The sequence below is a fragment of the Callionymus lyra genome, chromosome 4 (assembly GCF_982586985.1).
Source record: "Callionymus lyra chromosome 4, fCalLyr1.hap1.1, whole genome shotgun sequence".
Taxonomy (NCBI): domain Eukaryota; kingdom Metazoa; phylum Chordata; class Actinopteri; order Syngnathiformes; family Callionymidae; genus Callionymus; species Callionymus lyra.
Genome location: NC_141821.1, coordinates 38,425,046 through 38,530,749, shown reverse-complemented (window position 1 = coordinate 38,530,749; position 105,704 = coordinate 38,425,046). Strand labels below are relative to the sequence as shown.

At 41.1% G+C, this 105,704-nt stretch overlaps 2 protein-coding genes across 6 annotated transcripts; both read right to left on the bottom strand.

Moving 5' to 3' along the window:
- Positions 1-2,576: 2,576 nt before the first annotated feature.
- On the bottom strand, positions 2,577-6,112 carry tmem88b (transmembrane protein 88 b). Its single transcript, XM_087788321.1, has 3 exons — positions 5,944-6,112; positions 3,952-4,347; positions 2,577-2,852 (listed from the first exon to the last, which is right to left on the bottom strand). Exons 1-3 carry the CDS (start codon positions 6,109-6,111, stop codon positions 2,577-2,579), a joined length of 840 nt encoding a protein of 279 aa, XP_087644447.1. The 5' UTR covers position 6,112.
- A 10,459-nt stretch (positions 6,113-16,571) lies between these two features.
- Positions 16,572-90,916, bottom strand: kdm6ba (lysine (K)-specific demethylase 6B, a). 5 transcript variants are annotated; one of them, XM_087790164.1, is made up of 25 exons: positions 90,572-90,916; positions 63,291-63,337; positions 41,275-41,322; positions 32,009-32,085; positions 30,240-30,343; positions 29,805-29,928; positions 29,592-29,687; positions 29,237-29,501; positions 29,088-29,156; positions 28,838-29,008; positions 28,372-28,554; positions 27,745-28,248; positions 24,138-27,361; positions 23,812-23,938; positions 23,607-23,712; positions 22,860-23,065; positions 22,694-22,791; positions 20,517-20,585; positions 20,204-20,352; positions 20,007-20,121; positions 19,758-19,945; positions 19,545-19,686; positions 18,053-18,179; positions 17,816-17,986; positions 16,572-17,731 (listed from the first exon to the last, which is right to left on the bottom strand). In XM_087790164.1, exons 6-25 carry the CDS (start codon positions 29,921-29,923, stop codon positions 17,705-17,707), a joined length of 6,156 nt encoding a protein of 2,051 aa, XP_087646290.1. In that variant the 5' UTR covers positions 29,924-29,928; positions 30,240-30,343; positions 32,009-32,085; positions 41,275-41,322; positions 63,291-63,337; positions 90,572-90,916; the 3' UTR covers positions 16,572-17,704. The 5 variants fall into 5 exon arrangements, with proteins under 5 accessions (XP_087646290.1, XP_087646289.1, XP_087646291.1 ...); XM_087790163.1 differs by lacking the exons at positions 63,291-63,337; positions 90,572-90,916 and adding an exon at positions 53,434-53,966; XM_087790165.1 differs by lacking the exons at positions 63,291-63,337; positions 90,572-90,916 and adding an exon at positions 53,434-53,966 and having other exon boundaries at positions 30,240-30,340.
- Between the last annotated feature and the right edge of the window lie 14,788 nt (positions 90,917-105,704).

Sequence of the window (105,704 nt, the reverse complement as noted above, 5' to 3'; positions counted from 1 at the left end):
CTGAACACTGTCATCAGTGAGCAGAGAAGCAGAATGAGTGCACGAATGCTCCTACCCAGGTGCAACACTAATAGACTCAGGCAGTCATTCATCCCTCGGGCTATTAAATTGTACAATTCTGAGTTCGGGGGCAGGAGTGGAGTGAGAGTATCTGGATGTTCTGTTCTATGTTAGTCTTTGTATCCTTTGTCTTTGTTGTTTTTCTTTGACCTATGTTCTTTGTCTTTATCTTTATACTTAGATTGTGTCATCTTGTTCTTTTTCTCTTTATGTTCTTCTTCTTATTTTATTTTTATTTATTATTTTGTATTGTTTATGGAAAATTGCTGGCTGTTGGAAAAAACAATTTCCTGAAGGAGACCTCCTGAGGGATCAATAAAGTTTTACCTTACCTTAACTTACCTTACCTTATAAAACAATAAATAATAAGCAGAAGATTAATCCCTTAACTTATGGACAGCTAAATGCAATTTTATGTGGAGACAGCCCATTTTTTTTCTTTTATATTTCCTCTGAGTCCCGTATTGAGTTTTAAATATTTCTAAATACTGGACAATTCCGTTTTTCAAGAGGATTCTTTTGTCAATGGAATAAGCCAGAATTCCATGTTAGCATCCAGTTTGCTGAAAACTTTTCCTCCGCTTTCAGTGAGAAGGGCACAGCTTTTTCTTTCAACTTTATATGATAAGCTCTTTCGATATTGCCCAACTTGCTACGCAGCATAGGGTAAGTTGCATTGAGCATGTACCTTTTCCATGGTCTGCTTGGTGTTATATTTAAGCTGCAGTATTCTGTTCTTTTTTTCAGCTGCACAGCACTTGTGACACCATGTCATATCTTTTAATACATGTATAAATAGACTGGTGAGTCTGACTGTGAGCTGATGTAGTACACTGGAAATAGTTTAAATAATTAATCAATGAGTGTATTCTCTCTGTTTTTGTTTTATTATTCTCTGTACTATTTTTATTTCCTTTGTGAAACGGAAGAACAATTTCATTTCTATGCTGTTGGCGCATGTGCAGTAAGTCGGAAGAAAGAACGGAAGGGCTTGATGCGCACACCTGACTGCAGATAACTGTTTTTTGCTTACTTGCCGGACAATGAAAGTTGCAAACCAAAGAAGGACTTGGTTTTTCCCTGAGACAGTTCAATAGGGCAACACTGACATGTTCACAACTTTATTGAGCTGACAAAACTTCCTGCCTTCGCATCACGTGCCCAAAACACGCACACGTCATCAGTCCACATTCACTCACATCACAAACATTAGACAAAAAAATGTGATTTAATACTTTTCCCAGGTGCTCATTTGAACAAGAAATGTATACAAGGTTGAGTACAAAATAAAGGGGGAAACAGTTAAATCAGTAATTCACTGTTTAAAGTACATTAAGTAAGGTATATCTGAGGTGCTAGGGCCAGAGAAACAATGGTTGTATTCAGAGATATAGTGTCTAGAAGACTTTTCAAGGTAAAACATGTGTCTTAAATGTTCCAGGTTCTACATTCCAGAGGTGTCACTTTAACTCTCTGTTGATCAGTGTAAAGATGAGATATTTATGTTATTATGATATTTATGGAGTAAACACTAGTTATGACCCTCCTCTCACACCCAGACCTTCCCGATCCCTTTATCGTCATTGTGACCACAGCAGCAGCCTCCTCCAAGACCGTGGTGCTGACTGGCAGGCAGGTTCTTGTAGACGGCTCGGCTGTAGGGGATGAAGCAGAGGCCCAGCTGCAGATGTCTGGCAAGGCGGCAGTAGGCTGCCAACGCCAGGACCAGGAGGGGAGTCACCAGAAGGAACCCCACCACCAGCAGAGCCACGCAGCCTCCGTCATTGAGAAGGTCAGAGCAGTACAGGCAACTGGACTGGTCTCGCAACACAGACCATGTATATAAGAAGGTTCAGAGTAGACTGTACTTTCTGAGGAGGCCTCGATCATTTAACATCTGCAAGAAGCAAGAAGCTCCTCTGCATGTTCTACCAGTCTGTGGTGGCCAGTGTCATGTTCTATGCTGTGGTGTGTTGGGGTGGAAATGTGTCCAAGAGGAGTGTCAACAGGTTGGACAGGTTGATCAGGAGGGCTGGCTCTGTTGTTGGCATGGAGCTGGACTCACTGGTGACAGTTGCTGAGAGGAGATCACTGAACAAACTACTGTCCATCATGGATGATGACAGTCATCCTCTGAACACTGTCATCAGTGAGCAGAGAAGCAGAATGAGTGCACGAATGCTCCTACCCAGGTGCAACACTAATAGACTCAGGCTTTTCCCAGGTGCTCATTTGAATAAGAAATGTATACAAGGTTGAGTACAAAATAAAGGGGGAAACAGTTAAATCAGTAATTCACTGTTTAAAGTACATTAAGTAAGGTATATCTGAGGTGCTAGGGCCAGAGAAACAATGGTTGTATTCAGAGAAATAGTGTCTAGAAGACTTTTCAAGGTCAAACATGTGTCTTAAATGTTCCAGGTTCTACATTCCAGAGGTGTCACTTTAACTCTCTGTTGATCAGTGTAAAGATGAGATATTTAAGAATGGAGTAAACACTAGTTATGACCCTCCTCTCACACCCAGACCTTCCCGATCCCTTTATCGTCATTGTGACCACAGCAGCAGCCTCCTCCAAGACCGTGGTGCTGACTGGCAGGCAGGTTCTTGTAGACGGCTCGGCTGTAGGGGATGAAGCAGAGGCCCAGCTGCAGATGTCTGGCAAGGCGGCAGTAGGCTGCCAACGCCAGGACCAGGAGGGGAGTCACCAGAAGGAACCCCACCACCAGCAGAGCCACGCAGCCTCCGTCATTGAGAAGGTCAGAGCAGTACAGGCTCCCATTTGGTCTGACCTGTGAGGAGAACGTGAGGATCAGACAAAGTGGTATGTAAAGATGTAGGAGTTTATATATGTGTATGTATCTGAAATAAGTTTAATAATAAGTAAGATTACCCTGAATGAAAGAGTGAGAGTTGGTTCTTGACATTAGAACATGTTTATATACGTCTCACGATACAGGGGCAATGATATGATAAATTACAATATATTTGAATACTGTGGGAACAAGGATATATTTGTAGTTTTGTCTGCACTTGACTCTGGTGTTGCAGAAATAACCACATGACTCTTGATGTAGTAACTGCTTTTATTTGTTTTCAAACCAAAATATTTCCAAACATCAGCTTTAAAAACTGCTGATATCGACTGTATCCTCTCATCCTCAGTCAGTCAGTCTCAATAATTTGTTGTTCCTTTAGCTGCGAAGGATGTAATGACTGCTGCCATCAAGAAACTGGAAGTTAAATTGCAACACAAAAATGAACAAATGTTGTGAATTTTTGCATATTAATTGGAAATTAAAGGAAAATCCAATTATTTTATTTTATAAGCACTTCATTGAAATATGTACTGTAAAAACACTATGGTAAAAGTAATATGTTATTTTAAAGCCAAATATAAATATTATGTATTTTTATTCAAATCAATAATTTGCTGTTCAACATAGTATTATGAGTCGAGTATTGTATTGTATCAGTATTTTCTTGTTTAGGTTTAATCTTCACCTGCGATTGCTAAAGACATAGAAAAGGGTCTTCTGGCTAAAATCTTTTTTGTAACTACGTGAAGGTGTACCCACATCTTTTCTCATCAGTTGAGTTAAATCTTGTATCGCCTTTGGTAAAAAAAAAAGGTATTAATGTCCTTCCTTTCTTCACTCCTGTCCTCAAAGAGTGAGTAAGAGTAGTATCATATCGGGTTTTAAGACCAAGCTGTTTGTCCAGCTCTAACAGAAAGTCTTACTCTGAGTCTCCTCTCTGGATTCTGCTTAATCCTCAGTTAATCTGGGGTCAGGTGATTGTGAGAATTTGAAGAACAGAAAGACTCTCCGGTTGTTAAAGAGAACTGGGACAGATAATGGGACCCACCCTAACTGTCACGTCTCAACTCACCGTGGAGTGACACAGGAAGCCAAAGACCACCATGACGGTGGCGGGGGTCAGGATCGCTCCGAAGACCAGCGTCGCCAGACAGGCGTTGATGGCAGCTATCAGCAGGTTCTGGGCGGTCACCAACACCGAGCAGGCCCAGCAGTCTAGAGACCCCCGTAGCTCCAGCGGTGCCTCGCTTCCCAAGGTCTCTGCGACACAATAAGGAGGCGGCACCACCACACAAGACGAAGTCTCTCTGCCAACTACCACTGCGGTGGAAGCCAACGAGTTGGAGTGATGTAGGTGTTGGTTCTGATGGTGCTGGTGTTGGTTGTGATGCACTGGCAGCTCCTCAGACAGGTCCAGAGCCTGGTGGTGAGCCCCCCTCTCAAGTGTGCCACCCACACTTACGCTGAACTGAAGAGGACACAAGAAAAAGAGTGTAAAACCTGTACACATGCCCTAATGGGAACACAAACATTCTTTATCACAAAACCTTCATCAGCTTCTTTTCATCAGGATCACATCATCGTCACTTCAAATTCTCGACTTGATGATGACATGATAAAACACTGACCTTCCTGTCTGGAGCTGAAATCAAGAGAAGTTCTCAAACGTAAGTCATAGTCCGACAGTTGACTTCTGGACTCCACACATGGTATCAGGTAGATCCCCTCGACAAGGAGTAAGAAATCAACTCAACTACTCAGAGTTGAACCTTTTTTTTAAATACAAGAAATCCTTAAAGGAGCTGGTCCTGATCAAATATTGTAATTCTGTTTTTACAGAAGCTAAAAATGGACGGATCATCTCAACAACAAAAACATAAAATAAAGAATATTATTGCTCCATCATACAAGCAACATTTTTAGTGACTATAAAACCATACTAGAGGTTGTGTAAGTAATTAAGTGACCTCTATTGTGGGCTCCAGTGTTTGGGTGAAGCAGACAGAATTGCTTTTGTTCTACAGTCCTTTGTTTGATGCGAGACGCTGCCCTGATTACTTAGCACCAGACATGGAGACAAACTAGTATCAATAAACTTCTTCATGTTCTTAGCAGACCAGTGACACACATACTAGTGGATACGTTTGATAATAATACAACCAATGTTACAGATCCCAGTAGTATGAACTTGGGTAAGTGGTTGTCTATATAGTATATGCCCAGTAGGAGGATGGAGACCTGTCCAGGGTTTCCCCGGCCTTCTTTTCCAAGTGGCTAATTCTACTGTGAGAATAATTATAAGAACCCACATTATGTTGAGCAGAACAATATTAATTAAGTCATATAGTGCCCACTTTATTTTATAGTCTCAATAATGTGTTGATGAGGCCTCATGAAACAGCTGATGAGGTATCATGATACAGTGTCTTCATTTTGAATGACCACTAGATGGCACTTTATAATATTTGATCTATTTATTTAAGTAAACCTGGCATCAGCTGTTTCATGAGGCCTCATCAACACATCACTAACCTTTATTTAACTTTCAGATAAGTTATACATTTCAATTTCCTGAGGTGCCACATTAAAAGAAGGAAGCTCTAATGTGACGAGAAAGAAAATGGGAAGATCTAAAGCAGGGGTCTCCAATGAACTTTATCAATGTTTTTTAAGCAGTAACTAATAAAAAACAAATCACAAACATTTAATAGTTTGTAAGTTGATCTCATGAGGGCCACAGTAATACAGTCATGGGGCCACATGCAGCCCCAGAGCTACACTTTTCACAAGTCAGCTCTAGCTGAATATAATTGTTATAGTTTCTGTTTAAATGCAACAGCAATAAAAAGTTCGATCTCATCATTACAGCAGACTTGACCAGTTCCTTCATGCAAACCAATGAAAGGCTATGGGATCAAAACTAAAAAACAGTGAGACTGGCTGCAGACGTTACTTTAGGGATGTCAGCTGTTTAATGAAGACTAAGTTGTTGATAACAGCATTAATTTATCTCCTGGAGACTCTCACTAATGGTCATCACGTCAGGCCACACAGTCATACTCACAATCTGCTGCACGTCCAGCGGTTGCTCCTCCTGTCTGAAGCCTTTGTCATGTCTGCCCTGGAATTCTGTTGGATTCCTGCCGTTCCCTGCGACTCTTCTCGAGCCGGAGAAGTTGTACTGAGTTTCTTCGGCCTCTAGTGCCGGCTGGTGCGACTCCTCGGCCCACATGGACGAGCAGGAGAGACCGTCTTAAGATGAAGTAGCTCTTTGTGAGTCGGACTTCTGTCTATCCCTCAGTGCTCTTCTTCCCCTCCACCCGAAATAAGACCAAGTCCAGGGTGCTGTCCATCCCACTTTCCCTCCACCCACCAGTCTTATCAGCCCCCTATCCAACAGCTCCACTCAGGACAGGCATTCCACCTCCCAGATCCAGGGCTGCACCCCCTTCCCTCGCCCAGTAGGATGGGGGATGGGTGCTGCATGTTGGGGGTCAAAGGGATTGAACGGCTAATAAGTTGAGACCAACTTCTTTCTGCCTCAGATGCCTCACATGGCGGTTTAAAGTTTAGTGAAACAATGTTTTTTTGCAGCTCAGATGCCCGCCTTGATGTTCTGTTTTCATCTTAGCTTGGCTGCACATGAGACAGCAGTGTCTGTTTACAGCCAACAGGGAGCAGATGAGTGAAGATGAGAGCTGGACGTCAATAATTGTACATATCAGATGCTGATTTTCTCCACTTTGACTTCATGATTGTTTGTTTACTGAGTCCACTCCCTGTGGAGGGTTTGTGTTCACAGTGAGATGATATCCCCTGTTGTTGGGCAGGAGGAGTGACAACTTCAGTGGCCACGTGGGACCTCACGTACTTCAAGAGACGGGTAATTCTAACCATGACGACGTTGTTGATGTTGTGGCCCACAGTCTTTATTATATGAATGGTATAAAGGTTACAAAGGGAGAAGTGACCTGGCATTGGAAAGGTGGCACCAAATCCACAAAGCTAGCTCTAGCTCGCTCAAAAGCTTCTGTTGTTATAACATGGAGTTTGGTGCAACTGTGGCAAAATACGGCCAGGATGTTGATTCTCTGGGTCTTAGACATGCGGTTTGCATCAATCAGAAAGCGTTTTCAGTCTGCGTTTCACTTGTAATCTCAGTAACAATATTATTTTTTGGCTTTGGTATTTTATTGTGATAAAAGAACCTGGCTACAGACATAGACAGACAGACTCTCTCCCCTCTGAAGTAAAAGGAGCCCAGCAGGTACAAAGAAAAACATCTATTAACATTTTCTATCAATTTGAACTTGAACTTTTAAACACTCACGCCGACTAGCTGCTTATCCAGCCTAGTAAACTCTTTTAACAAGTCTCTTAAATAAAGTAAGTCAGTAAGTAATTTATATTTGTAGAGCGCTTTTCCAGACCAGGGTCACAAAGCGCTCAAACAATAAAAACAATAACTAATAAAATATATACTTAAAAAGTCAAGATAACACCTAAAACAACACAGGAGTCTCAGAAAATCAGGGAAAAGTCTGCATGATTAAACGTGTCTTGAGATGTTTCTTGAAGGAGTCAGTAGACTCCATCAATCGCAGAGGGAGAGAAAGATCGGAGCAACAGCCTGGAAGGATTTCTCTCCTCTGGTCCTGAACCGTGTGAGAGGAACCATCAGCAGATTCTGATCCACAGTCCTCAGAGCCCGAGCTGGGATGTAAGGCTGGATCAGATCAGTGATGTAAGGAGGAGCCAGACCATGAATAGCTTTGAAAGTAAGAACCAGAATTTTAAAGTTCATCCTGAAAGAAACTGGCAGCCAGTGGAGAGATTTAAGGATCAAAGTGTCTTTTTTCAAAGTCTCGCTCGTGAACTCTGCTCTGCTGATGATGCAGTCAACACTAACAACAACGTTTGTTATTGTTGACTTTCATTCGTTGACTGAAAGTTTATCTCTTCTCTACAAAACAGCAAACTGCTTCATTTTGTCTCATCTTTCTTGTTTCACAAATCCGCTCACATCTTCACTCTTTTGAGCCGCTGCTTTACCGGCGGCAGATCGTGACGTCAGCGAAAATATATACGTCTTTTTAAATATCGATACAGTGCTATTGAATATCGATACAGTATTGTGAATAAAAATATCATTATATCAATATTTTCTTACACCCCTACTTACTAGTTACAAAATGAACGGCCCACTGAGTCAAGACGCTCAAATATTTCATTGGATCTGCCATCTGTCAATCAAAACAGCTGATTTTGAAGATCTCCAAGTAGGCTAGGTTTGGTGTGGTGGCTACAGGTTACGAGAAGGTTTCTGGTTAATTTCCGGGCTGAGGCAACATGTGGCCTTTCTTTGTGGTGGTTGTAAATCTGTCTCTGCCTACATTGGTTAACTCTGATTTCCCCCTACAGTCCCCCTTTCGCCCATATGAGATGAGGGAATCGGTGGTTAAAAAACTAATGAATGGAAGGTCGCTGGATCAAACTAATCAAATGTTGTGAAGCGACTGAAAAAAATGCTTTATTTTGTTAAATTCACTTGTATAAACGTTACTGTCATTGTTGTGCGGTGAGGTTCGTGGTTGGTGAGGCACTGACTCCTTTAGTGTCAGATTTCCAAGTATTTAAACCCAAAAGGGAAGCTTATTCGATTGGCTACTGGTTATTTCATATCTCAACAGCATTCTCCACACACTTATGAAGTTTAAAAAATATACAATTTAATTAATTATTTCTCAACAAGTCTATATTGAATTGTTGTGATATGTTGTGGGATATTAGTCTACATCCTCTAGATCTATGGCAGTCATCGATTGTGGATAAATATTGATTTATAGCTTCATAAACCTCGGCGTTTGCCATTGTGGTGGCATAAAGGGTTATTTCCGGCCGACAACCTCTTGGTTCCTTCTTCAATACCATCATCTTTGACATTGACATAAGAGTTGGTAAGTTGGGTTTTACAAGTCACAGGCAACACAGACAATAGATTCATGAAAAATAAGAACAAGAACAAAGTTTCTATTAAAAGAAGGTGCAAGATGAAACAATCTAAGTCTAAAGAAAAAGAACATATATCAAAGAATAATAATGATTAAACAATTTCCCAAAGGAGACCTCCTGAGGGATAAATAAAGTTTTACCTTACCTTACCTTACCTTAATAACAAAGACTAAAGATACAAAGATTAAAATAGAATAGACTCATCTTTTCACTCCACTCCTGCCCCCAAACCTCAAATTATACAATCTAATAGCACAAGGAATTAATGAGTCCCTGAGTCTATTAGTGTTGCATCTGGGAAGGAGCATTCGTGCACTCCATCTGCTTCTCTGCTCACTGATGACAGTGTTCAGAGGATGACTGTCATCATTCATGATTGACAGTAGTTTGTTGAGTGATCTCCTCTCAGAAACTGTCACCAGTGAGTGCATCTTCATGCCAACCACAGGGCCAGCCCTTCTGATCAACCTGTCCAACCTGTTGACACTACTCTTGGACACATTCCCACCCCAACACACCACAGCATAAAACAGGACACTGGCCACCACAGACTGTTATAACATGCAGAGGAGTTTCCTGCAGATGTTAAATGAAAAGAGCCTCCTCAGAAAGTACAGTCTACGCTGAACTTTCTTATAAACATGGGCTGTGTTGCAGGACCAGTCCAGTTTACTGTCCAGCCACACACCAAGGTATTTATAGTTGTCAGCTATCTCCACCTCGTCATCTCTGATGGACACTGGACGTGGCTTTGTCTTTGACCACCCAAAGTCCCAGACCAGCTCCTTGGTCTCTGATGTGTTCAGCTGCAAGTGGTTCCTCTCACTCCAGTCCACAAAGTCATGTATCAGACAATGGCAGTGTTGTCAGCATAATTCTGTCAAAGCAGTCTCTGATGGCGCCCTCCACCGCTGGTATCCACTTTCTGATTGTCCTAGTGGTGACAGTCTGTCTTTGCACCAGAGGAGTGTACTGTAACTGAAGGTGGTAGACCTGGTAGGTAATGTGGCCGCAGGCTGACAGCCAACAGTTCTAAATTCTTACAACACAAGACTTTCTTCCAAGTAACATGCCCTGGGCTACACCAGCGTTTATTCACCACCATAAGGGGGGACATGTTCCATGTTATCTCTTCCATCTCTTATGGTGGGGAACCCCGACAGATCCGCGTTAGCGTCCGGGCTCAGCTGAGTGAGCCTCGTCTCTGTGAAGTTCAACAAGCTGCTCTCTCGGTTGATCCGCTGGTTGTTGAGGGTAGACAGCTCGTCGATCTTGTTTGTCAGTGACTTCATGTTCCCCATCTGATCGTGGCGATCGATGGTCTGTGACGTCCCGGATTGTCTGTTAGCTTAGCCTTTATTCTCTTGCCGGCTCTACATTCACGATACCAGCGCTGAAGTTCCAATCGGGATATCATGACGATCTCCAACCCATGCCATTGACTTCAGTGACAGCAGATCCTCTCTCGAGTAAACAAGACGATTCTCTCCATGTTCAAAAGTATCCATCAAAAAAATATAATAAAAATTATTAATAAAAAAAAAGAAAAGTTATTGATTATTGCTGCAGAGCTACCGGAGAGGCTGCCGTCCTTGTCTGCGCCTCGTCTGAACATATTATGGTGAAAAGATAAATATTGAGTATTAAATGATTCAATATAAGCGTCAGAAAAACAAATTATATTTTATATAAGGACAAAAAGAAGTTTTTAAATATTCTATTGAAATGTTCTTAGTCCTATCTCTTTTTTGTACGATTGAAATTAAAACAGTTACTGGTCTTCATTTTATCTGTAGATAAAGTAATTGCGTCTTTCCTTCAAAGCTTGACTCTCTGCTTCTGACCTGGCTAGAATATCAACCAGTCGTCCAGATAGGTCAAGATCCTCACCCCACTTGTTTTCATTGGCTTCAGTGCTGCGTCCACACACTTTGTGGAGGTCCTGAGCGCCAGGGAGTAGCCGAAAAGAAGTCAAGTGAAACACTGAGATGACGCTGTGATTCCCGTTCTCGCGAGACGCCGATGTGAGCGACTAAAACATGGCAGCCCTCTGTCACTAAAAGAAAACAAACTATTCAGCGATAGAATTTGAAAAAAGTCATATTGCAGCCGTAATACAGTATACAGAGTATGGCCCGATGCAAGATCCTGTTTCCAATACCAATTTCTGCTGATCTGTTATAATTCCCTGTTTATTATTTTGTTTTCAAGCACGATATATATCCATTCTTATGAAAAACCCTTAATTGTTGAAAAAGATCTGACTTTATTTCCATGTTCAGCAGGTTTTGAAGTAATAATAAACAAAGTTTCATGTATATTTACTGTAGAAAAATAGTTTTATTGTCAATTTAGTATAGTGTATTAATGTCACTGTTAATCAAGCATGATATATATTAATCTTATAAAAAGAAAACGTAATAGTTGACAAAGATCTGACTTTATTTTCATGTTCAGCAGGTTTTGAAGTATTACTTAACAAAGTTAAATGTATTTTTACTGTAGAAAAATAGATGTATTGTCATTTTAGTACATTATAGTGATATCACTTTTAATCAAGCACAATATATATTCATTCTTATAAAAAAACGTAATAGTTGGCAAAGATCTGACTTTATTTTCATCTACAGCAGGTTTTGAAGTATTTATGAAAACATTTTCATGTATTTTTACTGTAGAAAAATAGATTTATTGTCAATTTAGTACAGTGTATTGATGTAACTGTTAATCAAGCACAATATATATTCATTCTTATAAAAAAAATGTAATAGTTGACAAAGATCTGACTTTATTTCATGTTCAGCAGGTTTTGATGTATTAATAAACAAAGTTTCATGTATTTCTACTGTAGAACTATCTGTCTCACTACCGTAACACCTTCACAAAAGTGCAAGTTTTTTAAAGTTGCGGCTAGATCGCGGCTCAATTGACCCCGGTAATGTTAAACCATAACACATAAATGATAATACTCACTCTCGCGTCTTACCCATGTTTAGTTTTGTTTTAACATGTGTAATATCTTTTCCTTTCTTCACACTATGTTTCACATTTCACCCACTAACACACTAGCACATTAAACATCTTACAATTTAAACTCTGCAGTTAACAATTTCTACTAACAAGTGTGTCCCCTCTCCAGGGAGGCTTAGCACGTCATGCACACATATTTTTGTCCACTTCAGTATTCATTTGCCATCATTACATTCCACTGTAATCTTTTTGCTTTTCATTGTCAGGAGCTTTCTACTGAGTTGAAAAGGAGGTAGTGGGCTGCACCCATCGCAAATTATACTGGAAAAATAAAACTCCAAGAATAAAATTAACTACATTGCAAAAACCAAAGACACAAGGTGGACTTGAAGCTCCAAATTTTGAACTTTATCATCTATCCTAACAGCTAAAATATCTAAGCCAGTGGCTAAAAGATCCAAAGTCTGGATCCTGGCTTGACAAAGAACTTGCTCATTGTAACAACCTACAATCAGATCTTCCATTTATTACTCAAACTACTAAAAATCACCAATGTTTTAAAACTCTGACCATAAATACAACCTTAAAGGCTTGGTGGAGAACCTTAAAAAAAATAGCCCCTTCAATCCACTCACCCATGTGGCTGAACCCAGATTTTACTATCAACAAAATAATGATTAACTTCAGCAGCTGGAAGGAAAAGGAATTTACACACCTGCACCATATTGTACAAGGAAACTCGCTCATAGGGACGGTGGCCGGCCGGTAGGAGCGGTAGGCAGACCCTTGGTACCACAGAGACCATGGACCACCCGTGTAATGCTGCTGTCCTCCCTGGTGCCACACAGTGGGCAGAGACATGGGCTATAGGCCGGCGGGTGTGGCTGTTACAGGGAAGCCACAGTAATGTGGTGACTTTCTATCCCTCTGGACTGTCTTCCTATGGTTCCCTGTTGTGGGCGGGGTGGTGGCCTGGTGGCCGGGGGGTCTTCCGGGGCAAGGGCTTACCCTGATGCACTGTCCTCCTACTGGTTTACTGGCTGTCCCTCGCCGGTTGGCCCTCCGCGCCAGAGAATCCCTGAAAAGTGTGGGGGTTGATGGTCAAACTGGAGCACATAGCCCAGCCTGATCACTTCCCTCTGTCATATAGAATGAAGTTAAACCAGGCAACTCCAAGTGGAATAATGTTCTGTCAGAAACAAAGCTCTGATGAACGTCGGGTTGTCATGGGCTGACAATGGGCCTAGGAAAACGAAACACAGGACGAAACAACTTTTTCAACAGGTTTGAGCAGGTCACCTCACTGCAGCCCACTTCAGGACCTGCCCCACCTTGTTGTGCCCCCCTCACCTCCACACAACCACTTCCCAGCTTCACCTCACTACAGGTACACAATGTACTTTGGAGGATTCGTCCAGGGAAGGCTGCTGGTCCTGACAAGGTGTCTGCTCGACTGCTAAAGACCTGCGCTGCTGAACTAGCTGAGCCGCTCCAGCATATCTTCAACCTCAGTCTAAGTGCCAACCCTGTGGAAGACTTCCTGTATCGTTCCAGTCCTGAAAAAGATCCGGCCGAGCGAGCTGAACAATTACAGACCGGTGGCACTGACTTCACAGCTGATGAAGACACTGGAGCGGCAGGTCCTCAAACACCTAAGGCCAAAGGTCCAGCACGCACAAGACCCCCTGCAATTTGCCTACCGGCCAGCAGTTGATGTAGAAGATGCCATCCTTCACCTCCTGCATCGGACCTACTCCCACCTGGATAAAGGAAGCGGTTCAGTGAGGATCCTGTTCCTGGACTTTTCTAGTGCCTTCAACACTATCCAGCCCATTCTGCTGCAGGACAAATTGACACAGATGCATGTGGACCCTGGTCTGGTCTCCTGGATTACGGATTATTTTACTGATCGACCACAGTACGTCAGGCTGAAGGACATCACGTCTGACACTGTGGTGTGCAGTACAGGAGCACCTCAGGTGACACTACTGGCCCCTCTCCTCTTCACCATCTACACTTCAGACTTCTGCTACAACTCAGAGCTGAGTCTCGTCCAGAAGTATCCTGACGACACTGCCATTGTTGGATGCATCAGGGACAACAACGAAGACGAGTATAGGAGTCTAATACGCGACTTTGTGGACTGGGGTGAGAGGAACCACTTGCAGCTGAACACCTCAAAGACCAAGGAGCTGGTCTTGGACTTCGGGAGGTCCTGGACAAAGCCACGTCCAGTGTCCATCAGACGCGACGAGGTGGAGATAGTTGATAACTATAAGTACCTCGGTGTGTGGCTGGACAGTAAACTGGACTAGTACTGCAACACAGACCATGTTTATAAGTAAGTAAGTAAGTAATATTTATTTATATAGCGCTTTTCGAGACCAGGGTCACAAAGCGCTTTAACAATCAAAACAATACTCAAAACAGTACATACTTCAAAGATCAAGACAACACCGAGAACAACACAAGAGTTCGAGAAATTCAAGGAAAAGCCTGAACAAATAGAAACGTCTTAAGATGTTTCTTAAAGGAGTCAGTAGACTCCATCAAGCGCAAAGAGAGAGGAAGATTGTTCCAAAGCTTAGGAGCAACAGCCTGAAAAGATTTCTCTCCTCTGGTCCTGAGCCGTGTGCGTGGAACCATAAGTAGATTCTGATCCACAGACCTCAGAGACCGAGCTGGGGTGTAAGGCTGGATCAGATCAGTGATGTAAGGAGGAGCCTGACCATGAATAGCTCTGAAAGTAAGAACCAGAATTTTAAAGTTGATCCTGAAAGAAACTGGAAGCCAGTGAAGAGTTTTAAGGATCGGAGAAATGTGAGTTCTCCTACTTGAGCGGGTCAGAATTCTCGCTGCAGAGTTAATTTATAAGAGAGTTCAGAGTAGACTGTACTTTCTGAGGAGGCTTCGATCACTTAACATCTGCAAGAAGCTCCTCTGCATGTTTTACCATGTTTCCAAGAGTCAACAGGTTGGACAGATTGATCAGAAAGGCTGGCTCTGTGGTTGGCATGAAGCTGGACTCACTGGTGACAGTTGCTGAGAGGAGATCACTCGACAAACTACTGTCCATCATGGATGATGACAGTCATCCTCTCAGCAATGTCATCAGTGAGCAGAGAAGCAGATTGAGTGTATGAATGCTCCTTCCCGGGTGCAAAAAAAATAGACTCAAGGACTCATTCATATCTCGGGCTATTAAATTGTACAATTCTGAGTTCGGGGGCAGGAGTGGAGTAAAAGTATAATGATGTTCAGTTCTATGTTAATCTCTGTATCCTTTGTCTTTGTTGTTTTTCTTTTATCTTTGTTCTTTATCTTTATCTTTAGACTTAGATTGTATCATCCTGTACTTTCTCTTTATTTCTCCTTGTTCTTGTTCTTATTTTATTTTGATTATTTTTTATGAAAATTTGCTGTGGATAATTTGGAAAAAAACAATTTCCGGAAGGAGACCTCCTGAGGGATCATTAAATTTCTACCTAACCTAACCTAACCTCTGTGTGTCCCCCCTCTCTAGGGAGGCTTAGCAAGTCATGCACACACATTTGTCCACTACAATATTAATTAGCCATCATTACATTCCACTGTAATCTTTTTGTTTTTCACTATCAGGAGATTTCTACTGAGTTGAAAAGGAGGTAGTGCGGTGGGTATTCGACACCTCTTAAAGGAAGTGGGCTGCACCCAGCTGGGTGGCATTTTTTGAGCTTTCTCAGAGACCAGGCAGGGCCTCGAGGATAAACTAATAGTGAAGCAGTTAGAGGGCGAAGCACCAAAAGAACAAAATACTCGATACATTTTGAAATTTTTCAATGAAGAAACGTGTCGTTTTGACAACAAACAACAAACCTCCGACAAGGGGGCGCCAGTAAGTTCTAACAATGATACATTTTTCTTAGTAAGTTAGTAAGTAATTTGTATTTATATAGCGCTTTTCCAGACCAGGGTCACAAAGCAAATCAAACTAAACAATCAAAACAATACTCAATAAAATATATACTTTAAAAGTCAAGATAATACTGAGAACAACACAGAGTTCCAGAAAATCAAGGAAAAGCCTGAACAAATAAAAATGTTTTAAGATGTTTCCTGAAAGATATTCTATTAGATGTTGTAAATTATTTATATTCAAAGCTCAAGTGTGTTTATTAAAAAACCAAAGCCCTGTCACCCGCAATTTGCTCAACACCACCATTGGTGGCTGAGAAGACTAACCACAGCAACACGCTCCCCTGTCCCTTTCTTAACATTCACTTTAACTTTCGAATTATGTATTTATTTATATATGTTGTGTGTATTTATTGTATTTTTTTGATAGTTGTACATGTAGTGATGTGTTATTGCTGTCGGACAACTGCATTTCTACTTTGGGGGATTAATAAAGTAAGTATCTATCGATCATTTATATTCCCACAAGTTTGTCATGCGAATGCAAAACGACATCATCAGATTGTGATGAAAAAAAAAATTATTCTGTGAGGAGAGCCGCGGCCCGTAAAGGAGGATGGACGGATTAGGCGACTTCCTCCGTACCATGCAGCAGGATTTCCTCCAGTGACATGGGATCGGGAACGTGACCCATGGAGGCAATGAAAATCAAAGCTAAATAGATCAATTATAACTCGTAAAACGATATAATTTTTCATAGTTCGTGTAAGGAATTTTTGGATAAAGGCATGTGCTGAAAACAGACAACTTTAGTTTATTCAAAAAGCGTTTATTATTGGTCATAATTTCACACAAGTTCACAAGTGTTTAAGACAAGTCTGGCTCAGTTTTGTGTGTGTTTGTGTGTGTGTGAACTAACAGTGCAGTTATAAATAAACGACCACAAAGAGAAGAAGTATTGCAACAGGAAAAATAGAAATCTCAAATAAAACAAACAAAAAAAGTCGTTCCAAGTGAACGTGTAGCACCATCTATCCTGTTCAAATCTACATCATTATATATAAAAAAAAAGAAAATCTCAAGAACACTTTGGAGAAGTGATTTTCTTTGTTCCGTACAAACACAGCACTCTGTTCTTCTATACGTGAGCAGTGCCTATTGTCTACAGAGAGATGGCGCTATATTCAAGATAGAGATATTTCATATATATCAGAAGAGCAGGGAGGAAAATTTCAGAGCACCAGAGAGACATCGTGTTAGCACAGAACACGCAGTAAAAAGTTAAGAAAAACAAACCAAAATAAAGGTTTTCGACTTTGAAAACAGGGAAACATCAATATGCAATAAATAGAGGGAATGTTTAACTTACATATACAATGACCCTCTTCCTGACCCAAACAGAAACACAAAACAACAAAGTATTCTTCAATAGGTCAAATAATACGAGGAAAAAACTAAATTTCAGAAAGGATGTACATATAAAATCTGACAAGATAAACCCCGCCCCTTTAAGAAAACAACGTTTGTTAAACCCGTATGAAGCATTCAGCTGTATGTTTCTATAATGCATTAGAAAAATCTCTATCATTAGTATTTTTAAAAATTTTCTAAATACAAGTGAAAGGCCAATGTGGTGTAGTATCAGGCTGATCGAGGTTACAAACAATACAATAAATTATTATCAACAAGAAGAAACAGCACCTCACGACCAAAAAAACCAAAAACATTTACAACATTGTTCAAGAAAAAACGGACAAAAACGAGTCCGATAAAGAACTTAAATTCCTCCAGAGATATTTTACCAATAGCACCTCGGAAAGAGCACCATCGTGAACGTAAACTGGTCTTGTTGGCGGTTATCGTTGTAAACAGTGATGATTGGTAAACGTTCAAAACTGAGTCTTATATTTTTGGTTTTATGGCTCTGAGAAGACACAGGAAGGGCTCTGTCACCGGGACGAGGAGGAGGCCGAGGTCTGCAGGAGGAAGCGGAGCAAAAACGTCAGAATTCATGATTCTGGTTAATGAAACAGGACGTTTCAAACATGTGTGTGGCCCACCAGGCTGAAGGAGTCGTAAGCGGTCATCAGCTCCTCGATAGAGTACTGCTCCAGAACCACCACGTTGTTCAGGTTTGGACTCCGCTGACGTGCACAGCCTTCACAGTGAACCACGTACGACTTCCTGCTGCTACTTTCGCTCGTCACGAACAGCAGGTTGAACACCTCCAACTGCCACACACACACGTGAGTAACATGGAGTCAGAAAATAAAGGTGCTGCTGATGATCACACTCACGTCACACTCGTTGCAGTAGTACGCTGGCTCATCTTTGACTCGACCCTGATAGGAAATCTTCTTCCCGTCAGAAACCAGCTGATCTCGCAGGATCTGGATGTGCTTTATGGACTGGAGTAGACAGTGTCTGACGGACACAAAAATATTTTTTAATTTAGTGTTCGATGGATCGAAGTAGGTCATTGCTATCATGAAGTGTTTAAAATAAAATTTCAAAAATGAAACTTTTTTTATTGAAATGCTCTTTGTAAGCATTGAATCATTTCTAATTCAATAATTTCTATACTAAGAAGTTACATTTGTTTTTATTAGATAGTTTCAATAATTTGTATATTGGAAGGTTGAATTCATTTTTTTGATGCAGAGGATTTGATGGACATAAAAGTGCACTTCAAATCCAATCACTTTATTTATATATTCATTGTGTTCAAATGTACTAACATTGATATGAATTTTAATGTGTTAAAATTCTTAGAAATATTGAATTTGGAGAAAAAACGTTTTATTTATATGCCAACTTCAAGTCTAAAGGGTTAGCTCTATGGAGTTAAAAAAATCCACATCCCTGTAACATGAGATCTGTACTAGGTACAAATATGTAGTTATGTGTATGTGCATTTGAAGTACGTGTACAGATCTCATGCTACGAATGTGTGGAATATAGTCACCTATTTTAACAGTGATTGAGGTGCAATACAAATATTTGACTCACACCTTCAACAGGTTGTGTTCAGTGACTTGTCTCGTACACTTAGATTGTGGATTATGAGTATGAATATGTAGTTACGTCAGTCTAAGTTAATTGTATGAGTACAGATGTCATGGTACGGGAATGTGGGACTTAAGCACCCGTTTTCACTTCATGTAGTTCATCCAAAACTCCTTTGCCTTGATGACAAGAGTTATTCTGGGAAAAAAATAAACAAGGCTATATTTTAAACTTGTTTGTGGAAGATGTTTAAAGAATAACACCGGAAATACTACAAAGGTAAATATCGACAGCGCTTTCAGTGTACAGTGTACTGGCTACACTGAAAGCGTGATATTTACCTGTAGTACTTCCAGAGTAATTCCTGTTTCGCTGTTATTGTTTTTTAAACTTCTGTGACAAACGAGCGTATAATATAGACTTTTCCCAGACAATTCTTCTCAGCTTCAATGCAAAATGTACATTAAAGACGAGCGGTGTTGAGGTATATATGGATGTTTCCAAGTGTCTTTTTGGAGGAAGTTCGTCCGCTGAGCACCAGTTGCTACATTAAAATGAACATAGCTTTTTGTCTATAACTCTAAATAGGAACACTCTAAAAATAATTAAAACCCTTAGTCGACATGAGGGTGAGTAAAACATGTGTGAAGTTTGAATTTTGGGTTAACTATCCCTCTAAGAAATAGCTTCAAACATTGATGGGATTATTTATGGCATGTCGTCCCCCTGCTGGCCATATATACAAGAACATATGGCGCAACTTCTACTACAGAGTCAACTCACCTCAGCATCTTGTAGGTGTCCGGGTCCGTGATCTTGAGGGTCCGGGCCACGTTCCAGGACACGTGGATCATGGGGACGATGGACTTGACCTTCTTGACTTCGTTCCACTCAAACCGCTCCAGAGCCAGCTGGTACTGGTACGCTGTGATCACAGGAAGATGATAAGATCATGTTCAAATCAACAGTGTGAGATTCTTCAGGCAAAACACACACCATTGAGAGGTCCCACATTCCAAGCAATGTTGTTGCACCAACCAACGGCCTGAACCCAGTGCACGGTGCCTGCATTGATCCATACAAGGTCGCCTGGTCTCTGGATGAAGCGGTACACTGGGATGTTGGCATTGTAGAGGTCCTCCAACACAGGCCACCAGGACCCCGTCAGGTAGTCCACGCCGTGCCTAAGGATTACTCGCATTAGGAGACTGCCAGCATATGAGTTGGCGACGTCTTGAGACTCACTTCTCGCAGAAGTCGTTGATGGCCTGCCAGTAGTTCTCGTGCACTGAGAACCACTCGCAGTCTCCGGGGCCGATGTTGATGTTGACAGAGCAGAAGTTGTTGTTCTCCTGGTGACCTGAGGAGTGACAAGTCAAGTAAAACCTTCAAAATAATTCACTTAACAATTTGAGCTAAAATATTGGTGTGTGTGTTTGTACCTGGCGTGCGGCTGCCTGGCACCTTCATGTACAACTGCACCGTGTTCATGCCCAGGATGGTGTGACCGACATGACTCAGCATATTTCCACTGGATGAGACTCTCATGAACGCTGGCAGCTTCTGCAACTCCTGCAGCTGAGCTTTCCACCTGAACCAGAACCGTCATCAATCAACAGTTTTCAGTAAATCAAAAAATTTGTTAAAACTTTTAGCAAATGATTCTTTGACTTTCAAATGACATCTCAGTTGCTACATGCAAACTCGTAGTAACAAATCATGACTGCCAGATTACAGAAGGACAAACAAACTCACTTTTTAGGGTCAGACAAGTCGATGTTGGTGCCGAACTTTATGATCTTTCCAACCTGTTTCTGTTCTGTGCTGCAGATACAAATTCAGAAAACATAAATGTCATTTATAATGTCCAGTGCAAGATTGTTTCCTAAACAAAATTGTGGTACGTAGTAATCGCTTACTATTATTATACAGTATATATAATACATGTTCAGACCTCACAACCCCGCCTTGCATTTTGTAAACTTTTCCAAAACCATCACTCATTTTCTGGAACTCCTGTGTTTGCCTTATGTTTTCTTGGCCTTTTAGAGTTTTTACATTTGTATGTATTTTTAACTGTGTATTGCTTTTGATTGTTTAAAGCACTCTTTGACCCTGGTCTAGAAATGTGCTTTACAAATAACTATTACTTACATAGTAACGATCTTCCTCTCTCTTTGCGCTTGATGGAGTCTACTGACTCCTTTAAGAAACATCTTAAGACGTTTCTATTTGTTCAGGCTTTTCCTTGAATTTCTCGAACTCCTGTGTTGTTCTCAGTACTATCTTGATCTTTAAAGTATGTACTTTTTTGAGTATTGTTTTGATTGTTTAAGCGCTTTGTGACCCTGGTCTCGAAAAGCGCTATATAAATAAATATTACTTAATTACTTACTTACATACTAACCTACTTACTAAGCTTTATCACAGTAAATAAACTCTAAATAACATAATAATTAAATTTACTACAAGTAAGTTGAGGTTTAAATGATTATATATATATATATATATATACTGTATATATATATATATATATATATATATATATATATATATATATAAAAAAAAACATAGCATATGAGATGCCAGCCCCGTCAGCAACAGTGAGATGAACAGCTCTAACAATGGTTGGCTTCCGAGCCAACCAATCACTGTCCATTACTTGTAGAATTTGAATTCAGTATTGTAGAAACCAATTAGCTGTAACTAAATAGAGCAGTGTGTAGAAAGGTGGCATGGGACTTCACTGGTGTTCTTGTTGGTACTGTCAGTACAGGATCGGGGCAGCCTACAGTATCCCGGCTGCGCATGTGCGGTTACGCCGCAAACTTGCCGACGTCACGGTTCTCTCACAGAGACAAAGCTTGTACAGCCTACAGTATCGCGGCTGTGCAGGATTTGCTAGAGAGCGTTTTCAAATTTTAACCTAGAGAGTCAAAGAAATCCAACAATGATTTAAAACATATTTAAGTGCTCTAATGAAGTAAACACTTGATGATTATCTAACTAACTAAACGTCGTTAACTTAATATTTATTTTCAAGTACGATGTATTATTGGTTTTATAGTAATGATAACAATATTATTATAATACCGTCAAACATAATAAATACATGAAAATAGACTTCAAGTGGGGACGTTGACTAAGGGTCTGGTATTAACAAGTAAGGTAACACATTGGTGATGTATAAAATATTTTGCCCTATCAATACTCTTATTATTTTAATTCCTACTCTATAGTTGGAATATTCTGTATTATTAAATCTACAACAATTTAAATTATTTAGAATCATCGATTTAGTTATACTAAAAGGCCAATAGATTGTAGTAATATGTATAAAAATGAACTTAAATGAAGATGAATTAACTACGAGCGTTGATAAAACGTAATATTTTATACATCATAAAATGCTACATAGAAATAACTGAATACTAATGAAGCTAATTATTGGATCAATTATTTTCAAACAAATTTCTTGTTTGTATCTGTTTGTGTCGTTACTCAAGTTTATATTTAGATTCAATTATTCTCTGTCAAAACATTTATCTATGATCCGTTTAATAATAGCGATGTGAATAAAATACTAATGAAGTAAACAAAGGGCGGATCTTTGTTGTATGTTTACTTCATTACAGCACGTAAATATCTTTTAAATCACTGTTGGATTAGTTTGACTCTCCATGGAAAAGAGTTTCAAAACGCTGTCTAGCAAATCCTGCGCATGCCCAGCCGCAATACTATAGGCTGAACGAGCTTCGTCTCTGAAAACAATAGTGACGTCATCAAGTTTGCGACATCACAGCACATGCGCAGTCGGGATACTTTAGGCTGCACTGATCCTGTACTGACAGGCACCATAAGTAAGCAGATTGTGGTAATAAGTGAGACTGGGAAGTGTCAACTTTATATCAACCTCTTTGTAAACATTTTACCTGTTCCCATCTTTAGTGCACTCTTTGATTGGAGTATCAACACTGGAAGTTGGCTTTTTCTCTATGTCCTCATCTTCTTCATCACTTTCTTTCTCCTCCTACAGTCACACCAATGTTAGCAGGTGTATGTTTCATGAGTGCATGTGCAGTGACAGTGTGTGTGTACCTGGAGGCTCTCTTGGAAACTGGATGCTTGATACTGGGCATACTTGGCGATGGTGGTGTGGGAGCGGCTGCTCTCGCAGGGCCAGGTTTGGCCCGTCCCACTGGCATCCCAGTTCTCATCAGCGGGCTGCTGAACCTGCGTTCGCACCTCCACAGCCTGCTCGGCATTGGCCTCCACTAGAGACTTTGTGGAGAAAAGACCCAGATCTGGAGAAGAGAGAGAGAGAAGTTTGTGTTCAAGACTGAAATAATACTCATACACAGGGGTTCAATTATACTTCTAAATCATTTAATTATTAGAGAAAAAGAAAGAGCTCAAAATGTTTATTAACAAATTTTATGAGTTTGACATTCTTTAAGTTTAAGCCAGGCATGTCCAGTTTGCAGCCCGGGCCTGTGTGCTGCTTGCTAGCAGATCTCATGCCTGTGGTCTCGGTTATTGTTTGATTGGAGAAGAGAATAAAAAAAAAAAAAGTTGAATTGTAAAATTAAAATCTTAGACCTGTTGATTTTAACAACAGGATTATTAGTCATATAAAAACACAAAGCTGCGCCGTGCCTATGCTAGGTCCCAGGGTTTCTTTCATGTCTAAATTCTGTGAACTCATTGAAGGTAATGCTTCTTTCATCAAATGTGGCCCTTCTTGGATAAAAGTTTGAACACTCTTGGTTTTAGCACTCCGTTTCAAATGTACTGGTTTGGTACCGATATCACCAATCAACTTGGTAGCATTTATCACAAACTTACTGAGGCGCAGAGATCCTGCCAGTCCACGAATCACGGTCACAGGGTTCTTTGGATCAGTGCAGAACTGCAGCAGGACGGGTGAGAAGGCGTCTCTCTTACTCTCCAGCTGATAGAATAAACACAATGTCAATAATCAATGATATTTGTGTAGTTCATCTTGTCGTTTCAGGTGTTATTGAGGGATGTTGACCATCTGTGGACTCACATAGATGCTTGGTGTTGGAGGGTTGAGCTTCTCTTGTGAGATGGGTTCCCCCGAAGACATCAATGGTTTGACAGAAAATGCCGGCAGCAGGAACGATTCCCGGAACTTCCCCTTTACTCTGGCAACCCTGAGAATAGAAACGACACCAGAAAGTCAAACGATATTTCAAAAATCACTCCCGGTATCAACAGAACTTTCTTCTAATGAGGCCTCATCAACCCATCACTAGTACTTTCTGAACTACATGTTGGCCTGCAGTCATGGATCATCACAGGAGACGATTCCATGATTCCATAATGAGAAATGACAGGGTGATGTGGACTCACCTGCAGGAGCGGATGATCTCTACGGCTGTGTTCTTGATGCTGATCTCCTCCAGTGGAATTCTCTTCTCTTCCACCTCGGATGCGATGAACGTCTCTCTGTCTCCGCTCTCCACTTTGATTAGACGGATCTTCAGCTCCTTTGGCGGCCCGTCAGAGAGCGCCCTCAGTTTAAGGAAGTCGGTGGAGCCCAGCGATGTAGCCGGTTCTCTCTTGTGATCCGTTGAATTTTGACTGGAATTCCTGGAGGTCCAAGCCGAGTGTCCCGTTTCACTGGTGGAGCTGGCACTGGACCCATCTCTCCGCTTCTTCTTGTCGAACACATAATGACTGCGGTTCTTGTCCGAGCGTTCTTTGCTCTGCAGATTCAGGTCTCCTAGAATCCTGCGATCCTTCTTGTCCTTGTGGCTCTTGCAATCTTTGTGTCTTTTGTGTGAAGACGATGAAGATGATGATGATGATGATGGTGAAGGTGAGGAAGATGATAGAGAGCAGGCCGATTCATCTTTCGTTTCCCGATGTTTCTTCTTCTCTTTTCTGTCCATGTGCTTCCGACTGCTGTCGTGTGCATGCTTCTTCTCCTTCTCCCAGCCTTTATTTCCCTCCTTCCCCCTGTGCTCCTTCTCCCTCTCCTTGTCCTGTCGCTCTTTCATTTTACTCGGTTCTTTTGACATCGATTGTCGACTAAGAAGGACCTCACAGCTTTTTCCCAACTCTGCCAGCGATGATTCTGATATAATGGTCAGATGCTTCTCGTCCTTGATCAACTTTATCGGCTTCACCGTCTGAACAATCTCCTGCTCCTTAGAATCTTTTTCTTCTTTGCCAACTTCAACAATTCTGCTGAACTCATCGTCCGGAAGAGAAAATTTGTCAAATGGAGCGACACCAGGTGTCACTGTGGAGTCAGATGTTGGAGAGCCAGTCTGCTCCTGTCGACAAATATCTGGACCAAGTGACAGAGAGGAGGAATACTTGACTCCAACTAAAGCGGAGGGAGGGGGTCTACCAAAGGGACCGCCTCTGTAGGCGTACTTTTGGCCATGAGGAACCGTAGCTAAAGACTTGAACATGCCATTGACGCCTGTCTGATGGAGGTGAGGCCGCTGGGGTGGTGGGGAACACGATGGGGAATCATCCTCTTCCTCGTCTTCACTTTTATTTTGCTCCGAGACCCCATAGAGCTTAGCTAAGTCACTGTGGCGATAGTTGCCTACTCCCATTTCCTGTTTGGGGTTGAGCACACAGTTTTTCTGGACCTCCTCATCCTCCTCGTTAAGTGAAGAAGTTCGGCTACATGGTGATGCCAGAGAGCCTTGCCGACTAAGAACTGGAGGGCTGGCGTGGGGGTTTGATCCAAACTCCTCCTGATGCTTGGGTGCTGGGAGGAGATCCGGAGCACACAAGTAGCTCTTAATGGGTTGGACACAGGGGGAGAAGTTGTCCATGAGACCAGAGGGGGCAGTCTTCTCTTCATGACAGAGCTCCTCCTCCTTTTTGATTGACTCGTCAAGCATGGCCATGATATTGGCTAGACCATCAGGGAGCAACGTTGACATCTCTGAAGGTTCTTCCTCAAACTGGGCCCCATCAGAGTTTAAATTCCTGGTTTTCTGAACCTTTGAGGCGCTTGACAGACTCTCTCTGGGGAAGGCCTGGTAGAGCTTGGGAGGCTCTCTACGGGCCAGAGGGGCAAGTGAGTGTTGTGCTTCTTTGGACTGGATGGGTGCCGACTGCATGGTTGGAGGTTTTATGGGTGGCCCCTGCGGGTTTATACCTGAGGAACTGTGACCGGAGGAGGTGTCAAAAGTCACACCTGCATTGGTCCACATCTCACGTTGCCTTTGCTTCTCCCGGGCGTAATCGGTCTGAGGGGTGAGGGGAGGCGGGCGGAGCCGCTCCAGGGGTGCACTGCTGGCAGCTTGGTCTGAAGGACACTGAGGAACACCTCCTCTGCTGAGCCAGGGATAAGGGGGCGAGGCCTGGTTGGTGGGCAGGAGAGAGGGAGGTGTAAGGCGGGGAGGTGCTGGTGCAGGGGTGGAGCTCCCGCTGAGGAGACGTTCCAAGTTCTCAATTGCAGTTTGCTCCTTTCCCTTTAGACTGCCCAAGTTAGACATGTTCATTTCTTCCTCCACATCTCTCCTCCTGCTTTCCTTGCTCCTCTTCTCTGCATGTTCTTCCCTTCTCCTCTCCTCCTCCCATTCTTTCTGCCGCCTTTCATGCTCCCTTCTCATTCTCTCTTCGTGTTGCTCCCGTCTCTTGCAATCCTCTTCTGCTCTCTTCTTGCGCTCCTCTGCTTCTCTCCTTTGCTCTTCATGTCTCCTTCTTTCCTCCTCCTCCACTTGCATCTTCTCCTCCTCCTGCCTCCTTCTCCTCTCTTGTTCCTCCTTCTCCCATTTCCTTCTCCTTCTCCTCTCCTCTTCTTGCCTTTCAAACTCCCTCTTCTTTTCTTCCTCTTCTTTCCTCTTACCAATCTCCCTTTTTTTGCATTCTTCCTCCTCCTTAAGCCTCATCTCCCGCTCTTTTTTCTTCCTCTCCAACCCCTCCTCTCTGTCCCTCCTTCTCTTCTCTTCTGCTTGCATATGCCCCTCTAACTCTGCGTCCAACTTGTCCAAAGCCTCCTCAATGGACTGGGTCGGACAGGTCTTCTGTTGAGGGTACAGATGTGACTGGGCAGATGTTGGATGAGGAGCACGACCAGAGGTTGAGGCAGTATTAGTTGCTTGTGAGGAGGAGAGGGTTGAAGAGTAGTAGGCGGGCATGGAGAGTCTGCTGGTAATGACGCTCTCTCCTGCCCTCTGGTGTCCGGTGGCAAACAACGACGAAACCGCGGGGAACGAATGCTGCAAGTCCGCCTGAGAATAGAAACTGGTCTTCACCTTGCTGTCGGGACACTTGGATGAGACGTGCTGCCGGGGTCGGGTCTGACAGTTCTGCATCTGCAGTGAGGCGGCGCTTGGGTCTGTGCTGGTGGAGCGTTGCTGTAGTGATAGTTCTCCTTCTCTGGGCCAGTTTGAGTGATTGGTCATCCCTGCTGACAGGTCTGAGCTGTTGTTGTAGAGGGTGCAGGAGGAGTAAGCGACAGGGTGGTTTGAGGTGATAACCGGGGTGCGGGTAGGAGGAGGACCGCTGTGTGGTGGTATCCTAGTATGAATGCTAGCATCTGCCTCTTGTTTGCGGCTCTCTTGCCGCTGCGATGTTGGTCCTGAAGGTCTCCCACCCAACTCCTGTAGACCAGAACTTAAACCGTCAGTCAAACTGGCCTCATCAACACATCAAAGGTAGATGACAAGTTGTAAAAAAAGAAAAGACAAAAGCATTTACTCACTTGACTAACTACTGAGTCGCAAAAAGCTGTTGCCATTTGTGAAAATAAAACAATCAAAAAAAGGAAACTATTTCCTTCAAAGAAAATTTCAAATAATAAAATCTATATCTTTTTAAGTCTGATGGCCAATATTATAATGTCAGACAAACAAAATATTTATATGGAACGTGTATGCAACATCTTCAAGATTTTTTTTTTCTCTCTCTTTTGAAGTGAAAGAAAAAACCATGCAGTACATTTATTCTGAGGAGAATAAGATATTTTTATGTTTTCCTGACTCACCAGAGAGTGATTGCTGGGTCGACTCTGGTAGTTCCAGACCTCGTAGGGCAGACGCTGCTGTGACGCTGAGGTACTGCTGGCAAGAGGGGGTGCAGGGCGGGGGCGATGCCCCAACCCATGCTGTATGTGGCTGTAAGGCACGCTGCTGCTGGTGACAGGAGGGTTTGCTGGTGACGAGCGGACCTGCTGCCCCCTGTCCTCTCTGCTTTGTGTCGGAGAGCTGTGGGAAAGAACCTGGGCTCCGCTTTGACCGCTGACTTGAGGGCTTCTCTGATGTTGGGGGCCACGGGGGTCCATGTTATGATAGGATGGAGATGGACCAATTTTTGAGCCTGGACTACGGTAAGATGGGGACTGCTGGTTTCGTTCCCGAGTCTGAAACGTGTCCTTTTGTAACTGACGGATATAACCAAGAGAGGGGTTCGTGGGAAGAGACAGAGTGGATGAGATAGAGGATGGGAGGGGGAGTTTTGGGGCGTAGCTGTCCAGCCGGTGGCGGAGGTCCTGGTGGTTCAAAAAAATAATTGAATATTAGCATAATGAGCTGTGAGACTGTCCCTCAAATAGCACTAGATCAGTAAAGCTAAGACTAGTTGTGAGAAAAACTCTGAAAGATTTGAATCTTACTGGTTGAACCTGGAACTCCAGCGAAGGCGGAATTTTGCGCTCCAAGTTTGGGGGCTGCCAGGGTGCGTTGTCCTTGTGCATTGGGTTCCAAAAGACTGGTTTTGGGGGTAGAAGATGTGATGAGGTTTGGTGCTGAGGTGGCAAAGCTGGACCTGAGAAATGCTGCTGGCTCGAAGCAGGAACCTGATAAAAAAAACAACAGAGAAAGATCAAATAAAAGGAATTCAACATCAGTAAAGAGTTGGGGTGTAAGAAATTAACAATACACTTAAAAATCGCTATCAGCATTTCTTTTTATCATAGTTCTTTTATGGTTTCTAATTTACATTTTCTTTAAAAAACTTGTATTTATTTTCAATATACATGCAAATATTTACTAAATCTGTTATCATTATTGCATTGCACACAAAACACACAACTAGTTAGGACTACAAACAGACTAAAAAAAACTGGATAGGACTGGTACCAGATCCAGGCTTTTCTTTCGTTTGTTGGGACTCGGACAATCTTCAGGAGCCTGCTGACACAGTTGGCGCAGCGACGGCAGCGGTGTGTGCTGTATGACAGAGTGTTCCCCAAGAGAAGGGGCCGGTCTCTTCAGCTGACCACCCAAGACCTTCCCTGGAAACGCCCTTGGCTGTGAAGGGAGAACATAGAGGATGGGAAGTGAAGACGAGAACTTGTATCGAGAAATTATCATAAGCCATTAAGAGTACCTGAGCCCAGATCCCATTTCCCAGCAGTGAAGGCCCGCGGGGGACGTTCTGCTCCTGGGGACCCCCAAACTGAAGATAAAACATGGTATGGTAAGCAGATGTTACAAGAAAAAAAAACAAAAAGCAGAGGGAAAGGACATGTCGCTCACCTTCAGGAGCTGGTTGGGGCGACCAGCGGGAAGATGTGGGTTTGAGGGAGGTGGCTCGTTATGGAGCCGTAGAGAATGCTCATTGGGCAGGGGGACCATGTGGTGCGTTTCGGGGTTGTGAGGGTCGTACAGTGAGCCATTTTGTTCCCAGGCTCGGTGGGGAATGGGAGGCAGGACGTACTGAGGGTGAGGAGGGGGTCTCTGTGGTTGCATGCCGGGCAGCATGGGCTGAGGGAGCTCCATCGTCTCCCCTCCTCGTATGGGTCTGAACAATTGACAAAATTTGAGTCTGTCAGGCCAGCATCTCCGCACAAATGACCAAACATTTTTAAAAGAGTAATCTACGACTTCTTACCCATTGTTGAAGAACTTATTGGGGTGGTTCAGTCCAGAAATTGGACCAGGAGGTAGATGTGGAATCAGCTGGTGTTGGTTCATTCCAGGTGAACACCTGATCAAAACCATATTTATAAACGTTACTTGGGTTAAAGTTTTTTGCAAGATTTTAATAAAACCAATGTCAGACGCCGGTTCATATTGTTATGTTTGCAGTGCCATAGAGACAGACCTGGAAGGTGGTTGCCAGGCACGGCCACCTACGGGAGCCCAAGGTCCCCGGTTTAGTCCATCCAGTGGGAAGGAGTCGCGTGAGCCACGCCCGACAAACTGCTCTACTGCGTGATGCATCCAGCCTGGAACAAAAAAAACAGAAGGTAGATATCAGTAACCCTGTTGATATATACAAGTTTCAAACAAGTTTTTCAATACAAAATTAGTCCAGGGTGGAAACATTCCCTTACAAAAAGTGTACAAGAGTTTTTAATGCAGCATATTAATGAATCAACTGTATAATAACCATAAAATCATGACAATATACCAGAAAATCCAGAAGGTAGCAGACACTCATCTTCCTATACTAAGCCTTAAGATGCTACCATGGTAACCAACTCAGCAGTTTGCCATCAAAACAATAATAGTACAAATATTGGTGAATGAAACTTACCGGACTATCTGTACCTGTGAAGCCCTCCACTGCAGCACAGAGAGGGCCTCACCACCACACTGAGATTGTCCTGACACCTCAGGATCAGAAGTTTAAGACGACTGCTGAAACAGAAAAGTTTTGAAGTTACTAATTATATATATATATATATATATATATATATATATATATATATATATATATATGAGAAATTATTTTGTCCAGCAGCAACTAAACAAACAATACATGTCAAAATGGAGAAAGAAAATAAAATGGTGAATTACATTTAATTTTAATTAAAGTTTACATACAAATTCACCATACAGGAGAAGCTGTGCAAATGTTTAAATCCCTTTTCGCCTGTAAACGATTAAAGCATAATAAGAATTACTTATTCATTCAATTAATGAATTACTTTCTTGGATTTACTTGCCCAACAATGTCGATTCATAACTTTAATTGAGGCTGCAGTATACCGTCTAGTCTCTAGGGGGAGCCAAAGGCGCAACAGGATTATTTTAGCGGGCAGGTGGTTGGGTGGAAGGTGATCACAGGTCAGGACACATGTAGGGCAAGATAGTCCAATTAAGGGGCGTTCAGGTAGGAAGAGCAGGTGTTGGATGACTTTAGTCTGCTGCCAAGATCCTTGTGCGGACAGAGCCGCTGCCAAACAGCACCATCAATTCAGTCTTGTAAGGAAATTACCCTAGTTGATGTTTGTGTGCGTGTAGCTTTGTGTTTGTGTGTATTTAATCTCATTACCGCAGGGGTGATGGATAGGGAGGGGGACAGACAGCCTGAGCAGGACACAAGAATAGATTAAGGAGAAGAGAGACTCACTGGTGTTCAGATGCCCAGCTACAAAAGGTTGCTAGACTTTGAGGACAGACGAACACTCACATGTGATGGAGGCTTTCCTTGTGTACAATTACGATTTTAAATAGTTAAACCACTAAATTAATGGTCATCTGCTCTTCAGATAAAACAAAAGGACTCATTTTATTCTGTACCGTCACTACAAAAAAGTCTGATGTTGCATTTGCCACACCTACATTAAAACCTTCCCGATAGTTTCATTTACAGTACATTGGACATCTTACTATTGAACTCAGCATACGAAAAAATAAAAACATGTGTATTTTTATTAACACTGAACTTCTAAAAGTGATTAAAACAGACAAAGAGCAGCTGTAGAGAGAACAACACTGTACAGGCTTTTCCCTGATTTTCCTGGGACTCCTGTGTTGTTCTCTGGGTTATCTTGATCTTTTTAGTATATATTTTTTGAGGTTTTTTTGTTGATTGTTTAAGCGCTTAAATATAAATATAAATTACATATTTACTTACTGTAATAAAGCCAGTTATTTTATGTAGTCTGACAGTTCAGGATAACTTAAGGCCAGTCACTCTTTAAATTTATAAAATTATTTTTGTTTAAAACTTTATTTAAACTAAATTCTAAAACGGCCTGCACTTGCAAAAAAAGCTTCAAAATGACACAGTGTCAGTCGATTAGAGGTTTGAAGTCATGGTTAAAAACACCACCATAAGCATGAGGATTGGTACCCACAACCTTTCAAGCATCATAGCTGCTAATTAGAGCTGAGTAAACTGTGAATGGACTCGTACGGTGACTCATATTTGTTACTCAGCATCTTTCCTCCAGCTTCCCCCGAGTTGATCCCACGTGGTTCTTCCTCCCACTGTTTTTTCACTACCCACACACACACCGCCCACATCTCTATTTAAAGCTTAGGAGGAAGTACTACTCTGTACTCAGTTGTTTTTACCTTTGAGAGTCGTGAGGATTGTGGATTCACAGTTGGGTTGAGTCGCCTCCATTCATCTCTCCAGAGTTTCCTTTATACTGAAAAAAAGAGGAGACAGATCGTTAAGCTGTTGTGAGCAAGATAGAACATGACAGTTGGACTCCCAAGATGGACTGGCTCTGGTTAAACATGCAGACTGGAGCGGTGACCTCCGTCGACACAGACAAAATGAAGACCAGTATAGAGAACAAAGAGATAAGATTTGAGGGAAGCCAAGGACACGTCAAATACTTTCGTTTTCATCTGAAAATATTTGAATTTCAAGGGGGAACTCCTGATGAATCAGCATTGTGATGAAATGTTTTACCCCATCAGCCAAATATACGATCATGTGGCGACGGAACTTTCCAAGTTTATGAGGTCACCTTGTTGATCTTAGTGTGCACGCTAGATGAGAAAACGAATGACAGTCATTGTTACTTTGAAGGTTGATCAAATCTAGAGCTTTGATAGAGAAACACACAAGTTGGAAAAGCCACAGCGGCACAAGACTCGTGTGAGTCACCAGTACGCCGCTACTTAGCAGAGAGAACTAAACTTGAAAATTGATTCAGACTAAAATGGGATTGTTGCCACAAACAAAACGTCCCTTTTAGCTTAATTTCTTTCTTGGAATAATGTAACTAAAATGTCGTAAATAATAATAAGAGATTATTTTGAGTCACCAAAACAATTATTACTGAAAATATGGGGGGGAATGTGAAATGATATATATTGTTGCTTTAATGTCATAAATAAACTGATTTCCGACTTTTTTCAGAAAATAATTGTGGTGAAAGTAAAGAAGGCAACATCACACATTGATAATAGCAAGATTTTGCCTTTAACCCATAAATGAAAACAAATTTACTGAAATAAATTATATAAATCTTTTAAAAAGAAAAAACGCAGATAATTTTTTATTCATCTTTGGATGCTCAGAGAATCAATTACTGGAAAAACAGGCAACCTTTGCCAAGTCTGAATGATGTATAAAAAGAACACTTTCAAATTAATTCAGAAAATAGATATGTTGTCAAACTACGCTAAAACATATTTTCAATAACATCACAACAGGTGTTACTGTAAGCAGCCAACAAGGGCATTGGTGGGCTCAATTAAGACGATTAAATCTCTCAAAGGGGCACTTTCCAGCACCCCTTCTAAAGGTGTCGAAAAGGATGACCCCCCAGGTGGGCTTCCCTCTCGTCCAACAGGGTGAATCCCAAAAGTCAGACACCAAGCCTTGGAACAATTATTGCTACCGCTACTTGGTGTCTCCACCAGTAGCAATTCCAGATAAGAAAAGCATCCACATTGTGCGTTGAGCTGCACTGTACTGCAGCGGAGGATCTGTCGCCCCCGCTCACCGTACCCCCTTTGGTGTCTCTGATGGGTGATAAAAGCCCATGTTAGCGTTTACAGTAGGGCCCAGTGGGTGTAGTACCAGCCAGCAGCCACTCACCATCTTACTAAACAAAGCTCAAGTCTGGTGGATGGGGGTTTGTCAATAAATATACTCAAGTGTGAGAAGACTCATGGGGATCTAATTTTATAATATTTCTTAATTTATTTCAAAATTTCAGAGGACCTGAATTTGACATTTATTCAATATTAATATGTGGCACTAAAACTGACAATAAATCGGATTTCCTGTTCTCCTGCTATGTAGTTAAAGTAAATAACTAGTCGTTCACGGACCCATCTGGAAATATAAAATACTTTTACAAGGACGAGCATCACAAAGAGGACTCTGATGGAAAGATCTGGCCTGGTGTTCCACAGTCCCAGTAAAGGCTATAAAAAAAGCGAGATAAGACAGGATGACAGTAATATTTTTCAGGTCCCTTCTCTGTTACATAACCTGAAAATATCCAGCTCTGAAGGAAACACCGAACATTCCTCTCACAGCGAAAAGGACTTCCGTCCACCACCTCCCCGACTGTCCACTCTCCACCTGAATCCATGTTTGGCCATGTTTGTTTGTGGGACTTGGCCATGACAGTGATACAAGCAAGCAGTGATATCAAGCTTTGAAAAGAAAAAAGATTCCTACTTGTGGTAGTGAGGAGTCGTCTGAGGATACAAAGGTTGCGCCACAGTGAACTCAAATGACATGCCGTTAAACCTGGCATTAAGAATTCTCAAGATGAAGTTGAGTGCCAAGAAGAAACGAACACTTAAAGACCAGACGAAATATCTGATAGAAAACTAATATAGCACCAAGAAATAAACTAGACTTCCAAAGGGTGTATCAGTTAATACAAGTTCAGAAGACTTCAAAGTCATTTTCTAGCGATGCAAGTCAAAAAATAGAATCAACTAGGTCATACTCAGAGGAAAGAGTTTTCAAATGTACTGTAATATCTCACAAGACAATGTTTATCTGGCTTTGACGAAGACAGAGAAGTAAATTACAGAAACAAACATGTGATTTGAGACCAAGGCGAGAGGAAGCTTTCGTAAGAGGAACTCTGCGTGCGTCTGATATAGACGTCTAAAGTTTCCTGAAATAAAACTGTGACACTGAGTTGCGGGCATCCAGTCTAACAGTTGGTTTCGGTCGCAGATCTGAAAATACACCTCATCGTGACCACGTGTACAAAAGTGTGTGTAAACTCCCCACACACACACACACACCATGTGCAATACTGTGTGAATCATTCGTGCTAGTGTGTGGGAAAAGTAAAAAGAAAAGGACACCAATATTCAAACAGAATTGTTGGCAGGGTTGACTCACATCATTTCCACCCACCTTGTTTGTGTTTCTTGAACTTTTAAAAGTATGATGAGACTAAAAGCCTCATGGAAACATCAATTTAAAAAACTGCCTGAGATAAGTGACGTACAGCAAAGTGCTGTTTACTTTGACCACACAGGTAAGTGTTTGTTCACAGGTAGCTAACAAAATCCCTTTTTTCCCTAAATTGCAGAGGTATTCTTTTAACCTCTTTATATTATGCATTTATTCTTGTATATTCTTTTATGAAGATGAACTGTTATTTTGGTCACACTTACTACAAATCCACAAAGTTAGATATTGAGAAAGTGGCCATGGTTTTTGACTAACTCTCTTTGTGAACTGGACCTTGCGATTTTTTTTTACAGCCTTGCCAGATCACAAATGGAAGTTTTAACACCCTACCTGTTGGTGTGGAACAAATGTCCCACAACCTTTTGCTAATGTCCCCACACCGGTGATGCTTTTTTTTGGTGAGTGACACCTTCACGTGGTAAAGTGAAATGAGTAATTCCACAGTTGCTTTAGTTTCCAAATTAAGCAGTCGAAAATAAAACATGTTTCTCGGGGGAAAAAAAAGAATAATGATGGTTAATTGAGCAAGTTTGCGTGCAACTCTTGCTTTTGACGAGTCAGCCCTTCAACACGTTTCCTTTTTGTGAATGTGTGGGTCACTTCAATGTGACACACTGTTTTTTCACCACTGGGTTACGTGATCGTGACCTCCCAAAACGATGCACTTCCTGACCTGGGTGAGTCAATGACACCACCTTCAAACACACTATACGTAGCTCAAAATATGGCGTGTGTCGCTATGGTAACCGTCAACAAACGTGAAAGGAATTAACATGTCCAATGCCTCAAATATCTGAAACGACTTTTTTTTGCGAGGTTGTGTTCTTGCGACACGTGATCTCAGACCCGCCGTCACCACACATCACATCGGCAGGCAAAACAAAAACACACAGTGACCCTCCCCCAATAAAAAAAAAATCCAGGGAGGTGATGCAAATCACTTCCTTTCAACCAGTCTTTGTGTGAAAGATTGACTGTGGTGGGGAGGACGACCCCGGTGCTCCTGCGACCCCCACTCCCTACACAAGTAGTCACAATAGTGAGAGCTCCTCACACACTTCTTTCTGCCTCTCTTTCTGTCTGAGAACCTCGATATTTTTAAACACACCAGACGCTCTAAAACCACGTGGGATTTTCAACGCCATCCTGTCAAAAAATCCGAACATAACATAATAGGACTTTTCTATAAACCACGTGGTTAAGGTGGTCCACGATGGTCCACGTTACTTAAATCAAACACCGGATTAAAGTGGACATTTATAGCCCCTCCCCCAACACGCGATTCAATGACTAGCTTTGAGAACTTACTCGCGTCGAGATCAATCGGAACAAAAACCCCGCCATCGATCGATACACGCAATCTAATCCAAGTACCCATTGATTCCAATGACTATCGATTTTGAGATCGAAACGCGTGAAAGAAACTGAAATTTAAGGATAGACTCACCGTTAAATCCACCGAGAAATTCGAATGAATAAAAAAAAAATCCGGGTAATCCCTCTTTTAAAATCCAGGATTTGGGTTCAAGACATCTCTCGTATCCGGGATCGAAGCGTTTGGAGTCGGGATGAGAGCATTACAAAGAGTCAGTGTGTATATATTCCAGATTGAGGTCGGTTCGAATCTTCGGTGCCTGTGAGTAACTTCTCCGGGGCTCGAGCCGAATGTTTACGCGTCGAGCTCCTCCTGCACCGGCTAGCATTGAGCTGCTGCTCCGCTTTAAAGGGACAGACTCTTCGCACGCGCTCACGCTGACACACGCACACGTCCTGACGTCATCGAGTGGCTCCGGAATTCCCTGACGGAGAGGTTTTCTTTTCACGGACAAACCACTAAAAGAACATTTAGTATAAGATAAATAACCACACAAACCGAGCCGAAAAATACACGAGACGAAGGGATTTAACTTGTATTTTCATATGGATCTGTAGATCTATTAAATATTATTAAAGGCGATAACTAGAGCATGTGAATCTTCTAGCTAGATTATAATTTTGCTTACTTGGCAGGACAACACAAAAATTGATGCTAAGACGATAACAGAAGATAAAAATGTAAACAATCGACTCCAACAGTGATGTCGCAGTGAAACTATTGGACAGCATTCTTTTGTTTTTCAATGAACACCACTCATGTCTATTAGACAGACTGCTGTCTGTTGTTAATAGAATAATTTAATACAGAGTTTACTGTAAATAAATAAATAAATGAACACTAGAAAAAAGTGTTGACTATTGTCAGATTTATACTGAAAACATATTGTTTAAGAGACTAACTAAGTAAGCATAACATGTTCATGGCTCTAAGTTATAAATGATGTTATGGTTTATATCCAAATCATTTTCTTTTGAAATTAAACTTAACAGCAGCAGTCAATACTTCTTCTGCAATTCAAGGAACAATGCAATCTGGAGAGATCCAGACGATGACCGAGGACAAGATACAATACAGTGGGAAGTTTTGGGGGAGATTTTAGTTTCAAAACAAATTAAGGTAGTTCCAGCATCATGTCGTCAGTTTCTTGTATACACATCCCTAGACGCTAGACTGAGGCACTAAATGCTTGAGACTTGCTACTCAATAGCTGTGTATGTTAGCAGAACACCTCATATGGTACAGAGTTTCATCGCTACATCACGGACAAACCACTAAAAGAACATTTAGTATAAGATAAATAACCACACAAACCGAGCCGAAAAATACACGAGACGAAGGGATTTAACTTGTATTTTCATATGGATCTGTAGATCTATTAAATATTATTAAAGGCGATAACTAGAGCATGTGAATCTTCTAGCTAGATTATAATTTTGCTTACTTGGCAGGACAACACAAAAATTGATGCTAAGACGATAACAGAAGATAAAAATGTAAACAATCGACTCCAACAGTGATGTCGCAGTGAAACTATTGGACAGCATTCTTTTGTTTTTCAATGAACACCACTCATGTCTATTAGACAGACTGCTGTCTGTTGTTAATAGAATAATTTAATACAGAGTTTACTGTAAATAAATAAATAAATGAACACTAGAAAAAAGTGTTGACTATTGTCAGATTTATACTGAAAACATATTGTTTAAGAGACTAACTAAGTAAGCATAACATGTTCATGGCTCTAAGTTATAAATGATGTTATGGTTTATATCCAAATCATTTTCTTTTGAAATTAAACTTAACAGCAGCAGTCAATACTTCTTCTGCAATTCAAGGAACAATGCAATCTGGAGAGATCCAGACGATGACCGAGGACAAGATACAATACAGTGGGAAGTTTTGGGGGAGATTTTAGTTTCAAAACAAATTAAGGTAGTTCCAGCATCATGTCGTCAGTTTCTTGTATACACATCCCTAGACGCTAGACTGAGGCACTAAATGCTTGAGACTTGCTACTCAATAGCTGTGTATGTTAGCAGAACACCTCATATGGTACAGAGTTTCATCGCTACATCTGGAAGCCATCGTATCCACTGTAATTATCAACATTAAACTTTCTTGTGATATGTAGTATAATAGGAGTTTTCAATGTGTGTGTGTACTGGTCATACTGTATGGGGACTGTTAAAGCAACATGTGGAGGATAAGACTGCTGATTTATGTGGACACATGGGTGGGAGGTAAGTGTACCACACACTTTGTCCATCCACAAAGTCCCACACAGAGTCAAACGTAGTTTCAACACAGCACATCATGTGAAACCAAACCCCCTTGAGAAATAAAACAAGGGTTATGTCAGGACAATTTGAGTTAAGAAGACATTCATTTATCCACTGAGGGATAAAAAGGAAATAAACTCCACCATCATAAAGACAACAAAATCTTACATCAGGGTAAAATCCAGAGTTTCAGGTATCTATACACATGGGTGTAAAGCGTCTCAGTAAACATTGATCTCTATAGTGTTGTAATCATCAGAATCAGAATCAGAATCAGAATCCCTTTATTGTCCCACGAGGGGAAATTATTTTTAACAAACAGCAAGAGCAATATACCAGAAGAAAAATAAAACACCCAGAAATAAAATATTAAAAAGAAAAGAAAAAATCTAAATAGAATAGAAAATAAATCTGCACTATATTATATACACAATCATATTTACAAAAATTAATCATGATTCTGTCTAAGATGTGTGCGTTCATGGTCCCTGGTACAGATGGTACTTCTCAGCCTCTCTGATATGTGTGTGGGAATGTGTGTGTGTAGAGGGGGACACTATGAATATGACAAGGCTTTTTGTGTACACTGAAAACTGAGAGACATGACAATGATCTCCCCCACACTTCGCACACACACATATATTTTAAAGCAAGTGTAGGTGAAATATTTCAATCCATCCACACAGAGCAAAGCCAGCAAAACAACAAAGACCACCAGATGGTTAGCGTATAAGATAGACCAGCTTCTACATCTATGTATATATGCTCTATATCATGATAGAAGTGAGAGTAGAATTGGTCTCCAGGTCAGACCTCATGTTAGGAGGGAAAAAATTGAATCTATTTCATCATCAAGACATTTCATCATTTGTCTTTGAGAAAATATTTTTAATGTGTTTCAGCAGGAATCTGAGAACAACAATGTCTTTTAAACACATTATTAGATGTTTTGTTTTTTTTACATTTTGCTTAGGTGACCAGTGACTATACCACGTTGTTTAAGATTAAAAATCCACACAACTCTTCTCTTCTATGCCTTTAACAATAATTTATAACATTGTTTTATGACAATAATAGATATATATATATATATATATATATATATATAGAGAGAGATATAGAATAGAATAGAAAATGTTTATATATATATATATATAGAGAGAGAGAGAGAGAGAGATTGAGAGAGAAAAAATAAGAAACAAGAACAAAGTTTCTATAAAAAGAAAGTACAAGTTGACAAAATCCTAATCTAAAGATAAAGAACATAGCTCAAAGACAAATAACAAAGGATACAAAGATTAACATAGAATAGAATGTCATGATACTTTCGCTCCAATCCTGCCCCCAATCTCAGAATTGTACAATCTAATAGCCCGAGGAATGAATGAGTCCCTGAGTCTATTAGTATTGCATCTGGGGAGGAGTATTCGTGCACTCCATCTGCTTCTCTGCTCACTGATGACAGCGTTCAGAGGATGACTGTCATCATCATCATAATATTACTCTGCTAGGCTCTGTAGTCAGTCAATACTACTAAGCCTTGTGGTGCTCCGGGGGTAATAATATGGAGCCTGGCAGAGTAATAGTACAGAGCCTTGTGAAGTAAGACTACAGAGCATTGCAGAGTAATACTACAGAGCCTCGCTGAGTAATACAACAGAGCCTCACAATGTTAATGTTGGGAAACTTGTGGAGCAAAACTACTGAGCCTCACGGTGTGATACTACAGAGCCTTGCGGTGTAATACTACAGAGCCTTGTTGTGAAATATCACAAAGCCTCAAGGAGAATTACTACTGAGCCTTGTGGAGTAATACTACAGTGCCTCACTGAGTAATACAACGGAGCCTCACAAAGTAAACCTATGGACACTTGCGGAGCAAAACTACGGAGTCTAGCAGAGTAATACAGCAGAGCCTTGCAAAGTTACAGTAGGGAGACTCGCGCAGTAATACTAGGGAGCCTTGCGGTGTAATACTACAGAGCCTCTTGGTGAAATAATACAAAGCCTCAAGGAGAAATACTTTGGAGCCTGGCAAAGTAATAATACAGAGCCTTGTGGAGTAATACTACAGAACCTTACTGAGTAATACCACAGAGCCTCACAAAGTTAAAGTAGGGAGACTTACGGAGTAATACTACAGAGCCTCACAAAGTAAACCTAAGGACACTTGCGGAGCAGAGTAATACTAACGAGCCTCGCTGAGTGATACTAGAAGCCTCGCCTAGTAATATTACTGAGCCTTTTGGAGTAATATTAGGAAACCCTATGGGACACGTTCTTTATTCTCCTATACAGTCTTTAAACTCGAAAGTGTTTTGAGATAACTTTTTATTATCTGAAACTTTAAAAAAAAAAGAAAAAAAAGATATACAGTATATATATATATATATATATATATATATATATATATATATATTTGTACAGGCTTTTTCTTAACATTTTCTTGGGGCTGCTGATTTTATCTATATGTTGTCTTGACCTTCTAAAGTATGTATTTGAACTCTGTATTGTTTCATTGTTTCAGCGCTTTGTGACCCTTGTCTTGGAAAGGCGTTATACAAATAATTACTTACTTATTATTGGAATGTTTGATTTGTAGTTTAAAAAATAAACTGAAAAGATGAGAATGAAACAAATAAAAATATATATATATATTCAAACATTTATTAAAAATAAAATATCTCACTAAACAGAGACATCTAATTCAACCTGGTTCAAGCAGTCGTCACACAATCAATGGGAGTAATTGAATGGCATCAAAGAAAATCCTCACCTAGAGCCGATGGGCATCAAAGTTCTTATCCTGGAGGCCACAGCAACTCTGAAACCAAATGCAAGAAAACTAGGTTAGCTTAAGCGCCAACAAAGTGTCTTTGAGCTGAAATAAAAGTAGTTTCTTTCTTTCATCTAACCTATGTCGAGTACAAACAGACAACTGTGTGTGACATTCCAAAGATGGTCGTCTATAACTATCAGGACTGGTGTCAAAGAGCAAAAGTTTAAGAGGCGATGGACCTGGCGGTTCATTCCTAACCTGTTCATGTGTGTGTGTGTCAACCAGAACACACAGAAGGACATGGACCATCTGTGTAAGTGTGTTTTGCAGCCTGACAGTGAATTACTGAGTTGGAGTAAGGGCACATGACTCACGAACAGGTGGCAAGCACATGCACGCACACAGGGTTCTCGACTGGTCCCCGTTGACTGCATCGATTGTCTGCCTGGCGTCCATGTTACTCAACACCTCCACTTCCTGTTGGTTGTCCTATTATTTTACTTCGGGATTTCATCAAACGCTCCGACACAAAATTAGAGCAAGCAGGTTGTCGATTTGACCCTTAACCCGAGGTGAAGGGTCATTAGCCTCAGAGGGCCACAGCTGCCCTCACAGTTGTGTGTCTCAGTGTGAAGGTGTAGGTTGAAATAGGAATATTTGCCCGTGTGTGGGAGTTCTGATACACTGACTGAACGTCACATTCGTGTACACAATCTTCTAAACCTTGTGTGTGTGTAGCCTTGAATCATTAAAATCAATCAATCAATCAATCAATAATTTATAGAAAAAATACACAACACTGTGCTGTTGAATATTGACATTTTTATTGTTGTTGTTTATTATTGTAAAACGATTATTGATTTATTTAGGTGTAACGATATTACACTTAGACCCCTAATCAAAGGCTGTCGTGGATGGAGCTAGTCAAGGTAACAAGTTCTTGCTTGTATTGACACGTACTGGCGCCTATGATTCAGTCAATGTTGTAACAAGTGATCACATACTTGTTGTTTGTTTCACGTCTGACACAAGACAATCTGACCTCCGGTAAAATAATCAGTACACACCAAGAGGTGGCAAGTGTGAGCCTGCACATGTAGAACGGCCATGCTTGTCACTTTAGTCAAGGATGATTCAGTGCTGCTCTTCAAATCCAGGCAGTAAATCCTGTGTGTAAAGACACACAGAAAACTGAATATAACACCTCTATGTCTTTAAGTATAGTCCAGGAAAAACTTAATTTTCAAGCAGGATGAGCTTGAGTAAACCATATGATCCCGGAAACTGGTTAAGGAGGTCCTGACTGGTAGGGACACCTGGAATGTTGTCACACCCACCTGGAGTGTGTCAATAGCATAAGAAACAGGTTGAGCAGATCTATAGAGTGTCTCGCAACATAAGGTTATCTACAAACTTGAAAGACCTAAAAACTGGGTGAAGGAAGAAGACCTTCAGTTTTCATGAAAGTCAATAACTGACTCAGTTTGAGCTTTTAATGATTACATTGATCTACCCATGAATGTATAGATTGTGTAGAATTACGAGACAAGCTTAAGGCTACTTTCTGTAATGGGCTGACAAGAACAACCCTGCACAACAAGTTTACTGTTGGAATGTCATGTACCACACGTCCACTGGAAAGAAATATCAGACAAGCTTTGCTGCTACTGCAAAATGAATGACTCCCTAGTTAAGAGTAGGAGGGTGACAGACTGTCTGGAGCTACACACACATTGACAAACACATGCACACAATCAGAATAAAACATCAAGAACTGAACAGTTGGTTATAAATGAAGTGTAGACTAAGGGTAATGAAAGCAGCACGAACTGACCAAACAGAGAGTGTTATTATGTGACTAGCATGAGATGTTTCTGCATGTAATGAAAACCATAAAATTAATTATCAAACATCTAACTGGTATAGGTGCGGTAAAACTGTGTCACGGTATAACTGTGTCAACGACTTAACCTGTGTATCCTGACACTCCTACGGTACACAACTTGAGAGAGAAACCAAGCCGATTGGCCTTTAATAGACACATGCTCACAAAGATTTGAGCTCAGGCGTCAATTTATTAAAGCTGACAATCATTTTTTACAAGCCTAAAAGCAAGGTGGAAAGTAAGTATGTAAGTAAGCAGAGAATACGAAAACAAAGATAAATTGCATTTGTCCTGGACTCACATGACTTTCACATGGTAGCTTACGGCACTTAACAAGACCCAAAAGACACACTGGAGTGCACATATAAACACAGTAGCTTTATTGTTTCCTGATATGTGCAGTGATCTTGAGGAGGTACCCGTATCTGAGTATTTGAGGGGGAAGGGAACTGCCAGACTGACCTGCAGACTTTGTCACCCCTCACTTCCTGTATGCCACTCAGATTCGAGACACAAAGGTAATTTCTCACATGTAGCATTTAGAAGACAGTGTTTAGGCTTGTGGTACAATTGTGTTATTTTTGTAGGAGAATCAGATCAGACACTTTATTAGGAACCCAAAAATTGACGTCCACATTTCCAGATTCCATCCAGTCTACATTCATGGTTGGGACTTTGGTATGTCTTTAAGACTGAACAAGTTTCTCCAGCAATTGTATTTTTTCAAAGTTAAACGGGTTAGGGCCTTTTTTGTGCCACAAGTCATGGCTTGTATGGATTTTAATAATATGCATCTACATAACATTTCAAATTCAGTCTTTTAAGGCCCAATCAGTAGTTTACATTTTTTTTGTTTCTGGTTTCCCTAGATAAAACTGTTACAGCAATTTCAATGATCTGTTTTGCTATTGCCAATTGAGTGTACGTTTGTTATTAGTTTATCTTCCTAGTAACTTCAAAAAGTCCCTCAGTACTTTTAATATACTATATTTTATTACTGCCGTAAAGCAGTTTGGTGGTCACATGACACCCACAGAGTCATCCAGACAGAGTTACCTAGATAATAAAAAATATGGTCCCTCTTTTGTTCTCCATGTTGCTCACATACGAACATGTTCTTGGTTTAATGGACACCTCCCTTCATACATCAAGAGATCCAAGAATAGTAAATGTCTGCTGCATGCATGATATAACTGTGTGTGTGTGTGTGTGTCAAGCTCCTCCCTTGAGAGAGACAGACAGGTGTGAAGCAGATTGGGTTCCGCCTCATTTCCTCTGCCCTGTGCAGCTGGTCAAGGACATACGTGCGTAACAAACACACATCTATATGCACGGGGTTCACTTCCAAATGAATAGGGAATACAAGGAGCTGTGTTTGTGAGCGCATGTCTGTGTGATCATTCCTCCTGAGGACGATCACAGATACAATGTAAACATCGTATCCATGACAACACGTCAGATTTGAGAAAAACGGACCATTTACACACATTATAATACTTCAACTTCTTGTGGTCACAAATAAGATATTGGTTATCTTGAATCATATTCCAAAATTTCAAGAAAATATTATGGGTGAAATGTTTCATGATCGCCGTAAAGTATTGTATCAGGCAATACTTAACTTTAATATCAAATACAAATGACAATGGGAAATTTAGATTCATCAAACTATTGGCTGCATAACACTAACACTCTATCTCTTGGGAGTAGCTCATGTGTGTCATGTCAGTAAGTTCCTGCGTCTCAGAGTAACCTTCCCTCCTCCCTAACCCATTGAACCCTGCTCTCCTTTGGTGTGACATCATCATGCATAATCCAAAATATGATTTCCAAACACAAAAACAACATTATATCTACATTTCAGTGGAGGACCTTGAATACCTGCTCACAGCATGTCAACATTAGTAATGTAATGTGGTTATTTCTAGAGCGCCTTTCTAGACCAAGCTCACAAAGCGCTTGAACAATTAAAAACAATACACAGTTAAAATATATACTTAAAAGATCAAGACAAATAAGACAGACACAGGAGTCCAAGAAAGCCTGCACAAATTAAACTGTATTGAGATGTTTCTTGAAGGAGTCAGTAGATCCATCAAGCGCAGAGGAAGAGGAAGATTGTTCCTTCAACAGGGAACACCAAACGCCCTTCTCCCTAGCAACATCCTCCAGCTCTGACTAAGGGGTTCCCGAGACGCTCCCATGCCAGTGAAGAGATTATATATTCTATCCACCTGGTCTTGGGTCGACCCCTTGGTCTCCTCCCAGCTGGACGCTCTTGGAACACCTCCAAAGGGAGATGCCCAGGGGTCATCCTCAAGAGATGCGCGCACCACACTCACACCACACTCCTTGCTGATCCTCATCCCAGCCGCTTCAAATTCAGATGCAAACCGATCCAGTGAGAGCTGAAGTTTGCAGCGTGATGAAGCCATGAGAACCAAATCATCCGCAAAAAGCAGCGATCGGATCTTCAGGCCACCATACCGCAAACCTTCCCTGCCAGAGCTGCGCCTCGAAATCCTGTCCATGAAAACAAGAAACAGGATTGGAGACAAAGCACATCCCTGACGGAGACCAACTCCCAACGGGAATACATCTGATCTGCATCCAAGGATCCGCACACAACTCCCACTGCGGGAATACAATAATTGGAGGGCCCTCAGTAGAGAGCCTCTCACTCCATACTCCCGTAGCACCTCCTACAACTTCGCCCTGGGCACTTGGTCTTACGCCTTCTCCAAGTCCACAAAGCACATGTAGACAGGCAGGTCATACTCCCAGCCCCCCCAGAGAACCGTTGAGAGAGTGATAAGTTGGTCCTTAGTTCCAAGGCCAGGATGGAACCTGCATTGTTCCTCTTGGATCTGAGGTACAACAATCGATCGGACCCTCCTTTCCAGGACCTTAGTGTAGACCTTACCAGGAAGGCTGAGGAGTGTGATGCCTCTGTAGTTGGCACACAACCTCAGACCGGAGTGGTGGTCCTCCTTTTTAAATAGGGAGGCCACCACCCCGGTCTGCCACTCGTCAGGTACCGACCCAGACGCCCACGCAATGTTGAAGGGACGAGGCAGCCAAGACAACCCCTTCAACACTCAGCTTTGCCACTGTAGGGCTTTTGTGACCACCACAGCGACTTCAGCACGAGAGATCAATGAAGTCCGCCCATCGGCTACCAGCTCTGTCTCCACTAGAGAGGGTGGGACATCCGGGTTGAGGAGTTCCTCAAAGTACTCTTTCCAACGGCCAACAAAATCCTTAGTCGAAGTCAGCAGCATTCCATCCTTACTGTAAACAGCTTGGAAACCCTGCTTCTTCACCTTTCTGAGGTGCTTGACCGTTTTCCAAAAGTGCCTTGGTGCCGACCGAAAGTCTTCCTCCATGGATTCTCCAAACTCATCCCACACCCGCTGTTTAGCCTTTAAAACAGCCAAAGCAGCATTCCTTCCAGCCAGGCGGTACTTTGAAACTGCTTCAGGAGTCCGGCAAGACACTAGGTCGCGATAAGACTCCTCCTTCGGTCGGACAGCTTCCCTGACATCTGCTGTCCACCAAGATATCCTTGATGACCTTCAGACCACAGCTTGCAACTTAAGCTTCAGCCATGGCAGCTTTGAACACTGACCACTCATGTTGGATGTCTTCAACCTCCACATGGATGTCCGCAAAAGCTTCTCGGATGTGTGAGCTGAAAACTCCTCTGACAGCTTCGTCCCAGACGTTCCCAGTTCACCTGAACTACACGTTTGGGTTTACCTAGTCGGTCCAGAGGCTTCCCCTGCCATCGGAGCCAGCTCACAACCATATGGTGATCAGTTGACACTTCTGACCCTCTCTTAACCTGGGTGTCCAGAACATTCCACCTCAAGTCAGATGATACAATTACAAAATCGATCATTGACCTGAGGCTTAGGGAGCTCTGGTACCAAGTACACTTGAGCCTCCCAGTGTGGGAACATGGTTTGTGTGATGGACAAGCCGATGCAGCCCAGGTCTCGTACGCCGAGGCTCCTGGTTTCCACTGCCACCCAGTTGGCAGCGCATCCGACTCCTGAGATGTTTCCCACAGGTGGTGAGCCCATTGGATTCTTAGACTACCATGTTATTTACAATTTAATCAGCGTACAACGGTTGTAGATTTCTTCTTGAAATGAACTTTTGGCAGCAAAAAACGAAAATACTAAGCGTAATTGCAATAATAACAATTTGGTATATATCCATTACTTTTATAACATGCTTCCTCGGTTTGTATATTTCAATATCAATCTTGCAATTTTCATATGAAGCACATTGCAACAAGTCCATCAAAGAAAGGTTACACTGTATATTTATCACACGTGCACACGTGAACGTTCATGCAAAGACAAGGCCAGATAGGAAAGAGGGGGGCCGGAGGGGAGTATATTTCACGCTCTCTGAGCATCGTCTCCCAGGCGCTCGTGGTCCTGACATTTTATTTATGACATTAACTTCCTGCCTTTGTCGCTCATGTTTCTCTTTGTGTCTGTGCTTAATGCACTTATGGCTACACCAGCCATAAATAATGTGGAAAATGTGTATTTTATTGATATAAAATATGCATGATCATTAATTCAGGTGCATCTTCAGATTTGATAGGGTTTTTGGTACAATGATAGGGATTTTCAGTAAAATGACAGTCCTGCCATGTGTCCACTAGTTGGGTTCATAAAGGAAATTAATACCGTACAGAAAACCCAGTACAGTCTCACACACACACACACACACGCACACAAACACGAATGCCAGCAGTCGTCTGGTGCTGAGAGGTACAGCAGCTGTGCCATTGATTGACAGGGATTTAAAACATAAAGTAGAAACAGAGATGAAAACGGGAAATGAAAGGAAAGACAACCCTATGAAGGAGAGAGGGAGGCTCCAGACAGACAGAGGAGGGATGGCTGGGTCATGTTACCACGCACACACTTCTGAACAGACCCACAGAGGTCACAGTGCACCCACTGCCCCCCAGAAACACTTGTAAACTTGGTCTGGTAATTACACCCTCATTCTATCTTGCATACAACCCCAATGAAGAACATAAAACAAGGAGTACTTGCTTGTTAAGTAAGTAAGTAATAGTTAATTGTAGTTTTTTTATTCATATAGTTACTTCTAGCTTGTTTAGCTAACTTGTCATTTTAAACAAACTCAGCTAAATTACTTACTTGAGCCTTGTGGCTTCATCCTTTGAAATGTTGAGATAAAATTGATATAATAAGTTAAATACCCCTATAAGAAATCCACTGACTACAGTTACTTGGTTGCAAGACATTCCAGAGACTAAACACCAAACTCTTAGAGCTACTCTGACAACTTGCTAACCGTACATCAGTATTTCATCTTTTTACAAGATCATTTTGTTGAATTCAAAAAAGGATTTTAGGCTGTGTATGCCATGTAGCTAACCATATTTAGTTCTTCCCTTCTCAGGCAAACAAACTCCAACGAGCTTCTTTTTTTCAAAGAATTCAACATATTTCTTACCGAAAAATGATCTCTTGATCAGCAACTCTGCGGTGAATGAACGGTAGGTACTGTGAGGAACACACACAAATTCCCCCTCGCTCTCACACACACACACTTTGTTATGATAGGTGTTACACAACAGTGAGAGTCAAAGTTCACTGTGGAATTGGGTTAAAGAGACAGAGAGAGTCCACCAACACGGTCAAATGAATGACTGTAAAACACAAACGGCACTTTTTGAGTCAATAAATCACTTGTGGTAATAAAGATGAATTCATGTTTTTTTTTTAAATAAAGTCATGGTCCCAGAGCTCTATAAAGCATTCTTCATAAAACAACCCATGACATAACTGTTATGCAACGTAGCTATATACAAAAAGCTCCTGCCAATGGTTATCTTTCTTTTTCATAAAACAATACTATTAGCCCCGATTGATCATGTTTGGAATTATCCGTGTTCACAAAATCCTTACGATCTTAAACAATTTAGAGAAGCTTTATGGAAGCAGCCGTTATCTAAGATGTTTTCACTGCACAGTAAAACTCTGAATGTTCCTTAAGAACACCACCGTCATCTAACTGATAACGGACAGGTAGAAGTCAAGGTCAGAGTTGACTTAACCGTAGTTGTGGACTGCAAAAGATAACCAACACCATAAAACACTATAAACATTGTAGATTTGGGCAATCATCTTGCCACCTTTTTCTTAACACAGACCTTAATATATCAGGTAACCATCAGCTCTATGGCATGAAGATGTCTCAGAAAGGTAGATTATTCCTGCAGCTTAACTCCTTCTGCATCATCATTTGGTGGTAAAATGAGAGTAGACTAGAAAACAGAACAGGAAGACGGTGAGCTACCCGCTTCCTTCACTCCATGGTCATCTAGAAGGTGTACGGGTAGGCTTGCACTAAAGGCCAGTGAGTCATCGTTATGTTTGAACTCAAAACCTCCTGTTTCGTGAACAATGTTCTGATGGTGTTGCTTAAATTGCACTCAGATGGATCGAAATGTGCCAAACTTAAAGCCCAGGGGCCAAATCAAGCCCATGAGAATTTTTTTTGGCCAACCAGATGGTACGGTAAAGGTAGATGTATCACAATTTCACGACCCCTAAAGAGATTTTCATTGTCTAAGGAACAGAGATTAATTGATGTCTAGTTATACAGAGCCTATACAGTAAAACGTTTGTTGAAGGGAAGACATTTGTTTGGGAATAGATAACAAACATAAGGACAATTGAGATAAATCAAACCTCCAAAAATGTTACAGAAAGTTAGGTAAATACTATGCTAGATTATCATTATTTACAAATCCAAAACCTACTTCAGTGGAGCAACTTTCCAGACTAAGAAAATCTAAACATTTCAGCACCCAATAAAAAGGACATTTTTAGGGCATGGCGTGAGAACATTGAGCTTTCTTACTAGAACTAGAATCACAAAGTTGTGAACATTAGAACTGACATTCTCTTCGCTGGTTCTCTTGAGTAAACCTCCACTTTGATGTGACATTTAATCATCAGACCAACAAACATTTATTGACACTTTCAGACTTTCACTGGCAATGTTATTAGCCCAGATCCAGCCGACACATCCAGCCGTGGCGCCAGCCAGCCTCCCCCCTTTTTCTCCCCCATCTCTTGCTCGTCTGCTCTTGCCTCCCCCAGTTTTAAAACACACACCTCCCCCTTCTGCTCTCCTTTTCTCGCTTTTTCTTCAGCAGGCAGAAACACACTCAATCAGCCCCTCCCCTCCCCCACTACCATCTCAACCTCCATTCCAATGAATGCACAATCTTCCCCCTTCAGTTGTGAGGGATGGGGAGGGGCTGCCCCAAGGCTGAGAAGGGGTGACAGAGAGACACATGCTCAGCCAAATTCAATCAGACCCCCACCCCCAATAAACCTTCATTATCTTTCCATGTGTGTTAGAGCACATCTGTGTGTGTGTGTGTGTGTGTGTGTGTGTGCGCACGGGAAGTGGTTTGTATCTAGTGGGATCAACTGTCATCACAGCCTCATGTTTTATCAGTCAAACACACACACCCTGAGTCACAGCTGGGCTGTGTTGCTCCTCCCCCTCTAATGACTATGCAAAAAAAGTCCACCCTGATGAGAGTCATGGAATGTTGGGGTCCAAGTCCCAATTTAAACCCAATTTCTCATTACTTCACATTTAACTTTAACAAAACTATTAATGCCTCAATCATCTTCATGTAGTGAGTAAGCGATATCTGAATGTATATATAAAAAAACTTAAACAATAAGATATAAATATAAAGTGATATAAATTATAAATATACACATACAATTTGTAATACTGAAATAGACAAGTTCATTAAATGTAAATGAATTCATTTGACTTGTGTATTCAAAGAAAGGATACATTTATTAAACTACCATCATTTTAGAATGTCACTCAAACTAAAGCAATAGTAAAAACAATTAATTTTTAAACCGAATATCTCTACAAACTCTCTTAAACTGTTAATAACAGAGATATATTGCAGGTTAAGAATTGACCACATCGACATACCTGTCATACCATGCTGTGTCAAAATGATAAAAAGCTGCTTGCAAAGTTATTCTAGTTCAATTTTGTATTAGTTAGGTTAGTTTAGGTAGAACTTTATTGATCCCTCAGGAGGTCTACTTTGGGAAATTGTTTGTATAGGATCAGTACATCTTCCACATGTATTTGACAATTAAAATATTTTAAAACAATGTATCTGGTCTTTATGAGACTTTTTACAAAAATATGATCCACATCTCTAATCCCTTTTTTCTATGCAGCCATCACATCAGATCAATAAGTAATAAAGAACATAGTGCTCATTACGAAAAGATTTCATCCCATTATAATTAGCAGCAAAGGTCTATGTTCATAACATATGCAGTTAACAGGTTAGAAATCCAGTTACAATTTTTTTTCTAAAAAAAACAAAATATGTATTTATAATGTTTACAAGTAACTTGCTGGATTGTTGTCGTGTGTAAGCACCACAGATTTGCTCGTCCGTGGCGACTTTGTCGACCTGCAGCCAAGTACGACTAGTAAAAACCTCAACTAACTTCTTTGTTTCCATCATGGTTGACATACTACAGTTTACATCTTATGCTTCGTTATTCGCCTGTGCCATTCCGTCTTCTTTTTGTACCCAGAACATCTAAGGCTGCACACAGGTCTTGCCATGTGTACTACAACATTTTGCTCATTTCCAGGGGCTTTGGTGAGTACATTGAAATGGATCCAACTTCTATTGTGAGCATTTTTTTCAAAAAAGTGAATGAAAAATATCGCACAATAAGCGACCCGGCTTGAAAACTCCAGGTTTTATTCCAGCGTAAAAATCATTTAGTCACTCATGATGTATCAAGTTCAGATGGACCTTTTATAATTGCTACCTCAGCATTCTGTACTACCTTTCAAACAAACACAAACAAGTTACCTGAAATGTCTAACACTCCACCTAGTCATCTGGCATGTCGTGCTTTGCTTAAGTGCTAAATTTCACCAGACCGCTCGTAGAGCGTGTCCAAAATAGTGCAAAACACTGAAATGTGACAGATGATACCATTATTGACCAAGAGGCTAATGGCTACATTCTAGATGGCAATACACTCAACAAAGACCACATAACCACATAGGATGTGTACCACAAAATAAATCCACTGTTGTTGTCAAATGGAACTCATGAGTACATGTACAGTATGCTTTGGTAAGAATTAAATATATTTTGTACACATTATATAAAACATCATTAATAAATGTATAGATAATAAAGTTATCTGAGCAGTTTGCCATTTTTGGGATAGTATGACAAACAAGCATCTCCAAACACAAATGTCCTGAGCTGAACTGGGTCAACCTGCCGTTATTGGATGACGGTGGCTGGACAGGAAGTAGTGCTCTGAAGCGCGGCAGAAAATAAAAGAAGATAAATGTGTTCTAGGAGTAAGTGATACCTCACTTCCGTTAGTGATGAAAAGAGAGAATATTATTTCAGGGGAAGAAAAGGGAGGGAGGGTGCGGCAAATAAAGGAGTGTAGATGTGTGTGCAAGCCAGCTCACGTGAGCGAGGATCAGTTTACAATCGAGCAATATCTAGTCGAGCAATAGTAAAGCCTTTATCCGAGGAAGTTTGTGTCGGTTTAAACACACTGACATGTTTGGTATAGACCACACAGAAAATGTTCTCTTTAAAAAAAAAACCTATTTGCTCCAGGCATTTAAAGAGGCACAAGTGTTGTCTTTCTCTCGCACAATCACTGGTTCCACCAAGTGTGTAAATCGATGTGTCTGTGTGTGTGTTTCAGAGACATATATACTGTATTAATGAATGTGTAGGCAGGTAAGTCAGACTATTTATAGGTAGTGAGACATGATGTACTTACTAGGTATATACTAGTATATGATAACAGGAAAATGTGAAAGAACACTTTTTTGTGTTAGCAGCCAGGAGAAGCTACACCACAACCGGCAAAATGACCGGGATTGACAGCCGTCTAGCCAGACAAAGACCCATGTGAAATTCCACTTTGCTCCACTTCCTGTTGTTTGACATTTTCTTCTCTTCTCTTTTAAATAATTTCTTCATTTGATTACAGAACACACGCAGAAAACGCTGAATTTTTTACAATTCAAGTCTTTCATCACATGCAAAAGTTTGGGAAGCCCCGTGACACAAACACACACAGACAGCTGTCTTTGTGTTCTGCTTTTGCCCCCCCACATACATCAACACAACTTGCTCCAGCTGAGAGGTCTTGTCTTACCGTGACACACACTCTGGGCTCTACTCCGCCGAGTAAAATCCAAACACAGAAGGTTGTCGGTTCGCCAGCTCAGCAGATTCCCAGCACCTTTGGGTTTCGTCCCAGCAGCTTTGTGAGCTTTCCCTTTAAATCACCCACCGACTTCACACACACACACACACACACACACACACACACACACACACACACACACACATACACATACACACACACCGCCTGCAGAACACACTCCTGGATATTCTCCTTAATATTGACTTGTGTTTTTATTTGTTCCTTGATTGGAAAAACAAAACAAAAAAGGAAGTCCTCTTTCTTCTCCAGTCTTTTAAAAATAAATGTGACAGTGAACCCTTTCTTCTCCGCCGCCTAACTCTGTCACAAACACTCTCTCTCTCGCCCTCTCACACACACTCTCTATATTCCATCTCACTTCTTTTTTTCTTCTCACTCAGTAGTCAAACAAAGAAAGGAACAGGCAAACACACATACACACACACTCTGCTTTTTCTCTAAGCCCAACCCCCCAGCCTGCCTTTTTCTAAACAGCCACCCTCTCTCCTCCTCACCCCCCTTCTACCTCAGCTTGATCTGGCCTCATTCGTCTGCCAGCCCTTCCTTTTCTCCTCCTACTGCCTCCCTTTCTCCTCCCCCTCTCTGCCTCCTCCTGTGTGTCAAACAGATGGGATTGGAAAGCAGAAGGAAACTGTGCACTACTCTAGCTACATTTGTCTGGTCATTCAGTGTGATGTAACAGAGACAAACATACTTAAATAGCACACAGTTATCAATAGATACAAGAGTAATATCAAGAATATGATTCCTGGAACAAATCCTTCTTCAAACAAATTTGATGCTCTAAGATAAGCTACAAAAAGCATATAGTTTTACACACAGCAGTTTATATAGAATAAATAACGTCTACAGCTCTAGTAGTTGAGACTGGTTTATGTTTTTCTCCGTTATAGGTGGGACTTATAAATTCACAAATGCTGAGAAGTTGTAATGTTTTCAAATCTGTAATCTCAGCACCTTAATGATTTGTCGCCTGCTTTAACATTTACAGCTAAATGTCAGAAAGAAAGGTGTCACATTTTAATGATTCCTCTGCATGTCAGAGCTCTTATTGTTGTCGGTAGAATCTAAAAGAATGCACTTCTAGCAACTGGGTCATAAATATAGCACGCAATATTCCTTTTCATTTCTATTAAGGGGGTGCAACCCTGGTCCTCATTTGAACCCAGTCTAGATATTGTGATGAAACACAGATTGAAGGTGATTTACTAAGATAGCATTTGGATTGCAGGGTTGCTGGCAGCCACTTACAACCTGGTTACGGCATGATGGCGTTTTATTTTTAATGACGAGGGAGCTACTGGTTAAGTGTATCTTGAAAAAATACATGTAGCTCAGTGTGGCAGAAGTGTGTAAAAGAAAAGTTAAAAGGGAAGATGTAGCGAATATTCAAAGTAATTGAATCTCATCATTCGGCTCAGCGAAACAGCACGAAAACCATATATGAACGCCAGGTAATGCTCAGTCTTAGAGGATATAATCAGTTCAACGATGTTAGGGACGCGGACACGGACGAAACTTCAAAGCCTCAGTTCGTTACATCATCTGGACCCAGCGACCTACAAAGTAATGAAAAACAAAGCAGCAGAGTTTCCTACCAGCACAGCCCGCCCATGGAGACATTTTGAGGCAGTGCGAGAGAAAGCAAAAGCCCGACTGCCTCGGTGGACTTACAGCTAAGCTAAAAGCTAACCCGTTCCGATTGCCGCTTCCCTCCATCCTGCTCGCGAACATATCATCCCTTGATGGCCAGTTGGATTACATGAAGCTGGATTTAACCACCAAAAGGGAAACAAGAGACTGCTGCATCCTTATTTCAAACCGAAACGTGGCTAAACTCATCTGTCCCTGAATCTGCGATTAGCCTGGTCGGGCTAACAACATTCAGAGCCGACAGGAGCCACACTCTCACAGGTAAAACCCAAAAGTTGCTGAAACAAAAACAATGCTACCCTAGTCACCAGTCATTGCTCTGTGGACATCGAGTTTATGATTGTGAGATGCAGACCCTTTTATCTGCCCCGGGAATTTACCACTGTCATCGTTGTTGCTGTGTATATTCCACACAGTGCTAACACCAAGCTAGCGCTAAGTACTCTCTATAGGGCCATCAATGACATGCAAACCACACATCCTGAAGGAGTTTTAATTGTTGTGGGGATTTTAACCAGGCCAATATGAAGAATGTGCTTCCTAAATGTGGTTTTTGCTACCAGAGGAAAAAACACACTGGACTTGGCCACACCAACATTAGGAAGGCCTTCAGAGCAGCCCCTTGTCCACACCTCAGCTCCTCAGACCATCTCTCATACCAGCCCCTGCTCACCAGAGAAAAAACGGCTGTGAAGTAGGTGAGAGTGTGGCCAGAGGGAGCTATGTCTGCACTGCAAGACTGGTTTGAATGCACTGAATGGGAGATGTTCAGAGAGGCTGCAACAGACGATCAACACACAGATGTGGTGGAGTATGCTGCTTCTGTGACCAGTTACATTCAGTGGCGAATGGAGGAGGTCACAATAACAGAGACAATAGTCACACAGGCCAACCAGAAACCTTGGATGACTAAAGAGTTGCGCACGAGTCTGAGGGAATAAAATGCTGCCTTCAAATCGGATGATCTTAGCCCAATCTGAACCGGGTCATCAAGATAGCAAAACGGGCCTACAGTCGGAAGATCCAAGGTTTCTTCCATGACCCCAGCAACACCAGACAACTGTGGCAAGACCATCACTGATTACAAAGCCACACCTACACCCTGCCAAGATGATATCAGCTTCCATAATGAGCTCAACACAGTTTTTTTTGGAAGATTTGAAGTAATGAACAATAATCCTGAGAGTAAAGCCACCCCAAAGCCAGACAAACAGACACTCAGGCTAGAAACCACTGCTGTACAGAGAGCCCTGAGGAAGGAAATGTACGAAAAGCTTAAGGCCCTAATAACATCCCAGGACGGCTGATCTAGGAATGCGCAGACCAACTGGCCTGTGTCTTCACAGAAATTTACAACACGTCACTGATCCAGGCTATTGTCCCCACGTGCTTTAAGTCTACCTTGATCATCCCAGTGCCGATTCCGACTGCACTAGCAACGACCATCATAAAGTGCTTTGAGCGGGTGGTTAAGGACCTCAACACCTCCTTGTGCAACTGGCTGCTTAACTTCCTTACCAACAGAACCCAGTCTGTCCGTGTGGGCAAAAACACATCGAAAGTCATCTCTGTGATCGCCGGTTCCCCAGAGGGCTGTGTCTTGAGCCCGCAGCTGTTCACCCTGATGACCCACGACTGTCGTCCCAGGTACAATACCAACCAAATCCTGAAATATGCTGATGACACAACAGTCGTGGGCCTCATTCAGGATGACAAGGCCTCTCTCTGCAGAAAGTGGTGAGGACCGCGGAGAAGATAATCTGGACACTACTCCTCCCATCCAGGACGTTTCAAAATTACGCTGCCTAAACAGAGCCCACAGAATTCTGTCCAACCCCACCCGCCCCCACTATGTACTGTTCTCTCTCCTGGCGTCTGGCGTAAGGTTCCGCAGTATCCGCTGCAGAACAGAAAGATTCAGAAACAGCTTCTTCCCTCTGGCCATCAGACTGCTGAATGAAATGTAACTTGAGCTATGCAATATTTAAAACATTTAAACAACTATTCAATTACCATCCATCCATCCATCCATCCATCCATCCATCCATCCATCCATCGATATTAGCAAAATGCCGCTTGCAGCAATACTGGCTATGTATAACATCTTGAAAATAAAGAAAAATAATTTTCATCACAACATGGTAATGTTGTGTTTCTATAAAAAATGTCATGTTGGCACTATAGAAAAATAAATTCTAATCTTAAAAAATAGTGCTGTATCTGATTGTCTTAAAACTACTTATTAAATTTCAAACTATACACCCATGCTGGTAAAGTAGCTGAAACAAGCAGCAAGAAGTAGGAAGGAAGGAAGCAGAGGCAGGTAGGAAGACACCGTGCTGAATTTGGATGTTGGCCTTTGTGTGTGCCATGCACAAACGGGATAGATAGCAGGGAGTTTTGGGGGGTGTCAAGAGTCAGATGATGAACGGAAAACAAAGCATGAAAGACAATATAAGTGGGTTAGTAAGTGGGAAACACAGATGGAGAAGTAACCGGGCTGAGGTAAAGACGGAAGAGTGACAACGAGGCCAGTGCAACCAAGAAGGTTTTTAGAGCACATAGTAAACGAAAAAAGTGTGATAGAACAATAATCTTACATCAGTCAATTTAGAGAAGACAAGTGGGATTAAAATCTGCTACAAATAACTTGGTTTTAGCCAGTTATTTTGCTAAGGATATGTATTTTCAGATTATCAATATATTTTTTTCAGTATTATTTCAACTCTGAAATGTTTTGAAATTACCAAAATGTATTTTTTACCTCCTTTTTTACTAACCGGAAGATCTCATAATTATTGAAAATCCTTACTTTACGCCATACGGAAAAGTGAATTGAAAGGCTCTGCTTGGCATGTATTTTTAGCAGTTATTTCATGAAGTTTTTTTCTGACATTTTCTGATATTGAATACTGCATTTGCTCTTCAATAACGTGATGTCTCTCTTTCCCCGACATGCTGGAAGAAGGAAGCGAAGCATAGATAAAAGCAAAAAAGCAGATTAAGAGGCTGAATGGAAGGAGAGGAAGGATGAGAGAGTGAGTGTGAGAGTGAGTGAGTGCGAACACAGTATCCTTGTCTTGCCGTGAATAATTGACTCCCCCCTTCATCTCCCGGCTATTAAAGACATATTCAAGATATATATAACTGACGGAAGGAGGTTGCATTAATTGTCAATTAATACGTTACGAGTTACAGCTGTGTTCAATTAACACCTCTATCATCTGCTCATCATCACCAAAAGCTATAAAGACTGATAGTGAGCTATGTACTCACACGTTTCTTTACCACTTGGTGATTGGTTGGTTTGGCTAGTTTGGTTTGTGCCCCCTCCTTGGTTTCACCTTTTTGGGCCACTTTATATAGAATGTATGCACATTTCTTTCCAAAAACAATTTGAGTTAAAAACTTTTAGGGTTATGTGCAACTTCAATCATTTTCTTCTCACCATGTCGACTATTGGTTGTAATTATTTCAGAGTATTATTATAGTTGTAGTTACAAGCAAAAATGTACATCCATTTTAATGAAGCAACTGGCCCCCAGTGAACAACATTTCCTCCAAAAAGACGCTTAAAACATCCAAATACCTCCAAAATGCTCGTCTGTAACGTCCATCTTGTATTGAAGCCTCAACGAGAAGAATCATCCCGAAAAAAAGGCGCCATTTTACCATCGTTTGTGGCAACCGTTAAAAGAGGTATAAAAATTGGGAGTAAGCTGGGTAAATAATTCAATGCAATTCAACAAAGTTATCTCAAGACACTTTACAGTTGAAATAAGACTATAGTTGATTAAGAAAAAACAGATCCCAGCAATTCAACAATTAGCAATAAGCGATACACTGTGCAGTGAGCTATAGCAAGGAAAAACTTATTTTTAGAAGGCAGAAACCTCGAGTGGAACCTGACTCATTGTTGACGGCCTCCTGCTTTGACCGGCTGGGAGGAAGGATGGGGGGTAGACAGATGGATAAGGAGAAGAGTGAGGGGGATATAGTGAGAGAAAAGAGGAGAGTATGGGAGAGTCCATGGAGGTGCTGGAGAGAACTCGGGATCTAATGACGTGGTGAAGTTCCTGGATCAGCAGCAGCTCTGGAGGTGGAGCCCTGGGGCTCCGGGAGAGAAATAAAAAGGTGTGGATTTAAACTGATTGATAATGTCAAGTATGAAAGTGCTAAGTAAGGGGAACACTTCTTTAAGTAGCCATGTGGGAATAGGATCCAGAAGACATGTCGTCGACTTTGAGTAGGAAACTACCCAGGACAGGAGTCAAAATATGTATCAGTTATAGTGTCTTTGTCCGGTGAAGCTGCACCTGTTGTATTAGAAGAATCTAGCAGGTCTTGAATCTTTCCTCCGAGAGTTACGATTTTTTCATTAAAAAAGTTCATGAAGTCACTGCTACTGAGATGAGGAGGGATGGACTGCTCAATTGACTGATGGCTCTGTTTCAGCCTGGCTACAGTGCTGAATAAGAACTTGGGATTATTCTTATTTTCTTCTATAAGTGATGAGTAATAGCTGGCTCTGGCTTTCCGAAGAGATGCCTTGTATATTTTTAACTTATCCTGCCAGTCCTGATAGAATGTATTATGTTTTGATGAATGCCATTTCTTCTCCAATTGTCTAGAATCCTGTTTTAATTTACGCGTTAACAGTCTATTGAGTTAGTGGTGCAATTAAGTCAAGCGTGTTATGCAACGAGTCTGTGAAACTGCCCACAAAGTTATCAATGTCAAGGTGACTATGGGTAGAGTTTGACACACTGAGGCTAGGCATTTAACTGAGCACTGAGTAAATTGTTTCTATAAACTTGGTTATGGCACTTTCAGACAGAAATCTTTTGAGAGTGCTCCTGCTCTGTAGACTTGGGTCATTTAAAATGAAATCAAAGGTTATTAATTGATGGTCAGAAAGAACTGAATTCTGAGGAGAGACAATAACTTTTTTAATTTCAAGTCCGTATGTTAGGACAAGATCTAATGTGTGCTTAAAACAGTGAGTCGGTTCATGTACATACTGAGAGAAACCAAATGACTCCAGGATAGAGTGAAACCTGTTAGCTAAGCTATCATGGACCATATCCACATGGATGTTAAAGTCCCCAACAATAATCACTTTATCTGATTTAAGCTCCAGGCTGGTCAGGAACTCCGGGAACTCACACAAGAATTCTGAATAAGGTCCAGGGGGACGATAGACTCCAACAAAGAGAAGTGACTGACCTGATCTCAAGGTTGTATTAGATATTCCAGGTATAATATATATAATACTTTCAAAAGAGTTTAAATCAGATTGTGGTCTAGTAAAGGTTGACAGACATGAGTTGATGATAGCTGCGACTCCACCTCCTCGACCAGAGCGTCGAGGGGCATTTAGGTTAGTGGGACTGGGTGGTGTTGATTCATTTAAGGATACATAATTATCTATAGTCAGCCAGGTTTCGGTTAGGCAGAATAAGTCAATTCGATTTTCTTTAACAACTCTTCTACTGCAGACATTTTTTCTTGGTTTTATTAAGCCGGGTAGATTCACCCTCTCTATGTGGTTAAAGGCAGGTGACTGTTTTAGGAGAAAGGCAGAAGAGTGTGTAAGACTGCAGTTCTGCCTCCTGATCTGTGCTCTGAGTTGTCACGTTAGACTAAAGCTGTCAACACTGCTAGACAAGAGAGATGCTCCTTCCAACGTGGGATGGATGCAGTCTCTCCTAATCAGACCAGGTTTGGGTTAACAAAGCCAACACCATTTGCGGGGCACCACTCCGACAACCAGCGATTAAATGATGAATTGATACTAAACATATCATCATTGGCCATATTGGGAAGGGGTCCAGAGAACACTACGGAGTCCTACATTGTTTGTGCGTATGCACACACCGACTGAACGTTAACCTTGGTGACCTCCGACCGGCGTAATCAGATGTCGTTGCTGCCGACATGAATAATTATCTTACTGTATTTACATTTAGCTTTAGCCAGCAGCTTTAAATTTGATTCAATGTCGCTTGCTCTGGCCACAGGAATACAGACTACTGTCGCTGGCTTCGCTAGCTTAACGTTCCGAAGTATCGAATCGCCTATAAACAGAACTGGTTCCTCGACCGGTGACTTGTCGAGTGGGGAAAATCTGTTCGAAACGCTAAGGGGTTGGTGATGCTCCGTTGGCTTTGGCCGGGAACTATTCCTCCCATGAACAGTCACCCACCGACCCTGGTTTCCCAGCTGCTCGGGAATTGCTGGAGGAGAACTAACTGCTAAGATATGTGGCTACCTGACACTGGCTAGCTAGCGGTTTAGCTTCGACAGTGCACAACCGGCTCTCCATTTCAATAAGCTTCACTTCCAATCTAGCTAACAGGCTACACTTTACACAACTACTGCTATCACTAAAGGAGGTGACGAATGCGCTCACCGAGAAGTTTTTCAAACTTGTCCTCGGCCCAATTTGACTCCGGAGGATGTTGATCCAAAAATAAATGTAGATGTTCACTGATGCTCAAGTAATAAGGCAAACAAAAATGGGAAATGATTGTTCATCTTTCGAGGGAGAGAGACGCTGCACGGTGTTCCACTACGATTCAACAGGCGCTAGGACTCAGTAATAATAATGCTAGCGTTTTTGGTGTAGACGGTTGACTGTGTGCACTCCGAAAGCGCTCACGATATTAAACTTGTGTTTTAGTGCTTTTACTGTTTTTTTTAGAGAAAAAAACAAAATATATTAATATCACGCGACAATTATTGACTAGAGCACGGTATAAAAAGATTAATGTATCAAATTCAAATGATTAATTAGTACTTTTCTACAGACATGTTAAGACACTAACTTAACTCAACTCTACACGGTTTGGGTTGTGTAACTACCAGCACGGTACTTTGAAGTACTATTTAATACCTGCTCCAATCTAGTTCCAAGCCAATTAAGTTGGCACTAAAAAAGTGAAGTCGACAAAAAGCCGTCACTGAAGAGTTATCGATAGACTCCTACAACACAGGAAACATATAGAACACACTTAGAAAGAAGAACAGTATGTTGTTCCAAAATGTTTTTCCATGGTCCGTTGACATGGTCCAAAAGATTTTGGTGTCTGGTAAGTAGTACACCATTGCCTCCGAGTTTTAAGGTACCACCCACCGTGTGTAGGTGACATGGGCGTTGAAAACAACACTGCAGACTAGGGTCGATTCGAGTCGAGCTCAGTAGTGATTGTACTGTGTATAGGAAAACCATCATTTGACGTTTAAATTCTAAAGGACGATTTCAGTGGGAGCTGGACGTAGTCATAATCTACAGTTTGGGTATGACAAAGAAAGATTATGACCAGAGAAGCACACAAACATCAGATTTTGATGTATAGACCATCTGATAAAGTTGGTTTGACACACATATGAAGACATTCTAAGATAGCTTCAGTGCTTTTAAATGTCACAGGTGGTAGTTCTGCTCATGTAAAACTTGAACTGCCCAAACATGATGTTAGGGTTCACCGTCAACCCAAACCGTGTTACCCTGGTCTGCAAGGACGTTAAACCATTGAAATGAAGGCCAGGAGAAGGAACTAGATTTTATCAGTTTATTGTGCCTTCAGAAGACTAGAAAGTAACCAATTCAGCACTGGACTCAGATCTCGCCGAGTGAAAGCTTGAACTTGTGAGCCCCAATTCATGATGTTATCTGGTTTTTGTAGCCTTCAGGGTTGACCTTGGTTCACACAGGCAAAGAATGTGTTCATGTATGGTATGTGTTTTGATACTGTTGTAGACAGGATGCTTGCCTGGTGCATGCCAATGCAGAGCCGTATCAGTTAGATTTTACCATAAACAAGACTAACCAAAGGTTGGAGCCTCACAGCTGCACAAGATGGTGTTTGTGGCTCTTTCTTGCCTTGGCCATATTCCTTAACCCTTTCAATGATGACAGAAGACAAACATTTTATACAAAAACATGGCTGTAGAGCCAGACAGGAAGTTTTATAAAGAGGTGTTTGAGTGTCTATGTGTGTGATATCGTGTGTCCTCTTGGGACTCTAACCCATTTTACTGTGTCTGCTGAAGTCATCTAATCTAACAGCACATCAATAGCTTATATATCCACATGACACACACATACAAACAACTACAAACAATCTTACCTGCTGCTCTTTGTTGTGACTGTCATTTGGTACAGATGTCATCGTCCCTGAGAAGTAAAAACACAATTATGAAACGAGTACATCTGAGTCCATGTGTAGTTGGATCCGCGTATACCAGGGAACAGAACTTGTTGTTCTGACTAGCTGTCATTATAGGTGCCAGACAGATTTCACACCCCGAAACAGTGAAAAACACACACTGCAGACAAAAAAAGTAAACAAAAGCCATGAGACAGCCATGCGTAAACTCAAAGGTAGAAGAACACAATAAAAGTTTCCCGTTTGATTCTATCAAACATTAGAGCAGTGGTTCTTAACCTGGGTTCGATCGAACCCTAGGGGTTCGGTGAGTCGGTCTCAGGGGTTCGGCAGAACCTCCGCCGCTGAGGTCCGGACACGACCGAATTATCGTGTAAATTCGTGATGACACACCGCGCTTGGCCATCACTGGCTGCAGATGATCATGCTTCACTGTTTGGCCAATCAGCGCTGCAGTGAATTTAGTGCACTCAGTAGTCAACATGCAACTGTCGTGGTAGTATGTCGTGTGATTTCTTTGTTCATATTTTAATCCTAACTATGTCGGGCAAAAGAAGAAAGTGGTCGGACGAATATGTACAACATGGATTCACATGTATCACGGAACATGATGGGAGTGAGCGTCCTATCTGCATGATTTGCAACGCCAAGTTGACCCCCGGAAAAACTAAAGGAACACTTCTTGTAGCTGCGTGGAGACGGGGAATACAAGAAATCATATTTTATTTTTCATTAAAGAGGGGTTCGGTGAATGCGCATATGAAACTGGTGGGGTTCGGTACCTCCAACAAGGTTAAGAACCACTGCATTAGAGGTTAAAACCTTAAAATGAAATGATTCTCAAACTTATTCTTCCCGTCCAGAGGCACAACATTGCGACTTTGTAGTCAAGAAACTCTTTTGTCTTAATTGTAAACACTTGAAAAATGTAATCTTGATAATGAATATCCCGCAAAAGAGCCACTGAGGTGGAATCTGCCCTCAGTCCCCTAGGAGAAGATCCACCTGGTAGGCCTGGGTAATGGCCGATCTCACCCAATGAGAACCACCACCTGCCACAAGTAAGAGGCCAAAGCCCTCACTGGCTCTAACTGGGACGGCGGATGAAAGGCCCGCAGTGTGAGAGTCGTCGCATGAAGGAGGCGCTGAGAACCTTCAGATGGAACGCTGGGTTAGGGCGCAATGACACTGAAAACTCTTCAACCCAAAAAGAAAGACACTCAGGGCTAATGGAGAGAGCACAAGGCTCACTCGCTCTCTTAGTGCACGTCAGCGCCAGAAGGAGCGGAAGGCAAACAGTAGCCTTGCCAGCCAACTCGAGTGGGTCAAACCGTCCACGCCTAGTGGGGGGAAATCCGAGGTCTAGCTTGAGACGACCAAACCATTTCCGGATTTCATATGCAGCAAGCTCAGCCGCACAGGATGGATATAACAGCGCCTACTGTTGTCACATGACGCCGAGCTTCCAGCAACTGTCTTATAATGGAATGGATACGCGTGTCCAGGAGGCACGCATGTCCTTCCTCCGTGTTCAGCAGTACCCCAAAGTAACTGCTGGACTGGAGTCAGGGAACTCTTGCTGAGGTTCACCATGAACACTAGGGTGGCAATATGGCTCAACACCTTCTGTGGTTGACCATCACTTTTTGCCTCTGACCTGGCAAGGATCAACCAGTCATCAAGATAGGTCAAGATCCTCACCCCACTTGCTCTCATTGGTTCCAGTGCTGCCTCCAAACACTTAGTGAAGGTCCTGGGTGCCAGAGAGTAGCCGAATGGGAGTCGAGTGTATTGAAATACTTGATCCTCTAGGGCGAAACACAAGTACTTTTGATGTCTCTTGACCATCTGAACTTGAAAGAATGCATCACAGATTGATAGATAACATTCAATCTCCTGATATTACTCCTCAGCAGTCGTTTTACCGTCACCATCCAAAATGGGAGGGTACGTATAAACTGGGCAAACTGCAGTGTATAGCCCACCTGATTACTTCCCTCTGACTCCTGATCCTCTAATCATGCCTGTCTTCTGTGAAGCTGACAGCAATGCATTGTTGAGATTTTTCATTGACAAAATTAAATTGATCAAAGACAAAATCTCTCCCCCTTTGTGTGGAAAGCCTGTCTCCTCCTTGTGGTTTTCCTACAGTGCTGTATCTCTGGGTGATCGGCACCCAGAGATACAGGTGAGCAAGATGAAACCCTCCTCTTGCTTGTCCGACGTCCTTCCTTTTAGACTCTTTATCAAAGTGTTTGATGTAATTGGGCACTGGCTTACCAAAATGGTAAACCTCTCCCATTCCACAGGGGTTTTCCCCAATGCATTTGGTGCCCCAATGTGTCTTAGCAGATGCCTATGTTCCTGGATCAGAGCAACATCCATGTGAAGTTTCAGTCTGTCTTCCACAAACATCACTCTATGTAGACAGCCTTACTGAAAGTGTTTAGTGACATTATGATGTCGGCTTATTTGGGTAAATACACTGTTCTGGTTCTCTTGGATCTGTCCTCAGCCTCTGACACATTTATTCACAAGTTCCTGCTGAGAAGACTGAGGAATGAGATGGGACTGTCTGGGCACAGTTTCAGTGTATATGCCAATCAAATGAGGTCTGAATCTGTGGATCTGTTGTGTGGAGTCCCTCAAGGTTCTGTTCTGGGTCCTTTATTGTTTTTGCTGTACTTGATTCCCCTGGGTTAAATCATTTAGAGATTTCCTGATGTTTCTTACCACATCTTTGCTGATGACATGGTGCTCAACTGCTATTTTGATCCAAGCCCCAAAGGCTGAGCAGCTTAGTCAATTGTTTGCTAGAAAATCAAACAATGGCTTATTGAAAACACTTTGCAGCTAAATGTGGACAAAACTGGAAACTGTGGTTATTGCTTCTGATGATATGGTTCCAGGGTTGAGTCAGTACTTGGGTGATTTAGTTCAGTCTGTCAAACTGAGCCTTGAAGAGGCATGGGAGGATGTCAAGCGGATAGCGAGGAACCGGCCCGGTTTCGCTTTCCGCTCTGACCGCTCCCCACTCGGATACTAACAAGAGTGTGTCCCCTCTCCAGGGGGGCATGGCACGTCATGCACACACATTTGTCGACTTCAATGTTCATCATTTTACTCACGTCTGTCATTCAAATTGCTGAGATCGTCAGGAGTTTTCTCGCTGAGTTGAAATGGAGGAAGTTCAGTGGGTATTTCCCACCACTTATAGGAAGCGGGTTGCACCCAATTGGGTGGCGAGTTCATTAAGCTTTCTCAGAGACGACACAGGGCCTCAAGGATAAACCAATAACGAAGCAGTTGAAGGTTCTAGCAGCAAGAAGTAGAACCCCTCCTTTTTCTGTCAGTCTCTGTCGGGACGTCAAACCTCTGTGGTATGTTTCTTTTCTCTAGTCAAGTATTCAGTTCTGGCCAATGTTTTGTCAGTGCCTGTTTGCCTGCTCTTTTTGTTACTGTAGGTTTTTGTTCAGTGCCTTTGCCTGCTCTATTTGTTAGCCTTTTTGTTAATAAATAAGTGAACTCGTCATTCCGGTTTCCTGCATTTGGGTTTTCTGCCCCGAGTCCTGACAATTGGATCAGATCGCCCTGATCCGAATACACAGTTTTAAGAAATCTGTTTTAAAAGTACTATATATGGGGAAATATACCACAATGCTATGCTACTAGCAATGTAAATATATTTTGGAGGTGGGTTCTTAAACAGAACAACTCAAACTGAAGTTCTGATCGAGATACATGGTCCAGATCAATTTTCAGAATCCTTCTCTTCCTTCTGAACAACCCACTTTAAGGACCAAAATCCAACCAGATGACCTTCAAACCACCGGCCCTTAATTATTTGTAAGGCACATTGGTTTATGTTTAATGTATAGAGTTGTTCAAACCCTAATTCAGCTGAAAAGACACTAAAGGGATTAACACTGCATATCCACACTGTCCAGATGCAAAGCCAAGGTTCAACTGCTTCAAAGAAATTATGATTATCTCATTGCATGAGTGTCTAGCTTTAGGATCTTGTTCTGATTTTAGTGGGAAAGTTATGCTGTTACCCCAACTTCTCCTCCTACTGCTTACATCATCAGGTTTCTTGGTAGACTGCCTTAAAGCATCTGCCTGACAACAGCCTGAGGGTCCACACGTGTGCACATGCAAGCACGCATTGCTCAACAAAAAAACTTGAATTCTAGAAAAGGAAAAGTGCCAGGCAGGAGCCCTGAGGCACTCCAGCCTCATGAAAGTGGCAGCAGTAGCAACTTCTCTTCATCTTGCCAGCAGGGAACACCGCAAACCATCGGTTGGAATTCACTCCACTTCAGCTTTTGTTGCAGGAAAACAATGACTTGCCCCCCGCCGTTCTCTAATTTACAAGGGAGTCAACTCATTCAACAGAGTGGAATGTTTAGTGGGAGAGATTTCATGGCAGGGTGGAGAGCTCCCTGGTCTGGAAGGAGGAGGTGGTGGAGTAGGGCTAGTTATCTGGCCAGAGCCAGAGGGTGAGCAAGACTAGATGCTATTTTTAGACAGTGTGTCATTTTAAAATCTGCTGCTTCTGCAAAGTGGAAACACGTATAACGCTTCCTGTTGATTATCTCAGAAACACAACAACATCTGGCCCAACAATTTCTCCTTCAGGTCCCATTGATCATGTTTCCAATGAAACCCTCCATGTTGATATTTATCCACTGATAATATAACTGCACTTTTAATATAATTAAATCAACTTCTTTTACTTCTAAACTTCGAAATCACTACTTGCATTATTGACATTTCTGTTTGCTTATATTAGAGAAAAAGTAAGTCTGAAATGAAACAATAGTTTAATTACAGTTGAAAATATTTGAATTATAGTTATTTGGTATCGGATGGAATTGTTTGATAACGGATGAAAATAATTGAATATATTAAAAATTGTTTGATTACAGCTTAAAATTATGCCATTGTATGTGTATACAATAAATATATTAAGTATACAAAACCAAAGATGTACATGTTTCTTAATAAATGATCATATAATATGTACACATAATATATGTTAAGCATATTTAAAGGACAAGATGAGAATAAAATAAACATTGTCAGAATTGTTTTCTACTTTTTAACATTCTGTTTAAGAAGCACAGGTAAAAAGAAAATTTATGAAAAGCCTCAATTATCCATAAAAGACAGTAAAAAGACAGAGACCTGGTGAAGAACACCAAGGATGCTTCCCCAAACAGTCCTACCTGGGACTCTTTCTGTTGTAATACACAAAACTAGACTCTCTTCGATAAGTTTTGAAAGTGATTTCAAAAATAAATCAGCAAGTTAGGTTTATAGCTTGACTGTCCTCTTTTTTGAATAGAAGGATCAAGGAAACATTATCAGGAGCTCTTGTACAGTGTCACTATGATTATACATGTTCTTCTTGTTACTCTGCTAACCACAAAATACTTAAAACTAGGCTTCAGTCTGCACAGAAGAAAGAAAATAAGAATAATACTCAAGTTGCACCCCAGAACTCACCTCCTCCCAGAACATTCTGACAGCCTGAGATGGCTCAGAGCCGAGGAGCGAGTTACTCAAATTAAATTATGTATTGTTTATAGGATTTTAAATAATGCTGCCCCAAAGTTACCAAAGTTAGGGATGTTCACGACCATACCACCAGGCGGAGATCCTCTAATATGGTTCCTGTCAGATTTTAAATAAATATCGGTCAAAATACATGTGTGCCTGTGTGTCCTGGAATTGTTTGCCCTCATTTGTGAAGCGCATGAGCTCTCTTATTTCTTTGTAAAAAGCGCTAAATAGATGGTTAAGAGGCACTTTTTAGCTGATAGTGAAGATTGTTAATTTGTTTTTTAATATCGATGTTATTGTTATTGCACACCCACATATTCCCCCACTTGAGATTTTACACATACTCTTGAAAGTGTCCAGTGCCATCATGATGTTGGATGATTCGGGTAAATACACTGTTCTGGTTCTCTTGGATCTGTCCTCAGCCTTTGAGAGTTGATCACCAAATCCTGCTGAGACGACTGAGGGATGAAGTGGGTCTGTGTTACAGTGGTTCTCGTCATGCCTTTCTGGGCGCAGTTTCAGTGTATCTGCCAATCACCTGAATCAGCGGATCTGTTGTGTGGAGTCACTCAAGGTTCTGTTCTAGGTCTTTTATTGTTTTTGCTGTACTAATTCCCCTGGGTAAAATCATTCAGAGATTTCCTGATGTTTCTTACCATATTTTTGCTGATGACATCCAGCTCTACTGCTCATTTGATCCAACTAAGCCCCAGAGGCTGAGCAGTTTAGTTAATTGTTTTCTAGAAATCAAACAGTGTCTCGCCTGCAGTTGATACAGGCAGCGAGAATTCTGACCCGCTCAAGTAGAAGAACTCACATTTCTCCTATCCTTAAATCTCTTCACTGGCTGCCAGTTTCTTTCAAGATCAACTTTAAAATTCTGGTTCTTACTTTCAGAGCTATTCATGGTCAGGCTCCTCCTTACATCAGTGATCTGATCCAGCCTTACACCTCAGCTTGGGCTCTTAGGTCTGTGGATCAGAATCTACTGATGGTTCAGGACCAGAGGAGGGAGATCCTTCCAGGCTGTTGCTCCTAAGCTTTGGAACGATCTCCTTCTCCCTCTGCACTTGATGGAGTCTACTGACTCTTTTAAGAAACATCTTAAGATATTTTTATTTGTGCAGGCTTTTCCTTGATTTCTGAGAGTCTTGTGTTTGTCTCTGTGTTGTCTTGACCTTTTAAGTATTTATTTTATTGGGTATTTTTGATTGTTTAAGCGCTTTGTGACCCTGGTCTTGAAAAGCACTCTCTAAATACTAATTACTTACTTACTTACTTGCAGATGTTCACGGACACACACACTTGCACTCTCACGAAAAATAATTAATGTACTAGATTAGCTGAGTCAGCTTCCTCAGGCTTAAAGCAATGATGATTTTGACCATGGTGAGAAGAAATGGAACAAAGAGACCCGTGAAACCGAACGATCAGTGGGAGTAAAGTGTGAATGGCTCCAGGAACAAAGAACTTTTCACACATCCATGTATCACAATCCACAAACACATCCACATCTGGACTGTCATTTGTGCGAGAGAGAGTCAAGTTTTATAAGTGGTGGAAGAAAAAACTGGTCGCTGTCAGATAAAAAACAAATACAGCTGAGCAAGGAATGTCACATGCATGCTGTACACACACAGTCTCGGTTGCTTAGGCTGCATTGTGAGAATGTTTCTCCAGCCCCTGAATCTCTGTGGAAATTGTGTGTCAGTTAGCCTGAAGTAAAAATAGTTTGAATTTTGGAATTGATGATGAAAGGACACTCAGTAATTGACACATACACACATTTAAGCCCAACTCTTATTTCTGTGTTTTATGCTGCTCCTATGAGTGTTTGTATCAGGCGTCACTCGGTCTAATCTGGGCCCCATTATCTGCAGGACACTCCTCCACTGGGCCATGTATATCACAGACAGAGACAGAGGAGGGGGGTGTGAGGGAGATGGAAGGCTGTGACCTGAATGTTTGATGTTGAAGTTCCGTGCTGACCAAAAGAGGACTTCAAACGCGGGGTTGAATTTAAGACATGCATGTGGACACATAGACATAAATGAGTTGCACATGTTTTCACCAGGAGATGCAAACACACACTTGAAGAAACAAGAGGAGCACAAATTAAAAAAAAAAAACAGCATTGACACAATCACACAGCAAAAGCATAATTATCTGTATGTATGCGGTTTTGCAGTTGCGCACTGTTAGGACACATACAAACACACACATTCACACAGTCAACAATAAAATCATGCAATCATTGCATATTTGACTTAGATTTGATTCGATACAGATTAATGTTTTCAAGTAATAAATGGCACACATGTATTTTGCATTTGATTTACCATATTTTCCTGACTATAAGGCGCACTACAAATTCTTTAATTTTCTCAAATATCAAATGTGCCTTCAATATCCAGTGTGCCTTTTGTAATAATTCTTTCCTCTGTCACGTGATGGTTACTTAATTAGTACTTTTACAAACAGCAGCTATTGATATTACATTACTACATATACACATATCCTCTTCCGCTTCCGGTGAGCCTTTGATCGGCTGCTTGAACGTAAACTCCTGCAATAATTGCCAAAAACAGTCGTTTTAACAACTACTTGTCTGGATATTATGCTCATATTACTAAAGATATGTCTCAAGCATCTATGATCTATGATCGTGATGCTCTTTTCAACATCAGAGAGTCGATGGAGGATTATAATCGCGACCGTTTCTAACGTTCGGTGAAAGTGTTTCCGGCTCCGCTTCTCATCGACTCGGACTCTGTGGAATATCGTTTGATCTCTTGGGTACCAGGCGTTTTCCACAAGTGATCGAGTCGGTCTGGAGTACAGGTCAGGATGAGACGCGCAGTCGCGATAGCTCGGAACAACTCTGACGTCATCGGACGTCATCGATGTTTGATCGACATTCCTCTCGCGGAAGAGCATGACGACACATCAGCGCTGCCGTCTGTCCAGACCTCAACAAAAGGTGGTAAGATTTTTTCATTTCCTTTCTTTAATTCGGCTTTTACTACCGAGTTGAACGTGAGTGACAGCTGGTACCCACGTGACCGCTGTTCGCTTCAGAAGATCCCACTCTGCGGGCCTGTCAGTGACGCGGCGTCGTCAGTGACGTCATCAGTTATGAATGTAGGACTTCTAAATGTTCGCTCCATTACTAATAAATCCTGATGATCTTTTCACAAGAGTTAATTTGGATTTATTATGCCTTTCCGAGACTTGGCAGAGAGAGGAAGAGTTTATTCATCTGAACGAACTCTGTCCAGTAGGGAGCACTGTCCTGGGGAAGCCTCGCCTCTCTGGTCGTGGAGGAGGTCTTGCTACTGTTTTTAGGGAGAGTTGTTCTTGCAAAGTGATTCAGACACAGGAATTCACTTCTTTTGAGTCTCAGATGATCTTGGTTGATTCTACAAGACCTTTCTATTGTGTGTCAATCTACCGCCCGCCTGGTCCTGCGGCGGTGTTCTGGAAAGACTTTAGTGACTTCTTATCTTCCATTATTCAGATGGAATCTGTTCTTATTATTGGAGACTTTAATCTTCATGTTGATGACGTCACATCTTGTTCTGCTAAAGAACTTTTAACTTTAACAGAAGCCTTTAATTTTGAGCAACATGTTTCTGAACCCACTCATCAAAAAGGCCACATTTTAAACTTGGTTTTTACTCTTGGCCTTGACATTTCTAATGTATCTGTACATGATGTCCATCTGAGTGATCATTCTCTTGTCTTGTTTAACCTGGACTTCATCCCTGAACCTAAGCCTTTGAAAGTTAGGTCTCAGAGGCGTGTCATCTCAGCCGATACTGCAGACAGTTTTTCTGCTATGTTTGACACTCTTTCCTTTGATGACTGCCCAGATGTGGACAGTTTGATTCACTGTTTCACTGATCATTGTGTTAAAATACTGGATCAAGTGGCACCTGTTAAATCGAACTTGAAAATTCAGAAAAAACGGTGCCCTTTGACAAAGGAAGATCTCCTGAGTCTGAAGAGACTTTGTCAAAAGACTGAGCGTCTCTGGAAGTCCACTAAACTTGAGGTGCATAGACTTCACCTCAGGAATCTGTTGACTTCTTACAATGAGATGGTAGAAACTGCTAGATCTGACTACTTCAGAAAACTGGTAGCAGCAAATAGGAAAAACCCCAAAGTTTTGTTTGACACGATTCATTCTCTCGTGTCTCCTGCTCCTCAAATCACGCCTGTCTTCTGTGAAGCTGACAGCAATGCATTGTTGAGATTTTTCATTGACAAAATTAAATTGATCAAAGAGAAAATCTCTCCCCCTTTGTTTGGAACCCCTACTGTCTCTGAGCCCCTCTCCTCCTCTTGGTCCTCCTTCACTGCTGATCTTGTATCTTTGGGTGATATTTCGGCACTAGTGAACAAGATGAAACCCTCCTCTTGCTCAGATGACGTCCTTCCTTGTAGGCTTTTTATCAAAGTATTTGATGTAATTGGCCCCTGGGTTACCAATATGGTGAACCTCTCCCTTTCCACAGGGGTTTTTCCCAATGCATTTAAACATGCCATTGTGGAGCCTCTGCTCAAAAAACCAGGCTTAGACCCAACTGACCTCAGTAATTTCAGGCCTATTTCTAAGCTTCCCTTCTTGTCCAAGATCTTGGAGAAGGTGGTGTCTGAGCAGCTGTCTTTGTTCCTGGATCAGAGCGACATCCATGAGAAGTTTCAGTCTGGCTTCCGTAAACATCACTCTACGGAGACAGCTTTATTGAAAGTGTCCAGTGACATCATGATGTCGGCTGACTCGGGTAAATTCACTGTTCTGGTTCTTTTGGATCTGTCCTCAGCCTTTGACACAGTTGATCACCAGATCCTGCTGAGAAGACTGAGGGATGAAGTGGGACTGTCTGGGTCTGTGTTAGAATGGTTCTCATCTTACCTTTCTGGGCGCAGTTTTAGTGTATCTGCCAATCAAATGAGGTCTGAATCGGCAGATCTGTTGTGTGGAGTCCCTCAAGGTTCTGTTCTGGGTCCTTTATTGTTTTTGCTATACTTGATTCCCCTCGGTAAAATCATTCAGAGATTTCCAGATGTTTCTTATCACATTTTTGCTGATGACATCCAGCTCTACTGCTCTTTTGATCCAACTGAGCCCCAGAGGCTGAACAGCTTAGTCAATTGTTTGCAAGAAATCAAACAATGGCTGAGTGAAACACTCTACAGCTAAATGTGGACAAAACTGAAACACTGGTGATTGCTCCTGATGATAAGGTTCCAGGGTTGAGTCAGTACTTGGGTGACTTAGGTCAGTCTGTCAAACTGAGCCTGAGAAACCTGGGTGTTGTATTTGATAAAGACATGTCTCTTGTTCGACACTGCAGAAAACTGACCAGAAACTGTTTCCTTCAACTGAGAAAAATCTCTAAACTTAGGAAAATGTTGTCGGAACATGATCTGGAGCTTGTAATCCATGCGTTTGTTTCTTCTCGTCTGGACTATTGTAACAGTTTGTTTTCATGTCTTAACAAGAAGGAGCTGTCTCGTCTGCAGTTGATTCAGAACTCTGCAGCGAGAATTCTGACCCGCTCAAGTAGAAGAACTCACATTTCTCCGATCCTTAAAACTCTTCACTGGCTTCCAGTTTCTTTCAGGATCAACTTTAAAATTCTGGTTCTTACTTTCAGAGCTATTCATGGTCAGGCTCCTCCTTACATCACTGATCCAGCCTTACACCCCAGCTCGGGCTCTGAGGTCTGTGGATCAGAATCTTCTTATGGTTCCACGCACACGGCACAGGACCAGAGGAGAGAAATCTTTTCAGGCTGTTGCTCCTAAGCTTTGGAACGATCTTCCTCTCTCTTTGCGCTTGATGGAGTCTACTGACTCCTTCAAGAAACATCTTAAGACGTTTCTATTTGTTCAGGCTTTGCCTTGATTTTCTGGAACTCCTGTGTTGTTCTCAGTGTTGTCTTGATCTTTAAAGTATGTACTTTTTTGATTATTGTTTTGATTGTTTAAGCGCTTTGTGACCCTGGTCTCGAAAAGCGCTATATAAATAAATATTACTTACTTACTTACTTACATTGATTAAAAATGGATAATAAACAGGGTTTGGCTGACTCACACACATGTACACACTCGTATAGTGACTGAGCTCAGCCTGGTGGCGAAGGCTAGTCTCTATTGGTTGGGCATCTTGCTTGATGTGGAGGCCACACACAGTGGTGATTTACAGACAAAGTGTAACACACGTGGTGGGAGTGTGTGTTTTTCTACAAGATGGCACTGGTTCATGAGCGTTTGAGTGCAGGTGGTTCTCATGGTTAGAAGTAAGAGTGGAAATGTATACTTAAATTAAAGACACTTGACTTTTTTTCAAGTTAAGAATGTACTGCTTAACAGTATCTTTCGTAAAAAAAGAAAAAAAAAAAAAACTAAGCAATTAATCTGTAATTACTCATACCTATCAATCATATTGCTTCTTCAGATATAACCATTTTTCAGGATTTTATTTCATGGTAGCTAACCTATCTGTTGATTCCTAATAAATAAATCTGCAAACTTTTAAGGTTTGTGGTTATAACTCTTGCTTCTTATTACCTTATTATGTACAAAAAGTATTCAAAGAAGGTAAACAGTCCCTTTGTAAAACAATATACTCTTTGCCATTAACAGTACAAAAACAAAACACAAACAGATACAGAACCAAGCAACAACTCCATAATTAAAGCTCGTTCATTAAAAAAAGTTACTCCAAATCAACATTTGGGGTCAATTTATCCCCTTTGAACAAGATTATAAAGTAAAAACAGCAAAAGCATTACCCACAATTTCATCAGCCACTCTCAGCATGGTTTCTTTTTCATATAGCAAACTTTCACACAACTTGCCACAGGAACACAATCAGAGAGTGCCTTGAAGCCTTCATACAAAATGTTAACAAACAGACGTTGAAAGGGTAAGTCCACCCAATATTATTTTCAGTAATCTGTGGGTTTTTGGTTTATAGACAAAAGTGTTTGTCCATATGATGGTCGCGAATGGTGCTAATTTTGAAAAAGACCCATTAAAAACATCTAAAATACGGCCTTGTGAGCTCTGTTCGCGACTGTCATGTGGATGTGCAATTCTGCCTGTAACTCCAAAACAGGGATTACTCTGAAAATAATCCCAACTATTAGTCGACATGCGGGTGGAGTGCCATAAGCTGCTGTACTCCTTCAAAACAATTTCTTATCAAAATTATTTTGACTTAAGATGCAAATGAAAAAAAGTTTTAATAATGGAATGTGTCATTTACATATTACCAGTAGAATTCAAACATTTTCCATATCGGTGAGGAGTCTTTGTTGATGAGACAAACTTAAATCCCTTTTAAATCTTCCTCAATTATTCAGACTGTTAATATAAGTGGTCGTTTAAAGTTGACATCTCCACATATTTCTAATGTATAACAACGACACTACTTTTCAATGGAGAGTGTCAGATGTGCAGTCCAGGCAACGCTGAGAGAAACATGATCATAGAATAAATGTTCATGATGGAGGAAAATAGATGCTGGATAGTAAGGATGGATGGATGGATGGATGGATGGGTGGATGGATGGATGGAAGAACTTTATTGATCCCTCTGGAGATCTCCTTAGGGAAATTGTTTTCCAGCATACAGCAACACACACAATAGATTAATAAAACAAGAACACAACAAGAAGTGCAATAAAAGAACAAAAATACAAATGATAGAAATTCAAGTATAAGAAAATAAATCAAAGAAAAATAACACAAGTAAAAGGATAAAAGATTAACATAGAATAGAATAATCACTTCACTCTTCTCCTGCCCCCCACAAGAATTATACAATCTAATAGCACGAGGAACGAATGAGTCCCTGAGACTATAAGTGTTGCATCTGGGGAGGAGCATTTGTGCACTTCATCTGCTTCTCTGCTCAATGATGACAGTGTTCAAAGGATCACTGTCATCATCCATGATGGACAGTAGTTTCTCCAATGATCTTCTCTCTATAACTGTCACCAGTGAGTCCAGCTTCGTGCCAACCACAGAGCCAGCCCTCCAGCCACTAAAGGAGCAACTACCGGAAAGTGTTGAGTGTCTGGTCATATCCCAGCTTTGTCTCGGAGACATGCTGGCACAGGCGGCTAGACTGGTTCTTCTGGAACAGTGCCAGGACACCCATTGTGCCCACGTCGCCCAAGAAAATCCCCAGACTGAGGAGAACTAAGGCATCCCTCCGAGGCACTTGAGCAGAGCCATGGGAGAGACTCTGTGCCATGACACTACACATCTGGTGCTTCACTCCTGCAAGTCCCAGTTGACCTTATACAACACTGTTGAGGGGTCTCATCATCAACATTAACATATTTAGTTACAATAGATTATTTTTAACAACCATATTATGTTTAGAAACTCAACATTCTTGCCATGGTACTCAAACCTGCGAGCGGTGAAAGGTGAAAAATATTGCATTAATATCGACATCGCACTACAAGACACCAATATCGAATATCGCACATATTTCCTATATCGTGCAGCCCTAGTTAGCGTGAACTACAACAAAAATAGTTTTCGCTTGGGCTAAAAACATACATATTCAACAATGGAGTACACAAAAGTCTGTGTTTTCCAAATATGCATAAATATTAATATAGTAATAGAATTAGGGTGATCAATTGAAATTCATAGTGTTCTTGGATACAAATATATATTTTCCCATTTTGAGTGTAAATAGTGTACATTTACCATCCTTTAAATATAGAAGAAAACATTGTATATGCATAATTTTGCAGATGTTGCTGCACTGATTAATGAGAATGAAAAGAGACGGAACAAACTCTTCTTATTTTTTATTTTCATTAAATTTCATGTTTTTCAGAATTATGGTTTCTATAGTTCTGAAGAGAAACTTTGCATGCTTTAACTACTTTAATACTTAGTATGTATGTATTATTTTTTGTATCTGGTGCTTTTCACCAGGAGAAAAAAGTAGGATTGAATTACATGGTCTGATCTGAATCCAAGAATCCTAATTCCTGATTTAACAACCCCTTTTCAAGATGTAATCCAATCTGATAAGCAAAATCAAATCAGATCACCTTTGAACAACTGGCCCCTCAAGTAGCAAATTAAGTTATGAGAGAAAAAGAGAATTTATTAAAAATCTCATGTAAAATAAAAAATGTTCTCATGTGTATACTCACCTACACATCTTTCTAATGAGACTATACAATTGGTTTAGGCTGACTTAATTATGTTATTAGGATTCAGAAAAATAATTTAAAACAAACGATTTTTATAAATTCAATGAACAGGTTCAAATTTACAATGTTCTAACATAGTTATACATATCATATATATAAATCTGTCAAAACCAATATATATATGAATAACAGGACTAATAACTTCCTCTCTGCTTGTTTGTCTCTAGTGATCATCCACTTCCTATGTGGGCGTGCATCTATGTTTGTTAGAGTGAAGTCTATTGTCCAGCCGCCTGCATGAACCAATCCGAAGGATGAAAGACAGAGATCCCTGCTGCAACATTACACTGTATTACAGCATCGATTATAAGCTGTTACGAGAGGGAGGATATAAAATGTTCCATATTTGAGCATGTGTTTGTTTTAATGCAACAAGCACCTTTGCTCAAGTTACTGACCCTTCCATGCTCTCTCCAATCTCTCTCAGTCAAGATATAAGGTTTCCTCTGGCTCCAGACACAGCCTGATCTCAGTCTCCTCCTAATCTCCATCACTAACCCCCAACCCCCTCGCCTCCACCAGACAGTGGGAGAGGACGGATGAGAAGTTGAGAGAGAACAGACAGGAAGAGAAGGCGGAGACTACAGTCATAGATGTTTAGTTAAAGAGAGATGGAAATAAGAACATCAATAAAGCAGTTAAGTAGTGGTACAATTAGAGGAAGTTTTGCCTAAATAGTTCCTCAATTATTGATTTTTTTAGTTAAGCATTATTTTATTTAGAAAAAGAACAAAAATGACTACACCCTTGAAAGACATGCAACACCAGACTCAAAAATTCGGACAAAACTACAAATTTATACTTGTAATTATCATAATATATTCTGTCAGTGTCCCGTGTTGTGTCACGTAGCGTATCGCCACATTCTTGAAAATACACCCCCCTAATCTTTACGCAAACAAAAAATAATCCAGAATAGAGCTAGGTATGGATTTACCTTTTTTCAAAACCAGTACTGATACCGATACCTTCACTTCAATACTGGTTCCTGAACAATACTTTTTCCATAAAAATTCTATAAGCTTAATTGTAACAAAACCAACGTGACACAAATAAAGTGACAATACATATAGTACAAATCTTGATGTTCATCTTTCAGCCTTGGTAGAATGGCATTTCCACTCCTGGCAGTTTTGTTTTACAGAAAAAATAGATAACTAATAGTGAAAAAGAACACTTGCTAACAAGAGACAAATCCGTTCATTAACTTTGTCACTTAGCAGTTTTTCTTCAGAGAAATTTGCAAATTATCAAGTTTTAATCAGGCTTGGTTACCAAAACTTTGCACAGAAAGAGTAGTAGACATTGACGGGCCCCCTGCTGCCCCTCCTCCTTTATTGAACTATGCAAGGGGCCTCACAAAAGGTCAGCCAGATCACACACACACACCCTTGACACAGCCCTTCCCCCAAACTAGCCTCTTATTGATGAGGTCAGCAGCCAGGAGATTATTGGTCGCGATGAGAAGACCAGTAGTGGAGTGAATGCAGATGTGGACTAGGAACAAAAGAACATGTCAACAAATGCTTTTGTTCAACACTGAATACCTTTCTCTTTCATAAAAAGCTATGTCAATCGCCTTTTCAGTCAAAATTAAATCTAGATATTAAATGTAATATTTGATTGAAACTGCTATATGAAATGTGATTAAAACATTTAAACTTTTCTGACTTCAGGGTAGATTTACCAAGATCCTAGTCAAATTTTGCATGTTCTAGTGACGCTTCTCTCTGAATTTCTGCGTAAGATAAACTGTGGGTAAAGAAGATGTCCTGGCTGATGGTGATGGTCCAATTTGGACTCAAAAAAATGAAACCTTATTGGTTTGTTGGTACCATTTCTTGACTGTGACCCTGCTAAGTTCTACAACACACAAACCTAATGTGCACTGTACCTGCACCACTACTACCTATTTGTATAATTGTTGAACCTTTCCATGTGTAGTTGTTTCTTTGTTTAGTATATTTTTACTAAAATCACATGGGCATGTGCCATTCAGTGATTTTCTTTTTGATACTGCTCTGCTTCACCCAATTTCTTGCAGATAAGCAGAATTTGGTTAGCAGCAGACTGTCAAGCGTCATTCCATGGATCAAGTACAAGAGCAATAGATCCTTTAGGTGCAAATGGATACGGAAGAATAAAGATTATTACATAATTAAATCCATCTAACATCCAGTCTGACCTACAATAGCACACACAAACATACACTGGATGTTTTTTAAAGACAATGCACTTCAGCAAAAGCTGAACAAAAAGAAAAAACAGGAAACGGGAAGTAGAAGGAGGAAATGAGGAGGAGGAAGGAAGTGGGGCGGAGGGAGCCAAAATATGTGTGGAGATTGGATGTTTGGGATGTGTAGTGAACAGTTTAACTTTGACAAATCACAGAAAGGTCATTCTTCAGTCCCTGTAAGAATGATGTCACCGCGCAGATGCTCCATGAACAGAGCTCTGGCTCTTGTGCTGAGGAGATCAAAGATATACTTTGAAAATGCAACATTCCTTTGTTTGGATCGATGAGGGGAAAAATATTCAATCTAAGGCTGACATGCTTTTCAGAACACCTTTCTATTCAAGCACTTTAAAAATACAACCTGAATGTGTATTTTTTATTAATTATTCAATGATGTAATTTTTTTTAACAAGTGTTTAAGTGTAGAAAAGCGTAGTAGGGTTGAGGGGTAGACAGGAGCAGTGAGGAGGATATGGAGGGAAGAAGGAGCTAAATAAGAAGGGGAGGGGAGGATGGGGATGGAGTCAACAAGGGCAAAGAAGTGCGAACAGCAGAGGAGAGCGGGTGAGGGAGTAAAACACTGACTGGCAGACAGAAAGAGAGAGAATAAACCCAGCTTTGGTGAGGCCACTCCCCCTAGCAACAGTGCGGCTCAGCCACTCTCCAATTGGCTGGCAGGAAGCATACATCAGCATCCCATGTATGTCTCTTGAACCAATCAGGCACATCCTGGCAGCACCGCATGCTCATGTTCACCATGGCAACACAACCTTGCACTTAGCCCTTAATGTGCCCTATGTAGTACACGTGTATACACACACGCACAAAAACAAACTCAACAGATACAAATATTTTGCTCCATGTTTAACACCATGTTAATGTCCTGGTTAAGAACAAAACATTTCTTCCAGAGAAAAGTTCAGTTGGATGGCCTCAAACTTTAGGTCATGGTTTCATAACGTACTTCTTTGTTATTCTTCTACCCAAGTGTTTTAAGCGGCTCATGTGCCCTGTGGGGATTCGTTTCTCAGCTTCTTGGCCGCACCTTCTTACTCCACAACAGCTGGTGCTTTACAGTCGTGTTTACAGCATAATTAAGGGATTATTCTGAATTTTTTTTTAAACCTGGACCTAATTAGCTTGTCCTCATAAGACCCCGGGAATCATGTGGTGCTCAATGAAAATCAACGTTCTCTTGACGGCTGTAACAGAAATCAATTATTTGGAGGAAAATGAGGATAGTATTGGAATTCACGTTGATTCGTATGACAGCCACATGAACATCTAGTACAGTCATCAGCAGAGAGAAAGGGTTAAAGAAAAGCAGAGGGAGGCGTCACCCTGACTCCTGGAGCAGAAGCAGGAGGAGACAATGAGCAGCTTCTCAAGAGAGACTCACACAATGAAAGAGTCTGCTGCCTCAAAGCCAGTCAGAGCAGGAGTGTGTGCGCTAACCCGACATCAAGCCTCTATCGTACTGTGTTACTACGAAGAGGATCCGTCTGGATTTTTGTGGCAGCGACCGCACCAGTGAGAGGCCAGTAAAGTTTTAACATAAAAAACGTATGATCAAGCCGAGGTGAGAAATGCTTCATCTCCGATGAGTTTAGAGGACATGTTGCTCCACCCGGTCCATCAATTAACACACCAATTATGAGTGTCTCTTGAACAGACAGTGATAGGCTTTGATGGTGGTCTGTATTTATTATTATTATAAGTGATTTCAAGAATTAAAGGCCTGTTGTGGCCTCCTCTGACGGGACTTACTGAAAAACTACTAAAATGTGGCGATACATGGAGAAAATAGGATTAGGTGTGTGTATTGTGAAAAATCTGGCAATATGATACGCACCACTATACAGGGACAACGATATGATGTGATATGATATTAGATTGACTTTATTAATCCCTCTGGAGATCTTCGGGAAATGGGTACCAGTTCACAGCAGACTTCATAAAAACAAGGACAAAGTAAAGTACAAGTATAAAAAAGACAAACAAAACATAGATAAAGATAAAGAACATAGATTAAAAGGAAATAACGCAAAGAGAAGGATACAAAAGAAAATGATACAAAGCTTAACATAGAATAGAAGCCATCATACTTTCACTCCACTCCTGCCCCCCACGATCAGAATAATGAAACCTAATAGCACGAGGAATGAATGAGTCCCTGAGTGAATTAGTATTGCATCTTGGGAGGAGCATTTGTGCACTCCATCTGCTACTGTAGGAACAGGTATATACAGTATATTTGTAGTAATGTTCAAGTACTTGAATCTGGTGTTAGTCTTGGAGCAGTCGTAACTGCTTTTTCATTTTTCTTAAACCAAAATAAATGTTGAGGACGTAATTACTGCCGCACTCTAACAGCTAGATGTTTAATTAATTAATTAAATATATTTGCATGATAGTTTTAAATTTTAAAAATGCATTTATTTTTTATACACACTTTTTGAAATATAAACTGTATCAAAGCTTTTCAAAATAAATGTATTTTGTAAGGCAAAAACACTATTGTAAAACCTATAAAATGAGTGAGGTAATGTTAAAAGATTCAGTTCTGTGTCCTAGCAACAAGAAACACTGTGTGGTCATGGTGACATTCTAGGGATGATCGAGATTTTGGTCCTAATTTTGTCAAAAACAAAGCTACGAGTTGCCTGTATTCATGGATTTCTTAGTGCCAGCAATCTAGCGAGAACTAATGAGGAGCGGAAAAATAGGAAAACACAGCTTCTGCAATAAGGTTTCAAACAACTACAAGCACTTTGACTGGTCATTGTGTTTCCTGTTTTTAAAAAAAATACATGTGCTGCTGTTGGTCTACAACTGATGCATTATTCATATGCACATACCAAGAAAAGCCTATTTCAACTGGTTACACACATTACCACACGCAAACAGAAACACAAAGTACAGCTTGATCAAGCCCAGACCTGTGCGTTCTTGTGTGTCCATATATGTTTGTGTTTGCCTCCGAGTGTTTTTGTGCGTCCAGGATCCCAGTAAGGTCAGAGGTGATAGACAGTCTGTTTGTTTTCTTTAATTATGGAGTCACTCACCTTGCAGTCACGTAATGAACAATTTTCAAACACTGAACTCAATGACCCGAGACCAGTTTTCAAAGTGAGGAAACTGCCTCTGTCTTACAAATAAAAACACAGATGATAAAATCTACTGTTTTCTATTATTTAGAACAAAATAAAGAAAAGAACGCTGAAGAAAAAGCAATGTTGATAATGAAAATGAAAACTACCCTGTTAAAGTAGCACTGTTGACATTGAGTTGCATACGTGCAATTATTGTCAAAAATATTGTGTTGGTCCAAACTTGAGATGGAGCCTTCTCTTGGCTGATTTATGGACTCGCGCTGAAAGGTAAAATTTAAATTACGAGCGAGCTTCAGAGAAAATCAGCAACCCGTGGCTCACTTGTTCACTTTTGGAGTGCAGTTACACATTACACATAATTAATATATATACCTGAGAGACCAATTCACTTTAGTTGCACACTACAATATATCTTAACCTACAACTTAATCAAGATAATCTAACTATTTATATGATATAATCTGCATGCATCCGACCAGGACATCTGCTTATGTGTTTTGGAGGTTAACCAAAATAAAAAGATTGAATAACTTCATAAATCCTGTAGAAGAGAAGTCACTTGTTATTTTGATGCAGAATGTGATCAACATTTAGGCTGAACGATATTCAGTCAAAAAATAAGTCTGCTGAATTTTGATGATTGCAACTGAATATTTTACCTGTAGTTCAGTTCTAAGGTTGTTTGTTCTCATAATCTAAATTATACAACATAAATCTATCTGTCGGTTTTCTCTGAATGTTTGATGAGCCCCTGGTGGTACCGTTTAGTGATCAGGCCTCATGAAACAGCTAATGAGGTGTTGTGATACAGTGTGTTAATTTTTAAAGGCAACTATATGTCACTATAGGTTTGAAATTATGATAGATTTGAATTAGTCTAAGCAGAGAGTGCTTACAATTTTTGGTATTTAATACTGTGCTTCAAGCAAGGTTTACTAAAATGTTGATGAAGTGTCATGAAACAGCTGATGGGGTTTCATGATAGATCGTGGTCAGTAGGTGGCGCTTTCAATTTTATTTCAATGTACGATTAATTTTCCTTTATATCAACAATGGCTTCATCACTTTTTCATTAAAATCACACACAAATACATTTGATTGTAATTTTAATTGCCATCCTTCACCTCCTACATCAGTGAGGATCCTGTTCCTGGACTTTTCTAGTTCCTCTGCATGTTCTACCAGTCTGTAGTGGCCAGTGTCCTGTTCTATGCTGTGGTGTGTTGGGGTGGGAATGTGTCCAAGAGGAGTGTCTCGGGCTATTCAATTGTACAATTCTTCGGGGGCAGGAGTGGAGTAAAAGTATCATGATGTTCTGTTCTATGTAAGTCTTTGTATCCTTTGTTTTTGTTATTTTACTTTGATCTATGTTCTTTATCTTCATATTTAGACTTAGATTGTATCATCCTGTTCTTTATCTTTATTTCGCTTTGTTCTTGTTCTTATTTTATTTTGATTATCTTTTAATGAAAAACTGTATTTGCTGTGAATAATTGAAAAAAAAAAAAACAATTTCCCAAAGGAGACCTCCTGAGGGATCAATAAAGTTCTACCAAACCTAACGTAACCTAATAATATATTGTATTAGAGAACAAATGGATTGTTATGAAGAAAATAATCACAATTAGATTATTTTCCATAATACACCCTACACTATTTCATGAAACCTCATCACCCGTTTCATTGCAAAATAGTCAATTTATGCTAGCATTGTAAAATAGCATGTAAAAGCTGGACAGTGGCGGTTATTTTTGACTTGCAGATGTTCAAGATATTATCAATAGAAAAAAAGTCACTCCACTAGTGCACAGTGAGAGGGAACCTGTCACAGGACCAGGATGGTGACAGTGTTGAATCAACCTTTACACTTCTGTGCATGGAAAGGTAGTGTTGCAGAGTCAAAGGACAGTAGAACAAAACAAGTATATCCTCTTAAATAAATTATACAATTTATCCTTTGTTCTGCTTCAAAGCCGCCATGTAGGATTGCCTTCATCTGACTTTTTTCAAACGAACTCCCTTTCCTTAACAAATCCAGACAAAAACCCTGAGCGCTCCAAGCCCGGCTTTTCCTCAGAGCACCCCTCCCTTCCTCTCACCTCCGTCCATCCCTAACCCTTCTTGTCCTAGCTTTATGCCTCTCAGATTTCAGCCCCAAAGCTCTTCACATCCCAATTGGCCCCCCTTTGACCCTCTGTTGCCCTCCATCTACCCCTTACCCTCCCTTTCCCCCAGGGCAGGCACACAGCTCCCAGTCCTTTGTGCTCCATCTTCTCCTCCTCCTCTGCTCCCTAAACTCTTTTGTAAATGTGAGGCCAGAGAAGGGAGGCAGAAGTTGCATAATGATCCTATAAATCTGAGGAGCCTTTTTAATGTGTTCACCTTGAGTCTATGTGTGGACTGAAAATATTGATCCAAAAACACTGTTGTTTTTTTTTGCAATTGGATATTATAATGGCCAGAACAGCTTTAAAACCAAAACAAAGTTCATTAGAATGGCTGACCCGCAGTTTTAATTTATATTTTCAATTGCTCTTTTGCAAAGCCATTTAGGATGTGAGGCGAGAGTTAATTTATGCCCGCAGAGCATTCATTATTTAACATCGTTAAATAGTTTGTTTCGAAAACAACATAAAATGTTTTATACACGGGTGAGAGAACATAATATATTGACTTTTTTTTTTTTAAATATTGACAACATATAGTAAGTAAGTAATATTTATAGAGCGCTTTTCCAGACTGGGGTCACAAAGCCCTTAAACAATCAAAACAATACTCTAATAGAGGTCAAGATAACACCGAGAATAACACAGGAGTTCCAGAAAATCAAGGGAAAGCCTGCACGAATAAAAATGTATTAAGATGTTTCTTGAAGGAGTCAGTAGATCCATCAATCGCAGAGGGAGAGGAAGATCGTTCCAAAGCTTAGGAGCATATAGTCCAGAAATACGAGGATACACTCATAATCATGCCGGAGGTGGATGATGTCACATCCTTATATTACTCCTTCACGATGACAACTCCTAATGACACAGTAGGAGGAGTGTGAGGAGGAGTCTTACCACACAAACACACACCCCTCTTCTCCTTATGCTACTTACCCACTGCAATCTTCCTTTCTGACTCAGCTCTCCTTTCCTCCTTTCACTTCTGATACAGAAAGATACATAACTGTTATAGCTGACAACCTTTGAGCCCGAAGAGTCTTTATGAAAAAACACAAATAAGCGATGCATTGGCAACCCAGCCCCCCGCGTTTTAGACATTTGATAGGTGTTGTTTTTACGCTTCCCTGGCGCTGTTTGTCCAGCTTCTTTTGTCATTGGAATTGAGACTCCTTTTTGTATTGTAAAATTGTAAATTATGTCATTTTGAAACGTGTTGTTTTCGAGCCTGTACGGAGATGTTTACCTGGTGTATTTTGTGTAGAATGAATCGAAAGTCATTTTGTATTTGCCTCATTTTAAAATTTGAACTCAGATCACCCCTTTTAACAGCAATAAAAGGAAAAATGGCAAACCTCTGTGAATAATAACTATATATTATTAAAGATGAAGGTTTTATCTATTATATGAATAAATGTGGAAACATTATACTGTATTCTTTTTTTTTTTAAATCATGTTTTGAACGTTGTGGTAATTTAAATACATTGTAAAGACATGTGGACTTTAAACCGTAATAAAATAAAACATTTGAAAACCTCTGTAAATAATAACTATAAATGATTAAAGATGAAGGTTTTATCTATCATATGGATGACTTTGGAAATATTTTACTTTAGTTTTACGCCGGTCTGGCACTATTTTACGCGCGTATTTTAAAATTGAATAGAGCGTTGTTTCCTATTTAGATTTTATCTATTTGAAAGGTGTTGTTTTTATGCCTCCCTGGCGCTGTTTGTCCAGCTTCTTTTGTCATTGGAATTGAGACTCCTTTTTTATTCAAATTGTGTCATTTTGAAACGTATTGTTTTCGACCACTGGGTGCGCCTGTCCGGAGATGTTTATAGGAAGTCATTTTGCATTTGCGTCATTTTAAGGCGCAATTTCTTGCTTAAATACAGCCCCTTTTTTCATTCCAACATCAGTCTGAATAAGACAGAGGAACCTGCGTGCCTACTTTTTTAAAGTGATCACTTTTTTCGTCGCTACGACACCTACTTCGGTAAGTAAATTATTAATGAATACTTGTTGCAACTTAATTTCAAGTTATTTCCATGACCATTGTGGGACCAACAATTATGTCCACGAGTGTGTATATATACAGATATGTATATTTATATATCCATATATATATAGATAGTGTTTTATTAAATTATTAAATTAAATTCTCCAGAATCCTGAAATAAAAAATAATCAATAATCTTTTAAAAAACTTTCACTATGGGATTCATTTAACTGGAAAGAAAAATATAAAAAGAAAGAAATGTGTGGTTTTATGCTTTTAACATTAAACAGTTGAGCCCCCAGAGGCATAAGGCGACGTAAAATATTACTTTTAATACTTAATACTTAATAACGTGATTAATTTAACTAGAAAGAAAAAAAAAGATGTGTGCATCGGCCAGGAATCGAACCGGGGTCTTTATTCTTCCAAAATTAATTAAATACTTCAACAGTTGGCCACCAGGTGTTAAGAAGGAGAATTCTGATTGGCTGTTAGTCTTTTGCATTCTGATTGGCTGTTTGTCTGTTCCAGGTATCCACGTCTGGCCCCCGCGTGGCAGGCGAGAATTCTACCACTGAACCACCAATGCTTTGTGCCTTTAACAATGATAGATATGCAAATTATTCTTCATCTGTGATCCTCAATTTAACCAACCTTTTTTTCAAAGTGATTGTTCACCCAAAATTCACTCATTTTCTACTCACCCTCATGTTAACTGAGGGCTACTCATTAGTTTATTAACAAGGAATAGGGCCCTTTCTGTGATGCTTGATTCCACTCACCCACTAGACGACATAGTGACGGTGGAATCCTCATTGCTGCAACGTCACCTGACAAGTGGAAACAGTTTGTGATTATGCATTTATTTAATAGATGTATCCCTCTTTTCATCCATTTATCCAAAAACTTGTTTTCTTTCTCCAACCCACCCTTTAACTAACTGGAAATAAAAGTTTCTGGTTCTGATATCATCAATACAATGGATGACAATTAACTTAATAATTATTAATTACAGATTTGAATATTTACATTTTGATGTTCACCAAAATAAGGTTACATAATTTCATTTTTAAGCGTTTCAAAAAGTTTTATCTCTGCCATTTATATCATACACTTTAGCTAAGAAGCTAGCATGCACAGCTATGAATGGTGCATGAAACGCCCTCTACATGCTGTCGCTATGGGTTACCTCTCGAGGCCCTGCCTCAACAAATAGTAAATGAAGTAAGGAAGTAAATAAAAAACGATGCACTCGCCAAACAGCAGGGGGCAGTAGGTTGCCTCTATAAAAGGCTTTTCTTCCCTTTAACAAGCCAGTATTCGAGCTCAGGGAAGCTGTCTGCTGGGCCACACTTGTAGAGGACGTCGCACGCATTCGTGGAACCCAGTTATAAAATAGATATAACTTGGGGTTTAGCTTCATGCATGCTTCAGCCCTGGCTGTCACTATGGGTTACAAAGCAGTGGGATAATGTACTCCCAGTGGAAAGCTGTTGAAACATGGACATCAGTGGCCTGTGCCCCACACCTTGAACACCACCTGTGCTCAGCACTGCGTGAGATAGAGAACCTGCATTCATGTCAAGGAGATAATGTTTGGCAAAGGAGGAAGACCAAGAGGCAGGAACAATAATTTCTTCGTCTGAGACCTCTCTCAAGAGAGCCGAGAGGCTGCGACGCTTCGCAACCCGGTTGGTGGCTCACGACCTGCTGCTTCGTAAGCTGACGTGAGAGACAGTGTATGAGACGTTATGATGACAAAGGTTTTCCCACATGACACGCACACAAACCATCAGCCTGTCTGTCTTTCTGACATCGTTTACCCTCCTAAAGTAGCAAGCGAGCGCTCCTGGAACCCGGAGGGTGAAAACTCTTGATAAAACACAGGTTGTGTTGCTCATGGGCCCCCCAGGGCCAGGCAAGTATGTGGCTCGTCGATCTCCATGTTGTTCTTGTCTTGACGAGCAGTGCATACAACGTTCTTTTGTGGATCGCTGAGAGAGAATACTGGCTTGTTAAAGAGAACCGGGGCTTTCTATAGAGTCGACCTTCCTGCCCCTTGCTGGGTGGCGAGTGCATCGTTTTTTCTGTTACCTCGAGAGGTAACTCATAGCGACAGCCTGTGGAGGGCAGACATGATGTGGAACTTAGCAGACATGAAGTGGAAATAAGTGTTCAGTTTCATTTCATATGGCACATATCGCTAGTACTAACGGCGTCGTTAAAAAACAATAAAATACTACAAGGCTCTTCATGTTGCATTGTTGCTTGATTGACAATGTTTATTCTTGGCTTTTTTGGGGATGTGTTCTATATCAATATACATCTCTTACCTCATTCTAGGCTGACAACATGGATACGTGGATAAGGACCATAATGGCTGTGTCAAAAGTTAGTGATGACCTGTTTTTAAACGCGCCACCCTGTACTGTCGGTATAATGGCTCCCCCGTGAGTTTAACCGTAGAAACTACACCAGCACAAGAGGGGTGGAGACACGAAAATATACCCGAAGTCAAATTTCAAACCCTTTTCCTGGAAATGCCAACCTGCCATAAGTTGACCACATGACATTTGAACTAAGATCTCTTACAACCCACAATTCTCCTCCTCCCCGCCACAAACCCACGCTGCTCCTACCGCCACATTTCCCAGCCCACGGTTGCGACATCGTGACGTTCCAGTAAAACTTCCTGACAGTCAAAAGCGTGACATCACAGCCAGGATTTGAGGAGGAAACCACGTCGCCCCTACGATTTCTACGACTACAATCCAACAAACATTTATATGAAATCCACATGTTTATGTACGTTTGACTGAAAACGGACAAATACAAACATCGCAATGAAAACGACCTGAGTTCATAGCCAACCTATATATCCTTCAAAATGGTAACACTCACCTTCCACGAAGCAAACTCTCCCGTGAATCCATTCCATAACAGAATATCTGCAGAACGAGACTCGCGTGACGCAGCCCACCCAAAAAGCCCTCTCCCCAAAAAAACACCTTTATCTTCATCAACGTCGTCTGTAGGGGATGAAGACGTGACGGATCCGCGGCCATGCATCTTTGCACTGTCATGTCTCCTCTCTGGATGATTCCACACTTGTATCCTCCAGCTGCTGGAAATGTTCCGCTTCCACTCGCTGACCAAGATCCCCAAATCTCGCGGACAGTAGGAGAGCGTGTGCAAAAGAAATTGCGCAGTTTTTATTCCATTCAAGCGAAGTGTTTCCTCCTGTCCCCTCTCCTCCTCCCTCCTTTTCTCCTCTTCTGCTTCTCTCTCTCCTGTATCCAGCGGGTTCAGGTCTCAGGCAGCTCCGCCTCCACACTTTCTGGAAAAGTTCTTCATATCATTTGAAGAACCAAAATACAAGCCTCTGAATGCTTTGGTTGTTTCCGACTAGTTGAGTTAGTTAAGAGTTTCTCACCCAAGTGTAGAAGGAAGTCCCAAAAAATCAAATCCAGCTTGAGATCCACCTGTCAATGAGTAATAGTGTATCTTACCAAACATGTGTTACTTAACTGACTCACATTCATCTAGTAAAATAATAAGATAGAAAGTACATGAGTGAATAAGCCAGTCACACGTTTTAAAGTTATTAGTATGCCTCAAGGGCATGTTTCTGCTAGCATCTGTACCTAAAGTGAGTTTAACCAAAATTCACTAATTCTCTACTCACACTCATGTCGACTAAGATTTGGCATCATTTTTAGAGTAATATGTTACTTTTCAGAGTTATAGGCAACAATGTATATCCATTCTAATGTACCAACTGGTGCTCCGTTGTTTTCGTATTCTTCATCTTCGTCCGTAATGACTCACTTAAAAACCATAAAATACCTCCATGGTGCTCGTCTGTAATGTTCTTCTCCCTGTGACAGCCCTACAAGAGGAACTGTTTGGAAAAAACTACAAAGTCTATAGTTTAAAACTTGTTTATTGCATAAGCTGAAAGGCTATCATGCTACACAACTGAACGCCCACGCTAAATTTAAAAGGGGCATACATTTTTGCCTATAACTCAAAAATATGATATTAACTAAACCAATCTTTAAATCATTACAAACAAAACAATGACCTTCATATAAAATGTTTTATGATGTGAGGAAGGTTTATGATTGTTTGGATCACTGACACTAAACGTTGCTTCTGATCTCCGTTTGTCCTAATAATTTTAAACCTTGATTTAAATTATTGAAATCAGCAGAAGTTAAAGTTTAAAAAAAGTTTTTAGTTATTACTGAAGGTTAAAATAAATGTGTGCTGAACACATCTTTCAGTGCTACTTTGAGGGTCGGAACATCTTGTTCAGGGAAATTGGTGTATATACATTATTCGTGTACATATATTTCAAGTGAAATACCAGGCGTTAATTGAATCTTTCCAGGGTTCCCCCTTTAACCTTTTCTGAGAGGTAGGTAGTCAACAAGCTAATTTCAACCAATTTTGTCAAGCGGTTTAGTAGCTAGAAGAAGAGAAGGAATTACACTAAATTGTAGATACACTTTGAGCTTTTCTTTCGGGCTTCTTGACACTCACTCATGGTTATGGATCCAGTCTGCAACTGAGAAAAAGGATACTCACATTGCACTTCAATTAGCGTTAATTAGCTTCTGATTTAGTCACTGTGACATTGTATCCTGACCCTGTATCAAAAAACATTTGAAGCTGTGGGTAAGAATCTTTGTTCATGTCCATGAACTAATATTCACTATTTTGATTGGGTTTGACAATAAGTCGATAGAAAGTATCCCGTGTTAACCCCCCTTACAGGCCCACATACAAAAACACACTTTCATCAAAGGTCTGCTGTGAAGTATTTTCATGCTAATTTCCATTTTCCTCACTCTGAAAACCAGGAAGGAGGGAAGGAGAGACTATTCAAACAAATGAATCCAAATGAAGGAATGTTCAGCCTCTGGGAAAAGGAGTAGAGCCAAACTGCCCCACTGGTGAGGACAACTTAAAGGGAAAAAAAGAGGGACTTTGGAGAAAGTAAGCCAGGAGGAAGAGTGGTCTGCTAATGAGGGGTGGGGGTGACTTGTAGCAAGTGGAGAGGGGGGGGGGGGGGACTTCAAGGTGGTATTTAAACTGAAGGACTCTCTCAGGTCCAAGAGGCTGGACTGGGGTGGTCTTCAGTAGGAGCTAGGAGGGTAATTCAAATTCAAACCAGACCAAACTTCAGACCTGAAGTGAAGGAAAAATGTGTAGTAATTTGCCATTTAATTATACAGGAGGCAAAATATCACTTTAACTAGACGTTTATCTTGAGTTACACATGCAAAATTGTCAACATCTGAGATCAGTATTTGTTGAGGTCTAGACAGAGTTGGGAACTATGCAAATGTTCTACCAATCGATTAATCCAGAAGTGACTCTGAGTGATGACCAGCTGCTGTTTCACAAGATTATCTTAATATCTATTTTCCAAATATCTTGCTAGTGGTGACCATAAAACGATCAAAACACGGAGTCCGTTTCGTCGCTCCAAGACGACGTCACTTCCCGTCCCAGTTCTTATAATTCGCTTCGAGGAGAAAGATGGACAATCAAGAGTGTGTCAAGGGCCAGTTACTCGCCGCACCAAGTCAAACAAAATACAAGCTTTATGATCGCAACCTATCGGAAAAAGGGGGCAAGGGCAATCAGTAGAAACGTCACAAAGGAGAATGGGACCACCTTCCTGAACCACTACTTCCTCTAGCTTGAGGCCCGTACTCCCGGATTGGAGAGAAAGAATAACTGTGTCGCTGGGCTGGTCCGCAGCCATTGGCTGAGAAATCAAACCCTAGCCTGACAGAGCAAACCAGCACACGTGACAGATAATCCGCCACATGGTTGGACTTCCCAGCGTCATGCCGAATGTCTGTTGTGAACTCTGAGATAGCGGCGAGGTGGCGTTGCTGCGGGTAGATCATGGCTCAGAAACTTTGGACATTGTAAATGTCAGTGGTTTATGATCCACATGGCCCTTTCGTTTCCCAAAGCCTCAAACGTACACGGTGAAACACAACGTCATGCCTTGCAGCCAAATCGCAGGTGAAAATAACACATGTTGTTCCCGCGCCGTCTGCTCGCTCTTACTCCCGCCACTACTGCTGAGTCGCTGTCCTCCGTCACTGGTTGAGCCGGAAAACTGGAGGCACTCTGCACCTGGAACTGTCTGGTCGCCGGTAGAACATGATCAGCTTCTTCAGCCAGACCCCGACAGTCTCCAACGGCTTGGAGAGTTCGCCAATGCAGCGCGAACAGGAGGAGGAAGTGGGCGCAGAAATAGGACAGCAATCGTTCTGCCCTCTCGGATGCAGACAGAGAAAACCTCCGGAGAAGAAGTTCTTTGAGTGCGCCATACTTGTTACGCTGCAGAGGATCTCGGAACAGGATCATGGAGGGACGAGTCATTTGTTAATCGAGAGCAGCCACGACCAGGTGAAATCTGGAGTCATCGTCGTCAACTTCAGGAAGGTGAAACAGAGCCTCGACATGCTGGTTGAACAACAAATCCATGTTTTAGAACAACATGAACTATCGTCATTCCTGAGTGATGGGGTGGAAGAAGAGCGATGTGAGGATGTAAACGTGGTGAAGTCCCCATGTCAACGCTGGAAATCCATTAATGCACAATTACAATTTAATATAACAGAGTGTTTAAATTTTAAAAACTGCGAAAAGGGTGTATAAATAAAAGCTTCTCTTTTTGCCTAAATTTATTTATTTTCAAACTGAACAAAGTTATTTACCGTAGACATAAACAAAAACATGTTAGTCTGTTTTACTAGTGTTTATTTCTTCAGTTTGTGCAGGAACAACAACATCCACACACGTGTGTGTGTGTGTGTGTGTGTGTTTGAAAAGTATGTTCTTGAAATTGTGCAACGTTGACATTAAAACCCATGCAAGAACAGGTAGAACATAAAAAAGCTTCATAGAGAGGTTCGACTTTATTCTTAGACTTGCACCAAGCGTGATGCTAGAGTGGGGTTAACATTCAAAAGTGTTACTGACTCACGAAGGAAGATTAATTCATCAACTGAATTATCTGTTCATTTACTGTGGCACTTTGAATCAGAACATCATGCCCTTTTTGGAAATGTTTATTTAAAAAAGGAAGTCAAGTTTGCAGCGTGATCACTACTAAAAAGGGAAATAATGTTTACGCCTTATAAAATGTTGTTAGCTTACACACCGACAAGTTTAATTTATAACAAACAAAACCTGTGAGTTATTGGTTTCATAACTTCAGGAGCTACTGATCCTGTCACCACGTCAAGGAGATAGGCTCTAGCGAAGTTTGAGGTGGATGCCTAAGAAGCGGCTGAGCAGATGTCTTCTCCTGCAACACCCAGCAAAAGAGCCACTGAGGCTGCCACACCCTGGGTTGCCCCCCACCAGGCGTGGACGTGTTGGCCCATTCAAGTTGGCCGGCCGGACTACTGTTCGCCTTTCCCCCTCAGTGACTCCTCCTTCCCTTGGTTTGGAGAGCGAGGCAGGAACATCTGAGGTTAATGGTGGTGGCGCCAGATTCCCAGTAGTGTGGTTCTCGTGGCTCAGTTGACGGTCGGAAGCCTGTGGGCTATCCCTTGGACCCCCGCTGCTCTCTGGTATGGAATGTGCCCTCAGGCCGCTAGGAGCAGATCCACCCACTGCCTGGTAGGCCCGGATAATTGCTGATCTCACTGATCAATGAGAGAACCCCCACTGGACACAACAGGTGAAGACGCTCCTGACCTGGATCCAAGTGGGGCGGCAGATGAAATGCCCGCAGCGTGAGAGTTGTCGCCCGGAATGAGGAGCTGAAAACCTTCAGGCAGAACGCTGGGTTTGGGTGCAATGATACTGATGACTCCTCGACCCCAAAGGAAAGATACTCAGGGCTTATGGAGAGAGCACAAAGCTCAGTCTCTCTATTAGTGACGTCAGCGCCAGAAGGAACGAGACCCTGAGAGACAAGATATCCAGTGGGACTTGGTCAAGAGGCTCAAAGGTCGAGCCTGCGAGAGAGTCCAGCACTAGCAGGAGATCCCACTGAGGGCTTGAAGACCTCACAGGAGGTTGATCCTGTGGGCCCCCCTTAAGAACTGCATCACCAGGTGGTTATGAGTCAAAGCACCCTCAAACCCAAAGTGCCTCGTTTCGATAGCTGATGCGAACATTCTAAGTGTCGCCACAGTCTGTCTGTTATCAATCAAAGGCTGCAGGACAGGACAGCAGAGACCAGACAGGAGCTGGGGTCCCGGGACCTGTCTGCACACCATCGAGAGAACATCCCCCATTTGAGGCATAAAGCCTAGGTGTAGATGGGGTTCAAGAATTCTCCAGCGTGCGTAGAACATCCGGTTCCAGAGTCCCGCTCAGCTCGTCCCGTGCAAGAGCCACACTGGCAGACCCAGCACTGGGGGTACCTTCAGAGTCCCCCTCGCCTGGCAGTGGGGTCCAACGGATAGCCCACATGCTCCCTACCGCCAACTGAGCCAGAGAATGGCGCAACCACTATTAACCTTAGATGTTTCTGCTTCGCTCTCCAAACCAAGGGAAGGAAGAGTCGTGGATGGGGGAAAGGCAAACAGTAGCCCGACCAGCCAACTCGAGTGGGCCAACACGTCCACGCACTTAGTGAAGGTCCTGGGCGTCAGAGAGTAGCTGAACTGGAGTCAAGTGTATTAAAACACCTGACCCTCGAGGGCGAAACGCAAGTACGTTCGATGCCTCCTGACCATTGGAACATGAAATTATACGTCGGTCAGGTCGATAGATATAATCCAGTCTCCTGTACTCCTGTCAGCAGACGTTTGACCGTCAGCATCTAAAACAGACGGATAGCTGTGAACTTGTTCAAGTAGCTGAGGTCCAATATGGGCCTCGATCCTGTTAGATTGGAAATTATTATGCACTATACGTATACGCCATAGTTAAATGAATGCTAAAAAGATAATCAAAATATAAAGTATAAATTACTAGCCTCATCTAAGAGCTTAAACGTTTGAATACACATTCACAATCAACATTCCACTCAGACTGATTTACACTGTTTCAAGACAAGCTTGGAGCAGACTTAGAGATAATCAGCGATTTAGTTGAAGATCTGTCTGTCTGCCCAGTTCACACCTGTTGGCGTGAAACAAAAGAGCAAAACGGAACACACCCAAAAAAGGGGGGCAGGAGTTCTGATGGATGTCGGGTTGTTCCTCGGCCCGTCCCTGTGACTGTCCCGGGACGGGCCGATGACGACATGAGCCGCCTGTCTCTTGAACTAACAGAACTAACAACACGTCTCCTGACGCTCGAATAAACTCTTCCTTCCTCTGCCCCAGACTTACAAGTGTTGACGCACTGAGTGGATGTTTATTTGCAACAGGCATCAGAGCGAGACAGTTTGTTTATTTATGATGAGCATCATTAGCAAGAGAGGTAAGTTCATTGTGATACTTGAAAAGAATGTCGCTGAGGCTACCGCGCTAACCACTGCACTACCGTGCGCCCTACTTGCCATTTATCAAGAAGGACTTTTCAAGAAAAGCTGGATGTTGTTAAGAAAGTTATGCTAACTCCGAGTCTTTCACTAGCTTCAAAGGATTTATCCGCCACTTTTCCTCCATGAACTACGTGATTAAATGTATTTTTTTCTAAATAATGTTGCGATTTATCAGATGAATAGTGGTTCAATATATAGTCGCTGCAGTTTAATGAGACCCCGATTTTGTTTTCTAACTAAAGAAATCTATTCTGGTTGATTTCATCTCATTCCCAGTCGTCAGAGATGCTTCTGATGCTTTTTACAATTTACAATTTGGCAACTATTTTTTTTCTTCGATAATCTCATCTAATGAGATGGATGCCCGCTATGCACAGAACACAGCAAGTCCATTTGTTGTTTAATTGTGGAGACGGACACACAGAGATCATCCTCCTAGTTCAGACGCGATCTGTATTTATTTTTAATATATGTGTAAAAAGTATTTTCACACAGTGTCACACAAACGACCTCAGTACGTTCACGCGTACTGAGGAGACCATTTTATAGCTGTGGACATTCCCTCTCGGCTGAAATCCAGAACTCAGCAAGCGTTCTGGAATTAAAATCTGTTTTTAAAGTCGTAATCACCATCAGGAGGAAAATCTATACATTTTTAATTTTAACATTAATTCCGGACTATAAGCCACTACTTTTTACCCATGCTTTGAGCACCTAATACTATGATGTGGCTCATATATAATATAATCTTTATTTTTCGACACTGTAATCACGTTGTTCATTCACTATCAAACTGTATTAATTCACCTGCTTCCATTGTTACCATGTTTCATAATTTTAATAATTATGGCTGAATTTTTCTGTATTTTATTTTTTCCAAATTTATTTGATTTATGGAAATCATTTCGCTACTCCCTCCAGGCGCCCCGCGACCCCCAGGGGGGTTTGCAATCTCCTGGTACCTTTACTACAAGGCTTTAAGCTGTGCCTTATGTTTGCCTGATATTTCGATTCACTTATTTATTTTTTTTAAACGTAAATACATATTCCAAGTACTGAAAAGGGCCCCACTGAAGTCAAGTGGAAGGTACGTTTAAGACGTCGGGATGGTGTCATGTGTCGTCATCTAGCGGCTAAACAATCAATGTGCAACGTGATTAATAAATACATGAGCAGCTCCAGATAACGTTCGAGATAAAATCGCTCTTCAAATCAAACCACACGTGACTCTAAAATGAAAACAAATACATTTCAGCTATCAGTGTTATTTGTCGCACATCAAAAATCCAAGGCGCTTTACAAATAATCTTTACTTACTTACTTGTTTTCTATTTTGGGCGAGAGAAAAACGAAATAAACATTGGAAAATGGACTAAAAGAGATTGATTATTAACTATAATTTGGCTCTATTTGTGTTATATGATCCCGTCACTTCCAAATAGTTACTTCATCCACAATTATGTGCATAATTTTAGCCAAAACCCCACTGATTGGTTTAACTTATTAACAATTGAGTGGGTAAACTATAAGGTCGCTATACAATTTAAACTCAACTGCTAAAATAAAAACCACCACTTGATGGCACTGTTAGAATGTGTACAAAAAACATCTCTTCATCGCAGGGACTTATGTTGATGTAACCCCTGTAATTCATTACCACAGTAAGAACATATACAAATTGCATTACCTGTCTTGTTGTAACATGATTCGAAACTTGATTTGTTAACATTAAAACGCACAAAACATACAAAGTTTTCCCAGTGAATAACCCACTTGATGTTTAAGTGGGAAATGAATGTACTTAGTAAAAACTGAATATTTAGTTTGTAATGTTCATATCTTTTTTTTACAGATGTTGATTGGGAACTTGGGGTGTCCCGCACCCTTTTGTCTGGAAACTGGGATAGGCTATCTTCCTGTTCTTGACTTTAAATGTGTATACTCTTCTAATCTTCTGCAATTGGACAACAAATTTATGAATTCAGTTAAATTTTATTTTATTTAAATTAATTATTAAATTATTATTAAAATAACAAAGTTCTCTTTGACACTTTTCAGTTTAAGTGAGACTATATTGTAGAATAGAAAAAAGCAGACCCCAGTGAATCACAGCGTGATTTAAGGTTGGGGGAGTTTGGTTGTGGAGAAGACAAGTGTGTGTTTAAACTGAACTGCACAGCTAAAGTCACGTCTATCTATAGCATAACAAGTAGCTGGTTCAGGAGCCTAAGCTAGCCCTAACTATAGATTGTTGGTGGAACAAAAGTAAAAAAGGGAGAGGTTATCTGTATCATAAGTGGTTAATTACGGCTGAGGTGATTAGGTCCAAGCCCTAGAGATGTAATAAAGATGAATGTAATGCACTTAAAAAAAGACGTTTGAGCAAAATTCAATGTCAGTTAGACCAGTATAACAAAACACCTTATGCCCCAGTCCAATAAAACATGTTGTCAAGAAACAAAACAAAACACCCAGGAGAAAGTCAGAGGTGACATGTATTTTCATTAAACTATCAGTCAAACTTGAGTCAAGAAAAGAGGAATGATGAATCCTGCCTACTCTTCATTATCAGGAAGGGGAACACACAAGACTCAGAACAAAAAAAAGGAGACGAGGCACTCTCAGGAATCCTCAAGTGATCGTGTCAGGGGGAAACTGCACTTTGTCAAACTAACAGATGGAAACTAGACGGGTTGAGTGAAAGATGGCTGCACACCCACTCTCTACTTCTTCTTATCTTCATCACACCAGGAGGTAGTGTCTTTAATCACAAGAAGTTCCTGACTCATTTAAGTTAAACTGGAGTATCAACCAGGGTTTTGTGAGTGTGTAACGACACACATTACAAAGGCACACATCATGATATACACATTGGGTTACACCAGTGCTTCTCAATTATTTGCTGTTAGGCCCCCCCTAAGAAGAAGTAAAAATTTCGCGCCCCCCCCAAATATACAAATATACGCTGCCACCGGAAATAATATCATTTGTCAATAAAATTGCACCTCTGCATAACATTATATTCTTATTAACATTAAAGAAGACTAAATAAAGAAATATGGATCAATTTAACAAATAATTACTTTATTAACACAGTAGAAAAAACTTAAAGAGCATAAATTTAGTGCAAACATTTTCTGAGCATTGGATACTGAAAGAAAACTTATCAATAAATAATAATTAAATGAAATTGACCAGCAACATTAACTCAGGAGCACAATATATAAAAAATTTGAACCAACTGATACTGAAAAATAAAGACTATAATCAATAAATAATACATTCAAATTGCTCAGAAAAATCAACTCAGGAGCACAATATATAAAACTATTTGAACCAGCAATATATAAAACACTATGATACTGAATACTTATACATTGTAATTGATCAGCAACATCAACTCAGGAGCATAAAATATTAAACTCTTAAAAACCGAAAATGAATAAGACAATGTGTGCTGATTTGTTTCTTTTATCAAAATGAGGAAGTGAGGAAGCTTAATGGCTACAATGAGCACGTTTTGCAGAGCACAGCTTTTCGAAGCGAGGTTTGAAGCATGACACTGCAACTCTCAGCTCGTGCTCAATGTTTAGCTGGGACCTGTACTTGGTCTTCAGTGCAGCAACAGCAGAGAAGCCAGTCTCACAAAGATAGGATGTTGCAAAAGGAAGAAGAATGCTCATAGCCCTCTGCCCTAAGAGTGGATACTGCCTCTCTACACTCAGCCAGAATTCACTCAGTGTCTGTGATGTGAACCTCAGTCTCAATGTGGAGTCAGACGTCATATCAATGAACTGGTCCTCCTCTGCAGAGCTGAAACCAGTTGGAGCTGGCATATTGAAAGGATTGATCATCCAGTCATACTGAGAACTGTTTTCAGGGAAGTACTTTTTAAAGAATCCCATCAGTGATGAAATATGCTCCTTAATACATGGAATCACAGAGGTGGCATCATTGTCACTTGTGTCAACAAAGTCATGCAGATTCTCGAACGAATCAGTGTTTCCTTCATCAAGTCGCCTCCCCCACATTGTAAGCTTTCGAGTGAAAGAGCTGATCTTGTCTGTGACCTGAGGGAGGTGTTTATCTTTCCCTTGAAGCTGTAAATTGAGTTCATTTAGCTTTCCAAATATGTCACTCAGGTAGGCCAGTTTTGCCAGGAATTTCTCATCACCAAATTTTACTGCAAGGTCATACTTGAGCTCAAAAACTCTGGACAAGACCTTTCCTCTTGACAGCCACCTTGCTTCACTATGAAACAGCACAGCTTGGTGTTCAGCTCCCATTTCCTCACAGATAGCAGAGAAGACTCTCGTTTTTAATGGTCTGGTCTTTATAAAATTGATAACACCAACAATGTCAGTCATAACCTCACTTAAACCAGAGGGAAGGTGTCTTGATGCCAGTGCCTCTCTGTGTATAACACAGTGTGTCCACTCAACATTAGGTGAGACCTTCTTGATGAGTGCCCTGAGTCCCTTTCTCATCCCTGCCATGGTCTGTGCACCATCACTGCAAATACTAATGCAGTTCTCCCACTTAAGCCCATTCTCAGTCAGGAAGCAGTCCGGTATTTTGAATAGCTCTTCAGCTGTGACTCTGTCTCTGACATATTTACAAAAAAGTAGATCCTCACACAGGGAGTTTGACATGTCAAAACGAAAATAAGCAATAAACAAACAGTCTTGTTGCTGTGAGTTGCTTCATCAAACTGTAATGCAAAACGTTTGTCTTTGAGTTGATCTACCAGCTGTTCTTTCAGGTCGTCAGAAATGTCATCTATACGTCTGGCGACAGTGTCGTTGGACAGAGGGATTGTCTTTAATTTTGCAGCACTTGTGTCATCCAGCATGACAGAGACCATGTCTAATGCTGCAGGCAGTATCAGCTCCTCTGCTATGGTGTGGGGTTTTTTGCATTGAGCAACTTGGTATGCCACCTTATATGACGCTAACAGTGCTCGCTGGTTTACTGAAGTAGCACTCAAAAAACGGGACGACTGTTGATGATACTCAGCACGTTTTCGCTGGAAAAACTCAAGCGGCTTATCAGCGTGATTGGGGTGTGTAGTATGAAGGTGGCACCTTAATTTACATGGCTTCATGCTGTCCGCTGCCAATGTTTTCAGAAACAGCAAACAGACCGGTCTTTCCTCTTCTCCCACCGTATTAACGGTGAAGCCAAGCGCTACATACGCCTCGTCATACTTCCTCGTCTTGGCTTTCGGGACACTTGCCTCGGTATCTCCGTCTTTGTCCGCTACTCTTTTCCTCCCAGTTAGATACTTATCCATGCTATTCACTGCACTTCCACGGTTCGTTTACTCCACACACTCCTGCTCTGCTCTGTGCTACGGGCTCTTCTTCGGTGCAAAAAGACCCACTCCCTGCGTACACTGACAACGAGAGCGCCACTGCCACCTACCTTAGTGGATGCGCAATTACACTTTATTCTTATACGACACGTAAAAAAAAAGCATGTTCCCCAGGGTCACTCGCGCCCCCCCTGGCATCGCTCCCCCTATTTGAGAAACACTGGGTTACACACACAACACTCTTAAAACTCTTCACCCAGGCTTCTTGGTGTGATTAGCCTCTCTACCAACAGCCTGCTAAACATGAGGTATTAAGGCATCTCAGTCAATTATGGGTCCAGCCAGTATCATATCAATTTTTGCATTTGCTAAAAAAAGGAAAGAAATTCTAAGTTTGGAAGGACACACGTGATTCTGATTCTGAAAGTAAAGGTGAAACTGGAGTTCCAGGCAGAAAAGGTTATACAATGTTGGTAAGACACATACAAGCCTTTTAGGGTAAGAGTTATTTGATCCGTTTGAAATATATAGAATATATATATAGAATATATAGCAGATAATGTTAAGTGTTCTCTCTCCAAATGTTCCTATTCATAAAGTCCTGACAGCGGATTTCCTAATTTGTACAAAAAATATCTTCCAAAAGAATAATATTATATTTCAGCTTTTTAAAAAAACATTAATGATTAAGCAAGTGTAGGCTGCTTTAAAAAAAAACATATTGGTATACATACGTGGAATTTTACGTGGTTTAGGACGACTCCGGAATTAGTGACACAAATTAGAATAGATATCAACAATATGTACAAAAATATGCAAGATAAATAATAATAACAAAAATAATACTAATAAACACAGTGCAAAAACGTCAACAGTGACAACAGATTAAAAGTTCAAGAGTGAGATGGCGGAGGGGAAGAAAGTGTTCTTGTGGCTGGTGGTTCTTGGCCAGGCAGAAGAGGGAGGATCCGGGGTGAGTCAGGTCTTTGATGATGTCCCCTGCTCTCTTCCTGGTCCTGGACTCGTACAGTTCCTGGATGGAGGGCAGGGGGCACCAACGATCTTCTCTGCAGTCTTCACAGTCTGCTGAAGTCTCCTCCTGACCTGCGTGATGGCGGAGGAAAGCACCAACTGGATGACTGCACTGTAGAAGTTAAGCAACAGATGCTTCGACAGGCCGTGCCTTCTCAGTTGCTGCAGGAAGTACATCCTCTGCTGGGCCTTCTTCAGGATGCAGGTGATGTTAGCCTCTTACTTCAGGTCTTGGAAGGTTGTTGTTCCCAGGAACTTGAAGGAGTCCACGACTGCCACATATATATATTTATATATAGAAAACTTCTTCTTCTATCACAAAAAGTAGTGTTTTGGATGTGAACGTTAGTGCTTGATGGTGGACAGCAGCCATTCTTTCTTAAATTTTAAAGCTGTCTACAACTGTAATGAGATGTTAACACATTTTTAACACGATGAAACAAAGCTTTCAGTGATATTTAATTTAGCTATGTTTACCACAGAAATCAAGCCTTTCTTTAACCCTGACAAGGAGAATATGTTTGTGTCCATGTGTAATACTTTCAAGCTGTGTGTTAGCAAAATAATTAATAACCAAGTGAACTGATTTTAAGAAATGATAATGACAGCAAAACACATTACAACGTTTAGATTCCTTACTTTCTGTTTTGTGGTTTGTGTATATCAGTACACAACGAGAAGTGTTAATTTTGAGTAAGACATGTAACCAGGTCGAGCCACAAAATTAATAAAGCATAAAGACCACTCAAGACAGTAATAAAGATAACCTGTCAATGGCAGAGTGGAAAATAAAAATGATGAAGTATGTGTAGGAGTGCAGAGAGAAACTGCTGAGGTACACTTTGAAGAAATGTTCCTTAGTTTGTTCCAAGATGGATTTTTAAGTTAGATTTTTTTCTTATCTACATGTGACACCGATGAAACCTTAGCATCTATTAGATCTAAACAATTAGTTCTATCCATCTATCTATTAAAAACTATTAATATTTATAATCAAGGACAATTCAAGAACAAGGCTGAGACACAGGTCCAAATATTAAGTACACACATCACATGTTTTTTTCGGAGTATATGCCATATTTAAAACCCTGTAATTTTCCCTAAAACAATCGTCAGTGCGCCTCTCAGTACGTTTTATGTTTTACAGTTGTGTTTTTCTGATGTCGAAATAATTTTACACAGAGCTCAACAATCCATAAAATTGTTTTAGTACGACTTTGTTAATCCAGACGAAAAGCTTCATTAGTATTACTCTGCAAGGCTTCCAAAAACAACGAAGCCTCTCGGAGTAACGCATAGTAATGCGAAGCTACCAGTGGCAAAGCCTTCTCTGCTGGTCCGCCTTTCATAGTTTCTACTCTGGTCACGCTGCTACCAAATATGAATATTCATATAAGAGTATTCATCCAATCAGAGTTCTGCCATTATTTGTTGCTAGAGGCCTTCACAGTCTGTTCTGCGGGCCCTGAAGCATAACATAGGTTTCGATTAGACTGACGCTTAACCAATCAGACTGTGAGTTGACGGGCCTTCTAGCAGGCATACGGTAATGTCAGAGTATTCCTGTCCTTTGATTGGCTAATCAGAGAGCGTGCTATCTAGTGCAACAAACTGTAACTGTTGCTAGCTGATCCCAGAAATATAGCGTACATGTGTATAATTACAACCCACAATTGCTGAAGGAGTAGAAGAAATGAACTTGTTGCAGATTTACAATCAAAGCCATTACATAGGGACTTTTCAAACAAGGCTCTGAGGCGAGTCTGTCACAATCGGTCGAAGGATTTGTCCACCACTTTTAGTCGATGAACTACGTGAGTAAATGCAATTTCCTAAATATTTGTTGCACTTTATTTGTGATGCTGTAGCTGAAGCTGCACTGCATCCAGATGAACGTGGCTTCATAAAGGTAGACCGTCCTCTGAAAACACATCTACTATTCAACTATACAACTATTTAATCTACTACAAATCTCAAATCAAAGTAATTCAGATGACTTAGTATTATCACTAAATGCAGAGAAGGCGTTTAAAAAAGTTAATTGGAAATTCTTGTTCTCATCATTATCAACAATTGGTTTTAGGAACTCATTTATAGGATGGGTTAGAGCACTGTACACTTCTCCAATGGCCACAGTCACTACCAATGGGATCATTTCCAAAAACTTTAGATTAAACAATGGCACTAGGCAGGGGTGTCACTGTCTCCGT

Coding starts and splice junctions, on each gene's coding strand:
- tmem88b (XM_087788321.1), bottom strand. CDS start 6,111: ATGTGGGCCGAGGAGTCGCACCAGCCGGCACTAGAGGCCGAAGAAACT. Junction 4,348..5,943: donor CGCTGGACGTGCAGCAGATT/GTGAGTATGACT, acceptor TGTCCTCTTCAG/TTCAGCGTAAGTGTGGGTGG. Junction 2,853..3,951: donor GCTTCCTGTGTCACTCCACG/GTGAGTTGAGAC, acceptor TTCTCCTCACAG/GTCAGACCAAATGGGAGCCT.
- kdm6ba (XM_087790164.1), bottom strand. CDS start 29,923: ATGCATCACGCAGTAGAGCAGTTTGTCGGGCGTGGCTCACGCGACTCC. Junction 28,249..28,371: donor TGGAGTTCCAGGTTCAACCA/GTAAGATTCAAA, acceptor TTGAACCACCAG/GACCTCCGCCACCGGCTGGA. Junction 23,713..23,811: donor CTCCAACACCAAGCATCTAT/GTGAGTCCACAG, acceptor TTATTCTATCAG/CTGGAGAGTAAGAGAGACGC.